The sequence below is a fragment of the Falco biarmicus genome, chromosome 1 (assembly GCF_023638135.1).
Source record: "Falco biarmicus isolate bFalBia1 chromosome 1, bFalBia1.pri, whole genome shotgun sequence".
Lineage (NCBI taxonomy): Eukaryota > Metazoa > Chordata > Aves > Falconiformes > Falconidae > Falco > Falco biarmicus.
In genome coordinates this window covers 103,328,392-103,450,951 of record NC_079288.1, presented here as the reverse complement: position 1 = coordinate 103,450,951, position 122,560 = coordinate 103,328,392, and the positions used below count along the sequence as shown (strand labels likewise).

The following is a 122,560-nucleotide window of genomic DNA, read 5'->3' as shown; positions in this document are numbered from 1 at the left end:
TAGCAGGGCTGCATTTCTCACTGCCTTCGTGCAGCATTATACCCCCTTAATCCCAAAATGTGATTTGCAGCTCAGGGGGAAGATGTGTGCCAGCCTTTGGTCTGTCTCTGAATCAACATGAGCTGCTCTTTCAGCAGACTTGTGTATGTGCCTACAAAGGGTATCCCACAGACAGTTGTAACCAAAGAGTTACAACCAACTGCCGTATTATTCTCCATCATCTGAGCTGTCAGGTAAGCAACAGGCTCCCAGCCAGTAGTGACTGTCAAGTGAGACGTGTTAGTTTAACCCATTTCACTTGAACAAGCTTGGTAAAGCTTTTCTAACCCCAGTGATGCAAAAGCATCAGCATTCAGTGTTGGTCTCAGTCCTGCAGGTACTTCAGCAGTCCCTTAATGCCACCTGACTGTGTATTACTAACTTCAAGAAAAAAGTTTACAAAATGAGTGCTGATATTTCTCACCAGAAAAACCTCTGTCTTTTTAGTCAAAGCTAAACTTATAGTAAGCAAGGCAATACCTCCACGTTTAAATGGTGTTTTGTTTATTTATTATAATAATAATTTTTATTATAATAATAAATAATTTTTTATTTTTTTAAATATTTAAAATTATTTTTTAAAATTAATTTAAATGAATAATTTAGATTCATTTTTTTAATTAAAATGGGTGTTGAAATGAAATTGTGGTATCATGGAAAGCCTCTTGCTTATGTCTTAATCCATTAAGCCAAAACAACAGTTTCATAGTAGTGTTGTCATTTGCCACTGTTATTTACTTGGGGTTTTTTTCTTCACAATCTACCCTTCTCTCTTATTTGTGATCACAATTATATCATTATGCTCCATTAATTCCACTTCAACCACTTCTGCTGAGAGCATGCTGCTATCACAGCTGTGACTGCAATTGAGGTCTCATCAGAAGAAGGCGAAAGGTATTTATTGTGCCTTGAAGAACTGTACCAAAGGCATGTGCAAAATGATAAAATATTAATATGCTCCTTACCCTCTTCCCAGCACCTGCACCCTACTCAGATGAACACCGCTGATGGGATGTGGCCGCATTCTCCTACAATATATGCCATGGGGAAAAGCAAAAGCAAGATGCGGCAGAGCACGTAAGTGCAGTTCCTCTTGCTGTGCCACCCAAGCAACACAAATCTTGGCACACGGGAAGACTCTTTCAGATACATTGCCTAAACTGTAACCTCTAACTTAGAATCTTCAAAGTTCCTTTTAGGGCTGCTCCCACCACTCCAGAAGTTACAGTTCAGCAGTCCTGCAGCTCCACAGGGCAATTTACCCTGCAAACCAGCCTGATAGCGTCCTACGGCAGAAACCCACTGGTCAGCAATCTACAAGCACAGACCCTGGCAGCTTGCTTACTTGACAGCAACTCCGCCGCATGTGTTTGCAGGGTCTGAACCTGACAAGTTATCCTAAGGGTTTGTGTTACTGAAGCAGAAATCGCAAGCCTGTACACACCATCTATTGCAATCTCTGCCCGGAGTTTGTGAAGGTTGCATACACTTCTGGGTTTGCAGTGGGCTAAAGGATATTCCAGCTGCCTAGATGACAAGCAGCTAAAAATATTTATGGATACCTGGGTGCCTGCAGTAGGGATGATTTATAGAGCGTGACTTAGGGCCTGATCCAAACCTCTTTAAAGTCAGCAAAGCTATACTGAGCTTGGTCCCTCCATGCTTCTGTTGGCTGAGTGTAAGACAGAAAAACCAGCACACCCTCTTTCCCACACTTTCCACCCACTATTCCCACCCCAAACTCCTTGGGGCAAGAGGTGTCATTTCTTTGGTGTATACAGGGCATATTGCCCACTGGGGCACTGATCTTATCCATTCCTCTCAGCTGTAATGCACCACACTCATGATAACAGTATTAGCAATCTAGAACCACGTTAGATCCCTGCTCCAGCACAGTGGTGTGTCCAACCTGACACCTATCCTACCTGAGGTAGCCACGCAATGAGTACAAAGATGATATGAGATATAGTTTGACTTCGGGCACTCTTGGTATCTGTGTGTGGTTCTTCTACATGGGTATGATCCCACACGCTTGTAACAGCTATCCTGAACCACATCACATCCGTGTATCTTTATGGCCAGTTCTTGTAAGTCACAGAATCACAGGGCGGTTCAGGTTGGAGGGCACCTCTGGAGATGCCCTGCTCAAGCAGGGTCACACGGAGCAAGATTGTGTCCCGTGGAGCTTTGAATGTCCCTGAGGATGAAGACCACAACCTCTCCAGGCAACTTGCTCCAGCACTTGACCACCCTCACTGTAAAAGACTTTCATCTCACACACAAACAGAATTCCTTGCATTTCAGTTGGTGCCCATCTCTCCTGTCCCGTCAGCGACACGAGGACTGATGAAGCATGCTTTCTCCTCGCTGCACGCCAGCAGTTAGCCTCGCACTTCTCAGAGCGCGAGCAAGGCTCCTTCAGCCCCTCTGCCCTGTTGCCCCCCTTCGTCGCCGCTGTTCCTCACCGCTGTCACCCCAGCCGCGCACCCCCAGGGGCCGCCACCCCGGGCAAAGGCAACCGGGGGGTGGCGGCCGGGCTGGGAGGAAGGAGGAGGAGGAGGAGGAGGCGCGACAGGAGGCGGGCCTCCGCGCCGCAGCAGCCCCGCGCACCTGGCGGCAGCCCCGCGCACCGGGAGCGGCAGCCCCGCGCACCGGGAGCGGCAGCCCCGCAGCATGGCGCGGGAGCTGAGCCAGGAGGCCGTGCTGGACTTCCTCTGGGCGGCGGGGGGCCGGGCCCCCAACACCGCGCTGCTCCGCCACTTCCAGCGCTTCCTCCGCGACCCGGCGCTGACGGAGCAGCAGCGGCGGGAGCGCCGCGAGTACTTCAAGAGCCTCGTCAATTCCCTGGCCACCGTCCACCCAGCCGCCGTCCCCGGCGCCTCCAAGGACATCGTCCTCCGCCGCAGGTACCGCGACCTCCTCGATGAGGAGCTGCCGCCGCCGCCGCCGGAGGAGCAACGGGAGGAGGAGAAGGAGCCGCCGCCGCCCCGACGCGACCCCGACGGGCGGCGCGGCGCCCCAGGGGAGGCAGCGGCGGAGGGGCGGCCTGGCGGGGGGCAGCCCCCGGGGGTCGCTGGCGCGGGGGGCTGTGCCGCCCGGAGCCGCGGCCGCCCCTGCTGCGAGTGCCGCCGGGCACGCCGCGCCGCCGCCGCCCCCCCGCCGGACCCCGGGCCGCCGCCCCCCGCCCAGCCGCCCCCGTACCGCACCCGGCCGCTGTCCTCGGCCCTCTGGGCGCTTCACCCCAACGGGCCACCCTGCTCCCGGCCCTCGGCGCTGCCGCCGGACCCTGGGGCGCTGACCCCCGCTGTGCCGCCCCGGGCCCGGTCGCCTCTCGGCGAGCCGCCCCTGTGCCGGTCCCGGTCTCCGCCGCTGCCGCCGGGGCCCGGGGTGCTGCCTCCCACCGGCTCAGCCCCGCGCGGGTCCCTGCCGCCACCGCGCCCTCGAGGAGCGCCCCCAACGCAGTCCCTGCCACTGCCATCGGGCCCCGGGGCGCTGCCCCCCGGCAGGCTGCCTCAGCCCGCCCCCGGGATGCCCTTACTGAAGGCCCCACCGCCCTCAGCAGGCCCAGGGGGGCGCGCCCCCACCGGCCCATCCCGGTCCCCACCGCTGTCATCGTGCCCCAGGCTGCTGTCCCCAAGACGGTCCCCACAGCCACCGCTGGCTGAGCCTCTCCTGTCCCGGTCCCTGCCATTGCGGTCCATCCCCGGGGTGTCACCCCTGTCCCGGTCTCTGCAGGCGCTCCCCGCCAGCCCCCCCGCATCCCCCCCGCGCCTCTCGGGCCCGGGTGCGCTCCCCTCCACCAGGCTGCCCCCATCGCAGTCCAGGTCCCTGCAGCAGCTCCCCACCAGGCCACCCCTGTCCCCGCCAAGGGGACCCAAGGTGCTGACCTCCAAGGGACCAACCCAATCTCAAGCCCTGCTGCTGTACCCGTGCCGAACCCTGCCGCTGCCGCCAGCTCCTGGGGTGCTGCCCTGCGCCAGGCCACCCCCCTCCTTATCCCCACCACTGTCCCCCACCCTTCCAACCCCATCCCCACCTGTGCAGCCACCCCCTGCCAGGCCCCATCCACCCCAGTCCTTGCTGCCAGCACAGGGCCCTGCAGGGTCCCAAACCCCAGAGAGCAGCTCCCCGGAACCGCTGCCTGTCTTCAGGAGCATCAGGTGCCAACTTGCTTTGCTGGAGGTGCAGGGCATCCCCCCATCGCTGCCAGACAACTGTGGGCGGCAGCCCCGCACCGTGGTCTCCAAGAGCTCCCTGAGGAATGTCCCAACCCGGGGGCTGTTGGTGCCACTGGGGCAGCGGGAGCATGCCTGGCTGGTGGCGGTGTCAGCGGGGCGCTGGGCTCAGGTGCGGGGGCTCTTCCTGGAAGAGCCGGAGCTGGCCCTGCAGCGGGACTTCATGTCAGGTTTCACAGTCCTTCACTGGCTGGCCAAGCACGGCGATGGGCCAGGCCTGCAGGAGCTGGCAGCGGCAGCGCAGCGCGTTGGGCTGGCCCTGGACGTGGATGTCCGCTCAGGCTGCGGGTACACTCCGCTGCACCTGGCTGCCATACATGGCCACCAGCCCATCATCAAGGTGCTGGTGCTGCAGCTGGGGTGCCAGGTGCAGGTGCGGGACAGCAGCGGGCGCCAGCCCTGGGAGTACCTGGGCAGCTCTACCTCGGGGGAGATCTGGCAGCTCCTGGGGGCACCCCGCGGCACAGTTATGTTCCCCACACAGCCCCTGGCTCGCAGTGTGTCCTCTGTCAGCAAGGTCTCACTGTCTGCTGGCAAGGCAGCACTGCCTGCCTGCCTCAGGCCGCAGCATGGCCGGGGGGCAGCATCCCACCAAACCGGCAGTGAGAGTGACTGAAAGACAGCTCCCCAGCATCACCTGCCAGTGGAGATGGGACCTCTGTGGCCATCCTGCAAGAGGAAGCCACGCGGGCAGAAAAAAGCTGTGAAACAGACTGAACCTATCAAAGAATGTACTTAAATTAATCCAATGAACTGTTGTCTGAGCCTTTCTGCCCTCCCTCCCATTTCTTGCCTACCAGTGAGAGGAAGCAATGACTTTGCTGGAAACCGGCAGAACCCTTGGTGGGCAAGTCCTATGCACGCCACAGGGCTGGCACCAGCTGCTGGTGCAGCCACAATCACCAGCATTAGCAGGACCATGGGTTTGGGGTCTCAAACTCTGGTGTGAAGCTCACAGCCTGGTGCCAACCAGGGTGGAGTGCTTGCTGTTGCTTACAGTGACAGAGTGTCATTGGTCCTGGTGTTTGCAAAACACTTGTTTGCACCACCTAAATTCTGGGGAGTAGCTAAGACTGCGTCCCTTTCTAATCCCAGCAGATTAAGGATGAGTCCCACTTTTAAAAACTCAGCTGATCAAGGTGCAGCCTTCCAGCAAGAGTCCTCAAAGAGCGACTGGCTGTGGCAGAGCACAGCAGCTGGAGAGTCCTGAGTAGAGGAGGGTGTAACACACCCACCCCATTTCTCAGCAAGCCTTGCCCACCAGCCCATGCAGAAAGGAATGTGGGGCAGCCCGGCAGCACCGATACCGCCCCCTCCTTCCTGCACCTCCAGTCCCTTTCCTCACACCGCAGGACTAGGAAGTGGTACCCGCACTGCGGCTAGAGCCCTGTTCCCACACCTGCAGCTGGAGAGCATTGCTGCATGAACCTGCATTGGGCAGAAAAGGAGCTGTGCTGTGGGTACAGGTCCAAGCTTGTAAGGGGAAGGCAGTTTCATAGCCAGAGCTGCATTTGCGCGGAGGCTTTAGCTCTGAATTACTTATTAGGTGTTTACATGATGGGAGCGGGTGGGATTGGGGGTCCAGGTGCAGGGAAGAGGTGTCCAGTGCAATCATTCCTGAGAGCTTACAAATAAAAAGCTGGCTTTAGGAATCTCACTGGATTACGTGGGTCCTATAATGTACTCTGCTCTCTGACTTAGCATGGGTGAGCTTCTAAACAGTCAAAAAATGCAACAGGTTAATTTTGCACCTAATCTGGGTTTCCTATAGATCCTTTATGAAGGCAGGAAGAGAGCTAAGATACATGTGACAGGGGTACATCACTGCCTGGTTGATTCACCCGTGGCTGGGTCACCCCAGATATAGGACCAGTGGGCATCAGTGTTTGTGAAACTAGGGCTGCTGGCTCTGCTTCAGCGAGATGCTTTGGGGCAGACGAGTGCAGTGGGTGGGATGGCTCATGTATTTGAGGCATGTGGCTAAATGCCTGCAGTTTCAGGGAGGAATGGGAATCAGGGCAGCAGAACCAGACCCTTGCATAACAGGCGTGCTGGGGAATGCCTCGAGCCCTTGCTCAAGCACTAATTGAGCTCTCCACTTTGCTTGGGGTTTATTTGAGGGAGAAACTGTCCTGCAGAAGCGAAGCTACTCTGCCTGACTCTGTGGCCACAAAATATTGCAGCCTTTTCCCAACCTGGTTTTCTCCTTTCACAGGGGAAAGAACTCAGTAAACCAAGGCAGTGTCCTGTAAATGCTCATTCCACTCTGAGAGGACAACACAAGTTACTCCAATGCAGCCTCAGAGCCATTGGCATGGACACCTGGAGGGCCTTCCAGGACTCCCTCACAGCAGGAGGAATCCTAATTATCTTCCTTCCTCTTAGGTCCAGCTAGGGGTTGTAGCCTAGATCAGCACCAGCATGCAAAGTGGCTGTTGCCTGGTAAAACGCTGAAGTCTTCCACCACATTCAGAGCCATTGGCACAATCCACATCATGCACCAGGCTCCCTTGGGAAATGGCTCGCTAAAGCCTTCCACGACCCTCAGCTAGAAGCTCTTAAAAGCAACCTGTTGACAGGGTTATCAGGGATGCCACCAGAGCCTTTGCATACAGCAAGCTTCAGGGAAGAAACCCGAAATGAAAGAAGTCTGTGAGCTGACTAGAGCTGTCTGGCAGGGAGCATACTTCAGCTCCACAGCCCTCTGCAGCTTCCAAAGAAAAAGGTTTTCCCCTTACTATCTCCAGTGTTGCCAAGACAAAGACTGAGAAGGACAGTGCTACCTTGGGATTCTCATTTTACAGCCTTTCCATGACCTTTCTCCATGACGCAAATCCAAGTAGTGCTTGCTTTTTTTTTTTTTTTTTTTCTGCACGCTGTAGCAGACCTTGTCTGTCATCTTCAGAGCAGTTTTCTCTCCCTGGTAGTATGTGTTTCAGCAGTCCAACAAGTTGTGAAAGATTTTGTGACCACTGTTTGCTCGCCTGTTGAGATGACACAGACAAGCTGCATTCTCCAATTTTTAAATTATAAATCAACTCTTAGGAAGTTTGAAGTGGCAAAACCCCTTTCCCTACTGGATCCAGTGTACATTCACTCTGGTTTATCATCCTGGGATTACTGAGGAGTTCTTGGACTGCTAATATTGATAATACTGCACAGCTCCTACACCACACTTTTTAAAAGCAGTCAGTCACTGCTTGTGGGAATAACCACTCTCTTAACCTACAGAAAGCCTCATCCTCCAAGTTTTCTGCTGGTGAAATAAGTGACAGAGAGGGTAAAAGCCATCTCCAGTCCACTGTGGAAGGCAGGGCCAGATCTTTCATCAGTCATGCCTGTGGGAATCACACTGCCACCCTGGAGCATCACACAGGCAGAGTGATGCAGGCATCATAGGTCCAGCCCCCCAGGAATAATCCACCCCCAGAAACACACACCTGTAGCCTGAGCATCTCTGTTTCAAAGCATTCCTGACCTCCTTACTACTTACTTGTCAGCCTGCCTGGCCCCTTCCACACCCCTGCATGCCGCTGTTTCCTCATTACAGGTGGACGTGGCGCCTTGCCTCACACCCTATCCAGGCATCTGATTTTGCACCGCCCTGAAACACAGGACATGTCATGGATTAATGCATAGCAGGACTCTGCCCTATCTTCTCCTTGCTTTTGAAAACACACTTCCCACTTGACGGCTGCTGATGACAAAGTCCACCCCTCTGCTTTCCAATGCTTGTCTCTAACAAACTGCTTTGTACTCTGAAAGCCACATCCTTGAAGTAGGGGAGTATTTTTTCACACAGTACCCTCTGTCTGTCACATATTCTCAAGCCTGTGAACTCCGAGCCTTACAAAGCTATAGTAAAGGTAACCCTGAAAAGACAGTACCCCCTTCTTACCACCTCCCTGCTCCTGGGACACATGCTTCCGCACCCACTCACTAGATTGCTAAAAAGCAGACAGCCCAGCAGATCTGGACATTGAGCTTGAGTCATGTGGCTTCTGTAAAGGTCTCGATTATGTTCCCAGATTGTGGCTTTGGTCAGACCCATGCTGCAGCCTTTACCAACAGTAGTTGCACAGGTGAGCTGGCAGTCTACTGCAATTAACAAAGTTTCCTTGTTAGTCACCAACTGTCCTTTGCCTGTAATGTCTTTGTCACTTAAGCCCAATAAAGTGGATTTTTAAACCATACGAGTTTGCAAGACCAGTGCTTAAGCCAGCAATCATTTATGCTGACTGGAGTAAACGCAGCACAGAACGGGGAGTGTCAGTGTGAGGTGTGTTTTGTGGCAGAGCTATTTTTTGCAGATACAAAGCTCCTCCCACTCAGCAAATCAAAGTTTGCCATCCCAGAGGACCCTCCTATCTACAAACACACCAAACATACACTGTTTCCCAATCTGAGCGCAGCAAGCTAGTAACAGGTTGCCATGCCTCAGTTTTGTTTTTTACAAGCCTCTAGACAAAGACCAAATGCTAGAGCAATGGTGGGACCCCAGCTCAAACAACCCAAGAGACTTCCATGCAATTAAAAAAGTGTTCTTGGGCAAAGCAGATGAGCAATACAGCAGAACATTGCTAACTTAAGCTAATGGCCAGCACATCCTTTCGATCACAGCACTTTCTGAGGCAGTGAGAAAGAGAACTTGTAGGATTGAAAAAAAAAAAAACCCACACTGAGAAGTCCATCACACAAAATGCACTTTTTTTCTGCTGTGACAAATGCCATTTGACTTTGATTATATACAACTCCACAGTGAGAAGAATGTCTTGCACACTTAACAAGTAATGAGACAACCCTAATTACCACTAAATCATGTTAAAGCTAGAATTTCTCATGACTGCATTTACTGCAAGTAGTACCAGATGGCAGGTTAGAGGAGTGGGTTTTACAAGAATAAAAACCCAAATTAACTGTACAATTTTCTCCAGCTTAACTTTCCCCCATTAAAGTGAGATTTGTTAGCCCTTCAGAGGAAAAAAAAATATTATCTTTAGAACCTGGGTCACACTAAAAAGCACTGAAAGCTGAATTCTCAGTTTAACTAAATCAATATCCCTCATCCCCAACATGATGCTATTTAAGCAAACAAAACTCGTTTTACTATTAATAAAGAGAAACAAAAGTATTTTATGATATGAACTTACACTATTCTAGCAAAAATATTTAATGACAACTTATCAAAGCAAGCTACCAAAACATTATTTTTTTAACATACATGAAAAAATATTTATTGTCTGCTTTCAAAAAGAAAAACCATTGAAACAAACAATATTCGCACTTCAAACACTTCTAAGAGTACCTAAAAAACACTCTTGCCTCGCCTATGCATCCCCAATCAGAAGTATAACCCCCCCACCCGAAGAAAACAATAGGACCTATACCCTTATATAGCCTTAGTACTGGGCAAGACCTGCTTAAAACGAGGCTGGGAAAGGCTTTGTTCTGTAGTTGTTTTCTTCAGAGATTATTCTTGTTGGACCTTGCCTAAAGAGCAGTAAGATAGCAAAGTAAGAAGCGGGGGGAAAGAAAAGTTAAGTAACTTTCAGGGTATTGTTTTGTGACTGAGGTAATGTTTTAGTTAACAGATTTTTACCTTACTTTAAGGGAAAGCTTTTAAAGGATAAATATAGGGGCAGGAAACTTTTCGTGTAAAGCATTTAATTGTTGGCTGTTAAAAAATGGTGAAAACCAGAGGAAGGGTTCAAAAACTAGAAAGGGAGCAAGTAAAAGAAGGTATTACAAATGACAGAAAATCAGAAGCAAAAAATAACTTTTTTTTAGGAGGTGGTGAATAAGGAAAAAGCGGTGCAGTTCCTTGTACAACCTGAGGGTTGGTTTTGGCTGACTCTGGGGGAAGTGCTGCAGCCTTATGCAGGTTAGTGGTCTGGTACACCAGAGTGCTCTGGGTAGGAGGCTTGGTGCTGAGGCACCCTTGTATTAAACACCTAACTAAGCGCAGCAAATTCCAGTGCAATAGCTGGTCTGTAAAGTCACAGATGATCTTGTATAGGTTAGGCTTTTTTCATTAGTCAACTTGACCTGGCAGAGCAAACTTCTTTCTGGATGGTTTACTCTAGGCCTCATAGTCTAGGCTCAAGTCTAAGGCAAAGACATACTTAGTCTAAGGCTCATAGTACTTGAAATCTGTATTGGATTTTGGCAAAGTCAGGATACTTAAATTCCTAATGTCTGCCAGGACTTCCCTACTGTACAGCCTGTTCATAAATATAAGCAAAACAAAACCTGTATTTGTGGAACATCCCTTTACCTTGCAATTAGTTTTATTAGCTCTGATGGCACTGAAGGAAAGCACAAGACTGCTCAGGCTTGATTGGTGTGATAAAGATTTCTGACGCTTTTGTCTCTATGTGTTTCCTAGGGAAATGTACTCTATGTGTTTAAAGGCCACAAGCTATTTGCAATGATTTTTTTAGAGAAGTCATTGTTTCTGTTGTGAATGAAATGCCCATCAGAACTATTCACAAGTTCCTCCACGCAAGCGTATCAGTCTGCGGGGACTGGCCTCAGTCTGCATTTCTAATGCTACCTCGGGAAGCAACGACCAAACCCCTTCAGGATGTGTCACCAAATCTCCCCCTTGCTGCTGGGCCTTTGTCAAAAAAAGGTGTTGGCTTCAGTCTTTCAGTTTTCCTGAGACACAGCTCTAGATCTGAGGAATGTTCCGATGAATCTGACACCAGAAGAGGTGTTTTATGGACCTGAATGTAGCCCGGAACAGTCTAGTGAAAGTGGGAATTAGAAGAACTTGCATTAGTGTGTGTCTCAGGCCTGGAGTCCTGTGATAACTCAGCAGGGAACAAATAGCTTTGCCCAGCCAGGCACGGAGCAGGCGTCGTCACAGGTTGTCCAAAGTCCACATGGCTGCTGTGTGCCACCGGTAAATAGAAGATATTGCTTAGGGGAAACGGGAATCTGTTGAGTGTTGCTTACAGAGAGGACAAGAAATACTTCTCACGCCTTAACGTGAGTGTTATTGCTACAGGGACACAGAGCTCCGCTCCCTCTGATAATAAGCACTTTGCCCTCCTTATCTCCCTAGCACTTCTCCACTGCCTGGTGATGGTATCTGAAGTGCAAGGATTTGGGCTGCTCTCTTATCGGAGGTTAATGAGTGCATGGGGCTGCAGCCTTTGTTTAAGGGGCTGACAGCAGCCTTGCTGGTTTGGCACCCTGTCCTTGGGCACCAGGAGCCAGCCCTTAGAGCTGTGGCTTGTTTCTTCTCCTGGCCCTGGAACAAAATAGGGAGCTGATAAGGATGAGGGCAGGGTTTGTCCTCAGAGTCAGGTGGTTTGCAAGCCTGCTAGCAGCTAGGGGAGGCAGTGGGGCTCCAGAGCAGAAGAGGGAGAAGCAAACGCTGCTGCTCACTTGCAGCTTGAAGGGCTTTGGTGGAGGCTTTGCAAACCTTGGGGGCAGTGACAGTCCCCCTCCCCTGTGCCATCGCTTCCTCTCCTGCAGCTTCAGTCTCGCCGCAACTTTACCCAAGGGAAAGCCTGCCTGTCACTGCGGATTGCTTCATATCCCTGCCTGGCTATGCCATCGCCTCTAGTACAGCCCACACATGCATCCATGTACACAAACTGGGCAACGAAGGTGGGACCCTGTGCTGTGACCTGGACTTGACCTCTAAAATTGCACTACATTCTGTGTCTGAGTGAGGCTGTGTCCCTTACCTGGCGCTGTTGCTTGTGCCAAGCAGCATCAAATCACCCCAAAGGCAGGAAGACCTTTGCTAGGCACGTGCTGGATATTATTGAAGAGTGTAAAATGCAAATCCATGCAAACACTGGAAGGGATTAACTCTTGTATAAGAAAACATGTCTGAAACAGTCCAACTCTGTTAGGAAATAATCTTGCTCTTTTCTTTCCTGGATAGCTTCTTGTACTGAAATAGCTCATCAGCTGAGTTTCTAGCTCTGTGAGTCATAACATCAGTGACAAAGAAGGTAAAGCCTAAATCTTGTACTAGTGTTTTGGGGTTTTTTTGTTTTTGTTTTTGTTTGTTTTTTGTTTTTTTCTGGAGGTTTATAAGCCACAAGCCTATTAACTTGTATTTGTTCTCCCCATCTGAGTCCTGGTCACTGCAGTCCACAGGCAAAGGCAAGAAGGTACCACAGCAGTAGGAGACACTAGCTCACAGCAAGCACAGAAGCTGACAAAACCTATCAGAAATCCCTATATATAAAGCCTCTTTTCTGGAAAGTGGGGGGATGAGCAATGTTTTTTTATAACACATAGTATGTATATGTCAAAACACATCTGTTTCCAGAAAAAGATAGGCCACTGCATGGCACCATACAAAGTTGTACATCTCTTAACTAGATGTGGCTTAAGAGTTTTAGGGGGGTGGGGGGGTGGGGGAAGCAATAAAATGCTCTTGCCAAAGCAGGACAGCTTCCAGGCAAGTGGCTTTAATAAATACCATCTACAGGAGGTCAGTAAGCCTGGCAGTCTTGCCTCCAGGTTAAGATGCACAGATGGGCATAGTCAAGGGAAGTCGCACATTTTCCTTTGCATAAACAATAGAACTGGTTTAGTCATCTGCTGAATGGAATGCTCAAGGAAATGCACATCTTTCAGTTCAGGACTTATTTGCATCTGATTTGGAGTTTTTGTCTCTTTGCTTTATAAATACTGAATAGATGATTTAAGCAAACATCTTGCAACTCTTCCCTCTCCTTGGTTTCTCGTTGCTGTCTCACGACAGCCCAGGGTTGCTGTTCCTCGTAGTGCTTGCCTATTGATTTAGTGTTGGATGGCTTTTTAGCTGCTGGGTGGTCTGTGCTGGAGATGAGCGGCAGTCAGTCATGGATCTGTGCACCCATGCGTACAGACATAGCTTCTGGAAAGTCCTATTCCTCCTGCCTGGGATCAAAGGGGAGGGCAGATGGAGTGGTGCTTCCCTTCAGCTTGTATCTTGTGGACTTTGGCAGGTGTGCCACTTGTCTGTCCTTGGGCTGAGGCTTCCAAAGGTGCTGTGGGACTGTGTGCTGTCAAGCTCTGTCAGACAGCTGCTTCCTTTCTGGTGCTGAGCACACCTTGCTGCAGCCTCTCATTTACCATGGGAGGGCAGTGCCTTAGAGTATGCCTCGGTGGAGTCTGCCACCTTTTGCTGACTGCTGTAGTGGCAGCTGCATTAAGGTAACCAGTTGTGTTTGTGCTCTCCATGGGACTCGGGGGCATGCAACCCATGTCATGAGTCATGGCTGAGGCTTTTGGTATGATGCTTCTTGTCCGTGTGAGAAATCCTGTCTGCCTTCCTTTTCCCTTGTGTCCTGCAGTGCCCAGCGCTCCCCACCACTGCCTCATTTCACCATGCTGTGGCCAGAATCTTTTTATGGACCCACTCAAGAGCTGCAAGTTAGATCACCACAGCCTTCAGGGGATTTGGGAGCAGGGTTTCTGATCTGCCCACAGCGCTTGGTAATGATGATCGTGCTTCCGAGCAGAACTTACTGAACTGCCAGTTGTAAGTGTATTTCTCAATATGTGTGTATGCGCGTATTTCTAACTGGCTTTCTTTAGCCGTCAGCTGAGATGTCACCTTCCAGCCACCTGAGAAACGGCCTGTCATCAATAATGGGGGAGACAATCAAATGATGTGCCTGCATTTGATACTGCTATGCAGCTGCTATGTGGAAGGGATCTAGCAACATCAGTCTTAAACCTGAGTGTGTCTTCATTGCACTTCACAGCCAGAGAAGATCAGAGCTTGTTTCTGAAGCATGGGAGCCCTCATGACCTAGGACTCATTTCAGGTAAACCCTAAATCTGGCTGATAAAATACTGAGGGAGAAGGTGGCAGGAAGGGGAAGGAAATGAACCCCAAGCAGCATCATTTTGAAGGCCCTTCAGTATCCAGAGGCTCAGAATGGACAGTGTTAATGTTTCTTCAACGTTTGTTGTTACATTTTTAATCAGCTTGTTCTTTCCAAGTCATTTTCCGAATACTTACTGACAATTTTCTTTTGCTTAAAATTGAATTTGAGGAACTTAAGCCAGATTTAATACAATCCCTTCTCACTGTGGGTGGCTCAAAGGAGATGAATTCTGGCACACACATGTTTTTGTGGGAAAGCACTCCAGATGGCTTGAGTTTCTAAACCATCCTGGCACGTTGTATGTGCTATATGTCAGGCTAGAAGAGAGCTCTTCTAAATCAATCCAGCTTAAGGTTGCTGGAATGCTTTTGTGGACACTGGGTTGAGGCAAAAGGCTTGGTCCCACCCTGTTCAAAGTCATTATGAGGTATTTTCCCCCACTGATTCTGCCAAAGGTCCAAAACAAGAAGCTACAGTCCTTCGGTACAAGGGAGACCTCTGCCTTGCAGGTTCTGCATAATTAGTGACATAAGAAAAATCAAGCTTTGAAGTCATAAGAAGAAAATATAAAAGGACCAACAGATACTATTTCTGTCAGCTGCTGGGAATGGGGATAGGAACCCATAGCCAGTGCCCTCTGCACGTCTGATATATGAAGAAGGTGGAAAGGATGACTTGACTACTGCTGATTTCTTATCAGCAACCCAGGTTATGCTTGCCAAACTATGCCTTGCAGATCTCATGACATGAGGATGTGCAGTCCTGGCAGCGTCACTGTACCACGAATGGGCCTGTGGCTAGCCACACTGGCAGAGCAGACAGCTCTTCAGCTTTGAGCACAGCACATCTTGCTGTTGCAGAGCAGGTGAGTGATGCTGGCCTCTGCAGATGATGATGCACCAGGGAAGAAGTTGGGGAATGCACTTCTTCTAAAGATGGCTTTGGCATTTGCAGATGCCTTGGAAGGTGCCAGATCTGCTCCAGGGACCTCCAGCTCCTACATTCCCTTCTCCTGACTTCAGCAGGGATAAGTAAGGCATTTCAACCTGAGCATTGCACTGCTGCCTCTGCCTCCCAGCCCTGCTGAAGCCACTCCTGTGTCAGACAATAATGGAGGAAGTAATGCTTCCTGATGTGTCTACTGTGACAATGCAGATCCAGTCCTTTGGCCTGGAACGGGACAATCTTTCAGAAGAGCATCCCAGGTTTCTTGGCAAAACCCAGGAGCTTTAACTTTATGGATGGCACTAGATGAGTAAAACTGATTTGTGAGCAGGAAATAAAACAAAGGCTAGACCCCCAACCCATGTGCCACCACCATAGCTCAAGATGAAAGCAATATAGAAGGCATGCTCTGGTGATTATCCTTCTCCATAGGCACCCCTCCTTTTATTTTTAACCACAACAGGCTATGCTGCTTGTGGTCTTTCTCCTCTTGCTCCGGTCATGTAGGGTCCATACCCAGCTAACCAGCTTCCCTGCCTGCGTACCTTGGGGAGGGCAATGCAGTTGAACTCCCTTTGATCTTTTCTCATCTCTTGCACACCACGTAAACAAATTCAAGGCCTGTACAGATTTTGTTCAGCTGGTTAAGGATAGCAAAAGGCACAGTTCCTCATCTTCTCTTGACCCCGCCAAGTCCCCATGCAGCTGATCATGACTAACAAATCAAACCCAGCTTGTCTGGAGCTAGACCACACAAATATATAAGGCTTGGGAAGTGCTGCTATCCTACTGTGATATCCCAGTGAAAAGCATTCTGGGGTCTGTTCCCTGTTGCAGAAGTCTGCAATGTGGTCATAGATATAAAGTAAACAACAATGTTGTTAAGACAAATAAGTACTTAAAACTGACAGAGTTGACAAACCTCCAGAAAACATGCACTTGAAGGGTCAGCAGCCTGTGGGCTCCGCTACACATTCACACTGCAATAGCTGCTATAGCCTCCGGCTGCAGGGCAAGGTCTCTTTCTTTGGGGCATGGTGTCACAGGGGAACAAGGGCAGGTCTGTCCCAAGTGACATGGGTCCTGAGCTCTAGTTTGATAAGAAATGGGTGAAGAGTGCCTGGCAGGTGGAAGTGCAGCCTGGCAGTGTGCAGCGGTGGGGCAGCACGCTGCTTTTTACTGCTTTCTTGCAAGCATGGCAAGTCTGGAGGAGAGATGAATCTTCCTGCTGCCTGGTGAGCTGCAAAGAGGAAGGAAAGATGTACCTGAATTCCTAAGTTTAGAGCAGTGGGGACCTCCAATGAGGAACAAATGCAAACAGCTCCTTTTGAGATGAGGCAATAAACTCCGAGGAGATGTGTTTGCCACCTGCCAACTTAAAAGGTATGAGGGGAGGTTATGAAGTGGAATGAGTCCAAAATAACAAAGCCCCAGTTCTCCTGGCTAGTTAACAATTTGCTCTAGTTAAATCTAATCCGCTGAGAGATGAGAGAAGCACAGGGCTTGTCAGCTTGGGTCGGTGTTAATGAGGGAAATAGAATGATGAGACATACTTTAAACCCAACTGATGGGATCAGCAAACTCCTTTCATCACTTTGAGATAGTTTAAGAAGTTCTTCATAATTAACTTAATTTATAATTAACTTGGAATAGAGGTGCTTCCCTTTTAATGTAGGGAAAGCTGAAATCAGGAAACCCTCTGGGATAAAAATGCTTTAGTGACATGTGGCCATGCAACCCCAGCTGGCATCCAGGCTGGGCTGGACCTCCAGCCCTTCCTCCTGGCACAAACTTCCCTCCAAAGCAGTGCTTTGGGAGGCTCAGCGCCTGCAGGCTTTGGGAGGGCCTCTCAACCTCCTGCCAAATTGGACTGTGGCTTCAGAGTCATCCTTTGTCTTTCAAGAGCAGGCTAAAGATTTTTCCTGTGAGTCCAGCTCTATTCTCCTGCAGTCTCCAGACTAACCCTGAAGTTTCCCCCATGGAAAGCATAGGACTGGAAGATACCATAGTGGTGAGAGCACTGTTTTGGTTATCCATGTGAGGGACCTTTGGTGCAGAAGGGTCCAGAGAAACTGTGCAACAAAACTAACCCTTCAGGGGGTTATAACTACTCAAGCAAAAAGGCAGAAACCTTTCAGATGAGACAAACTATGCTATGGGAGAAACAGGAAGAACAAGATAATTCAACAGCAGTAGCAAAGGATTGTTTAAGTTAAAGTGCCCAGATACTTTAAGAGGTAGAAAACAGCTCTGTGTGTGTGTGTATATATATATATAAAATTTGTATATCTATTATGCCATAACAGCATAATTTTTAGGTTGCAAGACTAACCAGAGGCTATTGCTGAGACCAGGATCCCACTCAGACAGTATTGACACAAATATTCCCTAAAGACAGTGCAAGAGAAAGATGCTGTCTTTGCTGAATGAACTTAGAGACAAGAACAAATCTTCTGTAAAGAAAGTGCAATAAACACCCTGAACTCCAAGCAAACTGTAAGCTTTAGCTCACACGAGAAAAGGGTGAGTTTTTTCTTGTCGTTATTTTACCAGCATGATCCTTGCACTGGTGAAAATGAATTGGAGCAGTTTCTCTCCCTCCCCTGGCCAGCCTAAGTGATTCAGGGGTGTGTTCCCACTGGTGCAATGGTTGAAGCTGTGGCGCCCTTTGTCCTGATTTTGGCTGCGATAGAGTTAAATTTCTTCCTAGTAGCTGGTATAGTGCTGTGTTTGGATAGCACAGATGTTTTAGTTTCTGCTGAGCAGTGCTTACACAGAGCCAAGGCCTTTCCTGCTCCCCACCCCACCAGTGAGTAGGCTGGGGGTGCACAAGGAGCTGGGAGGGGTCACAGCTGGGACAGCTGATCCCCGCTGATCGAAGGGATAGTCCATACCATATGAAGTCATGCTCCTCATATAAAGCTGGGGGAAGAAGGAAGGGGAGCACATTTAGAGTGGTGGCATTGTCTTCCCAAGTCCCCATCATGTGTGATGGAGCCCTGCTTTCCTGGGGATGGCTGAGCACCTGCCAGCTGATGGGAAGCGGTGAATGAATCCCTTGTTTTGCTTTGCTTGCATGTGTGGCTTTATCTATTAAACTGTCTTTATGTCACCTCCTGAGTTTTCTCACATTTACCCTTCCGATCCCTTCCCCCATCCCCCTGGGAGGGTGTGAGCGAGCGGCTGTGCAGGGCTGAGCTGCCTGCTGGGGTTAAACCATGACACCTCCCAGGGAGGCATGTGTACAGTACTGCTGTGCTGGAGCTGGGGCCAGATGCCATCTCCAAAGGAGAAAGTTACTGTTCGCTCTTTCAGCAAGAAATGGCGCCTCTTTCTCAGCTACAGCAATGAGTAACTTAGGATATGTAGCATCAACAACTACAGTGTGAGTGGGTTCAGCGCAAGACAAACCAGGCACAGACACTGAAGAGCCAGCAACACTGGCTGCTGCACCCCGTGTCATGTAGCTAGAGAAGATACCATAGTCCCGGAGTCAGCCAGCAGCACTGATGTGGTCTTAGACCTTTTAAAAACAGGGGTAAGCCATTTCTGAGGATAGGAGCGATTAGTCAGGGATATGACTTGCCAAGGGCAAGGGTGTATTTTCTCTTGCAGAAGATTAAAAAGAGTAACAAGCGGTGTGCTACATCCTTTTGGTATTTACATTTTTCTCAAGCAAAACTGGGGTATTTCTAGAGAGAGACAAGCAAATAAGACTGGCCAGTTGTCTGGCTTCAGCCTGGGTAAATCAAGATATTAATTAACAGTTTGGGCTGGGAACCTGGTGCCAGGCAGGGCCCTGTGCCCTCAAGCGAGCTTGCAAGGCCAGGTGCTGGGAGGGCACCCTTAATTTTCCCTACAGGGCAAAATTCCTCTGGGCATCACCTTCTAGATGAGCAGGAGATGACTCTTCTCTTCCTGCTTCAGCCAGAGCTGCCTGGTGGGTGCAACACTCTTACATGTGAAAGTAAGTCCTGGAAACGGGAACGCATACACTGTATGTACCCCAACTACTGTCTCCCTCAGGGCCTGTAGATATTGCAATCCCTTGCTACGATCCAGATAAAGCTAACTTGGGCTCTTGTCTGCGTTCTGCCTGCTGGAAGCACACCTTACCCTTCTGCCAGCCTGCTGTGAGCTTTAAATTTTTTTTCTCTAGCCACAAACCTCCCATCCTGGGAAGGAGAATGCGTTGGGGCTGAGCCCTTTCTCTGTGGGCAGCGCAAGGTGTCCTCTCCCTCATGTTGTGCAGAGAGGCTCGTGCCCTTGCTTTGCAGCCTGTCTCCCTTTATAAACCCTCTGAAAGGGAAGGAGACCCACTGGGGAATTTTCTCCCACTGTTTCCCACAGCAGGCTGCAAAAGGGAAGATGTTCTTTCTTCTGCCTCCCCACCATTGGCTTTAATCCCTGGCAAAAACGGAGGGCAGTTGGGCATGTCAGCACTGTAGTCTGAGAATAGGTACCTCACTGATTTCACAGGGCTTAAGACCAGGAGACTTTAAATCAGGGGCAAGACCAAAGGGTTTGTTGCTAAACCAACTAGGCTGCAAGTGTAGAGCACTTGAGGAAAACAAACAGTGCAGTCTCCACAGAAGGGTCAGAGGCGGAGGCTTCAGGCCAGAAAAGCAGCTCACAAGAAACACACATTTCAGAAGGGGAGTCGGAGTAGCCAACAGTATGGCACTGCACCGCCCCAGCACCATGATTCCCCTCGCCAGCAGCTCTTTCTCCAGGAACCCTGCAGCACTGAAAGGAGGAGAGAAATCTCCAGGGATTTCACAGAGCTGAATGGAAAACAAATACAAAAACCCAACCGACCAAACAGAATTTGATCAACCTCTCACACGAGGCAGCGACCAGGGGAACAACTGAACAGTAACTCAGGCCACAGAAAGCAGGCACGTAAAGCCTATCTATAACACGTGATCTCAGCTAACATCATGCTAGACACTGGGGCAGGCTTAAGGTGGAATTACTTGGGGTTTCTCCAAACTGTCCCTGGAGGGGGCCTACCCTCAGTGGCATTTGCTACCTGCAGCTCCGCTCCTGCAGTTAACTCCCGACCTCAGCATGGCTCTTCCATATGTGTAGGACAGCCGGGGACTTAGTCGGAGGCGAAAGCGTGTGCAGGATTTTCCCTACAGTACTTTCAGTCAGCATTTTGCCCTCTTTTATACAGTCACAGGGCTCCAATTCAGGCTTGTGACTTTCTAGTTCAAACGCAGCTTAGCTTTGATTGACCCAGTGTCATACAGACTGCTGAAATGCTATGTGAAGGTTCAGAAGCGGGTGTGGGGGATATCTGGGATGAGTCGGGATGCTGTTCATGTAACAGCCAGCACACTCTCATGAACTTCCAGCAGCCACCTGTGTGGCAGCGTGTCTCCTCCTGCTACCTAGCCATAAATACCTGCACTGTTTCGTAAGCTGTCCTGTGCAGCCCTTCCTAAAGTTATCTCCGGAGAGGTATCTCACAGACTAGTCACGGCTTAACCAACAAGTAGCATGCTGCATTTACATAGCAGCTCTGACTGAAGCTTTACAAGTGGGATTGTGAAGCTGCATGTCCTTAACATCACTTCATGTATGAGGGAAACTGAGGCACGGAGGTCTGAGGCCCCTGCTAAAGCCAATCCAAAGCGGCACCCAGCTGATCCAGTCACACAGACCCACGAAGCAGCTCCCACCTTGGCCTCGCTGCCTTGCGGAGACCCTTGGGGAAGTCATGCTGTGTGTTTTTAAAGGATGTAGTAAAGGGGAAAAGCAGGCGTTAGGGACTAGCTGGGAAAGCAACCTCTTTCTTGCCGGCTGGGCGCAGCCCTGCCCAGCCCCTTCCTCCGCTAACAAAGCATTTCTCTTTTCCCTCTGGAGTCTTTTGCAACGGGAATAGAACCAGCCAGATCACGCTACTTTTCAAAAGCTGCAGCCTGAATTCACACGTCTAGTAGTGCCCCACACAACCAACCTTAACTTTCAGGCACTTTCTAAATGCTGGTGTAGAATATAACAAATCCGTGGGTTTCATTTAACGGCAAGTAGCGACGATTTGTACCCAGGGGCTCCCATCAGTCCAGGCTCCTTGCAGACGTGAGGCTGGGCTGGGAGGATGTGTACACACATTTTTTCAGAGGCAGCAGTAACATGAGGACTCCAACCCTGATTTTAGGCAGGGATCACTTAACAAAAAGCAGCCACCTCGCTGCAGGCACAGAGCCACACTTGAGCTCCCGGGATAAGAGCCAACATACACTGCGTAGTGGCTAGAAGAGCTTACAGTAAGGATTTCTAGGATTACGCAGAAGCAAACAATCACTAGCTTTTAAAATCATACACATACTGCCTGCAAAGAACAATATCAGTAGAGATCTCCCGCTTCCCACTTTAAATGGCTGGGAAAGCTCCAGCCCCGAACAGCTGCAATTGATCCCCTTCTTCACCCCCCTCCGTCATGTGATGGTCCTGCCCAAGTGATTTAAGCTGCGGGAGCTCAGCGCTGAGTCACTCCGGTTTGTGGAACAGGGGCTCAGGGGTGTCCTGCCCGGTGGGGCTGGTGGCAGCAGCAGCATGGAGCAAGTGAGTGCCTTCTTCAAACTGGACTGGTGTGCCAAGCAGGACTAGGGTTTGGCTGGGTGTGGGGTTTGGGCTTGGTGCCAGAGGTAGGAGGAGAAAAGGATTAGCTGGGAGGAAGCGCTAGATTTATATGTGGTTGGGGGAGGAATAGTGAGGGCTGACCACCCGTTTTTGGTCTCCTCCTCTTCTCTAGCCTGTTACCCGAGTGGGGAAGTTGTTCTAATGCATGTGTATATCCTCGAGTATTCCAAACGTCTGGGACTATTTGCAACAGTTTGAACAACCTTTATACCTTTTTTTCCTGAAACTTTGTATTTCCCTTCTGGAAAAGTGCCTTTTGGGTACAGGGCTGGGCTAACTCTTAATGGGACAGCAGAGGAAAGCAGGCTGGTGTTCTATTGTAACCTGTCCCAGACCCCTGACTTCTTCTTGAAAGACCACCTGGGCACTGAGATTGTTCCAGGCTGTGCCCCAGCAGAAGCAGAGCCAGAAGGCAAGGCTGGTGTCGCAACAATAAGCGGTTTAGTGACCGGGGGAAATCTGACCTCAGCAGTCTGTGCCTTGGCAGAGCAGGGAGCAGGCATGAGGACAGGTACCACTGGGGCAGGCCGGCAGACCTAGGGGGTACTGGGCTCTGCAGCAGCCTGCAGGTGCTGGGCACGGGCCTGCACAACCCAGGTAAGAACCACCCCAATTAAACAACATAAGTAATTTGAAATTAGTCTCCCTGCTTCATCTGGCACATGGTTCCGAGTGGAGCTCAGCGTTGCTGCGCTTGGGCCTGGAGGACAGGCAGCAAAGCATGATTTGAGGTATGCCTGACCTCACTAAACAACATCTTCCTCTTAGCTGTGGGAGGCTAGTGACGTTAGTGCTGCTTTGGGGCTGTGTGGCAGTGGGAGTAAGTTGGTTCTGAGGAAAGGGTCAAGCCCCCCTCTCTCAGTGGAGTTTCCCTGGGAGGCGCTGTGTGTTCTGCTTTAACGGGCTGCAGCCAGAAGCAGGCTTCTCTGAGCCTTGTCTGTCTGCGTAGCCTGCTTTGAGACAAGAAACCTTTTTGGTGGCTCCTGTTACTTGGAGACCTACCTAGGGAAGGGGGGAGACCTAGTGTTAAAAAAGAAAAAAGCTTTGTGACTAACAAGCCTATGGTAATGGCTGATTGGCAGATGCAAGCTGGCCTGCAAGGGTGCCTTCTGTGGCAGCTGATTAATCAGTACCTGTACCTTGCTCTTGTTACGCTGGCTCAAATCGCCTCATTGTCAGCTTACGTTCCATAGTGGGTGGGAGATGCCAGTGAGGTGGCAGCTGTGGCCTAGGATTCTCTGGCAGAGGGTTGGGACAGGCAGCTGGCCTGACTCAGCCCTTCCTCTAGCATGAAGCCGCCAACATGTTTGAGTCTTCCAGAGCTGGTCTGTGCCGTAGCCCGAGCAGAGTGCTAGGCTTGCCTTGGGAGGGACTAACTCCTGCGGTTTGGCCCTGCAGGGACTGGTCGTTACTCAGCTGGACATCCAGCCCGGGGAGTGCATCAAGGTCAAAGGGAAGATCCTGTCTGATGCTAAAGGGTGAGTAAGGGGATGGTGGATGGATTGATACTTGAAGCCAAATACGTGGCTTTTTGGCCTTTGCGAACTTGATGCTATGCAAAAGAAAATGAGAAAAAAAAGAAACCTTGACACTGGTTGCAGTGGGAACGGCTGTTTCCTGCCCTGGGTGAGCCTATGTGTGGTTTCTTGCTTGTGAGATGAACTAATTCTCCTTTACCCAGTGGAAGACTCGCTATGTATGGCAACCTGAACCTTTGGTAGCGCTTGGCTGTTACTAAGCAGTTGGAACTGGCTTGGCACTGGATAGCCTGAGCTCCTGCTGTATTCAGCTTGTCAGCACTGGGTAGCTGAGGCTCCTGCACCAGCACTGCCTCTCTGTTTCCCCAGGTTTGCTGTGAACGTGGGAAAGGACAGCAGCACCCTCATGCTGCATTTCAACCCTCGCTTCAACTGCCACGGGGATGTCAACACCGTTGTATGCAATTCTAAGGAGGATGGCACCTGGGGTGAAGAGGACAGGAAGGCTGACTTTCCCTTCCAGCAAGGTGACAAAATCGAGGTGAGGTCCTGGTACAGAGCACCAAGGGGCCCAGGGTACGGCTTTATAATGCTGCCTTGTACATCTGTGGTGAAGGAGCAGGTGTGGAAACAGGAATAATCAATAGGGGAAGAGTCTCACAACTAAAACCAGCTGTCTAGACCTGCTCTGCTCAAGTCAATGACCAACAGCTCAGATGTGTTAAGTGCTCTGCTCTGGCCTTCCTTTGCAAGCCAACAAGTATGAGCAATTAAAATGCTGACCCGAGATTCAGACCAGGTCTGCCTCATCCCTTTGTTGCAGAAGCTTGGAGCTGGCCTTGGGACATCACAAAGGAGCTTCCTCCCCTCTGTGGCTTTGCTGGGCAGGGAGGAGACTGAGCTAGTGAGCATGGCCTTGACACCAGCAGCCATTTCGCCTGTACCACACCCAGACTGGAGGTAGTGGGGAGGGAGGCTTGTGAGCTGTGATGTGTTAGCCTTCCTTCTTCTGGCTCTCCACAGATTTGCATTTCCTACAATGAAACGGAAGCAACGGTGAAGGTGCCTGAGGCAGAGTTCCAGTTTCCTAATCGGCTGGGCATGGAGAAAATTGAATACCTGGCTGTGGAGGGTGACTTTAAAGTTAAAGCCATTAAGTTCAGCAATGAGCTATAGCTTGGTTTGTTTTGTGTTCTCCCCTGTGCTTAGTGAAATAAACCCAAACTTGCAATGGCTGCTTCCTCTGCTGTTTTCTGCTCTAATCTGCTTGCTCCTGTGTGCGCTACAGGGGTGGGCATGGGAAGGGTTGTGTGTCAATCTGTGTGCCTACTTACACTGCAGCCTTGCAGCTGGTACAGAGTTAGACCATGTGCCAGGCAAAGCATGATTTACTGTGAGTAAAGCTACTGTAGCAGTAGTTGCTCCCTTGACCCTGTTTGCTGCAGTGAGTGGTCACTGGCTATTTGGTTTCTAAACTCCGGGACTAGTCCCAGCTGGGGAATAAAACTCAAATAAGTGTATGCTGGGCACCTGTTGTGCCATCTCTGACCAAAAAGTGCTGATCGCATTCCCTTGCTGAGGGTGAGGGACTGACAGGGAACAGGGCATAGCTTGTGCTCTTGCAAACAGCTTTGCTTTCCAAGAACATGCTCGGCAGTTGAGTGTGGTGTAGGCTGGCACAAAAAGGAGTAGAGCAGGCAAGTCAGACTAACTGTACTTGCCAGGGGAAAAGACTGGAAGGTGAAGCCTGTCAGTGCTTAGGTGTGAGGTCTTTGATGATCCAGTCAGTCTGTGCTGCTTCATGAACTGATGTTTTGATGCTGTCAGAGACCCGGTATCATTTTGTACCATGGAGCTGGTGGCTTAGCAACATCTCAGGTATAGGTGATGAGCCAGGTAGTAGCCCAACACCTGGCTGCTAAGCTCCAGCTGAGGGCTGTATTCAACAAGGCTACTAGAGGTATTAACTCCTGAGTGCACCAAGCACAACTAGTTGCACTTAGGCAGACAAAAAAGAAAAAAGCTTAGCAGTCTCCTCTGCTTACAACCTCTTTGCTCTGCTTGTGCAATGCCTTGGAGTGTGTCTGCTACTGCTATTCCCCAGCTGCCTGCTAGCCATGCCTACCCATGACAGGGCTGGAGGTGGGGCTGCTGCAGCATTTCAGGATCTGATAAAAGGTAAAGAAGTCCTGCCTGCTGTGGAGAGTTGGGAGCCTGGGCAGGCTGCCCAGGTTAGGGTGCTGGCTCTGTGACTGCTGAAGCTACAGCAGTGCTGCCCCAGAGCAGTTCAGCTGGTAACTGACTGCTAGTGAGGTCTTCCCTTAGCCGGTGCTGCTGAAGTGGTGGAATTTGACTCCTGTTGGCTAATCTCTCTCAGAAGGGCTGTTCTAGACTAGGGCTGCATTTGCTGCACCTTTGAACAGCTGAGCAGTTGGGCCAGCTGCTTGGGTAGTGGCAATACCACTCTGCACAGTACCTCGGCCATTTGAAGATTTTTATGGAGAAGCTGACAGGCTGCAAGCCTGTTGCCTTCTGGCCAGCACGATTGGTGCACAGCTGTAATACTGTTCAGATCTGTACTGCAGCAGGTGCCGGAGGGCTGGGTATGCCCGTGAGTGATGGGGGGTGGATTTTCTTTGGAGGGCAGACCCTCTTGTTCTACTGATGTCCTTTTCTCTCTGCTGTTTGATAACCCTCATTATGGAGGCCTTGCAGCTCTGCCAGAAGGGCATGAGTTGCAGCTGTGTCTTGCCAGGCAGCCTTTGGGCACAGACATGGTGACTGTGGATAGTCAGGGCTCTTCCTCTTTGCTCTCCCAAGCTGATGCAGCTAATGACAGTAAGGGACCTGGTGTGCAAATAAGCAGGAGGCTTTCTGGGCACCTGCCCTGCTGGGGAGGGGTGTGTGTGTGTCTGGGGAACACACCAAAGGGCTCTGCTGCAGTACCAGTGTTCAGCAAAAGTTTCTGCTCTGCACCTACTAGAAGGGTGGGCAAGGGGTTGCTGCAACCTACCTCCTGTGTGGGAGAAGGACAGATGCGCCCTGCATGGCAGGGGGCTGGCTGCAGGACTATCTCATTTGACACCAACAAGGGCACAGATAATAGTGCTTATAATTCCTGTTCTGCATATACTGTGTTATTTACAGTATAGGATGTTTTTACTAGGCAAAGGATAAGACCAGTCTTGCTGATGCTTTGCCTCATCAAGTAAGTCTTGATTTTTTTTTTTTTTTGAAGGCTGTTGGTACTTGGGGTGGGGGGTTGGGGAAAAGGGGATGGCCTTTGTCTTGTTTTCCCCTCTATCCCTGTGTTACATTAGCTGCCTGAAGGTAAGCTAAGTGATGAAGCATACAAGTGCTTTAAAGTTAAACGAGACTTTATGTTGCAGAGGCACAGGAGAGCTTACAGCTGGTCCCTTTGCTGTCCCTGTTCCTGGCTGCCCTGATTAAATGAGCTTTATGTCTCTCGGCACTGACAAAAACAATGCTGATGTCGTTTTTGCCTGTTAAGCTGGCAGTCCTGATTTCTAGGTAGGTTAGCTACAAGTGTCCCTGACTGCTATGCTCAGGCTACAAACAGTGCCTTCCTGGGGGCTACCCCTTTCTCGTACTTTCCACAAGAGTTAATTTTGGCTTATTCTGCTTTCTAATGCTGGCAGCTCCCACTAAGGAGACCACAAAACAGGAGAAAGGGTAGGAAGGAAGCATGCCTTTGCCAGCTCTTCCTGCCTCTTCAGTTTTGTTCTCCCGTGTCCCAGAGCCATAAATAATCCTGTTCCTATAAGTAAGACCGGTAAACAGGCAGAGTAAATGCGAAGTACCCTGGCTGGCTCCTAGACTGATGACAAGACTTTGGCTAGAGCAATCGGGAAAGCAAGAATGCTATGCCCTGCTGCAGGCAGAGGGTCACAGTGAATGTAAAAGCAGGGCTTGTCCCTGCCGTGTATGCTTTCCTGGAAGTGCAAAGTGAACTCAGCTTGTCAGTACCTCTGTGAAGACCCTGAGTCCTGCTTGCTTTGGGGAGGAGCAGAAAGCACCACAGCATGACCTAACAGTGTGGGGTTTATTTTTTATTTATTTAAATCCTGCGTCATGTGTAGTCAGTCTTGCAGTGCAGCAACACATCCTGACAGGAGCCGACAGCCTACAGGAAGAATCTGCCCCTTGGTTGCCCGAACACTGAGACTGAAGTGGTGGTGGAGGAAACAATACTGATCCCTGTTGAGAGGGATGCATTTGCTAAATCCTGCAAGTCTGCTGATCTGTACTCTGCCTCCATCCCTGGCTATTCACGAGGAATCAAAGCTCTACCACTTGATTTCCTTACAGGGTCATGGCAGGGAAAATTGGACCTTGAAAACCCTGCAAAATAGCTGCAAGCCTTTGTGTTACAACATGGAGATTTAGATTGGGTACTAAGAAAAATTTCTTCAGGGTGGTCAAGCACTAGAACAGGCTGCCCAGGGATGTGGTTGAGTCACCATCCCTGGAGGTATTTAGAAGATGTGTACATGTGGAACTTGGGGACATGGGGTCGAGTTAGTAATATTAGGATAATGGTTGGACTCAATGATCTTAAGGGTCTTTTCCAACCTAAATGATTCTATGAACACAAATTAAGTGATGTATGTTAACACCTCATGTCTAGGAAGAGTAGAACAAATACCCAGTTGAAGAAGAGATTAATTTGGAAACAGTAGATGTGACAGGAATTAAAATCTCATGCAAGACCTAGAAGAACAGTGATGGCTAAGACAGACCAGCAGCTTTGTCTCCTCAAAAAATAACTTCTCCCTAAGCAATTCACATTAACTTCACTTGACAGAAATAGGCCATCCAAATGACTCTGTAGCAACACAAGCATGCCACACTGTTCAGCACAGTCTCAAAAGACAGTTGCAGGACACTGTGCACCTAGAAACTGTGCATGGTGTATGTGCAGCATGTAGGAGAGTGCTAGGGAAGCTGACGGGCAATCCAGATAGTGGTGGAGCATGGGAAGCCGGCTGGGTCACTTACCACTGGAATTTACAAGCAAAATGGTGCAAGACAACTTATTCTGAACAATGGATATAAGAGACTAACTGACATCTGTTGTACAAAATGAAAAGGTGATCACCAGCCAGCTTTGCAAGAGCTCTCTGTGCTGGTAGTTGTCTTCGTTTGTCTCCTCACCTCCCACTCCTTGGTCTCAGCTTCAACATTTACAAACCAAAGGGAACTTCTGTTGCTTACTTTCAGAAAGCCAGCTTCAAACCATAAGCTGCATTATCTGATAACTGCTGCCCCCCCCACCCCACCTCACCTTCTGGTGCAGAGCATGGAAAACCTTAACCACGCAATTCCCCTTTGCTGTAGCATGAGGGAGGCTGGGTGCTGCTGGCTCAGGCTCCTAGTACAGACTGTGATGAGCTGTCTGTGAGCAGAAGCCAGGGGATGAGGGCAAGTCCTGTCACGCAGCTGGGGACACCACTGGGCCTGCAAGCCATACTGAGATCCCCCGGATGTGTGCACCACCATGCTCACACACGCTGGGGCCCTCCCTCTGAGGACATCCCTGTGGAAACCAACCCCCCAATGCACCTGCTTTCCAAGAAAAACTGGGATGTTCTTCCCCCTCAACCCCAACCCGGCTGCTCCACAGGAGACCCAGGCTGAAAAGCCTTCCTACGTGAGGGAAAAAAAAAAAGTATAAAAATATCTGATCTACTCACATTTTCTCAGCAGGCTTCAGGCTGAGGTGTGGGTCCTCCTGGCCGGCTGTCCCTCCTTAGCCCTGATGACTACACAGGTGCTAGCTGTATAAAACACACCTGGAGGGGGGGCAGCAAGCCCTGCTATAATTTTTAGCGGTTTTGGTGAGGGTTGGGTGCTGGGATGTGTGTCCCCTGGTGTTCCCTCTGCTGCGCAGAGCTCCCTCCAGCAGTGTGATGTAAAATGGCTCCTTCGTGAGGTAAAATGGCGCCCGCCACAAAACCAGCTGGGGGAGCCAGAAGAAACCTCTGCATAAAGCTACTTTCTCCTCCAAAACCTCCTGCAGTAGCTTCTAATTTTCAAAAGCCATCCTTTCTAGTCTTGCCTGGATCCTTTTTTTAGACACAGCCTTATTTTAGCTCAGCAAAACACCTGTGGCACGACAAGCTCTGCAAAAGCGGGTCCCTGGTGAGCGGTTTCCTCAGAATTTGGTCATGCCTTGACCAGCTTTTATTCTCCCCAGCTGAACTATGTGGGGGTTTTTATTATTATTTATTTTTTCATTTTCGTCCTAAAAATTCACTCAGTGCTAAAACAAACATGAACAGAAGTACTGCTGGCTTTCCTTGTTTAATTTGAAGGCTATCTGCTCACAGAGCAGAAAGACATGGTCTCAAGCTGCAAATCACAGAGGAAAAAGCTGCCCGGCTCACAGGTACCATATTTTCTTTACAGTGTAGCAGAAAATGAGCCCTTTTTCCTAATCCCAAATCCCAATCCATGCAAGGCTCCACTGATACCCCTACAAACCCAGCTGAGGGTGATGAGCCTGGCTGGCTCCAGCTCCCCACCATCTCGCAATGGGCAACAAGAAAGCAGATTTTTGCAAGGATTTTTAGCACTAACGTGCAGCAAGCAGCACAAAGGCCACAGCTGCAGTTGGAGAGGCTGTGTTACTGTATGCACATAAGCAACAGCATAACATGCATGTGCATAAGCATCTGGCAAGCACCCTTCCGACTACCTGACACCCCGAATGCAACCTATTTCTGCAGCTTGTATTGCAGAGGGACAGCAGAGTCTGGCCAAGCCAGGCAGGAAAGGACTGTCTCCTAGACTGAGACCACTCTGGCCACATAAATAAATTCAGTTGCACAACACAAACGATGTTTGTTCAGTAATGTATTGCTAGAAAACCCCTGTAATACATGAGAGGTGTACGATGCTTAGCTTACATGCAAAGGCACAAGCAATAGTCCTGTAGGAACACAGCCAAACCATAACGCTACACCACAGTCAGCATGCATCCCCTCTGGAAGGGATATAAAGGAAGAAACAGCTCTTAGGTGAATCAAGGCCAGATGTAAACACTGGCCTGGTGGATGGCTGAATAAGGCATGGAGAAACCTGGGGATCAGGTCTCTAGATAACACCCCTAGTTTGCTCATACTGCTGTAAAGCATAGGCTCTCCAATGAAAAGCTTGCTCTGTTTCACATTTTGCAAATGACAAGTCACTGTTCATGTTAATATTCAGGATTTGCGTGGAGTGAGTATGAAATGCTGTCCAGTTTGGTTTACTTGCTTCTCTTGTTTACTGGTCTAAACAACCACGACAGCAGCAGAGTTGTAGAGATGATGAATCAGGCCTGACAAACAAACTGTTTTGGGGCTGTGTGTTTTGACCTTTTTGTTAGGTAACCTTCACAAAAGATTTTGATGTATAAACTTACAAGCAACAGACCTTAGCATGTAAACACTCTTCACTAGATTGAGTCTTAAGGAAAGCATCTGACATGAATACTTTGTGACCCTCAATTGCTCAAGGGCTCAGATAGAAAAAAAGCAAATTGTAAGCCAGATGACTAGATTTTCACGGTGCTTATATCACGTGGCACAGCATGTGGCAGAGCAGACTGTAGGCACAGTGTATTGCTGTGATCATGTGAGGACTTACAGAGAGCAAGGCTTAAAAGACCTGCTTCAATATCCAGCGCAACAGACAGCATCACCATGCAAGTGCATACCTCATCTTTTCCTGTTCCCCTGTGCTGGGTCTGGGTGCTATGACAGCAACGCAGTCTGATTGTGCCCAAAGCCCAGGAAAAGTGCACTCCAGCTCTCTAGTGCCAAGGCGACAGCCTGAGCGGGAGGCTGTGGAATGATGATTTGTATCTGCCTTTTTCCTGAAAGGTCCCTCAGAAACCGGCTGGAAGTTGAAGGTAATAATTTAAGGAATTCTGACTCAGGAAAAATGCTATGTTCCTAACCATGATGTGCAAATGCAACGTAACATAACGGGCAATGGGGTACCGCCTTGCTTTTGCATAACTAGCTTTTACTTTGAACTGGCAACGTATGTCAAAAGTGTAACTGCTTTGTCCTTACTAGGATTTTTCCTCAAACTAGTGCAGTGAGACTGTGTGCTTCACCCTGTGCTGAAGGCATCGACTGTAGCCAGCTGAAGGAGCCGGGTAGCTGTTGCAGGATCCTTCAACAGTCGTCGGAATGCTCCAGAGACAGCTTTGGAGAAGGCGCTTGACTCAGGTAATCTGAACTGACTTGGGAGTCTCATCCACTGGTCACCTATGGAGGGAAGCCACACAGGCTGGCCAGCAAACTCAGCCAGTGCAGCTGTCCCTGTGGCAGGGTGGGAGCTAGGGTATTCCATTGCGATATCCCAAACAGATGTTTCCATTCTAAAAATAAGACTAATTTTTAGCAAAAATTCTCACCTGTTGAGAACCACCGTTTGTTGCGAGATGTGTTTTGAATAATTTGTTTTTAACATGCTTTAATGCCTAGCCTCTGCTGCAGTTGCAAGGGGAAATACCCCAGCTCTGGGATGCACAAGACTGCATTTTGGGGAATGGGTAGCAATGCAAATCATGCTCGCTGTACTTAGCTTACTGGCTTTCTCCACAGCGGCCACATCACTACAGGTACAGATGTAAAAATCTCATGTAGCCGGACCCAAAATTCAGATTTGTTTCAGTAAGTTTACAAGGACTAGACAGTAAGTGTAAAATGCTGCCCATGGTATTCCTGGCCCATGAAATCATGTCACCACTTCGGGAAATGAGTTTCCATTATACTCTGGTTTTTAAAACACAAGGGAAAAGCAAGGTGGGATAAGGAGCAATGAATAGGATGCCCTTTTTGCCAAAGGTGCTGAGAAGTAAATCTGTTGGTTTGGCTAATATTTAATTACCTTTAAATACATGTTAAGATGTGCTTCTACCAAACTCAGCAAACCCTGCAGTCAGGAGAGCAATTTTTGAACAAAGTTAGTTGTGTGAAGACAGTTTCCCTAATGATAAACTTCCCAGCACTTTGAACAGAAATACGGGCTTTAAAACTCATTTTTCACCTGGACACCTAAGCTGTTATAAAAATGTAAGTAACTATCACTTGCCCCATTAGTTGATGCTTGTGTGTACAGTGGGATCATGTGTAGGACGTTCATCATCAGCCCCCAAATGTGCTGGACCACAGAGTCATGCCAAACGTCTGAATTTCCTGTAAACCACCGTGAACTCTTAACCTCCAAATTTTTGGCCGGAAACCCAACAAAAGAAACCATTTTACACACTATTTAGTAAAGCCTTATATACCACCACCACAAAGCTGGCCAACTGCCTGCCACTTGGAAACACTTGCCTCGTAGCGTAATGCCAGCATGCAGAGTGACGATTGCCATCAATCATGCATCCCGTGTGGGAAAAGGTGGCTGGACCTCGCAGCGTGCGCAGCCCAAGGTGCTCCCCCTGAAGTCTGTGCTGGTTCCCGGAGCACACAGGCAGGCCCTGTTTGGACGGGAGGCTCTTCCTGACCTGAGGGTAGGCTGCATGACTTTCTTTTTCAGGAAAGAACTTACTAAATGGAAAATGCCCTCCTGGCTGGTCTCAGGCTGTTCACAAAGGCCTGCCAGATTTGCCACGTCTTTTTGATTTGTTTTAAGCATGGGATGGAGAGGTGGCTGCAAAAAAAAAAAAATCAGTATTAAAACAACTTATAAATATAATAAACTGAAGTACTGTGTAGGATGGATGTTTTTTAGGAAAAACTGAATGTTTTGATTGGCTTGAAACAGCTCCCCTCACTGTCTTTCTGAAACTCCAGTCAAATAAATAATTATTCTTGAGTCACCCCAAAAATACTTTTCCCTCCGATTTTGTTTTTGATTCAGCTATTAAGCATAAAAATCAGGTCCCCTGCTTAGGATTCTCATGAAACGCTGTAGGACCCTGAACAGCATTCAAGTTCAGAAGTAATGAAAAGGATGTTTGTTGTCAACACAGGTAATTGCCTCGCTGCTTCTTGAGCCATTCCATAACCAGGTAGATTTTCTTTTGGCTGTTGGAGAACCGATGCTTGGTATGACAGAAGGGCATTGGCACTTTCTTTAGTCTGCCAAGCTGCTCGTGGAAGAGCTGTGATGTGAGCTATTAAAAAACCAAGGGGATTTAAAACCAGTGCTGAAAGCAATGAATGTTGCAATTTTCAGTCACATACTAGAGCTGAAATTCGAAAAGCCACTTAAGTGAAATCCCTGCTCTGGTCCTGGTGGCAAGATAGGATGGGATGCACAATGCAACACCCTGGAGAAAGGATAAACCTGAACTGTGGCTGCAGCAGGAAATCCCTGCAAGGTTAGAAGAGAGGCAACCTGAATGTGGCTCATCAGCCACAGTGGTCATCTGTTCGTGCAGCTTCTAGCCATTTCATTCAGACAGTGATGCAGCTTGTTAGAGAGGAAAGCACGTTCCATACAGAAAAGGGGGTTTGCCCCAATGTGCTTTGCTGACTGCAAATGGGCAGCAATTCTCCAGCACTTGGTTAAGTCGATACAGTAAAGTTCAGTCAGGCAAATTTAGTTACCCCAGGCTGCCCTGACTAGGAAATAATCCAATAGTCTTTATGGTAGGGTCTTGTCTAACCAGGGTGCACATTATCATCACATGTGCATGATTTCTGTGGGTAGGAAGAGAATATTGGATTTCGAGTTAATGCCTCTTCTAGCTTGTAAAATAATTTCTGATGAAGTGGGGTCAGACAAATGAGGTATTGCTGTATGAAAAAAGTCCTATTCCACATCATCCCTTCACAAAAACAGGCCTAGAAATAATGTCATCAGCTATCCCTCTCACAGTTCACGGAAATGCATTCAGGCTGCAACAATAACACAGACCACGAGTTAGATTATTCAAAACAATGACAGACTCTGTGCCACGCTCCCACAGTCAGTCCAGACCCGAGTTTGTTGCTTCACGCTAACGTGGACTCCTGAGATGCAGGTTCTCATAAACGCATATTTAAACTCCAGAATCAGAGAATCACAAGATCCAGAAGAGGACAGATTGTATTTTCCTGGTCAAAATCTCCTTCACAAGGCCACTGAAGGTATATTTAACATGTGTTGAAACAGGTTGAAGCTTCTTCTGGTAGCCCTTTATTATATTAAAAAACAACAACAACAGCAACAAAACCACGAAGAGATGTTCCAAGCTAATGCATGACTATCTTTGGGGTTCCCTCTTTTTGTTAAGGTTTTCATAAAATACAAAATTAAATGTCTTTTCTACATACAGAACAAAGTAGAATCAAGTAACTGATTAGAGTATGTACAAAACCTTACACATTCTGTCTTGTTTTTAAAAAATATAAATATCAATAGTGTTCAGTAGAATGGGTTGGTTTTATTTTTAAGGCTTCATTCTTTTAGATCCTTCATTATTTAATGAGGCGCCAGGTAGGCAGGAAAGGGAGGGAAGAGAGGAGGTCATGTTTTTTATTAAAGGTAATGCATTTAATTCTCGTGAGCCTCTTCCTCATCTCTGGCAGGAGGAGATTTTCCCCCACATTGATTTAAGTTTCCAGGAAGCAGAGGTGGAAGGAAAGGAAAATAAAACCTTTAGTATTGCTATTTTTTTCCTTCATTAAAATCTTGTTTTAAACCTGTCTCTGTTCATTGTCTTTGTAGAGAACCATCTGCCCAGTACTTGGATTAAATAGACTTGAGCATGAGGACTGTATCCCAGGTCCACCTGGGAAAGGTTAGAGTGAGGAAGAGACTGCTGGAGGTGTTTTACCACCGACCCCGGCGGAGGTAGCAAATGCTGCAGCTAGGGCAGCTGCTGCTGTTGCATCCCTGGGCGTGAAGTCTGTGGGGAGGCTTTCCATCAGGCACTTGAGCTGTTCCTGACCCAGTTTGATTTTATCGTCTAGCTCTCGCTGCTCTATGAGGAGCGCGGACTTCATCTTTACAAAGTGCTGGTAATCCTGGAGCTGTTCCTCAGAGAGGTAGTTGCCCAGGATCTCCAAGACCACCCGTTCTCGGCGGTCAAGGTTTTCCTTCAGTTCCCGGGCATCTTCATGCTGGCCAGCCAGCAGTTTCCTCTTCTCGTTCAGCGAACTCTGCACACACCAGAGAGAGCGCTTCAGTATCAGCAGCACCAAACTCACTGATTCCCCCCTCTCCTTCCTCCCGACACCGTTTGCTGCCTCTGGGGGAGGTGGGATGGCTGCTAAGCTCCCAGAAACGCAGTCAAAAGCGTGGGGGAGGAGGATGACTGAGCCCCACTGTATCAGACTCTGAATGTTCTAGTCAATGGGGGGCAGAAAGCCCTTCAAGAGAATCTGTAAAACTTGCTTGAAAGCAACAACTACCAGGAAAATCTGGCTTTGCTTCTCACAACCACCCAAATAATGTTAAATTGCAGCTTCAACTGAGGCAAAAGGCAAAAGAGTTGTTCCACAATGCACAACAACATACAGCCTTGCCTCCAGCTGCGGGTCATAGACCTGCTGTCCCAAACACAGCCATTCTGTTTTGAGACAAAAGCCACAGGATCCAAGACATTTATACAAACCAGGACCAAGATTCCCTGGGATGGAACTGCATTTGCCACTGCTTATAAATAAGCACTAAGACACCTGCCTTCCTGTGAACCTTTGGAGATCCTAGCTTATAAAAGCACCTTCTTGTGACTGCTGTTGTCCCGCACCCTGAAAAAGGCCCAGAGGCTGTGGCTGTGCAGATACGTACCCGCTCTTCACTGTTGGCGTTTTCCCCCAGACTACTCAGAACGTTCTCTACGCGAGCCAGGCGTCCCGAGAGGGAGAGCAAGAGGTTCACCACCTTATCCAAATCGCCAATGAACATCTTGTACTTGTCAAACTCATTAGGTTTGCATAGCTTGCTGATCAACAGCTCCACCTCCTCTCCAAGAGCATTATTCATCTTAATGTCTGCAAGCAGACCCTCCTTGGCTTCCTTCAGGATTTCCAGCTTGTGGGTCAAGCTCCCGATGAGCTCAGCCTGTCAGAAGGGAAACATATTGCCACATCAGTCATTACCATGATCACCTTGGTCACATGCATGATGACAACAAGAGGATATGGCTACAGTTCCTGAGGAACAGGGTCAAGCCAGCAACAGTGCACAAAGACGACATTAAGGAGGAAACAGAGAAAACTCTGGACTTCCAGATCTAGGTGATAATCTGAATACGCGGTCAGATTGTAAGAAGCTGTATTTGTTCTGCTATCAATGAACGTTTAGAAAAGAGACATCTGATTTGATGTACCATATTCTAATACCCAGCTACCTACACCTGAAAGATGTATGTTCTTTAAAGTCTCTAAGGGAAAAGAGCTACAGCCACATCTCCTACATATTCCCCACTCCCTGCTCCAGCCTTGTTTGGATGTTGTATTTCTTATGACCCAGAACTGTACAAAACCACCGGCAGAAAAATGAATTTAAGCTGTATGAATGGTATGGCAGGAGGCTGAGCTGACACTCACTAGTTACACATGGCTTAGCAAGAAAAAAGGAATTACTACATATTTTCCCCTCCTATAGTACCCTGAAACTACCGACTGCTTCAAACTTGTCTGCCTCAGTGTTGAGGTGCAAGCCTCAAATTCAGCTGTGACCAAAACTCCCTGCCTGTGCAGGCACTGCCTCACACACAGAGGCATCAAGAAGCATTTACACCAAAGATGCTCTAAATTTACTCAGTGACTGAACAAAGACGCGGAGAGCGCACACCCATTTTGTGAAAATGCTGGCAACTGTTTCACTGCTGAAGAAAAGGAGGCCCCCAGGGTTCAGTTACTCGAGAAACAGCAGTGCTGCACATGTGCTGGAGATCCTGATTTCTGTTAGGATTTAGGGAAAAGACATGCAAAAGTCTATGGCCTGGGGCCTGGAATTCTTGCTTCCGTTTACTCAGAAGTGAGAGCACAGAGAGCAGGAAAAGCTTTTCATACAAGGGTTAGGTATTTTCCAGTTTATGCACCGCTGAGGCGCCATTACGTGTACGTAAATGTACTCTGCATACAAACACCGCAGGATGAAATAGAAGTAAATCACAAGGCTGCCTGAAAATACTATCTCAAAGTCTTCTTTCCGTCAAAGCCGACGGTCATTTCAAGTAGGAAGGCAGTCTACTTCAAAGAAGAAAGGATCTGCAAACCCAGGTCAGGCTGGGGGTTGCTCTGAACCAGCCCTTATCCCCAGCAGTAGCCTGGCAGAGTGGGGTTTAAAAGGCTGGGTTTGCAGCCGGGAAGTTAACAGCACTGTTTAGCCAGACACCACTAGATGGTATGCTCTGCATGCGTCCTCTGGAGTGCATGGTTTCCTGGCTGCACTACAGTCTACTGTCAGCTTCCACATGTACGCAAGGACTGAATAAAATGCAATTTTCTGTTAAAACAAACGTCAGCTATCAGGCTTATGCTGGAATGACTGCTAAATCATGGTGTTTGTTACCTGGGAGGAGAGGAGAGCAAAGGTGGTACTAAATCCCACCTGCTAGGATAAGGGACAGCCGAAACTCCTTTAGTTGGACTCTTCCCTCAGTAGAACAGGTAGCACCCAGAGACAAGAACCAAAACTCGCCCTTCCCTGTGCCTATGATGCTAATGCCCCCTTCAAAAGAAAGATCCAGAGTCCTCACCAGTTGATTGCTGGACCAAACCCTGAGGGCAAAAGAAGGGATCTCTTTTCAAGGATTACGATGCTAGGGGAAAACTCTATAGCAGGACCCTATAGGCTGGACACAAAGTCTGGCATTAACTTCAACAGGTTTTCAGAAGGACCGAGCTGCTCGGAACTGGCACTTGTTCCTCCCTGCTCCAGGAGTTTTGCTCAAGGTGCACACCGGCCCTCCAACCATAGCCGGATGCTGCGGGACTGTAGGGAGTGACATACCTTTGTTCTGAAGGCATGGGAGCTGGAGGGAGACTGCAAAATACTTGCTTTGTGTTCATTAATCAGGGACTCTCCTGCAATCCCAAGTGCCAACCAATATAGCTCCTTTGCATACTTACAATGGAAATGAGCTTGGTTTATCCAAATGACCTCTCAGAGTAGCTGCCTTTTCAGATAATGACTATGCAAACGTTGTTTCACACAGACCGTGAACAAACATGCCAGGCAGATCTTGCTGTCTGGGCCTAGTCACTCCCATCTATTTCTGTTTTTCCATGCAAATGTAACCTTTCAGGCCTGGGACTTGTCCTCCATGGCAGGCTCACATCTACTTGCAAGCCCGTCAGATGCTTGAAGCGTGTCCACTGACTCCTTGGACCAGCACCTTCATCTTAATCGCTCCCTACCTTTCACATTGGTATAAGCAGGCGGCTCGCTTTCAAGTGAACAGCACCCCAAGAATCGATCAAATGCTACAGGCAGCAGCTGCGACTACCTTTGAAGCTGGGTGCTCTACAACCGAAGTCTTGGGCTAGATAATTAAAGCAGCAGACAAAGGCCTTAGGCAAGTGCTTTTGATTAGCAACACATGTATGATCTATCTGTGTAGACTTGCCACCCTGAATCTGTGTAGGACCACAGAAATAAGAGATGGCAGGCACAGCAAGGATCTCTAACCCATTCCAATAGCATGGCACGACAGCTCCTAAAGACTTGACAGGGTCCTACCTGCACCTCAAATGCTCCACAAAATAGGGCTAATTACTCACTTGGTACTCATAATTTGTGTTACTGAGCATCTTGATGAAGGTCGCATTCTAGCTGTCCTTGTATTACAGCCTGGTAGGGAGCAGATTTTGCTTTTCAGATAAAAGCTGAGAACAGAAACAGTAAGGCAATACGAGAGAGAGCTGAGCTCTCCAAATCAGGGCTGCAGGACAAACTGCATACTCGCAAACATCACCCAGCCTCAGATCTCTCTGCTTTTTTATACTTTGCATGGGGATGAAGACCCAGAGGGAAAAGGTGTAGTTGTGCCAGAGACACATACATTCTCTGCACTTTGACTTAGAGCAGGGGTCCTCAAACTACGGCCCGCGGGCCGGATACGGCCCCCCAGGGTCCTCAATCCGGCCCCCGGTATTTACAGACCCCCCCTGACCCCCCCTCCCCGCCAGGGGTTGGGGGGGGAAACCAAGCAGCCGCAAATGGCTGCCTGCCACTTCATCTGCGTGCCGGCCCCCTGGTTAAAAAGTTTGAGGACCCCTGCCTTAGAGGCTGAGTTTGAGAGCCTTTCTTTAAATCCATGTCTGATTTCAGTGCAGGAAGAATTAAGTACTATTTTACAGCATATGGGACTTGCACGAATATTTGTGTCTTTCAGTATGTTTAAACTCTGCTGTTGTACAAACAGCATGAAATATGGGCTGTGCTGGCTGTGCTGCTCTGTCCAGCGCAGCGTAGGATGTTTTTAATTTACAGGCAGGCAGGCAGGCAGGCAGAGCTGCTTTTGACACAAAGGTAGGAGGCGTGTGAAGGGAGGCACAGACAGGCAACTACCTGCCTGTGGCTCCTTGGGATCTGTGAGCTTCGCAACATTGTCTGTAATTACCAGGTAACCAATGTGAGGCAACCACAGGGACAAATTAGAAGGCCCTGCAAAGGCCCTGGGAGACAGGGCACCTAAGCCTACAGCAAGAACTGCAGGGGCCATTGCTCGGTGAAATGTAGCCGCAATAAAAGAGGAAAATGTTTCCTCCTCTCCTGCTCTGCTCTCCTCCCAGCCAAGTCATTGCATGGAAGTTGTGCTGACTGAGCTGCTGAGGTGCACATGGCTTTCAGCAGGTCAGTGAAACGGTAAGGCGTAGGGGGAAAAAAGTAACCAATGTTTCTTTGGAGGCAGTGAGTGCTGACAGCAGGTAAACTGGGTGAATTTGCTTCACTGAAGAGGAAAATCCTAGGGTAAAACCTCGTCACTAGCTAGACTCTGTTCCTAACCTGCGCTGTCCTTGCTTATCACTTCACCTCTCCCTTTTCCTTCCTCGCTATGGGACAGGGACTGCCTATTGCAACCTGTACGCTCAGCATTTGGCATAATATAGACCCGCCTCGGGGCTGTGGAAGATTTGTACTCGGATTTGCAGTGAGTACTCAGGTTAGCTCTCTGGTCAGTCTGGGTCATCCTAACAAAGCTTCACAGGTGGCCTAAATGCACCAAGCCCCCACGCAACTTGGGACCTCCAAAAGCTGATATCAAATTAAAGTCCACTTTACTTTAGGGCTTATTCTTATGTCAGAAATGTAACCAGCAAATAAATGGTGGTGTGTGCTGAATTTACCTTCTTCTCATTGATGTCCAGCAGCTCCTCCTCCTCATCTATTTCTTCTGGCAAGTCCTTGATTTTATTCAGCAATTCTGCTTTGGGTGCTGAAACGTTGTAATAAGCAGGACAGGTGACCAGGGTTACAGGAGCTTCCTTTTCTTCTCTCCTACATCACAGCGAAGAAAAAGGAGGAGTTGAGTCCGAGCCTGACTTTTACCCATGCCTAGATTCATGGTTTTCCAGCACTCCCTCTTTGGTACCTTCCCAGCGCTATTAACCACCAAGGAAAGGGCCGATTTCTGCCATCAGAGGGTGCATGTCAGCTGCTTTCCTCTCCCCTGCGCCAACGCTGTGGACATGTCCGCTAGTTAACAACTCCATAGAGGACTGGATCCTAGCTGAAGGTAAATCAGCACAGCTCTGCTGGTGATGGCTAGCCTGACCATCTTATCTGGCTTGGTGCATTACAACTTATTTCTGTATGGTTGCCCAGCTGTCATGTGGGAGTCTCTACCTCAAAAAAAGAATCACACTAGAGAACTTGGGCTGATATTTGCACCCCCCTGTAATAAGTAGGTGCCCTCATCCCTCCTTCCAAAATTTGGCCTCTCATTATCTTTCTGCCTGTCACTGTTTTGGTCCTGATTTTACTCTCATCTCTCTGTCACTGTCTGACTTGCTTCAGATTACAAAGGTTAAGAAAGCAAAATCAAATAACATCTCCACAGATGATTCATTTCTGCCTGTTACCAAGCTCTGCATCACTATCTACGCAGCCCAGCAAGGTGAGCTCAAAGGCCTCATATACAGCTGAGCTCATGAGAAAGGGCATTCAGAAGTGCCCTGCCAGTCCTCGCGCCTGGGAATTGAGAAACTCACTCTCCGCCAACATCCACCTATACAGATGCAAAAAATCCAGCACAGGCTTGTCCTTATAAGCAAGCAAGCAGCGAATCCTGCTGCAACGTTAGCCCACAACTCAAACAAGCAGCGCTTACGTGTCATCTTCAATGGCTGTCCTGCTAGCTTTCTTCAGCGTCATCTTCCTTTTCATGTTGTTCTCCTTCAGCAAGCTGGTTCCACTGGGGAAAAGCCCTTCCATTAAGTCCATGGTTGTCTTCATTTTGGAATCCGGATCCAGGATATCAGCCAGAGACTTGTCTTTATGGACAATTTCTTTTGCTAGAGCCTCTGACTTAATATCCTCTGGGGTCTTTTTCTTTGTCTTCACTGGAGGTGCTGCGCTGAGTATCTCGGAGTCCAGGCTGCCATTTTCTGACTCTCTGGTGATGACTGCTGTCTCTCTGTGGTTGCCTTCAGGTTGAGTTACAGCCTGTCTATCAGCACTTTGAGGCCCTTCAGAAGAAGCAGGTAACGGGTGCTGCTTATCCACAGCAGATGGAGAGCTAGTCCTCTTTGATGCAGGTGGCAAGAGGGGCCAATTATTCTCACCAGTATTGGTGCCCAACCCTGGTATCTCCCTCTCAGCCAGGACTTTGGGAAAGCTTTTGAAGCTGCTATGGACAGAAAAATTCTGTGAGATGAAGATAAATTTACCACACAGGACCATTGTGAACACATGGTGAAGGCCTACAACAAGTAGGTTTTCCTTCTCTCTCACTTATTTTTGCATCTTACTGTTGATTTCAACACAGAAAGGCCCACAGTATGTAGCTACTGGCACCAGAAGCATATTGTCCCTTCAACCTGGACACTGCCATTTTGTTATTCCAACACAGAAAGAACCAGTGAGTGACAAGTCACTTTGTTTTCTGCTCAAAGGCTGGGGACGTTGCATCTCACCATCCTGAGCAGCCTATACTTATTTGTCCCCTGAATGTTGGAAAAGCCAACCACTACCACAGCCCTGTCCAGATTCTTCCCAGATGGAAATAAGAGCAGCTCCTCGGAGTGAGGGAAGCTGTGCTGTGTTAGACCAGCTGGGCACCTAGCCCAAAGTCCTATCCTTCAGGAAAAATTCAATATACAGTATGACTGTGACATATTTGTGTTGTTGCTTCTTGGCAGATGGTCACTGTTTCATAACAGCGTTATTTTGTGCCAGGTCTAAAATATATTCTAACTGTTTAGAAAAACCATAATGGATTTTCATAGCTCTCTCTCAAAAGCCAGTAACTGGAAGGAGTCAGCAGCCATTTTAATCCTTCATGCTGGCACGAGTAAGAAGCAACTCCACTGAAATCTGTACGGTAACTGCAGGGAGGAGACCAGCATAGTTTCTCACCCATAGCCCCCTTTGCCTTGCTGGCTAAGCACCTGCCACAGTGCATCTGTTGATGGGCTGTAAAGCTTTTTGCCTTCTTGCTTAGTGCCCTGACCTGGCCACATCGTTTGACAATGCTCGTGGCAGCCAGCGAAGTCTAGTGGCAGTGAGTCTGTCTGTCCCTCTCCCCTTACAACGCATGCACTCCTCTGCAAGCTTCCTGCACAGCTAGCAGCTGTGGGTAGGTCGTCATGGCACGCAGAGCTGCCATCAGTCACATTTGTCTGGAGCCCCGCATATCTTACTGTATATGGCCCTACAGCGCCCGAGATGCTGTGTTACAGCCCTCCCTTACCTCACTCTGGCCTCCTCTGTGAGCCTGGTGGATTTGTCTCCAGCTGTCCCATTCCCCTCAAGCGCCGCCGGTGGAGGGGGAGGTGGGAATTCCTCCGTGCTGTTTGCAGAAGTGCAAGAGCTCAGCTCAGGAAAAGGACGGGATGGCAGTGGGGGAGAGAAAGGTGGAGCAACTACACCCGGCTGGGAAGGCATGACAAACACCTCGTCATCTTCATCGTCCTGCAGCAATGGCGGGGGTGTGAGCTGCAGGGCCGACTCCGAGATGCGGAGATGGGTTGTTCCCTGGGGAGAAGGAGTCTCTGGGTCAGAAGAAGTGCTGCTCTGTGTTGGCAGGGACTGCCACCTGTGGGAGAACTTTGGCCCAGCTGCTGGAGGAGACACCATAGCCCTTGGGTAGCTGTCCTTGACTGAATGAGCCCACACCACTTTAGGTGGGAGGGATCTGTGAAGTAGCCCAGCTTTCCTTCTCCACATCATTTCTTCTGTGGGAATCTCAGGGGATCTATCCTGGACAGCATCCAAAGACTGTGCCTGAATATTACCATTGCCCTCAGGGGGAGCGGCATCTCGTTTGGCCTGGTGCTGTCTCAGAGCCTGGCCATCACCCACACTCTGGAAGTCTGAGGGAGTCTGGGTGGGCGTATTAGGGGAGGACTGGCCAGATCCAGCAGTAAGGTTAAGGAATAAGGGTTTAAAGCCTTGCTTTTGCTCAGGATAGTGACTCCTTGCCTCTGTTGGGGATGGGACAAACGCAGAAGTCCTGCTATCTGGCCTGGAAAGTTCTGAGAGCTTGTGGTTCTCTGTCAGTGTGGCGGACCCGGTGACAACCTCGCTGCTGTGGTGAGGGTGGGGATAATAACTTGTGAACGCCCATTTTTCTGAGTGGCTTCTTTCTTTCTTGCCGAAAGACCTAAATACCAAGAGACAGACCACGATAAGATTAATAGTTAATCAATGAGCAAGAAAAGCTATTGTGCACCTCCTTAATTAGCAAATTATGCAACCGTATCAGAGGCCTGGGTCAGTGCCTGCTGATCCAGGTGAGGTGCAATTGTGCTTTGAAACTGGTAGTAAAATCCCGTCTACTAATGCTAGGGACACAGAGCCAGATCCATTCCCCCTCACCATCTCTCATAATTTTCAGTGCGTGCTAGACTACACACACATGTGCACACACATAGCAAGCATCCCAGTAATAACTGAATAGAAAAAAAATTAGGAAAACCTAAGTGCCTGGCTTCCTTTCCAGCCTTGCTTTGATTTTTCTTTTTTTGTACAGATGGGGCTAGTAGCAACTGCTGTTAAGATAGACGACTTAACATTATCCACCATCAGTCCATTCTCAACTGCAGGAAATTTTAAGAATTTTAGCTTCACTTTGCTTAATGAATGTATCTGTACACCACTAAATCCCAATACACCTCCATCCACTGATCACACAACGATGCCAAATAAAGGAGAATTGATTTCAGTAAAGGAATTTTAACAAACTTATTCAGACCTCTGAAAGCTTAGAGCCAAATTTAGAATTAATAAAAAAGTTTAATGGGCTGGAATTTCCCATAATATTACCTTCTCCTTTCAGAAAGGTACCATTAAAATGATTCAACTGTCCCTGAGAACAAAGCAAGGCCAAAAAAATGCACTATTTTGACCGTGAAGAAAAATAATTTAAAAAAGCTCTTAGAGCCTTGGTATCCTGTTAGAAAAAAAGAGCTCTTCTCGGATTGGCAGATGTTACAAAACCCAAAGCCCATACTCTTCAACTGCAAATGGATGTTAAGGCTGCAAAGCCAGCAGATTAAATTATTCCTTCCAGGTCTTCTAAGATCATCTCAATTGAGTCTGAGAAACAGTGTCTGGCCTTTGAAGTGAGGATCCTGCTCAGAATACAGTCAAACCCACTTGCCTGTATGGCTATTCAGCTGGAAAACAAAATGAGCAGTAATAATACCACTAGCAGATGTGAGAGAAGATGGCCAAAAACATGAACCCATACCACAAAACAATAAAATACAATAAAGCTCTCCTGCCAATATATTTTCTGTTCTTGAGATGCACTGTTCAAATAATCCAACACTGCCAATCTGTGATGTTTGCGACTTGGGCTGCAAATTTGCTCTCAGATGTACTGGTACAAAGTAAGTATAACTCTGTCAAAGACATGGGTCGTTCCAGCTTTATTCTGGTGTAACCGAGAATAGAATTTGGCAGCCTTTGCCTGGGGGTGGGGAAACTTCCCAGACAGACTGCTCTTGGTATGGTCTGTGGTTCCTGGACAGTAGCAATGTGTGTTCTTTTCAGATGCTCAGTGTTTGTCAGAAACGCCAGATGGTAATTCTCTAATTGAAAGATCTCTCCTACTGTGGAAGGAATTGTGGATTCTAAAACTGGTGGAGCAAGAACCGTTCCCAACAGTGCTTACGAGACAGCTGTTGTATGACACCTGGGGAGCAGCGCACGAGCACAGAGCGTAAGTCATGGAGCACATGCAACCAGACCAAGTGATTGCTGACCAGGGTTTCTGTAACTTCACCGTTTGACGTTTTTCCTCCTTGAGCAAGAGAAGTGGCAGGGGTGGTCCCATCTCCTCTCCAGCACATTAAGCAGCTGGGTCCCAAGGAAGCCTAGAAGCACAATTCCTACTGCCTGCTACTGCCTTCCCTGAAGGGCCTGTGCATGGAGCACGCTGCAGACAGCGAGAGGATGGTGATGGTCAGATGCGAGAGGACTGGCTAGAAATCAGCTGTGTTGGGCTGACAATCACAGGAGGCAGCAAAGACTGCATTTCTTAAGGGATGGATTAAAGACCTGACAATAATCCCTTATGAACCAGACTGTGAAATACTCGCACTGAGGCCCAGGAACATTCAACAGTGCCTGAATAGGGGAACTCCTTCTGTGACTCATTGACACATGGGTAAGCTCCAGGTCTACCTGTCCCTTTCGGTCTGTGAAAGATTCAGATCCCGTTCTCAGTGAGAGTTAAATGTAAAACTTCTACCAGCTTCAGCAGCGCACGACCATAGCCCTCTAGCTTCCAAAACCCATACTTGTTCTCTTTCAGGTCATTTCAGGTGCACTAACATAAGAAAAATGACTTGGCAGCTAAGGCTCGTAGGGAAGGATTTGCAGTCTGTATAGTGGGACCCTGTGTCCTCAGAGCCCAGGGCTTTTTCCTGTCTTCTCCCATCCTTTTGTTTTATCTTCTGGGGCAATCCAATTCTGATCAAGAAAGCAACCTCACGTTCCCAGAAGAAATGTGTTTACAGAGCATGCAGGATGTGTATGCAGCAGAAACATCATAAAACTGTTAACACCAATAATCTTTGAAGCATGAAAATGAGAAACCTACATTTCGTGCCCCAGTAAACTTCAGTTTGGGTGTTCAATCCTGTTACTTGGAAAATAGGTTGGGGCCAGGGTGTGTGTGGGGTGTGTGTGGCGGGAAGAAAGCCTCAAGTAGTTATTGAGAAGAATGGTGAAATGCCATCTCTAGAAGAAATGGGGAGGCAGAATGAACTAAACCAGCTGTATTGTTCTCTTAGGGAAAAAAATGGAAAAAGTTATTCCAAATCAAAGTAAACGGGTGTGTTTTAAATAATCATTAAGGGATGTGCGTGAAGGCAGACTGAGTCTCTCTAAAACAACATTTATGTCTTCTTAGGGGCAAAAATGGCCAGCCACCCAGAACCAAGATCCAGCTAGACTAGGAGCCTTCCTCTACTCCTAGCTGAGTACTACTGACCCAGAGCTGAGGGGTGAGACCTTTGGAGACAGCGTTGTTAACTCCCACTATGACAACAGAGTGGGCTGACATCTACTGCAAGTTTGTGAGAAACGGAGCTCCTTTGTGAATAATTCTTTTGGTCCTTCTTGATGGTTTTTACTGTAATATGAGTTAGCTGTTTGGGCACTCAGAGCTCAGGGCAAACATCTATTTATTATTTCGATGTAAATACAGCAAGATCAACTTCAGTTCTAGTTAACTTCAAAACAATCCACTGCTAAGTGGATAGTTACATAAGTTCTAATAATATAGTTTTATGATTACACTTTTCTATTTTTAAGAAACATTTCTCTCTCCCCTGCTGCTGAACAAAATATCCTGTCTACCTAAAGGAAAACAGCCTCAAAGCAAGCTCCTAGTTCAGCAAGGTAAATGAAATCTCCTGGTTTTAATCCACACAAATGTTCGCTTGCTTTTGGGGATGCAGCATCCTGGACTGGAGAATACCAGAGCGGGACATCAAGGTATTTTTCCTTTAGAATCCTTCAGTTATGACAGCATCTGGATGTAAGTTCTAACAGCAGATCAAACACATTTTGGAAGTTAAGTAACTGGAAATCTGCTGCAGAAACATGGTCCAAGTGACACGAGGAGGACTTGATAGTGAATTAACGTCTATCGTGAAAAAAAGGGTTCACAGCAACTTACTCCTCCTGACTCTGCCAGTCACAGCACACCCACAACTGTGTCCATGCAGATGTTTTCTTTAGTTTGTCATGATCCATCTGTTTATATAGACAACACAGGACAACTGCTGCTGGCAGCAGGATGGCAAGAGCCGATCCTGCAGTGACAAAGGGGACATTAACATATACCCACCTGGCTCCTGCGCTGATCACATAGAAAGGATCTCTCACCATGGGGCCAAATTCACTGCTTTCCCTTCTCAGCAGGTCCTGGAGGGCAAAGACAGTATTAGCAGTGAGCAGAAAGCGAACAAAATAACAAAGCACTGATGCTTCCTAGAAAGAAGAGAGCACAGCTTGTGCCATATACACATGGGTGGAATACTCCAGCATGGCTTACTGCTCTCCAGCACCCTTCTCTTGCTTAGAGGACCTGTCTGCCTTTTTCTGATGGACTGCGGACCAACAGGCAGACTTATTCAGAAAAATGTTTTTTTAAAACCTCTCAGCAAGTCCTTGACTCTTCTAAAAACATGCTGAACAGTATCAGTGGGATCTGGGTGTTCACCTCTGTTCTACATGCAAGAAGAAGCTGAGACATCACTGAAGCAGCCTTAACCGGGGAAGCTAAACAGTGAACAATCTGTGCCAAAACAGGACTGAAGCGCTGCAGAGATACTGAATGCCACAAAAGCTGGACACTCCAGCCACAGGCAGAGGTGCTGAAAACCATCACAAAGTCTGGCACTTGGTTCTTTTGAAAACCAAAGGGCAGGAACTACCTCTTCTTTAGGCATTTCTGTCATCTAATACCAGATAAATTTTGCAGCTGAAATGCCTCTGTGAATCTGACTCTCTTTGCCCTAGAGCTCCCACCATCAGACACCAGGCTATTATGAGACATGAAAGCAAATGCTCAGCCTGCTTTTGAAGAGGCTGGTATTTTCTCCCGTACGATCTCTCCAGCAGAAAGCATTTCACTGCCCCTTTCCCCACACCCTTAGTAATTTGCTTTTTTGGTCAGTGCTGCTGCAGAGGGAGAGAAGCACAGATCTTGATTTAGGAGCCTGGGAGCTGGGAGATATGCAGGCTAAGACAGACTAAAAAGCAGAGAGGAAGGAAGGCTGAGAATGTGTTCTGAAGACTGAGCGCTAATAATTCCATATGGCTATCAAATTCTTTATATCTTTGAACAAATCCCTACAGTGACAGTGCAACGTGATTTATATGCAGCCTGAAAGAAACATTAGACACGGTACACCAGGCCCTGAAAAACATACAGTGAGGCAGAGAAGTTTGCTGCTAAACTGGAAATAAACATTACCTACAAAAAATGGGAAAAAGGCCAAAAATAAAAACTTTTACAAAATTAAAAATCACCTTTTTGCTTTGGCTTTGTCCCACACTTTCATAGCTGTGGTTTTGTATTGGAGACAGATCAGAAACAAACGTAATTAAAAGAGCTCTTAAACATATACTTCCCTTTCAAATAGACACTTATGGATTGATGTACATGTTGGAAGTCAAACATGCTTTCTTGAATTAGGATGTAAGAACAGGATTTTCACAAGTCCCTTGATGCCTATGGGCCTAAATCCTCATTCCAGAAGTGGATACAGCCAAATTGCTCTGGGAAACAGCAGTAAGGGCTCTCTCCCCTCTTCTACACTTGAGCTAAGACCCTGTGAGCGGGTCTGCAGTGCTGTTCATCATCTTCCTCGAGTTAGCTTCCAACACACAGAAACCCTGGTTTGGCTGCTGAACATATGCAAGATTAAAAATGAGCCAGCAAGAGGGAAATTAGGATCTCAAGAGCTGTCCCCTATCTGTCCCCTGCCCGAGAGAGTAGGCTGGGTAAAAATGAATTAGGGCTGCTCATCGTCCAACCTGTCACTAAGAAGCACATTTTGGTGATTTTTCTCTTTCTGGATGCCTGGTTTTGTTGCCACTCTCACTGTTTCAGGAGGCAGAGAGAGTCGCAGCTTGGCCCTCACCCTAACTCTTTCTAAGGACTGTCCTCTTGCTGAATGCAAGGCTTCATGATCAGCAAGTGTGAAAAATTGCACAGATGAGTCTGATGCCTGCCTGGTGTGGAAAAATACTGATGATGGGATGAGATGGGAGTGGTTATGGAAATGCATTCTGGTCACTTGATATTCACAAGCTGCTTTTTTAATTCTCTCTATTTAAAAATGTAGCGTGGGATCCGAGGTCTGTTGAGGGAGGACATTTAGAATGAAGCACACAAGAAGTCTGGGAGGATGGCTCCTTCCCCCACATCTCAGTTGGGCTTGTTTCTGAGATGTTGCCCAGACCCTCCTTTATAGTACTTAGTACCACTTTGTTGCACCTAGATAATCTGTTCTGGGCTGGTAGCAAGTGCAAGAGTAGCAGATGTCCTGGATCTCAGCTGCCCTGTAAATATGTGAGACTGTCCAAACACTCAGACTATTTGCAGTGAGGAGCCTGTCCACACATTTTGGTTGTTTCCTCTCTCTCCCTGTGACGAATAGAGCCTGGCATGGAAACAGCGATGCAGCAGCAGACCCATCGCCGCTGTAAATCTGTGCAGCTCGATTAGCTGCAGTTACCTAAATAGGTCTGAACAGATTTCAGCCAGCTGAAAAGCTGATCTGGGCAGTTGTTCTTTAAGAAGTTAGCCTGTTTCTGCTATTTACCATCATCAGAGTCAGTTGAATTCCCCACTTGTGACATCAGTGCAATGTTCCCAACCACCAAGCAGGGGACATGGAAAAAGCAGCCAGGGTCTCCACAAAGTTTTCCCTGCAATGTTTCCTTCCAGGGCCGGAGGCAAAACGTAACAGTTACTTAGCCGCGCCTCTGCTGAGCATCTCCCAGCTCTGTCAGTCACAGTGGGAGCCAAGGCAATTTCAAGCACCCTTTAATCTTCTCTAATTTGCACCAGGGAAGTGGGCCAAGGCAGAACAGCAGCTACAGCTTATCACTACCTTAACGGTACACCCCACCAGAAAGGTGCTCAGCGCTTCTCAGGTGATGCTGACAGGTAAGAACAGGACACCTCAGATGGGATGTCCACAGCAGCAAGAACACACACACATCTACCAGCATATGCACTGAAATCGCTGAAATAGCCCCAGCAGTAAAAAAGCTGAACAGAAGCGGTACCCTGCCAGCAAGCATTTAAAACAGCATGTTGGTAATTTAAATGCAATAAACTGTCTCTATCTCAACATGCATTTAACCTCATTCTAACCAATGGAGTAATTGCCGTGACTGAACATCAGCCTGTCCTCCGACATCCCCCCTCATTCCCTGGTTCAGAGAGCCCTGCTGGCCTGCACACACAATCCGGCTTCCACATACCTGGTGTTTCTTATCTGCCGTGGGAGATGATCTGGAACGTACATGCACAGGGACTGTCTGATTGTCGTACCTATCAAGCAAGTCTTCTACAGACACTGATTTCCCAGATTTCCTGGCAGTGGAGGGTGTTTCGAAGACCTGCTCCTGCTTCCTGTAGCGAGGCTGGCCCTGCATGCTCAGCGGGTCTGTCTGTGTGCCTCTGGTGAGCTCCACTTTGGCTCTGTAATCCCGACACCTCTCTGGTTTTGGTCGGCTTATGACCGAGCTGTCCTGGTGCCCTGTCTTCTCATCTCCACTCATATCGAAGCAGCCCATCAGCCCAGGAGGAAGGGTAGAAGATATCCGCCCCGTCCTGGATATCCGCTCTATGGACTCCCTCCGGCGGTAAAGGTTCTGGTCCTGGAGGGAATTCATGCTGGAGGCAGATGAAAGGCTCTGGCTGTCTGGGCCACCTGCCTGTAGGTAGGAGCTGTGGGAGCGCTCCCTCAGCAGTCCAATATCTTGTGAGGATGGCCGTCTCCCTGTCTTGCGCTCGATGTAGTCGGCGAGGGCATTCTGCTGGAGTTGCTTGAGCTCCGGCTTGGAGAGGCTGGCGGTAGAAGAAGCTTTGCTGTCCCTTTCAAAGATCTTACGCCGGTCAGCCACTGTATTCTCCGGGAAGACAAAATGGATGCTTTTCTTCTGGAAGGAGAAGGGCGATGGCTCCCCATCAGAGATGCCCACTTCATTCATCTTCTCTGGCTCTGAGTAAGACCGCTTCTTCTGCTCTGCTGTCAGCCGCTTTCGGCCCCCGATGCGCAAGATGTGCTGTGTCTTGGCGTAGTCCAGAGCAGAGAGGCTGCTTTCTGTTGGTGTGATACTGTGCCTCTCCTTCGGGGTGTGGGGAGATGCTGCCATGCTCCTCGTGCCCACGTGGGCCGAGGCAGGCCTCTGGGTCATCCTCTTGTGTGCACTCCCGAACGGGGGGCTGATGCGACGGAAGGAAGTGGCCCTCAGCACCCTGGACTGAGCATCTTTAATGCTGTTCCTGTAGGCCCTGTTAAATGGTGTGTCCAGCTGCGACCCGTGGGCATCCTGGACGTTATCCTTCCAGAGGATCTCTTTCTCAGGCTCACCTCCCAGCTGGAATGTGCTTTTACTTCTCGGTAGCTGAGCCGCCTTTATTTGCACCTCATTTTCAGGACACAGGCTGTAGTATTCGCTAGGTCTTGCCTGCTTCACTGAAGCTGCCATCCGCAGCTCTACAGGGCGCCAGTCAGCCTCTTCCAGCTTCCCATTCCTGATGGAGGGGCTGGAGACCCTGCCTGGCTCACTGGGCAGCTGGCCAGGCTCGTGGAGCTTGCTCCGCATGTCCTCCAGGCTGTGCAGAGAGCACCTTGTGCTGGAGGGCTGGCTCGTCCTGCTCGGCCCGTAGTGCTGACCGAAGCTGGGAATCCCAGCACTCTGGGGCCGGTGACTGCTTTGTTCTCGCTGCTCAAACTTGCTGACCTTCTCCAGCACCGAGCAGCGGGGCTTGCTGGCATCTGGTTTGCCGTAGGGAAAGCTTTGGGCGCTGCTAGAGCTAAGCCGACTCCTCCCAAAATCAGAGGTCTTTGGCTGCTGCGGAGAAGGGGGCTCTTCACACTTTGGCTCGGCAGCATGGAATGGAGTGATGCTTGTGTCCTCCTCCTCCTGCCTCGCAAAGGCCTGTGGGTCCACATCACTCCACTGTTTGTGCTCCTGTCCCCTGTGGTCCTTCTCTTTACTGCTGCTGCTCAAGAAGGACAGTTTGGTGCTGGAATAACCCTCACCTGGTTGCATCTCTTTTAGCTCGGAGCTGCTTTGCCTCCTCGAGCTCTCTGGGATGTTCTGCAAGGAAGAGAAGCCATACTGCTTGGGCTTGCTGTGACCCCACTGGTGGTGAGCAGCAGTGTCTCTCTCATTTATCTGTGCATTGCCATTTTTGTCCTCCTGGGATTCAGCCGCCCAGTCCTCTTTGGGCTGGTAATGGGTTTTTCTCTCACTAGCATCCCTCAGCTGGGGCTGCGGAGCTTGAAAAATGTGTTTGGAGGCCTGTACAGTACTTGCGGTCTCTCGGTTGCTGTGTGCTACCTTGTAAGGGGGTAACAACTCCTCCTTTCTCGAGGTGGTCAGGCAGACTTCTGGGCCTGCCAGGCTAGGAGGTTTTTGTGGGAGAAGCTTTGCTGCAGCATCGTGCTTTCTCTCAGCTGCTGGGGGCTGGTAGAAGATGGTTGCTCTGTTTGTAGTGCTTTGGTTTCCATTCTCATCAAAGCCCAGGGGGGTGCTGCTGGTTATGGCCTTGTCGTAAGAGACTGGAAGAGGCGGAGGGTACCCACTTTCTTTGGCCAGAGCTGGATAAAGCGTCCCATTATTGCTTGCAGAAGGCTGGGGCACCTGGGCGTAGTGCGGCTCTGGGGAAGGTACTGGGTAGACACCAGTAGGCAGCAGGGGCTGCCCTGGTTGAGCTGGCTGGGAGTAGCTCTGTTTGGGCTTCATGGTGGGGCTGCTCTCCGGACTCTTCTCCACCACAGTGTGCAGATGTCCTTCTCCAAAGGGGGTTTTCAGCAGCGGCCCCTGGGGTAGGGTGCTGACAAGCTGTGGCCAGGTCCCTTTTGGCTGGGTGCGACCAGGCTTGTTCAGATCAAGGCCAGTGCATGAGCTGGGCCTCTCGTGATGTCTGATGGCTGCGTAGCTGTCGCTGCGAGTGGGAGGCAAGGGAGGTCCCTTGGGCAGCTGGCTCTTGCTGTCCAAGGAGCCCTGGCCAGGCTGTGCCCAGGATGGAGCTGCGTTGTGCCGGCTGAAGCCGTGGAGTCTGCCATGGCTGCGACCGTCCAGCGAGGCCCGGCCCTCGCAGCTTGGAAGCAAGGCGGAGGACTTCACCTCATACTCCTCGGAGATCCCTTGCTGGGCATCATAGACTGTCTTGACATACCTGATGTCAGCTTGCCTCATCCCATCTTGCAGGCCACCTCGGGACTGCATGCTGTCTGTGGAGCAGGAGTGCTCCTTGCTGAACAACGGAGCGGGATACTCAGGGATGCTGGAGTTGGTGGAGAAGGAGCTGTAGGCAGAGTCTCTCTTGCTGTGGAGGTGCGAGAGCTGGTCAATGCTGTTGCTGGATTTGGCAGGGGACAAGTGACAAGGCTGGTAGCCAGCAGAGGAGTGGTCCAAGCTCTCCATGCTGCCCCGGGAACTGTACTGATCAGGACTTCTCCTCAGGTAGCCATGCTCAAAGCCAGAGAGATCACTGGTCGAGGAGCTGGGGAAGAGCGAGAGAAGAGTAAAAACCCACTGTCAGCAGAGGAGAGGCACAACAACTTATAAAGTGAGCTCAGAAGGAAGTTGTTTAGTTTTGAGATGAAAACCCATATTTGGGCCTTGCTCCATCCCCTGTTTGCAGTCATCCCAGTTCACAAAGAGGAACTGCTTGACATTGCAACACATGGCTCTTATTTACCACAGAAGGGTGGGAGGGAAAGACAGTGCATCCCTGGAGCCAGAGAGGATCAATCCCACCCATCAAACCTATCCAAAGCACTTGGAAAGCTGAATGAGTGCTGACGCCACTGAGGAGGAGGAGAGGAGCACAAGAGGCATTCTGGGGAGGGGGGGGAATCTAATCTCTTTCTTTTTTCCCCATTTCATTTCTTTTTATGGAGATGAAGGCTATGCCCTGGCAGGCTTCCTGGACATTCAGCTGCCCCAAGGATAGTTTGTTTGCTGCGAGAAAACTAAACTGACAAGACAGAGAAGAGATGCATGTGTTTGTGTGTGGAGGCAAGTGGGGGTGCAACAACAGAAACAGATTGAGAATGCCCCAAAAAGTCTTCACAGCCACCTCCTCATGCAGCACAGCAGCTGCAGGTACACCTTGGCACCTGCTCTGAGATACATGTGTGTCAAGAGGACTCGTGGCCACCAGAGATGTGCTCAAAATGAAGGATATTCAGACATTTATCAGTGTAAAGGGAGCTCCTTGTGCTGCCCACAGTTCTTTTTACACCTCACAAGGGGATATCACAAATGTATGTGGAGTTTCCCCTGGCTAATCTCTCCTCCCAGATTCAAGCAGGTACACTGAGGATGGGGGAGCATAGCCTGAGGATTTCACTTTCCTTCCCTTTGTTCCCAGCTCCCCTCCCTTAGATACCGCTTTCTCTAGTTGCTTGTGCAACTACATGGACCGTCCTGGCAGAGCCACAGGAAAGCACCAGGAAAGGAAAGCCTGCTGTCCCACGCGAAGGGCAGCAGTGCAAGGCTCAGAGCTGGAAGCAGGACTAGAGAGGAGCCTGGGTTTGCCAGAGTGCAAGCTGCAGCCTCAGCTGGCACAAGGAGAGGCAAACTCTGTTTCTGCATGCTGTGCTCCACCCGGGTAACAAAACCAAACCTGCTCCATGCAGTGAGGGAGCTGGGGATGCACGGCAGCCCTGGGAATCAAGGAGGCAGCAGGTGTTGTGGGTAACCCCCTCCCTAACAAGTGCCTGCTGAAGAGCTTAAAGCTTGCTGGGATCGTATCCCAGCCGTGGTCACTTCCACCCTGCTGGATTCACACCCACAAGCCCAAGGGACAGACAGGGTGGAAGGAGGGTGCTACGAATGAGGAAGGGCAGAAGGAAGCCTGCCTGCAAGGGGAAAAAGCAGCAGCTCTGCAGAGAGATGCAGAGGAACACAGACACAGGCAGAAAGAGATATGGCAAATCTCAGGATAGAGCTGGTTTACTCATTTAAATGAACCACTCTATTTTAGTTTCAAATAAATATCTCCCTGGCAATGCCCAGCACAGCCCTGGCCAGCTGGCCACTAGATGTTCCCCGTGCTCCCCTTCAAGCACCCAGGAGACAGAGCCGAGCTGCCAAAGGCTCTGCCAGGAGCTGCAGCGGGGAAGCAAAGCCCCTCGGTGGAAAATGAATATGCTACAGCATCATCTGTGCTACAGGCCAGAGACAAACGTGTTTTTTTTCTGCAACCATCTCCTCACTTTTCTTAATGTTCTGTTTTCTCCCCTCTGTCGAGGCTCAGTCTCGCCTGTAGAAGAAATGTTTAAATCCCAGTGGCTATAAGGAGAGTTTACAAAACTCACATGGTGCTTATAGTTTACTATAAGGAGAGTTTACAAAACGCAGCCAAAACCAGCTGTGCCTCATATGACCTTCTTATAACAGCAGTAAGGTTACTAATTTAGCCTTTTGGGGACTGATAAACGACTGCACTAACTTCTAAGAGAAACAGCCATGCACATACAGTTATGATAAAGCTGACCCCTGCAGAAAGTGATTGCCAAACCCAGGAAATCCCTCACTGAACTTCTCACCCTGGGAGTATCACTGGTGATGCACTTCTGTCGGCTGCTCCTGAGAGCGGCTCAGTTATGCTGATGGGCACCGTTGCCCTGCTACCTACACCCTTTTCTTCCCCTCCCCCTTTTTTTTGAATAGGCTAATTTTGACTTTGGATTTCTTTTTCTTTGCTGGGGAAACAATCATACTGCATTTCTACATGGGGCCAGTGCGCAGGATGTAGAGCAGGGCTCCAGCTCCTGCATCCAGATCCGCAGAAAGCTGCATTAACATCCTGACAGTGTGAGCTCCCATCTTGGTGGGAAGGGGGATTTTTAAAGCAATTCATTTCCTAGCTGTTAGCCACTTCAGAGAGCACTTAATGGAGGAAAGCACATGTACTTTATCTGGCTAACCAAACAGGAACCGAAGCCTTCCTAACTCTAATCCTAACCCTGGCTGTCTATAAACCCGTCCAGCTGTATGGAGGCAACTGGTAACATTTTTCCACCACATGTTTTGTCCCCTTCTTTCACTCCTGTGCTCTAGATTTAGGCCCTGATCTTGTAGTCAGTACCATCAGGGTACATCCTTGGACATGCGGCAGAGCCTCCCTGAAGCCAGCATGACACTGGAAACAAGGAAGTACATAGGACTGGGGGACTAGTTTAGAGGCACGCTAGCTTGGGAGCCAGATTTCTACACCTGTGGGAGATATGTGAAAACAGGGCAAATGATGCTAAATTAAAAACGCACACTGCTTTACATCTCTGCCTTTGCGGCACAGGAACACCGCTGTATAGTGCTTACCTGGAGTGGTAGGACTGATACCAAGGGGTTCCAAGCATACCCTGAGATATTTGCATCATGCTGGGATCGGGTTGGTTCTCTGCAAGTTTGGTTGAATGCCAGGAGTGAGGACGGCCTGGAGTTTCACTCCGCCTAGGTAAAAGCAGAAGGATTTTGCACATTAGCAACAGGCCAGCTCTTCCAAGGATGATGAACGGGAAGTAACACCGACGGCCACATTTAAAATTGCTGGTGTTCACTTCTGTTTCACTGCTACATTCTTGTCTCTTCCAAGCGAATCAAGCACTAATCACACACTGTTCCTGACATATTCACACAACACACTCCCCCTCATTTTTGCAAGGCAACAGGCACAGGCAGACAAGCGGGTTATCATTGAATGCGGGGGTCTTCCCCTCTACCTCCTAGCAGAAGCCTTACCCCTCTGGGACGAGCCTGGGGGCCCATTCCCAGGGATCAATTTACAGGCTGGGCTGCATGCAGACTCCCACAGGATGCACCAAGCAGGGCGGCTGCATGTAATTCTTACGGATGGACTTTTCTCAAAAGCTTCCCTTCATTTTAAAGTGACGGCTGGCAAAGTCATTTAAAGAACCAAATACCATGAGGGGGTGGAAGCCCGCACAATGCTGTTTAGATCTCTCCTCAGCGCTGACAAAAATGCAGGAGAGATATGACAACCAAGTGCCAGCAATGTGCACCCTGCACATCTCCCAGGGCCTTGCAGGCTGCCAGCTGTCCCCCCTGTGAGCTTGGGTGCGGTAGCCCCAGCACAGCACGGCTGCCCTTCGGCTGCTTCAGTCACCTACGCTAAGACCTGCCTCCATCAGCTTTTGGGAGAAAAAAAACAAACGACAACCTTATTTAAAGCACATAACGGTGCAATGGAAAGTCAAAGCAGGAGATTAGCAATCAAGTACCCTCAACATGCCACATCCTCCCCCTGCTTTCCATGGGGGATCTCTCCCCCTGCTGTAGTACTCATCTCCACAGTTTCTAACTCTTCCTGTGAGAATGAGGAGCAGCACCGGACCTGTGTACCACTGAAGTCCCAAATAAGACAGCCTGCGGGACAACCTTGACTACCTATAAAGCATAAATGCAAGAGAAGGATATGACACGTCTTTAAAAGTGTTTGTCTCACTGAAAATCTCACAGTACAGCGTGTCCTGAATGAGTAAGTAAATAGATAAAAATGCCCTATGCAGATGTAAACCAGACACCGAAAGAGGACTCTCCTAGGACGGCCTAAGATTGTGAAAAGAAATGATACAGAGAAATGTACAACGCAAAAAAAGATTGCTAGGGTCAGATCCTCTACTAGCACAAGTTAACATTGGCAACAGCCAACGTTCCACGACATGGAAAAGCATATGCAGAAAATGAGAGGTAGAGCCATTTCACCAGTAGTTTTTCCATTTAGATTGCAGAAGCACAGGTCATTCTCTCATCATCAGCTAAAAGAAGAAAGAAAAGGGGTATTCTTTCCTTTTAGCATTTGTTGTGACAGAATTGTCTTAAGGAAAGCTGAACTGGAGGTTTACAGAGGGTGAGCTGAATTGAGCACTGCTTTACCATTACATGTGTAGGTGCGTTTAAAACAGCGCGCTTTTGTTAAGCTCCTTGCCTAGAGAAACAAGGAGGCTAAACACTGCCGGATGGGAAGTTGACAGAACTGTTTCTTAAGAATAACCCGCTTTCTTGCCTTCTCTGTTGCAGAGATTTAAAAATTCTCTTTGTACTACCAAGTAGTATGAGCCTCCAGTATTATCTTTTTTTGCTTGGGAAAGCACGCTGAATGACACAAGCAAAGCACGTTACCCCTTGATTTGACCAGTAAGAAGCTGCAAGGGAGCTGCATAGCCCATCTTCTGAGCCACAGGTATTTAAAACCCTTTTGGTGGATATCCTTGTAATAATACAACACATGGACAGCAAAGCTGTGAATTTAAGTCAGAAGACATGCCATACCAGCTCAGTGAGGGATAACCTTGCATTGTTTCCACACCTACCTGATCCTGGAAATGTGGATTAAGGGTAACTGAATCTTAGCCAAGCTTAAGCCAAGAGAGGAAGCGCTGCAGTACACATGATCTCCAGCTCATGTTGCAGACTCACACAGGTGATCTCCAAGGAGGTGGCAAGATGGAAGTACAGAGGGTCTCTGTGCACACGTGCACCAAAAGGCAGAGAACAGGGGGCCCAATCCAGTCTCCACTGAATCAGTTGAAAGATTCCTTGAAACAGCGCTCTGAGGCTGTAAAGAAAGGCACAGCCAGTGCTGCCGGTGCCTGTGTGTGGGCATTCAGGGAACACCAAGAAGTTCCTACCTTCAGCCTTCTGTAACACCTGAAAATAGCACCTTGCTTCACCCTACTTCCTTAAGCTTATTTTATAATTATTATTGCCTAATTAGGGAAAAGGACTGGAACTGCAGTGCAATATGACAGCGAGCACCAGAGCATTTAAAGGAGAACAGCTCCCGTTACAGATGGAGAGGGAGCTGAACACAGTTATTCTGCCCATCTTGCAACAGCTTTTGGTTACACTTGCTTTACAGCAGAGCATAACTTTCAGGAAGCAATAAGAACCGGCGCAAGATTAAACTGTTTTTGGGAAGTGGGGCAGAACTGCTTTTGTAAAGTCCACAATGTCAGGACCTGAATTATCTCAGACAGATTGGCTAAGTGATAAAACTTGCAAATGCAGCAGCTAATTCTGACTTGAGTGAAGACAAATAAATTATTAGATCTATAACTGGTATAAATTTGGTGTAGCTCAGTTGTGTTTAGCAAAACTAGGACCAAGAGCTGACACTTTGCTCTAGGAGGTTGTAGGATTTAAAAATGTAATAACAACAACAACAAAACAACCTCATCACCTTATCCCTATACTAGTTCCTCAAGGACTGCACCTGTACCGTACTTGTGAAAGCATCTGCACAATCTTATTATTAAAAAACTCTCCACTTCAGATAACAGAGAAAGTGATCCCTCTGTTGTAAATGCCAAGGCTGGAAAAGAGACTCCTGGTTCCTCGTGGACACCTCCAGTGATCAGATAACCTGGGCATCCAGGTCAGGTTGGCATCATGACAAGTGCCTTGGGGCGAAGATACCTGGAGAAGTCAGTGGACCTTGATGCAATACTGGCATTTAAATAGGCTCCATGGCAGCTGTAACACTGATTACGTACCAGATACTGCCAAATTCACACTGTAAACTGGAAAACCAAAAGGAAAAGAATAGTCTTTAATCTTGTCCAGCTGCTGTTATCTGGGTGCGCCTTGTTGGCATACTAGTCACAGCATTTTCAGACAAAAATGTGACTGGCCATTAGCAGCCTCCTCTAATGCAGTCTGGCAAAGGCTTGATGCAGTCTGGGCTGCAAGTACCATACTAACATTTCTGAGGCTCTCTACCATTTAGATCTGTAGTTCTCCGTTATTAGGAAGAGGTGAGTGCGTTCTCTGTAATCCTGTAGATTATTTTTGTGGATTGTATGCAAAACAGTAATGGAACTTTATAAAGATATCTTTATAACTATCTCTATAACTCTATACTCTACAAATGAATCAGCATCTATAGAAGAGCCATCTGAAGCTATATTCACAGTGTAACTGAAAGGTTGATTTATCTTTTTTCCAAGGTTACAATCTCAAACTATCCAGAACAATGTATTCATTCTTATTTCCAATCTTTACATACTGTTCCTCACCGATGCCAGAGTATATGTAGAACCTGAGCGCTCTGCAATTCAAATGTACTCCAGCCCAGTGTCCTCCAAGAGCTCACAGGACCATCTCTAACCAAAGCAAACAACCTACGTTCTTCAAATTGCCATTTTCATTTTTTCTGTTTGCCTAGAAAAGTTTTACTTTCCCTAAAGCTCCAAGTAGAGCACTTCCCCCCCCCCCACCCCTCAGGGGGAGAGAAAAGAGGGAAAGAAAAAGATGTTCAAAAAATCCCTGCAGATTACTCTGTGCCAGCTTTCTGACAGCAGCTTCCAGGTTGCCAGCAGCCAGCAGCTCACTTTGGCTGACGCCGAGGAGCACAGCAATACAGCAATACCAAGTGCTGCTGCCGTAACAAGAACTGCAAGTGGGACTGTCATTATACCCAGTTTATGGGACCGGTTTCTGTGTTGGGATGAGGAGTGGGAAGGAAGCAGTTCCCTCCCCTCACATGCCATATCCTGGTCTTTCACAGAGCAGGATCCTGGGGCACATCATGGGACATACTTGCTGTGCAGATTAGACCTAGTGGGAGAGTATCAAAGCAAGCTGATGAAGCTAGAAGAGAAGGATTTCACAAGGAAAGCACCTTCTCTTAGGAAACAGGCTGGATTTTATCCTTGCAGACAGTAACAGGATGTAACTCAGCCTTTTAGAAAGCTCATGAGTGAAAGCCAGGGAGGGGATGTTGTGGTTGATCAATTAGCAACTAGAGTCATCAGTGCCCCGCTAAACTGATCTATCCCTACTGCAACACGCCCACAGAGCTTGCAGGGAGTTAAGTTTTCATGTCTCACATCTGTCAAACACATCACCCAAGATGGCTGAATAGAGACCATTTGTGAACAATTCTTCTTCTACCACTGACCTCGCGCTCATTTTTTCTCTGTCCCAGCAAGCTTCAAAATCCTCCTTAGCTGAGATGGGGAACTCTGAAGGTAAAGGCAGCAAAACCTTTCAAGAAGAGCATCTCTCCCCAAGGTGCAGAATCCACCTGCAGATGCAGGCAGGAGCAGTGGTCACTGGGACACATTCCCTGTGACCTGCAGGGATGGTTTTGACTAGCTGCTGGTGTTAATGAGCCAAAGAAAAATGGGAAGAGATAGAGAAGAGAACTAAGGCCAAGAGGGTCGCTCTGTGCTATTGCAGGCAAACACAGTCCCTGTGGATGTGCTCTTCCCAAGCAGCCATGTGGCCCAGGTGTGGGAGGTTGCTGGAGCTGGAAGGGATAGCCATAGCTTGGCCTGTTCATCTGGGAGGTGGGAAGGGACAAGGGCTGTGCAGCAGAGATCCTCCTCCTGTAGGAGAGAAGAAAGTTTCGAACACAAAATGCAAAGCTTGTGCCTCTCAGATCCCATCCCAGGCACTGAGACACAAAAGAGAAAGCCAGGAAGGCAGCTGCCCATCCTTACCACGTCACCCTCGCAGGGGTTAAGATTCAGGCTAGTGATATTTCTAAACTAACAAAAAGTATCTGGCAGAGGTAGCATGTCCTGAGCCATACGCCACTGCAGGGTGCAGTATGCTCTTTCTATATGGAGAGATCATGATCACAGCAATTCATGTGCACCCTCCCAGGGCAACTGTGTACCGGCATCGACAGAAAGCATAACCTGCAATCTGAATTTTCACTGGTATGGTCCTGTCTGTAAGATGGTCACATCTAAAAGGAGTGCTAGCAGAACGAGGACACATTCTGCAGACATCCTAAGGCACTGCTGCAGTCCCTATGCCTAGCTATTAAGCAGGAGATGAAGGAAAAACTAAAGCACTCAGAAGCCTATTAGGATTTTGACAGAGCGAGGCCACAATCTACTCAAAGCAACGTCGCTCTTAATTAAGGTTCAGTCATGGTTCTAAAAATAAGCATAACAGATGAGGCCAAGTCGGACCATAATGGCATCAGCTTGATGTGTCTTTCACTGAATCTGTCTTTTTAGGCTCACAGAGCCCTTCTGGTAAATTCTAGGGCAGGAGAGGTCCAGAGTGAGCTCTGTCCCTTCGCAATTTTGAGTAAAAAGAAGGAGGACTCCTGAGAAAGACGTGAAGTATATGAACTGATATTTTATGTCATGGATCTTGGGCAAGAGTGTCTGCTCACCTACAAAGGAAACAGAGTCACACCCCGCACCCCTCTTGACACTCAGGTTAAAACCTTCCCTAAGTAAAAATCACACTGAAAAAACCCTCACTTCAAAACACTTAGGTGAAATGTGTGAATATTCTCACAACCCTCTTTTCTACAATATGTTCATCTTCACAACTTCTAAAGAGCAACTCCCCACCCAGAGAATCTCTTCAGAGTATCTCACAGTTTTTTAACAGTCTCAGTCTTAAATCAAAACAATAAAAGGAAACACCGTAAGACAAACACCCCAGCTGAGTTCAGGGCTCTCCCCCAGGCCAGTCTGGCCTCAGTTCTCCCTCCAGCCCCTCTCCCAGTGGCACAGGGAGATGTTGTGTCTGTATGTTGTTTCCAGTTGACATGTTGGATGCTATTTGGTTTTTCCCTTTGATGAGCATCACTTGGGATGTCTGGGTTGCATCAGACCAGGCCCCAAGTACCATGTCAGAACTGGGAGGCAGGTATTGAGCTCCCTAAAGTCTCTCTGGGCTGAGGAAGCAGAGAATAAGAGGTTTCTGTTCAGATTTCCTACCACTACCATCACCGACTCTTTGGGGAAAACTCCCTACCACACCACTGGAAAGAAAAGCCCTGTGTGAAAGCAGAGATGACAGCCACGTATGTGGATGTACATACAGATTTTTTTCTACCATTCTTCTCAACTCCACCTGCAGGAAATAGCCTGTCCCTCTTCTCCCTCTGGCAGCAAAAGTAGGCAGAGGAAAACAGCGCAGAAAGATTATTCTGTGGATAGGAATGACCAAGGGCACAACAATGGCCATCATGCTGCCTCTAGTAAGGGACAAGGTGCGGACGACTGAGGATACATGAAAGCGTCCAGTGCTGCAGAAAAATTTGCCAGTTTGTAGAGGACCAGAGATGGCTTTTCTTGAAAGAAACTTTCCACCCCAGGCTGCAGAAGGAAGCGCTGGGATTGCTTGGAGGTGATGGCAGCTGTGAGCAACGGTCACTCCTTAGTTGAACTTAGGAACAGTCAAACACTGTAATTAATGATTATTGGTCTTGCACGTCACACCTCTGTGTTATCACAATTCTTTGGTAACCCCCAGGCTGTCTTATCTAAGAAAGGGGAATTTATCCATTTTCTAGAAAAGGAAACAAAGGCCCTGAGAGGTGAAGTGACTTACAGGGAATCACCCACCGGGCCTACCGCTACTGCTACGCACCGGGCCCTGCGCTGCTGCCTCGCCTTCCCTCTGCCCCAGCATATGTCTGACAGGCAATATTTAGATTGAGGACTTCGCCCTACACAAAGAAAGGGTCCCACTGCCATTCCCTGACACCAACCAAACAACAGGCTTGAACAGGAATGGTGCAGCTTTGGTTGTTGTGTGAGAGGGGATGTATACAAGCTTCATTCTTGTTGATTACTGGATTCAAGGACTTTGTCTTACTGGGATCTTCTGACAGCTTTCTTTTTTAAAGAAAGCATTACCAATTGACATCATAAGTATGATTTAAATTACAAAATAAAGAGCATTTCAGATCTCTATTTTGAGAAGGTACTTGCCACCAGGATAGCCCATCTGCACCGTTCACACAGGACTCCAGTTTAGACACGTGGAAGCCAAGACAGCCTCCTACCTGGTACTTAGAGCAAGTGTAAGCTAGAATGAGGAGCTGGTGAGCACTGGATTAAAGATCCTCTGCCACTTTCCTCTTCCTGCTACAATTTTACTCCGTTTTCTTTGCTGGAAGAAGAGGAAGAAAGAACAGATGTGGAAAAGAGAGCTGAATGACTTAGAGTCTTTGAGAGGAACCCTATTATTTCCTGTCTTCTCCAGGCATTCCCATCATCTCTCAGAGCACAAGCAGAAAATCTCAGCCGCCAGACCCTGCAGCAACTTTCCCTGCCTGCAGCTTTGCAGAAGTCAGAAAGCTGCATTGATTTATCCATATTGATGAATTGGCCCAACAGGCTTAATTCAAATAATTTTTCCTCATTCTTCCCCAGTCAGTAAATTAGTTAAAAAGACAGAAAACCAAGCATAGCTTAGATTCTTTCGCACCCTGATATCAAACACACAGCAACTTGCAACAGGAGAGACTTAGAAACAATGGAAGGAATGTGTTTTCCTAGTCTCGTTCAGTGCTTAGGAGGAACTCTGTGGCTGGCAGCAGAAATGCTGCCCTGTGAGCCTGATTATCCAAATGTAACGTGGACAATGAGTCACGGCAGGTAACCAAGGGGATTTTCAGGGTAAGCGTCTCAGACAGTAGCTGGGTTCTCCTCTGAGTTACAGGGCTACAAATCACAGGCAATGCCAATAAATTCAACACCAAAGTGCTAACATAGAAATGATAAATGGCAAAGAAGAAGAAGGTCCTTTAGGTGTGTGCACTGAATAAATGTACGTATCTGCATACATTTGTGTGTGTGTATGTGTATGTGTCTGTTCACAACAGACTGCTTGCAAGAAAAAAAAAAGACAAAGAGTACCAAGGGGAGTTTAAACTTTTAGCTAGTCAGGTGAACTGGTGATTTAGTCCTAGCTGGGAATTCACCTTCCCACTGTTCCCGCAGGGAGTGGGTGGGATAGCTGGCCACTGGGACTTACACCAGTGGGGTGAGCGAAATAGCAGATCTGTAGTGATCTAACACAGTTCAAGCCACAGAACAGCTAACAGACTTGTCCCTGAGGGAGACCCCAGGGAAAATTTTAATCACTTTGATACTACACATTTTTTTGGTGAAAGACACCCCTGCATTTGGATTTCTAGATGTAATTCTTCCCTCCTTCTCATCTCAGATTGCACTTTACCGATCGATCGGTAGAGCTGCAGTAATGTGGCTGCGCTGGCTGCAACACCACACTGGCCTTGTTTACTTTGCACATCGGAGGAAATGAGGCAAGCCTCAGTGAGCAATTGTTGAGTGTGCAGTCTGGAGGGTGAACTGCAGACAGGTGCTGTGCTGCTCCTTTCCATAGATGCTCAACTGCAACATCCGAGAAACCAGTCCTGAGCTCTGGATTTCCCCTTTGACTAAGGACATTAATTAATCACCCAAAATTTCCAAAACCGCTCAGGACTGCTGACAGCCTGTCATCTTCATCGCCCAGGGTAGAGTCTGCAGAAAGCAAATATGCAGGGGAATTGCATCCGGTGTTAGGACCAAAGCAAAGGTCGCTGAATCTGAAATACCCTCCCACACTCAAATTCTTATACATTAAAGCAACTTCCTGTTTGTAACCAAAGCTTCAGCCTGAGTTACACCAAGGTATGCAGACACAGCCTCCAACACTGCCGGAAAAGTAAAGCAAGACATTGGCTCTGTATCCAAAGACAAATCAATCGAAGTGAAATGATAAACTTTGGCTCTTCTGCGAAGATCTGCTACCAGATCGACAGGCAAGCAAGATTTACAGAGGGCATTTGCTGAATAACTCATTGCTATAGGGAGGTGGTAGGTCTATGGGGGCTCCTTTCCCAAGTTTGTTGTGGGTCACATATCTCAGGAACTGCAGAATCCCACACCCCAGTCAGAGATAAATCTCTCCCTGGTAAAACTAGCTTGAGGAGAGCTTTTTCAGCCTCTAAAGTCTGCTCTATCTGAGAGAGATAGAACTTACGGTGCAAATCCTCATCTTGAGGAAAGCAAAACAAATGTGGTGAGGTTATACACACAAACACCGCTGGATGAGCTGAGACTTTCCTCCTTCTTTTGCAGCCACCCAAGCTGTGCAGGGCCAGCATCCATAACTGTTTGCAGTGGCTAAAAGCTGGAGCAACTTCACTAAGGTCAATGAGTTTGCTCCAAAGTGCATCCTTGCTGATAAGATCAGAACGTGACTTCACATGTGGCATTCCCTTCTCAGCTTCTCACTAACAGGCACTGGGCCACATTTCCTCCAGCTATAGGAAATCGGCGTAGCTTCTTGACTTTGAGTAAGTCAAGGTCTGGCCTGAACGCAATGTTGCCAATAAAAGTCACTGCTTTGACTTCACAGTGCAAATCTCAGGAGACTGAGACACAAAAATCTATGAGGTCATCCAGACTACCATCTGACTGACATAAGAGGCTCTTTGATGCCAGCAAAAGCTTTGCCTGAGTAAATGCTGTAGCGTTTGGTCCTAAACTGCATGGATAAAGGAAGGAAACCAGGCTCTGCCACAACACTGGCTGATCCAGAGCAACTCAGGAAACTCACTTCTGAAGACATTTAATCATTTTAAAATGCAGCTAGGCACTCAGGAGTCTTGTCATGAATGCTAAACTGCCACTGAAACTCACAGACTCGGAAGAAGCCAGGTGGTTTTGGAAAGCCAGGCCCTTAAAGCTGGGGAGCCACGGCAGGCTTACACCACTTTTGTGGAGATAAGTATCTCCAGCATAAATATGGTTCAGCATCTCTGATGACCTTTACCACCATTAACAGAACTGTTTGAGGAGAAAGGAAACATCTTCCAGCACTCCTCAGTGAATCACTCTCAGGCATACTGGCAGCCAAAGCAGTAATGATTTTACACCCAGCCCTGTGTAGATGTTACTGACATCCAGCAATGGTGATGCTTGACTCAAGGCCCAAAAGGTGAATTCATTTCCCTGCTGCTGTGCTGAGGGCAAGGAAGCCTTGGGAGAAGGTGGGCTTGAGTTTAAGAAACCGTTCTGAACCTCTTCCACTGCCTAATGCTGCAGATGTTGGGGATTTGCTCTGCTTCACTCCAGCATTACTGCTGCCCTCACTCCCGCAGAGGGAAGTGGAGTTTGCCAGCTGCTCTCCAAGAACAGCATCCACAAAACACACACACCAGATAGGGACACAGACACATGCATCCTCACCTGGTCTTCAGCCGTAACTTAACTCCTCCCGACCACGTGGTTTTGCTGGGCTGAAAGTCAGTGGTCACACAGTCCGGACTGAGTGGGTTGGGAGACAGGTCAGTGCATCCCTTTGCTGCATGTGTGTCCCTGTCAAAAGAAACCAAGGCCATGTACACATCGACACACAAAAAGCTGAGCCCTTGTATCCTACATGCTATAAGGATTTTAGGGAAGAAGGCAATACACAGACCCAGGGGGCAAGGCAGGTGTATCAGTCTAGTTTTTAAAAAATGCAAAGAAAATATCACAGAAAGCCACGTGTATCCCTTTTGTTCTCTATGTCATTGCCCAGGCAGGCTACAAGAGTGAAATTTTGCTCTCCTTTATACCTAGGCAGTACTCAGCCCCTGTGAGTGCCCCTCACAACCATTTTGGAGAAGCTGCACAATACCACGGCACTGCTTCTCGGTACGTGGTACAAAACTCATTACCCTACATCTGCATTTTGGGACTCTAAATCCCCAAGTGTGGAGTTCAGGGGTTCCACTGTGGGATATGCCCTTTCCACACTTAACCACCTTATGAAAGCTCAGGGAACACTGAACACCCAAGACAAAAGCCAAGAGAAAGGTCCACACAGTGACAGCAAGAAAAAAAAGCCTCTCCCTGCCTCTACTGATATTTCCACAAAGTTAGCAAACAAATATTTACCCTGCTTCATCACACGCGTGCAGAAGTCACACAAACATCGCATAACCACCACTTCAGCTCCTTCCTTCCCCCAGGCACGGGAGAGCCTGAAACGATCCAGTATTCCCACTCGCTCCCATTTTTAGCACTGAAACGCAGGAGAGATTGGAAATTTCTGCTTGCTCAAGGAACCCCCACGCTGAATAAAAGTGCGCCTGAAAGGACCCCCTCCATGCGTTCCTTGGCTGCCGCAGGCCCTGGTGGCCCGAGGTCCGCTGTAATTGCCTCTTGTTGTGTGCTTAGCGGGCTGCAGGCTGAGCGCACATGCCGGCATCTGGGGCTTTGGATAGCTGAGATGGCTTGGATGCCATTCCGGTGAGAGGCCAGCCGTCTTTGTGTCCGGCTTGGTCCTCCCCCACGCTCCCTCCCCAAGCCCCCACGTGCCAGGCAGGAATGTTAAGCCTCACATTGCAGATGAGATATACCAGGGAAGCGCAGCAGCACTTTCACCCAGATTAGGGGAAGTGACTGATCTGGAACGGCCTTTTTGCTCGCTCTGCTTATCATCACCCAAATTTTACCCCAACTCCTGCCTTAGCTGCCTTTTCTTTCCGCGTGCCAAATCCCATTCCGCTTTGTCTCTGCCACCCCTCTCCTCTGAGATGATGTCAAGCCTCTCATCAAACAGAAAGATTCCCCTCCCTGCCCTCGGACCAGCCTTGCTATACACCAGGAGCACAACCCCCTTTACTGCAGCCCTCTGAAGCACCAGTACCGTTAACTGCTTCAGTGCTCTTTGCTTACCAAGTTTACCATGAAAAATTACTAATTTTTAGAGATTTCACTGCAAGATAGCAAAAGGACAGAAGGCCTGCTACAGATGAGGGCTTAAAGGCCTGTACCTAAACAATATTTATATATATACAAATAGGTATACAATTTTGTAAGCAAAACATACTCAGCCGTAGTGTTTAGAGGACAAAGTCCTCTGTTTAAGGCTTTGTATGGACACACTGGAGAGATGGTCCCAGCCACAAAGAACTGCGCTTCTGCCCTGCAGCACTGCCCCTGAGACTCTGTGGCAAGGGGCCCCACGAAGCCCCTGGGAGCATTTACGCACAGCTGAAATTGGTGGCAAGGCTGCCGTGTGTCATGCTGAAGCCTGATGAGGTGTCTCACTGACAGCACTGTGGCAGGATCCCATTAGAGGAGAAAGGATCTCAGCAGAGGCACTTGTCTTAACTCTGGGGCAAGTCCTGACCTCCCTATCAGGCCTCATTTCCCACACAGGGAACTACCATCCCTCACCTCCCTGGTTTGCTAATGGGGCTGTGAAGGGATGATACAGTTTACCCGAGGATCCTTCACAGGCAGTACCATGTTGGGGTGATGCTACCTTAGTTTAAGGGGGACAGCAGGCACTTGGCTGTGACCATACCTCATGGATTCGGGGTAACCCTTGCACGCGTCAGAACTGGTCGGTCACTACCAGGGGCTGGCCATATCTGCAGAAGCGCCGAAGCCTGTGGCTCCTGCTGATCTTGAGAGGCAATGTAGGTGCTGAGCCTTTCAGAAACAGCATGTGGATGTCCCCCAAAGGGCTGCCAACTGCCACGGTGTATAACCCTCATCACAACTCCAAAACAGCAAGTCAAGGTGATTTCTTTGAGACAATTCTCAGAGTGCTGTTTCAACCTGTTTGAAAGCAAATACTGACACAGGAGAAGATCTTTGCCACGTTCACAGGAGACACCTCACACAAGCAATGAAATTTTCCTACCACAACTCTGGCAGGGCTCAGTCTTCTTTCCTGTTTCCTAAAGAGTGGACTTTGGCTCTCCCAGGCTACACAACAGCTGTACTCCTGCAGTAAGTAAAGCTGCTCCTGTCTCCTCTCTGGTCAGCTACCTCCGAAGTAGCCAGTAACAATCTTTAGGACTAGGAAACTGCCTCTGTGCCAAATACATTAAAAAGAGTTTTCAGCAGCCTGAGAAACTGATATAAATAAGTGCCTACAGCTTCTCAGTCACCACAGCCTAGTGATCTTTCAGCGCTTAGGGTCCTTTTTCTTTCTTTTTTTTTTAAAAAAAAGCTTTCAAAACATGTGAAGAAAGCAAGAGACAACACAGACCCCAAACTCTGCTGTGAGCAAAGCTTTCCAAGTAAGTCACTTCCAGGCATTCCCATATGGATCCACACAGATCTGACCCTCACAATCAGCAGCTACCAGCAGCAGGAGGGTAAGCAGCTTGGGTGTTCCCCCTCGCCCAGTGAGAAACCTGTGCTTGCCAGCATGCATTACTTTGGGGTTTACCTCACAGAGACAAAAAAACGTTAATTAGTGTCTGCATGGGCTCTGGGGTTGTTGTTTGAGGGTAAGAAGGAAATGCAATGGAGTTTTTCCCAAGCCTCTTAAAAAACTATAATTACTGAGCTCTGTGTGGAGCATCGGGCTCAATAAGACATTGAAAACTAATCAGCCAGTCTATAAATAACAGCACTAATCAAGCCCTGTGGGGAACACAAGAGATGAGGATCCTTCCACCAGTGAAGTACACACACGTCAGGGATGGAGCACAGCAGCTCTGCAGCAACGGCCACCACCGGGTGCTTTGCCAGAGAAAATGATACCCATGCGGGGCTGCTGCCAGCCAAAGCCCAGCTGGCTGAGCATGGAAAACACATGAGGCCAGCATCAGGGCTGCACCTGCAGAGGTGGGGACCTTCCCCAAACAGGACTCACAAACCCAGGACCATTCCTCCCCTTGCAGCTTTCTGCCTCACACTCAGCCAAGTGACCTGACTACGTATTCCGTAAGATTTTTCTAAGACATTTCTAAAGCATTTTCTAAGGCACCTCAGTCTAATGATCAAGAGTGTGCTGATGTCTATAAAGATACTTCTCCAACCGTAACACGGGAACAGCCACCCTAGGGCAAAGACATTGAGGGCCTACCTTGCATCTTGACTGTCACCACTCACATCTTCTCCTTAGAGCGACCGTTCTCCTAAAGCTCCAGCTGCCCCCAGCACCGCACGGCGTGATGGCTCTGCAACAGCACCCAGCCTGCTGGGATGCTCTGTAAGGTCGGGGCTGCGTTTTACTTCAGGATGTTGCAAAGTGCCTTACAATTGCACAGCTAACAAGGAGTGGCCTGCAGTTGGTCTTTTTGTTACCATGTTGTTTCTGAAGCTCCAAGTGGGAGACAGGAAACCTAGCACAGTCTATTTAAAACTCCTTTACCTCCCACCTGAGGCAGGCAGCTGCCTCTGAAATCTTTTCTGCAAAGTTCATGTTAAATTATGAATTGTTATTTATACTTGCTGCTTCCATCGCGCCTTTGGTATTTAATACCACACATGTTAATGAGTAGCCATACAAAGACACTCTGCTCAGCTTTTCCATCGTCTAAAAATATGGCCTGTTAGGATTTTTTTCCTGATGCTTGCTTGACAAACAGCGAAATAATACAGTACGACAGATTTAAGCCTTTTTTGAAGAAAAGCCTGCTCCTCGGAAGTTTCATTGCCCCACAGCTTGGTTGCCCCTGCCTCGTGCAGGGAGCACCAGCCGCCAGAAGCAAAAGGCAGTGGCCTCTTGGCCCTGCAGCACTCCCTCCTCCGCGCGTTCAGCTCTGCCTTTTCTGAAGCAGGCATCTGCAAAAGAGTTCCCTATTTTTTTACCACCCTTTTCACAGCTCTTCAAGAAAACATGGGTGGCCTTATATGAATCAACTCCCTACAAGACTGGTTTGCCTGTTGCTACTATCCAATGTCTCATGTCCATCCCAAGCCGCCACAATCCCTGAAGAACTCACTCGCTGCTTTAGGGAGATCCTCTGCTTCTGACCATAGATGACTCTGACCTCCTCTGGCTGCTTTATCTGCCTCCTCCACTGACCTCCTGTTACCTGCATACTTGAACCATTTCATATTGTTTATCTTAACCTTTTGGGCTCTTGGCTCTTCTTTTTCACTTTCTTCAGTCTTTCTTATCCTTATTTATAATCTTCACATTCCAGTACAGATTGGTTTCCTAAATCAAGCCTAGACAGTAAGTGGGGGTGCTTGCCTCTGCTCAGCAAATCCCCCAACAATTACATCCGAACCACCTGATGAATTTCAGCCAGGGTCTGCACAGATATTATTCTCAATGAATTAACCTCCATGTTTCATAAAAATAGTTCCCCGAATACTGGAAGTAGCATAAATCATTGCTCTCATTGAGGCAATGCTGCGGTGTGAACTCAGCTGCCTGGCTACAATTCCGAAAAAGGACACAGAGTATACACAGAGAAGCCACACAAAATCAGACTTCTTAAGCTTTGTCTGCTCGTAGCATTTGTTTTCCAGCACATCAGCATTACACTTCTGCCTGCACTACTATCCTGTACTCTGCTTTTCTGCTTGGCTGTCTGTAGTTCTAGGTATGAGTCCAGGACATGGCTAAGATCATCCATAAACAGCACTTGGAACTATGTTTAAAAATTATTAAAGTAATTTTTTTAATTTTTCAAAATGCATATTTTCCTAATGGTTCCACCTCTTGGAGTCACGATTACTTATTTTAAACTAACGCCAGGTGTGCTGCCACAGAAACAGAAGACCTAAGTCCCAGAGGATCAAACTGCCAAATATTAATAGGTTTAGTAATTTTTAATGTCTCATTACTTATAAGCCCACTGTTATTCCTAGAAGAGAGGATGGAGCTTAAGTTCTGATTTTTAAATCATTTAGGATCGACAGGAGTGTTTAGAACCACTATCAGAATAAAAGCATTCCTAGAAAAATAACTGCTTACAAACTGACACTTCTGAAATCGAGATTAAAGCAAGGAATCCGTCTTCAAAGTTCTGCAGAGGTCTGTAGGCATTTTCTGGGTTTTTTTCCCTTTGTCATAAATCAGAACATAAAAGGCAACCCTCCACTACAGAAACACCAAAAGCATAGCACAGACCCAAAAATAAGGAGAAACTGCAACAGAGAAGAACTTGGTTCCGCAACCTGGCAAGGTGGGAGATGATGGAGTTAAAGCTGCTGTTTTATCCTCATAGCACCCCGGTTACACAATATCACAGGGCATCCCGAGATCCACCCCCCTCAGCCAAGTGACAGAAGGAGAGTTTAGAAGCTTCACCTCTGGCTATCCTCACCCTGCAGGCTACAGGCAAGCCCTCAGCAGCTGATGAGCTGGAATTATGTCTCCTTGTGAATGAAAACTCTGCCTCCGCAACAGTCCCCCCTCCCCCGGCAAACAGCAAGCCTCCCTGCCTTCTCCACGCTGTTAGGAGAGGGCTCCCCTGGGCAGGGTTGCAGAAGGGGAGCGAGATCACGCTCATCCTGGGCACCGACCTTGCACTTGCCAGTGGGCATGCTGCTTTGGAGATCCTCCCGCTCCGCTTGAAGTGAAAAGACAGGATAGCTTACGTATTTCTTATTTTGTTACCTCCTGTGACTGGTCCAGAAATAGCCTGTAATCCACATATCTGTCATGCTCACAGAATCTCCTTTAGCTGAAGTGGAAGTGCCCTGTGTGTCAGAGCACAAAGACCCAGATCCTCTCCTGACGAGAGCACTCATGGGTCATAGCTGGTAGCGGCAAGGTCTGCACAGGTTTGTTAAGTCTGTGCTCACGGGACCCCAAACGCAGACAAAGAGCCAGGACCACCTGGAAATACATGGACAAACCAATCTTTTCATCAGAAAAGTTATCATAAATTGAACTGAAACTTCTCATTGGAGATCATGCAGTTTGGACTAAAGCTTTTCCTGGGAAAAAGTCTCTCAGTTCCTGGGTAAAATCACTAGCCTGCCACTTAGGACACTCACTCACCTGAGATGGGGAAGAGCCAGGTTCAAGTCCACAGTCTAATAAGGCGGAAAAGGAATTCAAGACTGTTTTGTGGACACCTCAAAATGCAACAGGCTCCAACTGTAAAACCCCCTGGAAGGACTTTTTCATCCAACGCAGAGCAAGACAGGTTTTGAAATCTCAGTAAGGTTCCCTGAGCACACAAATTTTGGGACTGAATTAGGCATTCCTCCCAGAGTTCTGCAGCAACATCCCAGTCTCAAGTATAAACAATAGTATCTACATCTTGGATTCAGATAGGTCAGTAAAGCTTAGGGGAAAAATCCCACAATCACAACCCAAACCCACTCAGAGTGCTGCTGACTGCCACTTCTAAGAAACAGGACTATTTAATACTCATTGTTTGGCAGGGCTCAGGCACATCCAGGCTGATATCTGTTAAGGCAGGATTACTGGAGCTGATCTTTGTGTCATAAGCCAATCACCAAATGAGAAAAGAAGAAATTTTCCAGGAACAGTGCAGAGGTGGCTTGTGCTTTTCTAAACGCACAGGCCATTGTTTGCAGGCAAATTAAAAGGCTAAGAAATCATGGAGCTGTCTTGGGATGGCAAATTTTAGATACATGTCACATTCGAGCACCCACAACTTTGAATCTCATGGCTCCTATGTGAAGCACATGGTATTTCAGGGCAAAGAAACACAGAGGCTGAGAAGTCACTTGGAACTAATTCAGCTCACAGCTTTCCTTCTAGGAGGGCTCTTCACTTAGGTAACTCCAATTTAAACAACTTCAATGAGCACTGACCTCCAGGTCCACCGAGAAAAAATCTGGAGGAAGGAGACCACATTTTGACTGTGCAATACTGTCTAGTCCTACTTGTCCCGTGTTTTTTTGGCTTTCCTTTTCCTCTGAGATTGGATGGATTTTATTTGCCCTGACCTCAATCCCACAATCTGGCCATGCTGTGTTTGTACAGACCCACACAAATGCACAAACAAGCTGCTCCGGCGCTATACCTGTTTGCAAGCAAAGATCTGAAAGGAGTATTCGCATTCATTTTGGTTCTTCACTTCATTTGGTATTGGCTAAGGGATCTTTGAGAAAATGAACTCCCTCTTTGTCTGTGAGAGAGACCTAATCCTCGTTTTGCCCTGGAGGATTACTGGGTACTTAGAAAGGCACTCACATGCACATTTTTGGTTTGTGCCAGCTGCATTTGGGTCCACAATATGTAGCGTTCACTTTGGTCTTTAGGTTTGACAATAGGCATTCCACTGCACCCAGACCCCAACCCCAGAGACTGCCACCCTTTTAAAGACACCCTAAATCAATGCTTTCTGAATTGCGGACCTTCCCGTGCTTTGCATGAGTAGTTCGCCCTCAGACAGTGCACGTGAATTCAGTGTGCAGGCAGGCAGCTGGGCCCGCAGCCCTCAAGACTAGGATCTTTTCTTGTGCTGCCGAGCCGGCGGTCGGAGTGCAGTTCCCTGCATGGCCCTGCCAAAAAGACCTGGACCCTAGCTGGAAGGAGGAACCCATAGGGCTGAGAAATTAGCTTTTATCCCTAGTCAATTCCTGGCTTTTTGTAATAGAAGTTTACGGTTATACTCAATTATAGCTTACTATTTGTGCCACAGAGAGCCCGCCTGTTCAGCCACCGGAGCCCAACATTCCTGGGTTGTACACACTGATATATAATAAAAGGTCATTCCTTTCATTATAGGAATAATGATTCCTATAATAATTCCAAATGCCCAGTGCCACAGCACCAACTCTGTGTGGTGCTGGGCTTTTACCACAAGTGGTTGTCTGTGTACAAGATAGGTTTGTCGTTGGCCATGATTTTGCTCTACCCATCAAGCTCAGGAGCCTTCAGAGCCTACTGGTGTTCCCACATGGGTGAAGTGTGCTCTGTGCAGCTCTGGCCCAAATCTTCCTAGGATCATGACTTAATTCTGTAAAGCAGTAATTCAGGATGTAGTTCAATGGAAGTAAAGGACTCTCTTCTTCAGCTGGTGTAAATTAGTACCAACTTGAGCAGCTCTCTGCCTGCTCAGGGGACAGCTCACCTTCTCAGGAGATCCGAACTGAGAGGTTACAACTGTATTTCTCTGTCCAATGGTACCACCACAAAAAAGTGGAGGGCAATCTGCCCTGCACCCAGCTCTACTTCTAAGTGAAATGCTTTCCTGCACCTTGCACTCAGACACTTTTAACCCCCTTAGAAAACAGGTCTACCTATTTATTGTGTCCAAAAAAAAGTAAAAATACAGAGAAATGACATTTTCATCCTATTCTACCCCACAACTAACAGGAATATCTATAGACTTGCTCTTGACCATTATTGAAAATCTCTTGAGTATTCCCAGAGACGTCAAGCGCCACTGGCCTTCGGGCACACTGTGGGACTTGCATTGGGGAATCAGATTGTCACCCCCCCTTCATAGGCTGTATAGGACCAGGAGGCCACTAGGAACAACATTCCAGACCTGGCCATAAAAGGTTGGGATCAACTCTCTCTGAGGTGTAGAAGTGCTCAGACCAGTTTGTCAGAGGTGCCTGAAATGAAGACTTCCTGCAGAGCTCACGCAAGAAGAAGGATCATTAACACATCTGCCCCTTTAAGGACCATGACTACTGCACAGAGGCAAAACAATAACATTATCTTTACAGATTCTGTGGTACCCCAATGCTGAATCATACTGATCAGAAGTCGTTCTGTATAACTTAGAACATTTAACTTTTCTTACATAACACAAAGGAAAGCACAAGCCAGCTCTAAAGGACAAGAGTAAATGAAAACAAATAATTGCAGCTCCTACAAAGAAAGGCAGACATAAAAAGGAAGCAAAAGTCATACTTGCATAAAATAAAGACTGGTTTTCATTTTAGGATTAGAGAATTAAAACGATTCCATGGGAAAAGGCTGCAGGCTCCCCCCCAAAAAACCACTTTTTTTGCTGAAAAAAGTTATGTTCTCAGAGACAGATTAAATAAGCAGAAGTTATTTTCCCAGAATTGCTCTTTTTACACTCACCCTTCAGAACAGTCATATTTTCCAGATACAAAAGGGCTGTCCTAGGGCTGGGTCTGAATGTCAGGTGTGCCCCACCTGGGACCTGGCCACAGGGTGCAGACCCGAGACCTGAAAGCCCTCACCAGGAACCTCTTCCAGCAGCACACAGGAGACGGGGCCAGACTCAGTCTGCTGGTGCAGTGGTTTATGTGAGCACTTCCTAATATGTAAACGCAAACCAAACTAGGTCAGTTCAGAACAACAATTTAAATGGTTTAAAGCTAAAGATTAAGGGAGTGCTTACAGGAACCGTTCCAGTGGCAGATGGATGAGATCTCTGGCACTGATGAGCAAGTGAGGGCATTAATCTCTTCCACCAGCACAGCTGGATCTCTCTTCCTGGCTTCTATATGCACTGTACTTTAAGGAACACATCCTGAAATTTCACCCTAGCAGTAATCTCTTGAAAATATCGATGTTATTGAAGCGCTGGAACAGCAGCTCAGACGTTTTCTGAAAAGCTGGCCACAGCAGTTGGTACTGAGTAAGTGACCACCTGAGCATCTGTTCAGAGGGGGCAGAAGAAAGCCTCACACTCGTATTTGTCACAGGCATGATGGACATTCAACATCAAGAACCCACTGAAGTCTGCAGCTGAGTTATCCCTTTGCTCTCTAACCTGACTGCTTCTGCGGTGTTTCCTGGTATGCCAGATTTTAATTGCAGTAACTTGAAGGGTGGAGTGTACAGGCCTAAATCACCTTCATGGGTGTAGTAATGCCTAATCCCCAGAATATGAGCTACTTCTTATGAGCCGTTTCTCCCTCCCACTCACCCACTCCTTCCTGGACAAATTCCTGCATCCCTTACTCAACACAGCATGCATTTACTTCCTCAGGACTTCAGCAAGAGATTTGCTCAAGTGAAAAATGAGTATAGATTGAGTAAGGAGATAAGGATTTGGCCAGCTGCTTTACAAAACATCTCTGCAGCACCTGCAGTATCATTTTGCACTGAGTTCGGAGACCTGTAGTTCTCAGGGACTGCACTATAGAAAATATGGTTACTATAGAAGGCAGCTATGCCTGTTAGTTGTCCATCCATCCCTGAGTCAAGAAATGCTGTCCTTTGTTCGTCACACCTCCACTTGGTTCATCACACCTGTTAACTAGACAGATCCAGTGGAAAACCAATGTACCGGCCCAGGGAGGGCACAAAAATAGCCTTGGCAACAGCAGAAAGACGTGAGCTTTTCAGGTACATACTGAATCCAAAGAGCGTGGTATAAGCACAGAGCAAACAAAAGCCTGCTGAATTTGCAGATTTGCAAGCTGGCTGATCACCTGCTTGCATTTTTATTTTTAATGAGTACAGTGAGTTTGCTGGAGTTATTGCTCCCCTGCAGCAGTGATATCACAGCTTTTTGTAACTTCATCCATAAATGCAGCTACAAATCAATACAGGCAGCAAAGCCCATGGAAGTGAAGCCATTCGAATTACAAATGTTCCCAAGCCAAAGCTCTGCCCTCTGAGAATTTTGTGATTCTTTAACTTTCGATCAAGATAGAGTACCCAAAGCAAGATACAGAAAAGGTGGCTGCTAAGCTACAAAATTAAATAAACATCTGTTTGTTACTCAAATTATTTTTAGCATCTGCCAGTCCAGCAGAGATGACGCCTATCTAACAAGAGTTTAGAAGAGGATGAGGACTGCAGCCATGACAGGACACAGCAGATGAGAGAGGAACCCTCGGCCCCTCTTGCCTGGTGCTATACCTCAGTGCATCCCCACTGTGCTCAGACAAACCACCTCGAAGGAGGATCCGGCCTTCCTGACTCCGCTGCCTCCCAGCAGCAACGGAGGGCCCTGGCACCCACAGCTCCTCCAACAATGGCAAGGGCCAAGCGCCCACCCCTGCCCTGCGAAGCCAGCTGGAGCGCAAGGTGGGGGCAGCCACACCAAGCCTGGTGCCAGTGGTGCGGGAAAGGCAGCCCCACCACCACCCCACCGCACATTCCTGCCGCCAGCGGTGAGGGGTACGCTCAGGAACATGCACAGAGCAGCTAATTTTAAAAAAGGAAGCAAGAGGGAGGTGAAGAATAGGGAGGGCTGTAAGCGACAATAAAGCAATTATTCCAGTTTCAGCAGGCTGGGGAAGCATTGTAAGGGTGGAAAAGACAAGTGGGCTCAAGTCTCATGATTAACGCTGAATGGAGATGGATGAGAAACTAACACTGGAGCCACAAAAACCTTCGCAGTTGCCAGCAGCCGGGTCTTAGCCCCTGGTGGGATGCTGTCTGTCCTTGTGTGGCACGGCTAAGTAAAGATTTAACTCATAGCTCTCTACATGATGAAATCTTATACAGCCTACATTAGAAACAGGATTAAGTAACGTCATCACTGATATGTGAACAACTGCTAAGAGTAAAGAAGTCATGAACATTTTTCTTTTAATCACAGGACTGGGGAATGTAGACATTTCAGGCCATTTAGGAGCATAAATAGACCTCTGCCTTCCTCCTGCTGAAAGATATCATAAGCATCCTTCCCATACATAGCCCTGTGTGCTGCACCCAGGGTGCTCTTCTTTCTATGCACCCTGCCAACAGGAAAACTTTTCCCCCTCTTCCCCATCACCTTGTCTATTGTGTTTTGGTCTGACAATCCTGAGTCCAGACCCAAATAATTCCTTGGGGTCAAAGCAAGATCTGAAGCTGGGACTGTGGATGTTCTACTGCATGTGCTGCAGGGCTGGATTAGCGCTCGTGGAGGTGGGGAAAAGCACATACACACACACCTGGATGAGGTCAGGGTCTTCCCCGGTGATGCTGCCCTTGAGTACCAATGGAGCAAAGCACCTAAGGAACAGTTAAGAAAAGTGACACTACAGATTAGCATATGGCTTTGATCTCCAGGGAAATGTCTCAAATCCTGCTGGGTTCCCAGGAACGTGAAGGTGCTACTCTGTAGATAAGGAGTCTTTCACAGCTCTGGGGAAACCCAGAAAACCCCACTTAAGCAAAATGCCTATCAGCTTTTAATGGGACCTTCCTCATAAGTCACTTAAGACACATCTTAAAAATCCAGCCACTCTGAAACAGTTTGAAATGCTTTTCCTTAGAGCAGCTCCCAGCACAAGAAAGCGCAGAGGAGATGACGACCCGCTGCAGGGCTAACTGGCAGTCTGACTTGAGGTCTTCCACAGCTAAGCAGAAGAAAGCCATTTACAAGTTAACAGAAGACAGCTCAACACGAAAAAATATTATTCCCCAGTGTGAACATCAGCACCCTCTCAAAGGAAGCCACATCTTTGCTAGGGACATGTGATGATCTGTAGTCAAAGTCTGGAAAGCTCCGCTCTGCATGCCAATAGGAAAAAGCAATACATATCCCCAGTCTCAGCCTCTGCTCATACACAGGATACACTGTGACCATCCTCATTAAAAGAAAAACCCTCCAAAATTAGTCTTGGTGGAGCCAGCCCCAAACACAAATTGTCATTTGAGTCAGAAGTGCCAAACTCTTTCACAGAGTGAACAGCAAACCCAAATCCTATTAAACAGCCATCAGTGTCAATATTTATTCCTCACAAATCAGGGACAAGTAGCCTAACAAATGGTGTCAGACTGAGCCTGGTGAGATGGAAGAGGAAGGGGATAGCCTTGGGGAAAGGACATGACATTAATCAGCATCACCCCTGCAAAACCCTTGACAGAAACAAGGTAGTAAACTCATTAGCCACTTAGAAACTAAGCTCCTTTTTTTGCTTCACACAGTGATAGCCCACAGTTTCCAGCCCGAAGGTTTGGCATCCTTCACAATAAAGTCACTGGGGCCCATAAAATCTTTTCCTTTCAATCTACCTCTCAACACACACCTCACTCTGGTCCAGAGAGGCTTACTGGCTTAACTGCTCTCTTCCCTGACGCAGAGCAGCCCCGTCCTGATGTCTGGACTGCAATGCATTAAGCCCTCAAATTAGCATGAAGTAAGAGAGCTCCCAGGCAAAAGATGTCTGCACAGGAAGACAAACAAATACAACGATTTCACAAGGCAAACTCCTTGGCTGCAAGAGCAAATATTGCAGCTTCTCCTTCTCCCCATGGATCGTTCCTGCCCCTGGGTGGTAGTATATGCCATCTTGCACCATGCATGCAGCCACACTGCAAACCAGGGAAGGGAACCAGCCCAGCTTAATTTCTGCCAGATGACTCTGCTGAAGGTGCCTGTGCCAGAGCCTGGAAACAGACCCAGCTTTCCTGTTTGTCTCATCACCAAAAGGAGTTCACACTGGGTGAAACACAATGATGGTGCCAGGTCTTTCGACTGATGTAGCTCAATGAAGATACTCGGATTTGTATTTGCCCCTCACTTGAGACAAGCTAAATTTTGGGTTTGTTTATAGGCTGTTGCTAGGCCTTCTTTTACCCCTGCATTTTTTTGTTTCTCTTTAATGCTTGCTACCTTATTCCTCGTCCTCTGCACCTGGAACAGCCAGAACTAACACATACCCTTAACTGACAAACTGTTGGGAAATCTGCTTAAAAAGAACTTGTGAGCTGTGTAAAAATACAGTTTCCTTCTCCTTGCCTAGATGGGAAAACACAATATTAAGGCAAATATACTGCAGGTTTGATCTCTTCATCAGGGCTGGAGCTTAGTTTTTAGAGCTATGCCTTACAGCATGTAATTTGCTCCCATCTATCCCGGGAAACTTAAGCTGCCATAGCATGATTAGGATGCAGCCATCTTGCACGGGGGGCCCTGTCCCCACTATAACTGTACTGTGTGCTGAGCATCAGTTATCATCACGTACTTTACTTAAATTAGTCTGAAATGGAGTCTGTCTCCAGTCTGGAGCCTGTTTGTAACTGCAAAGGAATCTGTGCCTTCTGTAACACATGAGACAGGATCAGGTCACTGCTGGAGAGCACTTGGCCTGGCTATTTTTATTGTCTGCCTGAATACTTTTCTTCAACACTATTTTAAGTTGCTGAAAGAATAGTGAGGATGAGATTTTTTAAAAAACAGATACACTGATAATCCATAGGAACTATGTTTTTTTAACTTTTGGACATTTCTCAAATCTTTGCCCTTGTTGCCAGGATGCTGAAGGCATTCTGAAGTCACAACATGATGAAATCTAATCAGGGTGAAGTGGGCTGGTTTCATTTTCATCAGATTCCTCTTTCAAAAGTACAAATTTACCCTTCTTATCCCTCTCCCTACCACTAGAACTGAGCCAACACAGCAGTTACCGCTTTCTCAAAAAAACCCCACCCAACCCTCTCTTCCATCAAGAACAACTGATGATTGAAATTCTTCATGTTTCTTTAAATTCAAAGGACAGTGCCACTAAGCACTGGTGTAATTAGAATGTAAAGTATTAGAGAAGTGGCTCTGTCTGAATACAGGCAAGCATGCATCACATCACAGTTAGACAAGCTTTTCACTCAGACTTGGTAACAACTCCCCTAAATCATCGCTTTCAAACATCCACAGGCTTTTCTTATGCGTGGCTTCTTTCCACTTGGCTATCACAAAGTTTGAGATGTTTATATCCTGTTGCAACTTTGGGTTCTTTGGAGTGAATCATCTAGTTTCAACACAGCACTTGCCAAGAAGAGGGAAATGCTTGTGAAGATGAGCATGCACACCGACAGTTTACATCCTTCTCAGTCTCCTCTGCAGGACAGATGACCCTGGGGGAGCACCCGTGTTGCATCCACGAGTGAGAGGCAGCCGCAGTGACAGGAGATGGGTGACCCACTCTGCTTGATTGCCACTGTCAAAATGAGGGATGGTGCCATCTCAGAGGCTGTCAGACAGGGTGGGTGAGAAAGCGGGAGGCTGTGAAATCCTGCTTTTGGACTGGAGTCAGGCCTTGTCTAAAACTGGTACAAGAATTAGGGAAACACTGTCATTGTCTTTCCCCTGGTTTACAGGAGTTTAGCTGAGCTCTAGGTATTGTTCATTCAGGGCAATGCGCTTTATCCCTACTGTGCAGCTTGCTTGTATGCCCGGTGTTATAAAGGTAGTCTTTGTGTGGCAAGACTCAAGACTCCCAACTGCACTCTTACAGGAATCCAGAGCACAAATAAGCTTCCACTTGGGGACATTCATGAATAAGCATTTGTAACGGGCAATTACTACTTAATTTCAGATGTCTGACCTGTCATAGATTTGGGGCTAGGCCTGCAGCTAGCAAAAATCAGCTTCATTCCACTTCCACATCAATAATAGGTTCTCCTTCCCAGTGCTCTGATAGCTCAAGCATCTGATACAGTGTGAAGACTGTGGCTATGGTGGGCCTGATCCTGCTGATCATAATGATCACGACATGCTCACGTTAATGGCCATGCTGACAAGAGTGAAACTGGTGCTCCGTTCTGGCATGTGCTGAACACCTACATCTCACACTAGAGTCAGAACTGTACATCCTTCAGCCTCACTCACATTCTCACCAGTTAAAAGGAGGAGCGGAGGAACACAGAAAAGAAAAAGAAAGAGCCAGAGGCCCTGTTGGGTCTCACTGATTGTACCCTGTGGTCCAGAAAAGCATATTCAGATGAGTTTCCAAAACACAGATACTTTCCCAGCATGCTGCTCAGTCTGGGAAGGCTGAGTACCTCCCTGCCAGGGGCAGAGAGGAAGATGGGAGAGATGGTGCTGTGCCAGCAGGATCAAGCCACTTTTGTCAGGGCTCTGTGAGCAGAAGGAGCACAAGGGATTAAAATCCTTCCTGAAATTCTGATCATAATAATTACCATAAGCCATTCTCTACTCCCACATCCAATAAACTCAGTCAGCTCGCCACTGCGAGTACTAAGAACTCATCACATTAGCTCTGCTGAAACCCATGCTAAGGGTCAAGTCAGCCTATCACAGGTTTAAAATTGACTGCGCGTTGTTGAATCACAGCCCTCAAAACCCTGATTCCAGGTTTCACCCCTTCTCCTACACCTGTAACGCCATTCCAGAAGCAGAGGTACTGCAGTCTTCACCTGGATGTCCAAAGGCCAGACACTGAGCCACAGTTACCAAACACCCAGTGCTGGCCATAACTCTTTGTCTAAACAAACATTAACCAAGCTAGAAATTCTGATGGGAATCATGCAGGACTAGGGAATGGTGGCATTATAAAATACCCCATTTGATGTCATATCCTGCTTATTTTACATACTTACACTGCCACTGAGGTGAGGAAGCCCAGGTATGGACCAGGCCCCATCGTGCCAGATGCTCTGCGAACAGCACGGTGAAGGACGATTGCTCACCTGGAGGGTTTACCATTCAAGTAGGGTCCATCCTAACTAAACAAATGCAGGAAGGATGTTTTCCCCATCGCTGCTGTCCCCTCAGCACACTTCCCAAGTCCAGCTGCTCACCAATGCCAACCGCATCCTACTGCGAGGAGCACAGCTTTTCTCCTGTTCCTGCCAAGAGCTAGGCCACTACGCAGAGGGAGAAGGGCTCTACATCACATCACTTTTCTCCTCATAAAGAATCCGGGGTCTGCTTGTTTGCCACCTACTGAACACAGGGAGGTTTGATGAGGCTCTTGGCTGCTGTGGAATCACAGCTTGCCTGTCTCCCAGAGGCAGGACTCCCACCTGCCACAGTAGCAGCCCTCTCTGCAGAGCAATGCCAAGGAGGCTGGAGCTGACTGTATGTAGTCGCTGGCTTCTCAGCAATGTTTTGTACCTAAACTTCTGGCGTCCTGATCCCTGGAAGAAAAGCCTCTGTGATTATTAAATGACAGCCTGGACTTCCCATTACAAATTACAGTAATCCTTATTCTGGTCAAACTGAACTTCCCTCTGATTTAAGAACCACAGGTGCCAAGCATCACTCAGTATGGGCCAACAAGTCCTCAGGCCTCTAAATCCCTAGGTTACGAATCTGCAGGAGCACCCTTCTCCCTCCCAAGCACAGGCTGGCCTAGACTTCACCTCTCTTAATCAGAGTTTTAGGGCAGTGATTTTTTCCTAACACTGTTCCTACTGGAGTTGAGGAAAATCTTGACGAACACCTAGTAGGGCCTGAGTCAGACCTCCACTGCTGAGAAAACAGACCAGGCTGCTGAGATACACCCTGGTGCTTGCTGGGCAAAAGAGGGCAAAACACAACCAAGGTTTGGGATGAAAAATGCACGTGCTTGAACGGGTGCTGCTGGTGTCACCTAATGGACAGGCAGCACTGAACAGATAGGAAATTTAAGGCTGAGTATAGGCAGAAGAACATGCAGAGGTCAGCTTTAAAAGGCATTATAGCAGGGAAGAAGAGAAAATGGACCTCTGGAGCTTCAGGGCAGAGGAAGCTGAGGAGAAAATTGCAGTGAAGGCAAATGCACAAAGGAGGTTTGCGGGTCACATTCCTCCCAAAGATGCTGGCTGATAATGTTACATTTGAATATAATTCTGTTCTTAGCCATTTTAAGGACTCTGTGGGTCATTCCAACCAGGTGATAACATTTCTCAGCTTCTCTCCCAGTATCTCATTGCAAGGTGCCTGCCAGCAGAACTACCTCCAAGAACACTACACTACTTACTAAAACATGCAACAGCCACACTGTGTGCGCCAACAGAAACCTCCTGCTGTTCAGATGCCCAGCAACTCCTTCTAGAGAAAGTGCTGTAAGGGGACCCTTCAAACACCAAAGCCCTGGCCCAGCTGCAGCAGGGACAGACAGGGTAGCTGAATGCCGTGCTGCTAGAGGTGTGCGTGCAACCAGAGCAAAGAGATGGGTTTTATGTCGCACGTGGAGAATCTCTCCGAGTAATACGGACAGATGGAAGCATAGCATGGCGGGGCCTGATGCTACACCCCTTCTTTCCCCGCATCCAGAGGCTCCAAAACCACCAAACAAGAACATGGCACCTGGAACTGGACGGGGCTGCCACCTCCAACTGCCTTCCCCTGGGGGGCTCCGCCCGTGCCAGGCGGGACCGCCGCCCTTTGTTAGCCCTGCCCTGCCCGCGCCGGGGCCTCTGCCCTGGCCGGGGACACCGGACCCCCGCACCGCGGCTCCCCCGCACGCCGGCTGCCGTGCAGCCCGCTCCCCGTCCGCCACGCTCCGTGCACCCCGCGCACCCCGGGAGCCGTGCCCCCCGGCGCCCCGCGCATCCCCGACCGCCATGCCCCCCGGCATCCCGCGCACCCCGGCCGCCGCGCATCGCCCCGCCCTCGCCCCGCTGCATCTCTGCCCTGGCCGCGGGACACCGGCCCCCCCCCGCACCGCGGCTCCCCCGCACGCCGGCTGCGGCGCAGCCCGCTCCCCGTCCACCCCGCTCCGTGCACCCCGCTCCCCGCGCCCCGGTCCCGCTCCCGCCGTACCTCCCCGTGCCCCGGGGCGCCGGCACCTCCCGGCGGCTCCGCGCTCACAGCCGCACCGGACGAGGGCGCCGGAGCCCGGCGGCAGCGGCGGCGCCTCCGGCCGCCCCCGGCAGGTGCCGCGGCGGGCAGCCCGCCCCCAGCACCGCCCCGCCGGCCCGGCCCGGCCAGGGGGAGCCCGCCCTGCCAGGGGCTGCCGCGGGAGAAGCGGCGCAGGCGGGGGGGGGGGGGGCGAGGGGGGCCGCGGGAAGGCTGCAGCCTGAACCCCCCGGCCAGACAGATGGTGCGCCCCCCCCCCCGCTTCCCGCTCCCCTCAGCACCCAGCGGTGCCGTCCTCATCTGGCCGCTGCACCCCGCCCGGCTGCACAGCCCGCCCACCGCCGCCCGGGCCCCCAGCGAAGCGGCCCCCACCCGCAGCCCCGCTCGTAGCTCCTCCGGGGCTCTGCCGCCAGCATCAGCTCAGCCTGAGCTCCCGTCTGGCCGTGGTGCACAGACCTCCTCAAAGCACCGCCATCCGTTCCCTGATGTGTCCCGGGAAAGGTCCAGCCCCGCCATCCCATAAATCCGAGGCCACGGGGCTGCGTCGCGGGTGCCGGGCTGGCACAGTGAGCCTGCACCATCGCAGCCTCCTGCCCTCGGGGGTGACTCTCACCCGCCACAGCAAGTCAGGTCAGTGCGGGGCTGGCTTTAACAGCATCTGCTGTCACAGGTTTGCTTCGTACAGGACATTTAATCAGCAAATGAGACATACTAAATTCATTTAAAAGCTACACGAAGCTGAACAATTGTATCTCATGGAGGAAGATGACAGGCAGAGGCGAGATAAATAAACCCTTCTCATTTCTCATAGTTACTGTGAATAGCTAAAAACACCCCAAACCCATTCAAGCTGTGGAATTAGTTGTGTTACACACAGGGGAAGGAGTTGAAGTAGGAATTTGTGCTTCTAATGCCCTGTTCCTGGCTGGTATAAAATGCACACAGTGCTGTTACTGAGCCGAGCTGGTTTATGTCTAGGCATTAAAGCTGCCAGACTTCATGTCGTGGAAGTCTTCCTGGCTTAAGACAGCAGGATTTCACTTTCCTCTTCCCAGTGATGACAGATTTTGCAGGTGAAATGAAATAGGTTTCTGCTTTCCCTCCCTGCCACTTGCCATCCACCTTTTCCTGCCCTTTTGATGCCTAACACCTTCCTCTCCCTTTCTGCCCTGTATCCTCCCTTAGGACACCTGGGGTTTTGTCTGGTAGCTGTCTCCTCTCAAGAGGTGGCTCCACGTTCACCCTCATCCTTTGGATTTGCAAATGGACATGAACACAGCACCTGCTCCCCACAGGGCAGCCTTTACCACCACCCCACTGTGGGCTGCTGGGAGCACCAGAGCCATGCAGAAGGAAGATGACAAGTCTGGGGGGGAACACGATGCGTATTCACTGAAGGAAAGAAAATCCCTTTTGACCCCAAGGAGGTGACTGAGGGAGATGCTGGAAAAGATCCTCTTCACAACATGAGTTACCATAACAGATCTTTCATCCAGGAATGTCCAAAGGCTATCCAAAAATACCCCTATTTTACAGAGGGAGAAATTAATATTTTATACAGGGAGGAAAAGGGATATGCCCTTAATTCGAGTGGGAAAGGATCCCACTTTCCAAGGCGCTTTTCACAAACGGCTTCCCTGTAGCCGTTTATTCACTCACTATTAAGCTATCATAAAACGTTACACGGATAGCTTTATTTCAGTTCATAAGTAACTTATTCTGTCTTGGCTTAAAACGGTTCCTGTCGGTTTTATTTGAACTAGCATATTCTACTCCCCAAAAATAATACAGGTGGCTTAACGGCCTTTTACATGGATGCATCTATATCAGGCTAAATTATGCTCAGTCAGTGCTACTTTTCATGCTGACATTTCTTTACCTGCTAACTCATAATCACCAGCCTAAAATGCTTAATGCTTAGCAGGATGTGTAAATCATAAAGCCTGTGATAAACTAGAACGCGAGATGCAGAAGAAACACTTGAGGTGATGTTACGAAGGCAGTAAGCATTAGTCATGAGTCTTAATTATGAAACCCACCATGAAGCCACACTTCTCATAGCAGAGTTAAGTACCATTTCCCATATTTTTTTCACTTGTGCTTCCTAGTGAAAAATATTTGCCTCTATAAAATCTGGCCTGCTATCACACACCTGGATACAGCCCTGGTTTATGATGACTCTGAGCACACTACACAGTTAGCATGGCTATCACAGTCAGATTTCCTTCAGGGGACAATAACATACTCCTCCCATGCATGTGCCTAAAGGGATGCGCCATCAAAATGGGTTAATAATTTCAACACCTCTAAATTGCTATCTTATGGCATGAAGGTCAGTTTTTGGAAGCAAGATTAAACAGCCTGGTAATAGCAGTGAGGCAAGATTACTCAGGTGATGGCTGCCCTCTGGTTCCCTTTCTGGACGAGGGTTCCCTTCTGATCTGAACCAAACACTCACATTGCCCAGCTATAAAGCCGACCACTTTACCCACAGGCCAGCATAACCACCTGATGCCAGCAGAACTACTGCTTGCAAACGTTATTCAGTTAAAAGCATGACTTTTGCTTTAATTTCTTCTGAGTGTGACTTCTCTCTCTGACCTGAAAGCTATGTGGAACGCTGCATTTTCCCACACCAGTATATGCAGGGTATGTCAGGATTGTCCCATTAGGCGCCAGATGGACCCACAGTAATTTGCTTCATGAAATGATTCAGATAGTTGGGTTTTTTTTAATGGAGATTTTAAAGGCTTTAAGCGTACTTTGCATCTTGGCCAGCAACTCTGAGAGATACCAAATGGTAGTTTCCTAGAAGGTACCAGGCAATGAAACAATGTCCTTTCTTGGCATGTAAGCATAAAAGCTTATGAACATTGGTCCTTCTGTGATAAAAACAACAGCAAAAAATTACGATCTGTAGCATACATCTGAGGCTCCCCATAACCCTGGAGTATTTATTTAAGTATTGTGTACTTATGATAGCACAGGTACTCACCCTGAGGCAGATGACAGGCAGTTAGTCCCAGCAGGAATTAACTGAGAGATCATAACAAGCACATACTGCTGACAAAAGGAAACCTTCAACCTAACTTCCAGCCATGCTGCCCCGGAGCGATGACCACAGCTTCCCTTCTAGACTAAACAGGCATGGGTCAGGCAAGCATCCAGGCTGGGGAGCTGAGGTGCTGCAGGTAGCTCTGGCTGATGGACAGCCACATTAAGAGGTGCTCAGTGTCCACAGCTCACCTTGTTTCTCTCCTGCATCTGCAACACCACTTACATTTCAGGTTAGATGGCGGTATCTTTCTAAAATGCACAGACCATTCTCCTGCAGGATACAGCCAGGCTGTAGGGGAATGTGCTGACCCCCTGCACCAACACTGGACCAGTGCCCTGCTGAGTGGTGATGGCAGTGTCCTAGCCAAGATGCCTCACTGGCCTTACACAGCTAAACCCATTCTGCTCAATCTAAAGCCACACTCACATCTTGCTGGTGATACTGGGTCCTCGCACCAAGTGCCAGCTTGGAAAATTGTACTTTGGCCTTTGTGCCATTCTCTCCTGATCCTGCTTCAAAAAAGAAGCAATTTTTCACTATTTGGTTGGAGGAGCCCTGGATGGCATGCTGTTCTATATGTGTTTAAGCAGCTGCTGCACCACAGCTGCTGTCTGTGCTGGCCAGCAAGCAGAGCAGGGCCACCTATCTCACACAGCTCAGCTCTCGCTGAACTACCTCCACAACTTTTCCCAGCAGGGATCAGGCTAAGTGCTGAGCCCTTCAGTGCTTATTCTGAAAAGAAAAGCCCTTCCATTCTACCAGATGAAAGAATACATATAACAAAGAATGATTTCTCCACCAGGTGACTCTTGTGACACCACTAGCAAATGAAATATTCTGCAAGGAGTAAGAATCAGGGGGAGGACTCAAAAGGTTGTTTTTAACATTTCTTGCAGGATTTTGGTTTCTTACTTGGTGTTTGCTTCCAATGGCAGTTTAATCCTACTTAAGCACAAGAGTAGAGGTCACACAGTCTCCCTCAACAAACTACAATCATGGGCACAGTGGGTTTTCCTTGGTTCTGCTGGTGTTCTCACTGCCTTTAAAAATGTATGTCCTTTGACTTAAAAGAAAAACTGAAGAAACCAGAGCAGGACTCTCCTGTGCCCAGCTGGCTTTCTGACATGTTTCTCCCAATTGTAGCAAGTTGCATTAGAAATGGAGTGAAACATGGCAGAGCCGGATATAAGCACGTGTTCAACAGGTGCGGTGAAGACCTTGCCCATCTTACTGCCCCTTCCTGCCTGGCAATGGCAAGAGTCAGCTCGAAAGCAGGCAGGCAAGTTCATTTTAGCTCCCATGTCACAGTGAACACCTAGTGTATACACTGCTGTCATCAGCCCTGGAGCCTGCCAGCTGGATCTGCAGCAGGGGGAGACAGCCTAAGAAAAACTTGTGTACACACCACCCTAGCAAAAACCATTTGCTATGTTTGCCTTTGGGAGTAAATGAAGACGCCCTAGGGCTATGTTTGCACCATTCTTGCAAATAATTGTTGGGAACCGGTTGCAGGAGCCATCACAACTAGAGGTCTGGATGGTCAGGAGAGAGCTGACCCATGGTTGTGATGATTTGGGGGTCAGGTTACAGCAGCCCACTTTATGTGCCATAAGTTTGTTCACTGTCTGTGGCCACTTTGAAATAAACCCTAGCATTCTGGTCAGTGAACCACACAACACCAACTGCACACCTTGTGAAATGCAGACTGGGGGCATTTTGAGGGGCAACGAGGCTTTCCGGCTATTACCTGCTTCAGTTCATGACACTGATGGACTTGGTAATGGGGTTGGAAGAATAAACACGGCATGTTTCCCTGAGCTGAGGCTGCTCTGTATTAGCAAGATCAGTGCAAGTACACGGTAAGTGGGTACAACTGCCCTAGACCTGCAAAGCACTCCCCCTTTCCCATGCATTTTGCCAGAGATGACAGGAATAACTGTGCTGTGGGGAAACAAAGGACTCGGACATTCATCTGGGATATTTTTCTCTTTTGCTTTTTTCTAGTCACCTCAAAAAAGCCCTCCAAACCCCCAAATGAACAGCAAAAAAATCCAAAGGGAAATAAATATGAAGAGACTCATCAGAGGACCAGCAGCAAATTAAAGAAAGATAAAGGCTAACTGGTAGAATGAGAAAGCCCGGGTATCACACAGAACATAAATGTCGAGTACATCTTTAGGAGGTTGCATTCAGCCTGATGCACCTGAGCCCTGCATCGCAGCAATGCTCAGTGGTGCCAAACCCAGCAGGAGCCAGCACTCCTGCTCTCCACCTCCCTGGCCCCAGGCGCGCTGGCGCCTGGATGCCAGGTACGGCCATGCTCAATGAACAGTGTGCTCCCAGGGCACTGGATAACCGGGAAAACTTCCTTCTTCCTGTTTAAATAAAGCTGCTATGTCTCCTGCGAGGCTGGGGAGTGCCGCATGCCCGTGTGCCCTGGCCACGGCACTGGAAGAATGGCATGGCATTGGAACAGCGCAGAGCCCCGTATCCCTGTGCTCCCCTTCATCCCATGCTCCCCTGCCTGCCCGCTGCCCGTCCTCTTTGTTTCTTGCAACACGAGCTGCTGGACACAGAACTGAGCTGCAGCTGGTTCACAGAAACAAACAAACAAAAAAAGATCTTATTTGAAGGATGAAAGGACAATATCAAATGCCCCAAAAGGAAACTGTCTTGTGCCTCTAATTTATGTCATGGGCTTGCTAGCCAATGCAGATGCCAGGCTACAGTAAATTTGGACAGGTTTGTGCATTTGCTCAGGCAGCTGGTGTGAAATGCGAGACCTGTGTCACGTTTGCTGGTGGAGGAAGGGAAGGCGTGGGACGGGCAGAGGAAATTAGTTTTTGAAATAAGACATGGGCTGCACTGAAGAAGGATGATTTACTTTGAGGAGCTGTTTGTGACCTACTCACAGACCATGAAGAGGGAGAGCAAGGAGGGGCTGAAGCCAGGGCTATCAATCAGAGGAGAGCAACACTCCAGGGGAGGTTCAGGTTTTGCAAAATGTGCCCAGTCACCTTTCAATTTTGCAAACCTGAACCACAAGTTGTTCAGAGCCAGGACTGTTTGAATCCAAGCCCATGAAGCTGGGGGAAGTTTAGAGAAGCTCCCCATCTTGGCTCATCTCCAATTCAAATCAGCTCCTGGAAGGTGAGGAGGTGTTCGGATAAATATCAGAAACTGCTCTCTAATGGTGAAGGCCATTTTTTACAGTGAATAAAAGTGATTTTTCTTGGATCTTTCTTACACTGCTTATCTCAGAGTGAACTTAAGACAGATGTGCAAAAAATTAAGAAGTGAGGAAGTCCAAACCCTGCAGCAATCCATTATTGAATCCATTATTACATTTTCTCATGGAAGCTTCTCCCAAATAAAACTAGTGAAAAATTGGTTTAAGATTGAAGTGAATCTGAATGCAAGAGGTTTGTAAGGAAGTTCACAGTTATGGGAAATTCAGAAAGCAATTACATATTCACATGTGCTTGCTCAGGAAAGTTAATTCTTCATTTCAACTGTGATGTCCTCTGCAGTGAAACTTTCTAGGTTATGTCTGTCCCTAAACTTTTCCTCAGTTCTTGGTACCGCAGACACTGTGAGCACCACTTTGTGAGCGGAGATAGCCCTAAGATATAAATGATGATAACAATGAAATCATAAAGAGGAATCAGAGGAAGGCTTCTTAAACACATAATGGAGACAAAAAGGGCAGAAAATAGATGTGTATGTACTTTTCCTCTAGCATCCCGGAGAGGTGAAAGGAAGACGGAACAGCAGTTTTCTCTTGCTGTGAAAAACTTTCTCTTTCCTCCTGAGCTACTGACAAGCAGATTTAGGGAAAAGAAGAGTTAAAAAGGACATTTGTACAGTGAAGAAAAAAAGGAGGAGGCTTTGAAGACCTAATTAACAGACTCTGTCCCAAGTCACTTCAGTTCAGCTGCATCACAAAGGTCTGACAGAGATCCATGGGACCACAACAACCTGCCTAAGAGAGTGAAACACTGTAAACAAAACCAGTAACTCCAAAAACCCACCCCCCTCCAAATTCAGGGGGCTGGGAAGGGGAGGAGGCTGCAGCTGAAGGCCTGTTTTCCTGCTCACTAATAAATTTAGTTTACAGAACCTTTTGTGGGTCCCTTTTAACGTTGTTTGTTGATTAAAGCGGCAAACAACAAACTTAGCCTTAATTTATGCTTCTTTTAACATTTCAGGCTTGGGGGGGATGCTTTTTATAGGAGTTAATGAGGCAGAATAGGTTCTTTATGGGGAAGATATTTTCTCACCAAATTAAAACCTGTATTGAAAATAAAATAATGAGATGAAGGTGGCTTTTCTTTCAGAAGTAAATAAATCCTGGAGTAGGAAACTTCTCACGCACTTGGAACTGTCCTTATCGGAGAGATCTGAGAACAGCAGGTTCACGGGATGTTCTCCCTCTCTCTTTTTTTTTAATTTTGCCTTCCTCCTTTCACCAAGACAGTAATAAAGCATTATTTGCTGAAAATGTGCAAACAGTTCCTGTTCATGACAGCGTGGAAACACTGGGAGTTCAGTAAAAGAGAAAACGTCTCTTTCCCCTTTGCTACAGCAGAACCATGAAAGCCCATGGCAGGGACTTGTCTCTGCCATAAGCACAGGGGTATCCCAGGCAGGCAGAGAAATGGGACACATTGTGCCATCGTAGACACCCATGCAAGTCTTAAAGTAGCTTCTAGCAGAATCCCATGTAAGAGATCACTTTCTAAATTAAAGCTTTCTTGCTACCTCAAATCTACTGCATTTTGCCAGTCTGGTGTAGCAGCACAAGCAAAATCAAGTACCTGAGTGGGCAGTACTGGAAGCTACTGTGTGACACCAGCAATCAGCACAGGATGTTACCAATTAGAGACAAACAGACAGAACAAGGTCCCTATGTGATAGAAAAGCATCAACCCTGGTTCCCCTTAGCATTGGGAAAGAAAGCCTTCCTTTCATTGCAGGCCACAAGCACACTTCAGAATGATAACCCTGTTTGTCTTCACCGGAAAGGCTGTATAAATGCAGGGCTCACAGGTGTAAAAACTGGTTGGTGCAGTCTTTGCCCTGTATGGTGCTCCAGATGCAATTGCACTTTTGGAGTAATCTATTTTTTCAATGAGATGTCAATATTTTATCTAGAAAGATGACCACCTTTTGGCCAATTCATTACCAAAAGGCATTTGAACATTTTTTTTTTCTAAATCATCCCCACTTTATGGGTAAGAAGCCTGCTCTGGAGCACAAATATGGTATTTTCCCTTCCATCTTTTGAAATCTGTAGACAAGACACTGTAAGCAGTCTTACAGTTTCCCTCCAGATGCCACGAGCTTTGTAGCACTGGCAGGAATGCTGTCCTTATCCCTCTGCTGCTGGCAGGCTGATCCAGGACAGGTAAGGCCAGTGCACCTGCAGCCTGTGGAAAGGTGTGGCCATGCCCGTTGCCTTATGCAATCAAGCAACAAACCACCTCAAATTTCAAAGCAGTTGTAAGACCCAGCACAGTCACAGAAGAGTATGAATGGGGCTGTTTTCATATCTCTTATGCAAATGTCTGTTAGCACAACAATGTTATCCGTTGTTATCTGCAAACAGCAGGATTTTGTCTGGCTCTTGGTCTTCCTCCCTGATTATGGAAAATGTATACAAAGTACAGTCAAAGAAACTTGAGCCAACAGACAGCCACTCCCTGTGAAACCACATACTGCAGGAATGAGAAAAGCAACTCAACAGGCATCAAAAAGTCAACACCCAGGGAAATACCAGCATTTGGTAATGGCTTGGGAAGACTGGCCCCTGCAAACCCAAATGCTGGATGTGGCTGACCTGCAAAGCAGCTGTGTGTGAGAGAAAGAGAAATCAGTTAGAGAATGGAAAGACAGCTGAAAAAAGAAATTACGTTCTCTTCTTTTGGTTCGTGAAAGCATAGCAACAGTGCACTGGCATTAGCTATGGCCAAGCATCCATGGAGAGGCATGAAAGCACTTCAGAGGGAGGTGCAAAAGCAAGGAAAGCATCAGCAAATCTCTGAAGAGAAGGCCCCAAAGGCAGGCAGGAAGAAGATGTATCAAAAGGGAGCAGACTGCCTGCATTGAGCTGGATAAGGCTGCAATGTCTAAAATATGCAGCAGAAAGATCGGTAAACTGTGAGACTACAAAGTGGCAATGCAAGAGACACGCAGGTAAGGGAAAGACACTCAAAAGGGCTAAAATCATATAAGCTGGACAAAAGCATTTCCAGCTGTTGCATTCTGAAGGGTTAGGGGTAAAGCTTCCTCATGAGCTTCCCTCCTGCTCACTGCACACCCACCCACAAAGTGCAGTCTGAAATTCTCCAATACACTGAGCATCACCTGGAAATGTTTCCCAGGCTCTCCTGTTGGAAATGATCATCTAAATAAAGGTAAGATCACTCTTCTCAGGTGCTGTGGACATGATTACTGATCCAAAGCTGCTGAAGTGAATGGAAGACCTTATGCTGAGCACCTCAGTTACGACTGCTTCAAAGAAAGGTGCAGAGCACTTACAATTTTCTTTCTAATTAAGAGCTATGAACTGGACTCCAAATCAGACAGCGTGAATCAGCATAATTTCTTTTTTTCCTCTGTCTCTGGTGATGCTGGAAGGGAAAACCCCTGTGCTGACCTTGCTGGGTAAAGTTCCAGTTGTCCCAGTCACGAGGGAGAGGCTGCACCTCACTGCAGATACAAACCGCAATAGCTGCACTGTGCTGTGGGGCAACAAAAATGGGTCCCCAGGCTTATAAACACAATCCTCCTTCTCAAATAGTCTCGCTTTCAGAGACAGGTTGTTTGACCTTGAAATGGGATTGTAACTATAGCTGCTCAAAAATTTACTACAGACACTGGTTCTGTTCAATGAAATGTCAGCAGGAAATATGTACTGATTCACCTATAAGGTTAAAAATAAATTGAACTGTTTTCAGGTTTTTTTGAATGAAATCAGAATCCTCCAGATCTCCCTCTCAGATGAATAATTTTGTTTTGGTTTGGTTTTTTGTCACTGAATCCTCCCCCTGTTTCAGACTTTGAGTCTTTCTTTCACTGGGTTTTTTTTACAACCCTCCAGCTGTTGGTTCCTCCACGACATGTCCCAGTCTCACCCAATTCTCTATTCTGTGGTCCTTCTAAACCCTCTTGTCTTCAAGAAAGGATGCAGCTTTTAAAATGAAACAGACTTTTTATTTGTTTGAATTGAAATGTAACATATCATCACCAGCAAATAAGCTGAAGCAAAATTGTTTTAACTTTCTCCTACATGGATTGGTTCTGCAGTGCTACAAATCATTCAAAGAATTCAGCATTCCATAACCTCGCACACACAAGGCACACAGGAAGGTCACCGCACCAACTCTGAGCTGCCACAATTCTGCTTCCAGGATAACTGCAGCTTTGCCTCTATGTGCCTTGGTATCTTTCATGAAAAGAGAATCCTAGCTTTAAGCTACATCTTAAAAACCATGTTTTAAGCATCCTAGTAGGAATGAAGAGTCTGAAGTATCTGAAACGAGAATGCAAATAGGTTTCTACAGGAAGAGAGAGGCTGTTATTTTGGAGAGCAAGCAACTGCTATCTAAATGAGAAACTAATGCTGGAGGCCTCTAGTACAGCCCTCCACCTTGAGTAAATACATGTTGTGTGTACAGTACTTTTGATTAGCTTAATGAGCCAATGGATGTCACTGTTGCTCTACATAAACCAAAATGGGAAATCAAAAACGATAATTAAAACAAAATAAGCTTATAGGAGAGTTCCCAAGGGCTTACATTTAATACTCCCTAACCTGCTGTGTCCTGGGTAGGTTGGACTGCTTCTTCAGGGGCTTCGTAAGTGCATGTCTAACGTATCATATTGTTAACTACAGAGATAAGGTCAGGCTAATAGCTGTGTGTAAAAAGGAAGGCTATTACCAAAGCTAACAAAGATGCAGAATGGAAATCAGAGACATCCGTGTACAGACAGACAGGGCTTGCAAAGCAGGCAGGCTATCAACTTCTGCTCTACTCCACACTCCACCACTCCTGCAAACTGCAGCCTAAGCCAGAGGGAACACTCCCCAAAATTGCCCCAAAGTCTGAAAATCAGGGTAGTTTTTTTACTTAGATTTTGCATCTTGAAAGCCTACAGTACACACTCTCTTGTAATATTTGTGCAGTTGGAAAAGCAAACTGCACAGCGTCTCTGGGTTTAAACAACAGATACAAGGGCACATTTCCCAAAACATCAAGCAACTCATGTGTCCATAATTTTAACAGGTCCTGTGTGATTTGGGCTGTGTCTGAAAACTGCAACTTGGTCATTTGAATGTGAAGCAGCTGTTCAGACACTGAAAAATTTCACTCATGACTAATTATTCTTGCCTTTAAGGCTTATCTAAAGCCCGGTTTTTCCAAGCAGTTGCAAGCTTCACAGTTCCTCTCATTTTACCACTTCATTTGCAATGTCTCCAAAACCTCAGCAGCAAGAAGTATTTGTTGATTAGTTTACTAGGAAGGATTCAGGCTTGTGCAGCATGATGCTCACTGCTAGGAGAAACTAGGTCACCAAGAGGCTATTTTAGGGATTGCCAGGGATGCAGCTGCTGTATTTCTAGGTCAGTGGTCACTTCTACTTTAATGGCTTTATAAAGGTTTAAAAAACAAATGGAGTTGTTCTTGCATGCCTATGTCCAAGTCAGTAGCCTAACATTTAATGAGAGGCAGTTTTCAGCTGATTGTTGTTGTTTCAATGAGGGGTAACTTACACCAAGTTACTGACAAAGCTCAGGGAAACCAGTAGAGAAAGGCAGAGCCACCAGAGCACAGAAAATATGTCCCATCCTTATGCATTTTCCCTTATAACATCTTCAAGGTGAGGAAAGATACAAGTCTGCAAACAGCCCCATCAAACACAGTACTTGGCCTCCAACTGTTCTGTTGCAGCTGCTTGTCTGGGGAAGTCACAGAGTGCGCTGCCCACAAGCAAAGCTGACTCTTATAAATTCTCTGTGAGTCCACGGCCTCCGTACTGCCGATGAAAACTTCTAAAATTTTAATCTAGCTAATATAACCATCTTCTCAACTGCATCACAACCTCTGTGGGCTCAGTTTCATATTTATTATACACACCGTGTCATGTTCCATGTGTAACATGCCCTCTTGGTTTGCTCTGCCTAAGCTTTGTTCTTCTTTACAAGCATGTTTTTGCTGCTGCCATCTCTTCTGCCCTCTCCATCAAACTCACTAAGAGAAGTGTAATCGAACTTAAGCAAGGAACACTGACTTATCACCTAGTAATCTGCAATTAAATACAGCCTGCACAATTCTGATGTAAGCTCATGATGATGAGGTCTCCACCCCTTCTGTAGCTTTTGGCAGGATCCCAGCACGCTGACGATCAGGCCTGCAGGGTCACCATGAAGTCACCAAAAACAGAGATAAAAGTGTTCAGCAGTGTACACGAGAGAAAACAAAGAAAAATGCTTCGAAAGGTGTCAGAAGTGTGAAGCTCCTGGTCCAGATCTAATTCTGTCAAAATATGGGAGCTGTGATCTCAGTTTCCCCATATGTACATAGACTCTACCTCTGTGACACAAGCTCAGGTCAACTGGAATTCGTTTCCTGAAAGGAAGAATATTATTTAATCAATAGGGAAAGACAAGTGCCTGAGGTTTGCCCGAATTTAATAGGCTGGGATGCCAAAATACGGTTGGGATCCCTCAAAGTCTGGTAAGAAGAATAATTCAATTTCTTTTACAAGCCATTTCACAAGTAACCATTGTGCAAATCAATAAACCCAAAAAGAGAACCTCAACTGCAAATAATTTAGCAATGGGAGCACAGCACAGCTACAAGCCAGAGAAGCGAAAACCTCTAAGCTAGCAAAAGGTAGATCAAGATTTGCAAATTATCATCACCAGGTTTGTAGGTTAAGTATGTTCTTATAAGAGATTTCATGTGCCACTCAACTGCACAGAACCACTGAAACACATTACTCGGGTCTGCTCTCCAGCAATGAATTTGGTCTGAGACATTTTCAAGATGCTGATTAAATTATTACATTTATGATCCTATGAGATCCCAGAATAGGCTGAGCTTGTTTAAGTCTCTTCCAAGAACAAGAATTCTGTGGGCTGCTTATCTGTAAAAAACAGGAACAAGCCTGTGGTAAAGCCTGTGTCATGCACTGCTGGTAGTTACTGTTTATGCTCACTCTGAGGACACAGAGCTATGTCACAGTACGATGACTTAATCTGCTCTACCCTGTTATTAGTCCTCTATGAGACATCTTACCAATTACTTCCCGAAATGAGAACTACACTTACCATATGCATAAAGATACACTTTAATTTACCTTTCATATTATTTTAACTTTCAAAACCTCCAGACTAAAATTTTAAGTGCCTACATTCCCTTTTACAGTTGGATAAAGTTTTGCTTCCCCTGTCTGAATCAAGTCACTTTCTGCAAGTCAACAGGTTTAAAAGAACCTTCTCCTGTGCTTATGAACACAATGTCATGTATAAATCTTGTGGTTACACATTATTGCTGAAATTATGGAGAACAGAATTTGTTCAGCTACTTCTTCAGACTGAGGGATGGAGAATTTGGCAAGCACTACTTGCAACATGTATATGCAAGGATCTATTTCTGCTCCTAATTAGGTCAGCATTACTTGATGAAGTCTGGCTTGGAGGCTTTCTTCCCCCCAGCACTGTCCCAGGTGGTACAGCAAGGCATGGCTGGCAACAATTTCCTTCTGTTCTTCCCAGGCATCCCATGGGAGAGCTGGGCCCATGCTCTGAGCACCGTGGAGGTGTTCAGCATTACATGGTTTCCACTGAGCCACTATCCTTCCTAGGCTGTCTCATCCACAGGCTGGAGGTGTGAGCTCAAGAATGCCAAAGGAAAATAATAAGGATGTGGCCAACACCCTGCAAAAAAAAGGCGAAGGCTCAGTTAGAAAGAAACTGCTTCCTTTAGCATCAGTCTAAGGAGCAGTTACAGGTCTTGCCACTTTGTGCTGATGGATTTTTTCAGATGTTTTGCAATGGCACTTTCAGAACCTCCCCTGCCATTTCCCACCTGTTATTTATCCCTGTGCTCTGACAGCTCTGACAGAGGGAAAAGCCCTTTGCTGCAGCCGCCCAGGCAGCCGCTCAGCATCACAACACCTATGCCATGACACCACGACATCAGTCGCCTTGTGCTATCACACAATTAAACTCTTGTTAGCTTCCATCACTGAAAGAAATTGTGGTTGATTTACATGGGAAGAGGCCAAGTACAGGAATTCACACTTAACACTTAAAAGTAAATAACAAAAAAGAAACACTTGAATCTCTAAGCGGTAGAGAATGACTTCATCTAGAATCGGGTAAAACATCTAAACACTTAGATATTTAAATAAAAACATCTAGATTTAAGTATGTCTAAGCTGCAGCTCATGGTGATTTCCTTGGGAGTGTCACAGATATCAAGTATTTCTGAAAAGCCAAGCCAGTTATATTTTAACTCCCAAACACCTGGACCCCAAGAAAAATAATCACGTGAACAGTGACAACTTCAAGAATCACATAGTAATTCAAAACTATATGGCAACAGAGCTCTAAAGAGTGACCATTTAACAGTAGCTGATCAGTAGCTACTGACAAGTCTGTGCCCTCAATCTGCTCTCAAGAAGAGAGTCCACCCTACAAAATACCTCAGAGCAATTTGCACCAAATACGGTGACACTAGCAGGCAAGTGCCCTGGTACAAAAGGAAGGTGCCCTGTAATTTTATAAGGTCAAGACTAAATTATAAGCTATGTTGTTGCTATAAAGCAAGGCTGCTCCACACCTGCTATCGTTAAATCCTAATTCCTGTTGGGCAAAAATACTCGGTGCCACCACGGTCATTTCTGCATCTGTGCAAAGGCAAAGCAGATTGTTTTCTAGAATCAAATACAGAAGATTGCAAATTCAGTCTTGGGTCTGGAAAACAGATCTCTCTGCAGTCTCTAGCACTTCAACTAACTACTGAATCTCATACCCAGCCCCTGAATAAACAAACCAACAGAAAAGGAGCAAATATTACGCACTCCATATGACTGATGATCAAACATGCAAACCAAGTGAGCACAGGACTTGTCTGAATGACCCAGTGCCTACCTGTGATTAAGCTCCCAGTGTGATACGATGCTGTTCTGATCAACGTATCATCTATAACAATACATTCAACAACAGAAACATACATTGTCACAATACAGAAACTGTATAGAGTCTTTGCAGGGACTGAGCATGAGACAGATGAAGAAAGCAAACCAGCCCACTGACGGCACCATTCACAGCTTGCTGCTTAGTGGGCCTGGGGTAGGCTAGAACTGCTTCATAGAAAAATGTCATCTCCTACGCACAGCTGGTTGTATCAGCATAACAGTTCCAACTGTGTTGACCTATACAGGTTCATGCTTAAAAGAAGAATATGACACAAAACAGAATGAGAGGTGATAGCAAAATGCAGAGTCCCTGCTCACCATGTCTCTGATTGTCCAGTCCCTCACAAAACAAAAAAGACAAAATAAGTAGCAGTGAATTGCCTTCAACTGTCACCAAAGGGAGCAAAAATTGTGATGATAGATGAGCAAGCCACAGCAAAAGGCCTACCAGGGAACGCTTTGCAAAAGATCTGCTGTGCCCAAGTAGAGCATAAAACACCAAACTGACTATAAAAATTGCATAAGGTCAATCAAACCCGTGGAGCTGAGGTACGCACCGTCGCAAAGTGGTCCAGAAGGCCAGGATCTTCTTAAGTGCATGCAGATTTGACTGCATCGTGAGCTCTGCCAGGAGGCTGTTCTCAACGAGAAGGGTGAAGTACCTTTACCATCAGTGCTGCAGATTGTGACGGGGAAGGTGAGGCAGCACATGGGAAGGCAGGCCAAGGGCAGGAAGAGAGAAGGGGCCAGCCTTGCTCACCCTTTTAACAGGCAGGCAGTAATAATGACAGAGCTCTACTCGCCAGCAGTCAGACAGCCATAGCTTGTTGTATGTTCACATTGCAATAATTGCCATTGCTGCAGGCGCTGAGCTGATGAGACAAGTGTAAAGGAGAGCAAGGTGGCTAAAACAGGGAAGGAAAAGCAGAAGAGATGCAAGAGGGAGAGTCTGACTTGTTTGTTACCCCTTAGAAAAGCGTTGCCATCCACTATGAAGCTAATGGCAAGCCCCCCGTTTTAGTGATCCTGAGCTACCAAAGCTCAAACAGATCAGTGATGCCCCACGGACTTGCACAAAGGAGCGATGATTTATCCCAGCCCTATATGGACACTTCCTTCAGAGCCTGAAATGTGCTTACAAATAACTATAAAAGCTCCTATTTCAGTTTCACAGTGGAGTCATGCTCCTTGGGAAATGATAATAAACAGCAGTTCTCACATCTTTTCTGGTTTTGATCAATTACCCTGTGTGATCTTTAATACTCCTGAAGAGAGATTGGAAACAAATTTTACTGCCAGTTTCACAACCACACCTACAGGTGCTCTCAGCCCAGCCCTTACGTTGGCAACTAAAGGCCGCAGTTGGGCAATAGCCTGGTCTTTCCTGGCTCAGATACAGCTTCCTCAGATACTGCCTCTTTTCCTCTAGCAATGAGAACCAGTCCTGGGAAAGTCCTTTGCTTCCTGCTGTATGGAGTGATACTTCAGGGCTGACAGCTGGGGAAAAGCTGTTGTCACATGGGTGCCTCTCCTCCTCCTCTGCTGCTGCTTCTTCACCTGCCCCGGAGGGGAAAAGAAAGAGATGAAAAAGGCGGGGAGCACTATGATGAAATTAATATGGGAATCCCAAAAGAAATGACAGAGAAACCACAGAGAAACCTAGGGAATCCTTAGGAGAAAAGGTCACCTTGTTGAATCATACATGATAACTTTTCTGTGCGTATTTTGTGCCATCCTCTCAAATTAAATAGTTTTCTCATAGAGGGTACTATAAAACTTTTATGAAAAGGGTTTCATTCCTTATTATATTGTGAAAGATAGTGTCTCAGTTAGGTCCATCATGCAGGATCCATCCACATTAAGTTAAATAAGATTTTCCTATAAGATAAAGGCATTTTTGCCCCACTTCTCCTGTTTCAGATCCTGAAGAAAGCAGGAATCGTTTGACCTGTCATATAGATAGGGAAGCTGAAACACTGTTAAATTTATAGATAAAGAGCTTTAAAAAGCAGGTGCCCAAATTCATGGCCTGAGTTTCAAAAGCACAGAGCAGTTTGCAGACCCCACTGACTTCAAAGAGTCCTGCCCAGCCATTCACACAGTTTTGGAAAAGAAGGAAAAAAGATAAGGATCCCTTCTGATTGAAAGCTTGGCCTGTAGGTCAGGGTTGGGATGGGAAACACGGCTGAGCAAAATGAAGGTGCAAGCATGTTACAGGTTTGGTGCAGGAGCTCACTGTAATCCACCAGTTTACCGTAATCCACTGTGCTTCCTCTGGGGGGAACGTCCTCATTTTCCCAAGTGAGCTCTGCCCTCCCTCTTGCTGGCCTAGTAGTGTGTGTTTGCTAAATTTATGGTTATTTTCCCCTCCCCATGCAAGGGGTCTATGTCTTCTCACTCTGTCAGTAACAGGAGATCAGTCTACCTTGAGCTTCATTAATGACGTGCTGAAATTTAAAATGTTTTCATTAAAGACTACACAAGCAGCAGGACAGTGCTCTCCTTTGATCTTCAGCCTGCTCACACTGCTTCCTGTCCTGCTCCTTCCCTGATCACTTCTGATACTGAACTCCTCTGGACGTCCCAAAGAACATGCCACCAGGAGGACCAGAAGCAAGGAATGTACCAATAATCCCACTCCGAAAACAATATATCCACTCAACATCTCTAATTACAGACAGCCAGGCCAGACTCACAAGTCTTGTGCTGGAGACAGGAATGTTTTTATTAACATTTGGTCACTGGACTGCCAGGTAGCCAACTGCTCTGTAAAATCATCCAAGTATGGTTCCTCCCTTCCCACCGTGTACATCTGTGAAGCTGCTAACACTGAAAGCAGCTACACCCTGGATTAAAGATGACTGTGGATGCCAACCACAGCCTTGCTAATACTTCACAGCAAGATGGTTTTCTGCATGGACTCTCCTCAAACACCGTGGGTATTAAAAGATTTTCCTTTAGAATTTGTCTTGATTGGACTAACATCATTTGTCCACACATTGTGAGACCCCACAGGGGCTCTGTGTAACACTGTAATTAAACAGTAAGACACGATAGGGCAGAAATGATGGGGTATCCATTCACATCTCATATCTCAAATATAAACCCTTGTCAAAGGTACTCCCAGAAGGGAAATGAAATGTCCTGTAATTCTTGCTCCATGGTCAAAATTTGTGAGCTCCCATAAAATGTGGGAGGAAAAGCAGGATCTGACCCTGGCCACTGGCTTCAGTTCAGGTAAGTGGGCAGGCTGATGCTAATACTGGGCATTTCTGAGCACATGCCATTCTTCAAAGTTCATCAAGCCATCATTTCTATTATTGTAGAGAAACTCTTATGATGTCAAGTAAGAAGCAGTTGCAAAGGCAACTGTGATGCTGAAAATGAAGTGTGGATCTTCACACATGTGACAGGACAAAGAAATACATTGTGTGACTCCAAGGAATTAAATAAAGCCAGTTAACAATGATCGAAGCAAAAGCACTCTGATCACAGGGAAGATGGCTAAACATTTTGAGGCAATGTAAACTTCCTTTTATTGCAACATAAAAGCTGTCCTTAGCTTCTTAATCTGAATTATTCTGCCTGCATAAAATACAGTCAGAGTCTGATTCAGACACTTCTCATGGTAAGAAAAATTGACTACGATCTCTTATAAATGTTGTGACATCTCTTTTTCAGAAGCATATCCTAGTTAGGCAAACATATCAGGGAGCACTTTCATCAGTATTTTACATGCAGCTAAAATCTTTCTATTGCTTAACGGATAAAGCATGGGTTATTATAAATACTGATAGCAGTTGAGTTACCTGACCAAACAGAAGACACAAATTGTCCAGAAACTCTGGCTAGCTACGAAGGAAAGCTGCATTAGTTAAAAAACTTTCAGCCACCCTCTTCCTTTTAATCCTAAAGCAAAAAGATTCTGAATAAAGGGCAGATGACTGCCTGCAGGTCTTGGGTGACCAGCTTCCAGCTGGATCGAAGCCCCTCGAAAACTCCTTTCACCTTGGTCACTGGGTTTTCATGTAAAGAACTCACTGCAGAAAGAGCTCCTCTTGGCAGATTTCACCTGAAAAAAGCTACTGACTCAATGGCCTGATAAACAGAAAAGATTGAGGGAAACTCAAATGATGTAATTTGTGATAGTTGAGATCCTCCGTATTTCTAAAGAAAAAGGGACATACTTATAGCACAACTTTTCACTCAGTTATCCCACATGCAAAGTAGTTCACTCTTGTCCAGCACTCAGGATCCTTGTGTAGCTACGCCCCACTTCTAATTCTGATGCAGCACAGAACAGAAGCATGATCTTTCTTATCAACCTCCTCCAACACCCTGTCACCCTGAACATGGAAAGAATGATCAGCTTCTACTTTTCAACCCTAATTTGGGATAGTGCTTGAAGCTGGCACTGGCTGTTGAGCACGTTCCTACCTTCTGTGCACATGCTTAATTTGCAGTATGAGCTGAAGTCCACTGTAATAAGACTCACACACAGGCTTGGCGTGATGGGGAGGCTTACGTGCTTTCCTGAATGTAGGTGGCTGAGGTGTCTGTCTGACTGGAAAGGACTGTGACCCCACTTTCTTTGTACAGAGATCCACTCAGCAAACTGGGTTTGGCAGCTTCACAAATCATAACCAGGTGGAAAATTGTATTTTTCCTTCTAAAAGAAAATCAAATGTTTGCTGAGAGGGCACAAAGGTTCCCCTCTAATATTCTACCTCCTTCCACCGCTGGTACAGTAAAATTCTGATTCTTTGGAGGCAAAATGACTTCTGAAATGATGGTATCTCGGTGGCAAGCAACTTGTTTCTTCCAAAGATCAAAATCAGTTTTCTTTAGTCACTAGATCTCACATAAATCTTTCTCCCATAGAACTGTCTACTTGGATGTTGTATTTTGTTTAGAACAGTGATACTGATAGATCTCTGCAAGCTCCTTCACCTCTTGCAGAGGTTTAATAATGAAATGTGAAGCTTCACAATGTCACATCAAGTAAGTTCTTCACAAGTTCATTTGATATCATACTCTAAAACTCCTACTAAGATCTCTTTGGTAGCTTTCTTCAGTCTGCCTTATTGTCATTATGACAAAATTTATGCAGGAAAAGGTTCCATGTTACCTGTCACTGCCAAGTTTTTTATGTTTAAAGCAAATCTGGGGGAAAATGAAGGCAAGTTTGTATTCATCGTTTCCAAGACGCAACAGGAAAGCACTTACATTAACCTGAAGTGCATGCCTAAGAGCTTTGCTTAAAGCAGGACTGTGATTCCTTCTGCAAGTATTCATACATAACTGATGTTGCATTAAACTCCTGTCTGTTAATTTGGCATAATATTAGCCATGAACCCTCCTGTTTCCTGACAGCAGAGATGCTGCAGAATGACCTTCGGCCATGCTGGCAGGAGCTGCCAATGTGCTGGTAAGGTTCATGAAAGGCAAAGTCAATGTGTATGATGGGGATCTGGCTGCTAAATGATCCTGTTCCAAAGTTTTCATGTGTTCTAAGAGGACGTTTCAAGCTAAAAAGTAGATGCTTTGTTTTGAACAGAAGATGATGATTGTTTTCATGAAGAAAGCCAGTGCCATCCAAGCACTGCCATGGGACTGGGAAATGACACCATGCTGAAGATTGCTATTCAGCTACCAGGTTTGGTCAGGTAACATCTCTCATGATGGCCTACCCCTTCTCCCCAGGCAGCTAAACTGTGGCGAAATGTGTGACATAACATCCCATCATGAAACCCAGGCTTCTAAAGAGAGTGGAAGAGTGACTCACCTAGAAAGGAAATATTTTGGCTTTTAGTCTCCAAATTTCCATGTCTTCCCCTGCCCCCCCCTTCCACAGGGATTGAGGGGACAGTTTTTACTGCACCTTTCACAGATATCCAGCCGTGGTGTCTTGTTTTGCTGGCTGGGTGCTGGCCTGCCAGACCAACCAGTGTTACTACTTATTTACTGTTGATAATAGATAAATAATGTTTACAAATATAACAATGTGAAAATGCAAGTTCTCAGAGCCTCACCAAGGAAAACAGCCCACTTCCAAGTCTGAAGTTTTTCAGAACTAGGGTTTTGGTTCAGTTCTGGTATTTTATTTAAGCCATTAAGGAAATTTATTTATTTACTTATTTATTTTACATTTGGACCTGTGACTGAATATTTCCAAAGTTCAAAACTGAAGCTTTTGAATTTCTACCAGAAGTGATGCTGGTCTTGTGAGCTGGTGCTGGGAGCAGAAATGCAGCATGTCATCACTGACACATCAATACTAGCAGAAGATCCTTCTGCACAAGAAATGTAGTAAAAACTAGATAAAATGTGAGTATTTGCAGTGGCCTGGATCTCTCTTTGCAAAGGCCAGATATTCAAGGTCTTATTATCCCCTAGCATATACTATATCAAAGGAAACAGACATGTGATGCACACAATTATTTCCCATTTACTCTGGAATAAATGAGAACAGAATTGGACTTCAAAGTAATTGCTTGAGAACTGTTAGTGAACTTTCTCCGTAAGTCTCTGTAAAACCCTGAGCCACCCATCATGCATACGGTATTAATTTGGGATAAATAATGCAGAGCAAAGAAAAAAAAATCCCAAGCAGTCAATCCACAACATTCCACAGCTATTTACTGGGTGGGTTTTTTTGTCATTTTATAGGGTTTTTAACAGTTTTAAACACTGTCCTGCTTGATTCATTAGTTTGGTCTCCAGTCAATGACTGGAGGTTTTTACAAGCCTAGCAAACACTTCACTATTATATTATTCTAACTCCAGCTATAATAGTATAATAGTAGTGATTTCTGACAGTTGGATAGCTGCTATATATACAGAGCTGGGGCTTGGATTTTTTTCCTCTCCTCCCCCCCCCCCCGCCTTTTTAGTGAGAGCCGGGGGAAGGCAGTGACAGTCAATCTCATCATGTGCTGATTTGTTCTGCTCGTGTCTCTTACCCTCCAGCTTGTCAGATGTATTTTTCAGCATACACTAAAAAACTACTCAAAACAATTCTGCAGCGTAAAAGGTGCAGGCAGCAACTTTCTGCCACTTTTCAGGAACTGCCATTACTGGGAATTCTCATGCCCCACCACCCACCCTGAGTAACCTTCATAACAAAACAGGGCTGAATGCCTTCAGAAATGATTCAGGTCAGAGCAAATGTTGCTCATGTTTTATCACCCGGGAAACTCAGAAACTTTCCAAGAATGAAGTTATGGGAGCTGGGCAAGCCAGGGAGCTCTAATGTACTGTCTCTCACAGACAACAAGGCCTCAGTGTCAAAGCAACAAGACCAAGGGCAGAGAGAGCGCAGAAGAAAGCCACCCTGAGAACCTGCAGGACACTGGTTACAAACAGGTGGCTGAATACTAAAGAAAGAGACACAGAGAGAACAAGCAGCAAGACACAGGCATGAATGGAATATATTTTACAGCCTGGCATGAGGAATTTAAGGAATTAAGACGGTTCTTTTTTTGTTTCCCAGCCTAGCAGAAATATTCAGGCTTTAATTATCACTCGTCTTGTTGATGGAACATAAATCCCCAAGAATCCCCTTATGGGGCACTCGGCAGTCTTTGACTTACCTGACACCCAGAAAGAATTTGATTTTGTGCCTGACATTGCTGTCAGCAAATAAGAGAAACTGGTGTTAGAGGTTTTAGCCTCCTTTGTTGATCTTGGCTTGCACAGTTTGAGGGCTTCAGGCAGATTGGCATTAAACAAAAAAGTGCAATGCGCTTTTGCCCTAAATTCCAGGGTGCTACTCTGTGACAGGAGTGCCGGCAGTCACCTTGCTCCCTTCCTCCGGCACATGGCCTCTCTGTCCAAGGGCTTGATCCTGCAAGGCTGCGTGTGCTGTCCCCACACCAGCATGGGGCTAATCCAGATCATTTCAGTGGAACTACTCACATTCTTAAAGCTGATCATGATCTTAAAAGCTTTGCTGGATCAAACCAGAATATTTGGCAGTGCACAGGACTGAGCCACTCAGGAACCACTTATTTTGGTGAGCCTTCCTATCAAGTCTGCTGATCACCTTCATGGCAGCAGCATGTGCAAAAGGCATTTCTGAAGTGATTTGCTTGCACTTTGCATTGCACTATAAACTCCTGATCTCAGGCAACATGCCCTTTTGCTTGAGCAGTCCAACAAACATCCCCAGTAAGTGACAAAGGCAATGAAATTATGAGTGGAGCAATTTCCAAACTCTGGGACAGGTCAGAGCCAGACTGAAGTGTAAATCATGCATTTTCAGCTTGCCTATAACTATGTCTGTATTTGTGAGTGAAGTGAATAAAGAAAACCTCATGACCTCCAGGCCTGGAGCAGCTCACTGAACTTAGGGACTCACCATGAAAGGCATGTTGCAGGTCTGAGCCCAAGGTGAGTATTAACATCTTCAAGACTCTTTAGCTCAGGTTTCAAGGAAAATCTCTCTCTAATTCACCTTCTTTGAGCCCAAATGGGTTTAAAGACAATGTCAGGTGAAAGATCTGCAGGGAGTTAAAGCCCCTATTGTCTGTCGGTCTGGCTTTAATCCCCCAGCTGTGCAGAATGTGTTTTGGTCTTTGCTCTGGAGCTCTCGCTGTTCTAACCACATTGCATGAGCTATATTCTGCCCCATTTGCTCAGCCTGTTTCCTCTGCTGGGGTCACAGGAATGTGACCAAGAATAAATCTATCAGCTAGAGAGAAACCTTCTCTTTACATCTCTAAGGCCTGATGTAGTTTATGCACAGGATTTAAAGCAACTCACTCTGTTGTTCCTGTGCCCTCTGGCAGTCCGCATTCAATACAGGAGCCAGGTTTTATAGCATAAACAAAGCAGGCTGCTAAATAATTGAGCTGACAAACTGGTTGGAAAGGTTGTGCTTCTAATCTGGCAAAGAGGCAAGCTGGTCCCTTGACCTCAAGAATAAATCCTGCCCTTACTTTTAGGGAACAGACATCACAACTGTCCTCTGGTCCTACCAATGTGTCAGGTAATAAATGTAGGTGACCAATATGTATGGCTCTTAGAGATTAAGGCCTGAGACATCAGGAATCCTGCCTGGCTTAACCTTAAAACGCACAAGCTAGCAGTCAAGTAACTGCACTTTTTTTTTCTTCTATTTTTTTTTTTCTTCCCCCTCCCCCAGACATGGGCATAAGATGCGGGGATAGTTCCTGAGGTTCCTCTTCCCAGCATCTACCCCATTCCTCTGTTTCTTCAGATGGAGGAATGGACAAGACGTTGTGTATCTTCTTAAAGGAGGAGGAGTCACTAAAGCCAGTGGCAGAGCTCAGGAACCAGGAAGGGCACCATGGCTGCGCGCCATCCCGGTGAAAACTTCCTAAAAGTAATCACTGAATGTTTTTCCTGGAATACTCTTATAAACTTTACTCATTCCTGCCTTACAGAAACATAGCAATGTACCATCTCCCTCCAGCATGAACGGTGATTGCTTTGTTCAGCCAGCAAGCAATCGCAGCAGCTATTATATTGTACTCTTCACTTCCCTGGAGGGAAGCTGAAATGGCAGCAACACTGAAACATAAAAATATTCTCATCAAGCAAATTTTATCCTTGTTAAATCCACCTTTGAATGGTAGCCCCTAAGAGCAAACATGGGTAAGGAACCTGAAATGTGACAGCATGAGCTCAGAGCTGGCATAAGATTTACACTGGAGTAATTTTCATTAAAAAGATAAGATCCTTCAGAATTCTTAGGCAGCTTATGGTAACTATGAAACCTTATTCAGTCTTTAAAAAAGCCATTTGATACAAACTCTCATAAGTCACCCCACCCCACCCCAGGGGTAAGTCAGATGAAAGATGTCTGCCCATCAAGTTCCATTACAGAAAATATTTTAATGACTTTGAAATTAAAGTGAGATCCTCTTACGTACATCTCAACTATGAAAAAAAAATGCTTAGCTCTTAGGTCTTTTCTTTAGGAAAAGGTAAAGCACAAATCCATTGCCACCCTGGAGATGAGTGGCAGAGCTGGGAGTGGAATGGGGTCTCACATGTCTGAATCTAATGGAAAGATGAATGATCACTTCAGAGCAGAGGAAGGCTGCAAGGATCAGTTATACCACCTCTGCTGAGTACAGAACTGTAGCTACTGATGTCTTGTCACCAAACAAAACACTTTGCAAAATTTCAATTTTCAGAACTGTTCTCAGTAATAGCTAGTGCTGTTTCATGTCCTGCTGCCAGGAAAGGTTTCTCAAAAGAAATTACCGTTTTTCCATAACACCAATCTGTTGCAGATAGGATTAAGAGAATGCAACTCAGTGAAGAGTCTGATCCGAGCCTTGTTCCAGACCACAGAAAGGAGAGCAGCAGCACTGGCCAAAATTAAGTAACTCTGTGTTTACTCCTACACGTTGCATCTTCTGATAAAGCAAGAGCAAACTGCATCTTGCAAACACTTTTTGAATTTGACCCTTATTATTTGTACTGTTATTAAAAAGGTTTAGCATAAGAAAGAAACCACATGACTTTCTGCTACTGAGTGTTGCTTTGAGAACAAAACTTACATACCTAATAGGCACAAGCTATACCATGCATTCAAAAAGAGCTGCATTCCTACTTAACGAGGTTATTAAAATGGCATCTCTTCATTTGTTTGTGAATTAGCTCTGGAAATGACATGAAAAGTACAATCATCAAAAAAACCATTCAAACATCACATTTGCTTCTTGTCATGAAAAAGAAACAAGAAGGTCTTACCGAGGATGGAAAGCATCTGGTGAAGCTCATCTATTTCACAGGACAAATCTCTTGAACAGTTCAAGACTGCAATGGCCTCTTTCAAAGCAGCTCTCAGACCAGCCGTGCTGCTACGCCACTCAGTGCTTTTCAAGCACAAAACATTCACACCACGTCACTAATAAAATAAATGTATTTGGGCCAAATAACTCCATGCTGTAACTCCACGGGCAATACACCTCTGTCACAAACACACGTGACCTGCTGAATCAGGTTGCAGTGCCACAATGATGGCCGTAACACCCTTTGGGCTGATGAGGACTACCCGATACCACAGGGCATACTTGGAGATTTTTGCTGCCTGAGGGCCTGCCTCTGCCTTTTGCTCTGATTTTATGTCAGCAAGCACTGTTGGCTCCTAACCCATGAGCAGGGCTCATATGAGATACAACCACGTAGGTAACGACTAGGAATAATTAGAAGCCAGTGTCCTGATTTCAAAGCCAGTGCTGTATCCAGCACACCTTACTGCCTCCAGCTCACTTGCAGAGGATTATTTGGTTATTTGAAAAATGTTTTGTCTTAATCCCCTCATTTCAGCTATTTCTTTTCAACAAAGCACTTTAGGACTAGACTTGATCCAAAGCATCCACTGGATAGGAACCAGGTCATGAAGTTGACCAAGCTATTTATAAAAAAAAGATATAGGACATTGCAAAGGAGTTGCTCCACCCTACCATCTGCTAAAACAGAAATTCAGGATCAGTCATTAATGCCAAGTAAAGCTGACATTGCTGGACCTTTCTCCATTATCTGGACAGCACATTAGCTTCTCAGAGTGTCCGTTCCTCAAGGCTCAGACAAAACTGGGACAAGGAACAAAGCACCTTTCACCCCAGAGCATGTTGTGGGTCAGAAGGTCGTAAGACAGCTCAAATTAACCTTGTGACTGTGGCTAAAAAGTTCAGGGCCCTGGAAAATACTCCTCCGCACATCTCCCAGGGTGGGTCAGTGCTGGGAAGAACAAACATGAGTGTGGGCAACACTTGGCAGCTCAGCTTTTACTCACATGAGTAATCCTTATTGTCTGATTAGTCCCACTGCAGTCATGAGGGGAGGGGGTGCCCATGTAAACCTGCAGAAGGAGGAGAAGAGGCCTTAGCAATGGCAACTGTGCTGAGACATACATGGCGGTATTTTTGCAGCAAGAGACGAAGGGTCTGTTGTGGCTTTTCCACAATTCCCAGTCCATCCCTTTGTTTTTCCTTTCTTTTCTTCTAGTATTTATCCTTGTCAGCAAGGCAAAAGCCCTTGGAAAGAACTGCAGTGGTTTCCTTGTGGCCCACACACATCGCACGCTGGATGTGCTGTGCACCAACGTCATTGTGTGGCATTGCATCACATCATAGGTGCATACAGGGGATGTAAAGGCACAGAAACACCCCCAGGAGAGGCTTGGAGTAATAAATATATTACAGGAAAACCTGTTTACAAGAACTGTTGCAACTCCTTGTTACAGATCCATTAGCTTCTCAGGCTGTTCAGTTCTGTTCAGTCTGCACAACTCACGGGGTCAGTCCAGCACTTACTGCTGCCTCCTTAAACAGCATGTGTAGGAGAAGAGGCTCTTGCTTCACCACTTCCATCGAAGGACAGGTCTTACCTGCGATCTGCTTTTAGTGACCAGCTGCACTTGTGTATGTAAACCACATAATGAACAAAATACCCTCAAAAGACATATGGACAATTTGCAGAGTAAACCCAAACTCTGTGCGGTTCCTCACCATTTTTTGCCCAGTTCTCTTAAACAAGAGCACAAAACAAATATGGCTTACTTTCAGTTTACTCTGAAGCAATGCACGCACCCACACCCACACACACCCATTCCCACACCATGAGCTGTAAAATGGCTTCCAGGCCTGTGGCTTATGATTTATCTTCAACTTCAAACAAACAAAGATACACGTAAGGGAAGGTACAGAAGTTACAAAGCTGCGTTTCTCTGGGTTCTCCTCTGCAGCAGAACTGCTTTATGGTAGCTCCTGTGCCTTGTCTTGTGTTCTTTATTTCTGGCAAACCTTACAGGAGCCAAAGCAGTGCAGAATCCTCAGGTGCAGGGACATGCCAGAACTCTAAGCATAAAAGTAATTTTCAGCCATTATCATGGCCTACTGGGATGGCAGTGAGCAGACTACAAACAGTGTCAGCTTCACTTTTGAAATCCTAAAGATTCTAACACTTATGGAGAGCTACAGGTACCTGGGGTGCTCCGTTTATTACACATGCTTGCAGAGGTACTGGAAGTACAAGCCAAATTTGTAGTGCTCACGGTGCCAGCCCCACCACAAAGACAGAATGACCAGTTAGGCAGTGGAGAAGAGGTGAAGCAGAAAGGCGAAGGTCATACACTGGCCCTGTGACCAGAGTCCCCATCTTCCAAGCCGTGGAGAGACACCATAACTAACTACCTAGCAGTGCAATCGTGGCAACCTTCCAGCTACATGAAGTTTGAACACTACCTCTCTCCACCAGCAGCAACGTCCTGTGTGTCCTTCCCTAGAACTGGCAGCTTCCCACTCCTGGGCATGCTGGGCTGAATAGGCCTGGGGGCTCCCATAAGCTGGATGGGAGGGAGAACGATGAAGAGTCTGCTTCTCTTTTTAGTTTCAAAAGACTCATTCTTGGGTGACTGCAGCTGAGGAAGGCGATATTTTTCTTTCACTACAAAGCACCCCTCACTATCTACTTAGCAGGAAAATCTCCTGGGCTGCGGTTACAGCAACCAAGTCAAAGTACAAAGGCATTCCTCTGAAAATTAGAGAGACAGAGCCTATTTTTTTTCTTTTAATTGCCATTTCATACCTTCAGCAGTGAAATGTATTTTGCAAAGTGCTTTGCACATGGTAATTAAGCCTCATAATATTCTTCACCTTAGGATGGACTGTCACACACACTGCCTGGACAGAGAAATGCAAATACACAAAAGCAAACATCTTGCCTATCATCTCACAGTGAATATGTGGCACAGGCTGAAATGAAACCCTGGCATCCTGGCCCTCTAATATTTGAACTTATATCTCCTTGACACCTCCAAATGAAGGAGAAAACTCTTTTCTGCTCAGCAGTGACAATCTGGTTCCTATTCTACTGCTCTCCTGCCAGCTAGCCCTGCAAGCATAGAGGCTGCGAGCGGAATGCACAGGGACCAGACTGTCCCTTCAGCTCTGCAGGTGCTCCAGCCTAAACAGCGAGGAGCCAGTAACACATTGCCAAAAAAGTCAGGGTAATGTTTCGTGGGGAGAAAGCGACTGTCAGTTTGCAGGCTGGCCAGCTTGCTGAGCAAGATACAGGTTTCTCTGCGACTCTAGGGCCCATTTATCATCGAAGGCCCGTTTATGTACTAAGCAATTACTTTTCTGCGCAGTGGATTCCTTTTCAGAGTAATGGAAGTTGGCTAGGGAGTGATGGGATTTTTTACAGATCTCCCTCTTTCTTGCGGAGCCACCATTTGTATTTTTCCCTAGGCAGTTCCACACAACCTGACAAAGACCGACAGGCTAGTGCTGTCCCTGACTGCTAGGGTCCTATGTTATTTTGATGAAAAATGTGGGACAAAAGGAAGAATGCTGACTAGCATTTTACTCTACAGTAAATGGACATTGCTTCAGCAAAGTTACAGGATTTCCATCCCACTTGTTATAGGACCAGCCCAGTGGCATACCTTTGCATTGCCAAGCTGCCTGTGCACCTTCTCTTTGCTTCTATCCAATGACTGCACAAAGCAAAACACCAAGTTGCACAAAACTGCTCCAAGAGGAAGCAGTTACCCATCATTACAGCAATGCAACAAGAGTCTGAAATTGTACACCTAGTAATCAGACTTTACACAATGTAACTACAAGCCTTTATTTTAATGTTTCCTATGAGGAAAGAGGTATACTGCTGATTTTTTACAAGTAGGTATTGGTTAATTATTCTTTCCTTAAGCTTCCAAGGGGATTAGGGCTGGGTAAACAGTGAAGAATAATACTAGCCGCCTTACTTCCAAATTTAAATGATGTTAAGTGCTGACGATTTGTATTTTTCTTTGCCCCTACCCATTCACATGAAGGCTTGCCACCTCCTTGCAGAGCACAAGATACGTACATGTATTAAGACTGCACACAGGTCTTATTGAAGGGCTTGATTTCAGACACACCAGAACGCTTCCTGTCCTCCATGGTGCAGAATCAAACTGCGAAAAGATGATAGATGCTTCCCCCTCAGCCACTCACTCTGGCTAAGCTTAAACTTCAGACTCTGCAATAAAAGGCAGTGTGGAGCTCCCATCCACATGAGCAGCAGCAGGGACAGCTAGGTCACAGAGACACCTAGCCCTTGGAAACCTCTTCAAAGAGACTGGGAGAGGGGGGACATTGCCTGACATCTCTGTATGCACCTTGCTAGTAATCCAGGAAGCAAAATGGGATAAAGTCACAGTCCCCATATCTCTCCGAGAAGCTGAAGCAGCAGCATGCAGGGATCTAAGAGGCTGTGTCCTACACTACCACTAAAGCTAAGCTCCTGAGACACACATCGCAGCCAGCACCTCTGGCTACTTATGCTGCACACTGCCACCTCTGCTCCTAGAAAACAGTCATGGTCTGAAAAAGGCTACTCCAGGGTATCAGTCAAAATACAGATAATAAAAAGAGATAACTTTATGAAGTATCATCATCTGCTTCCATGTTGTTAAAGACAGGGGGCAAAGGCTACATTATTTGAATATATTTATTTGCTCTGAAATCACTTTTTTGGCTCGGACAGGGTCTGATTCCTTCAACATGCCTTCTTAAAATAATTCAGGGAATTCTACCTCTTCCACACAGACATGATCACCTCTCCTTCCTGATAAACTGGTACCTCACGTCAGTTTGTGCTAATGTGTAATAAATATCCAGAGCTGAAGTTGATGGTGTTTGTTTCTAGAGGTGTAAGGTCACTCAGTGCCTTGATTCCAGGCCTGGAGCAGTATCACTTGCTCTTGTCCTTAATGATATCATGAAGCTTGCACCCTTAAAAGACTTCTTATCAGCAGCAGAAAAAAGAAACAGCTAGGAGGTTCCAAAAACTCCTGTCTGAAGGCTTAATAGGTTGATTTATGAGTCTGGGTCTCTCCCACTGTGGCTCAAAGTAAATGCTTGGTTATGATTTTGTTAAGGGCTGGCTGATCATTTCCTGCTTTGTCAGCTTTGCTGAAAGGTGCAGCCTCTGTTCCTCTTCCAGAAGCATGGCCTCTCTGATAAGAATAACTTGAAAAAACAAAAGCAGTTCAAATTCCAATAGCACTAATTCATCATTAAGCCCAAACTCCTTTTCATTAGATCATTTTAAAAAGCCCATCCCAGGCAAGGAAGACAGAACCAAACAACATGGAATAAAAGCACTTGGATCCCCAATGAAACACAAAAAGAGCTGTGTTTGCATTTGGTTGAGGAAAAGGTCAGTTCTTACCTGACATTAGCAGCCAACCTGACTATCTCCAGGAACAACAAGGCAGGGTGACTTCTCAGGTATGCTAGCAGCTGAGGCTAAACATGAGGCACTTCTGAGGTTTTAGCACACGCAAGTGGCAAAATACCTTGTGCTGTCTATAAATTACACAGCTCTGTTTCCAAAGTGTGGGCATGCGTAACCCGTGAATAAAATTTTTCCTGCTCTCAGTTGGACACAATATATAGGAGGCACATCCAGGGATGGAACATTTATAGTAAACCAAAGGACAAATGGGCCACAAGCTCTAAATGGTTAAAGGGAGGCATGGGAAGTGTCACAACAGCTAAGCCAATATGTATTTTGTGCAACATCTTCTAGCGTGAAAGCTGGTTTTTATAATGTCACAGGGAACCTCAAGTGTCCATGAAATTACCAGCATCATCCAAGAGGCACTTAGATGTGCAAATAAAGTAGCTGTGTGCTTAGTCCTGGCTCCCAGTGTGTAACCCCTGTGCAGGAACAAACTTTGTCAGCTCCGATAAGGATACAGGCTGGTTACACAAAGGTGAGTGGCCCCACAGATGGCATGTTATGAACCAAAGAAACACTCTGAATGGTTTAAGGGGACTAACCTGTTGTACTAGAGGGCAGATCTAAGGTGGGTAATCCAAGCCTAAAGTAATGCACATCTACCATACTCCAAGGAGTTTTGGTTTAGATATGGTGGACGCACACATGGGTCTTTGGGGGATACTTCATGTTGACTTTTAAGAATTCCTGCTAGTCAGTACAGAAATGTCCTTGGAAATTGTTATATTTAGTGCTCATCATGTAGAGGTGACCAGGCCAACATGTAGCATCTAAAAAATGGAAATTAAATTAAGCACGTATTTCTTTATGAATCACTGAAAATGCTGCATATCCCAACCAATTTAGGAACAAAACTCACAGCAGAAGTGATGCCAATAGAGCATACGGAATACCAAAAGATGAATAAACTGAAGGAAAAATGACCACAGACAGATGTGAAAAAGGCATGGAAAAATGTAAAGAGCAAGCTGGTAGCTGTTGCTAACCTTTCCAAAGAGAAATCACTATAGCTGAAATAAATCACAAAACCCCCACCTCTTTTTCTCTGATGCTCAAGTATTTGAGAAACAGAACTTGCTCCTGCAGGATGATATTGGGAAAAAAGATCCTAAAAAATGCAAAACTGAAATAAGACTCAAAGAGTCAGTCTCCAGGGGGTACTCTTTGCCAGGTACATTACTGAAAGGAGCCAATTCTATGTACTCTGAAGCTCCCTTTGTTAAATGACACTAGAGACAACACACCAGTTAAAAGGAGCACTGATCTTTTTAGAAGGGGTCATTTATATGTTGCTAAAATACCATTCACCTTCAAAATTATTTATGTTTTAAATGGTCTCTGTTACGCAGATTCCGGGAAGACATTTTTCAGGGCCAGGGCCAGGCCCAACCCCAGGTTGTTTAAGATTACTAGTTGTTATGTTGGGAAGAAACAAAGCCAGTAAGGGACTTGGGAAAGGAGGGACTAAGTGTTATCTGAAGGTGCCCCATGATAACATCCAAGGTATCACAAAACCTGTTACTCACCACCTCGGCTCTCCTATGGAGATAGGCGAAGTTCGGTGCAAATGGAGAACATGCCTTAGGGTGCCAATACCTGCGGTGAGCACACTGGGGGAATGACTGTGACAAGCATTAGTGTGGTTGGTGCTCTGGAGAGCTGGGGTCATACACTGCATGGCTTCAGTGGCAAAGTTGATGTTGTTCCATGTGGTTAAAGTTACTAAGGTGAAAAAATCTCTAATCAATGTCATTGTATTCCCATCAACAGCTACTGCAGTATCTGACACAGACTGACAGCTTAAGGAGCAAGGACACATTCCTTCAGCTCCCTTCCAGACAAAGAAGAGATGGTACCTAGGATCACACTTTATATTTTTGCTAAATAATGTGCCACAAACTTTGTAATTTCCTGAGGCTCTTTAATGAAGTAATTCCACAAACAAATTTTTCCCTCTTTCCACACAGAAATGTGGCACAATGAAAAGAGACCTTTTACTCTTAGCCTACACCAACCTCAAATGATTCCTTGGAGTTCTGAGAGTAACTTCCTCTGCTGATGTCTGCCTCAGTGCATAGGAAAGATGAGGCTTCCAGAGCAGCAGTTTTTGTGAGCTACCTTGAGCTTGCTCTCACTCATGTTTGCATGTATGCACCATGATATTTTCTCTCTGGCCCAAACACACTTCCTTTGCAGAAGACACACTGCTAGGGCAGAACTTGTTGTGGTTCTTACTCCACATGGTCCTATTGACCCTTACAGAAAAATACCATACCGAGTGTAATCACACTAAGGAGGCTTAAAGACACCACTGTGCAACTTCTGTGTCTCTGAAATTTGAGCAGATATTTCTGCAAGCAGGTTTTGCCAGCCAGAACTGCTCACACAGCCTACCAAAATCTCCACAGTCATATGATTGAAGGCACTTTCCCCCCTGCAGAAGAATTTGGACTACCAGAGCTGTCCTATTAAAGAAATACCATAAAAAGCAGAAAGCTGGGTGTGTCTGGGCAGCTATTTGCCTCTTTTCATGCTATCATGCCTGCATGTAAGTGAGACACAAAGGGGAAATCTGCAAGTCCACAGTGCAAGGATTAGACGCTTTCTTTGCTAAATCCAGAACAGAAAAAATAGGTGCTGAGCATTCAGAGCATGGTACTGCCCCAGGCTGCACATGATCCATCTGTGTGGAGCGAAATAAGTAGAAAAGACCGGCAGAGAGGGAAGGAAGTCATGTCATTTGCCTGCCTACAGTCTCTCCCCCTTCACAATGATAACCATGAACAAATATACCTCTCTTTCCAAAATACATTAAAAATGAGACTTCTGCTGAAACATCAGCATTTTTCCACATGGATAGTAGCTGTTTTTACAGCAAATGTTTCCTGCTCCAATGACATGTGGGTAACTCCAAGTGTGACAGAGTTTGGATCACTGACACACCTTCAGATAATGACATTTATTTACCAGTGCTTGTCTGATCCTGCCTAGGAGATGCCTAGATGCACAGATCAAGACATTAGAGGCTACTCCACACCACTACGCTTAGAGCAGGGAAACTGTACAGCTGTAGGGATAGCTGTACTAGCATTATTTTTTTCAGAAAGGCTCAAGAAGAGTCCAGGTTAGCATACGTTACAGTGACAGCTGTGAGCCCACAGCAACTTCACCTTGTTTTTTATGCTCCCAGGGGACAGCTACAAAGATAAGAAAAGTGCTTATGAGCTCCAGAGCCCACACCAATACACCGCGCGCTCCAGGCTATAAAGAAATCAGAGTATGGTGCTCTTTCTCACTTCATCCTGAGACATGGAATCACAGTCAATCTGCAAGAGCAGGCATTTCAGAAGACATTTTCAAAGAGCACAAATGAATGGGGTCCCACAAAGATCAAGTCCCAGCATTACTCGTCTGCTGTGTGTCAAGGCTTGTGCTGTACTCTGGAACTCTTTGTAATGCATGGAGCATAATAAAACTGCAGGCAAGCTGGTAATGCCAGTTACCAACTTTTATTAAAGCAGGAATTGGCTACATTGATACTATGGGATGTAAGTTAGACGGAAGAACAAGACCAATAGTGAGACCCAGTGAGCTAATGGGTTTGGAGACTACAGTTCACTCGGGGCTCACAGCAGCTCTCTAATATTCTTAGAGTACACCCACCCCACCTGCCACCCCCCAAATCTCAAAGCGTCCATCATGCTTTGGAAAAGCCCAGATCTCACTCAGGTTTTCCTGGCTGCAACTGAAAGGGCCACAACACACAGCTCCCCTCAAGGTGCTCCAGGGGAACAGGAAAAGCAGCAAAGAAATGGCAACATGAAATCAAAAGATGAGAATTATTCACACTAAATCGTCTCCCTTCAGTTGTCACCCCCAACCTCCTGCTCCAGCAAAGCAGAGTCAAAAACCGCACTGGAAACAAAGCCCTCCTTTTGTTCTCTAAAGACTAGAAGTCTTTTTATATTTAAATGAAAATCTGTCAAACTAATTAAGTGAATATGTAATGGTCTCATTTTGTACTCATTAGAAAACATCGTAATGGCCATAAATTCCTCTGACGGAGCGTGTATGTGTGAACATGAATGTCTGGTAACGTCTCACAAACTTCAGGCTGGACTATGTCTTTTGTCTTTAGGTTAGACCTTGTAAGACAAACAAAAGCCCCAGTATTGCTTAAATTAGATGCAAAGTGCTATGTTACAGCAATATTATAAGCATGATTCTTGTGCACACAAACAAACCAGGGGACGCGAGTGATGGTTCCCACCGTGACTGCAATGTGGCCCTTGTGTAGGTCTGTAATGCGATGCATTGTCTGAGATGATGTACAATTTTCTGCTTGAAGATATATGGGCAATACAGCTGTTGCTGTGGATTGCTCTGAATATACTGTCAGTATAACTTCAATGCAATGTGACATTCTTGGCATTCTTTTTGCTTTTTGATATCCACAGATAGAAGGAAGGAAAAGAAATAAAGAAATATGGACAAGCAGCACTGAAATAAGCATGTATATATTTTGTTCCATTTATAATTCACATTCTTTTTAGCTCATTTGTCTTTAGCAAAGAAACTTTCCTCGCGTATTGATGATTGGTAACTTTTAAAATAAAACTGGGTTGGGA

General features: G+C 47.1%; 3 protein-coding genes across 6 annotated transcripts; 2 read left to right on the top strand and 1 right to left on the bottom strand.

Annotated features, from left to right (window-relative positions):
• The first annotated feature begins 2,712 nt into the window (after positions 1 to 2,712).
• Positions 2,713 to 4,931, top strand: SOWAHB (sosondowah ankyrin repeat domain family member B). The gene has a single exon (XM_056354696.1). It carries the CDS (start codon positions 2,713 to 2,715, stop codon positions 4,888 to 4,890), a length of 2,178 nt encoding a protein of 725 aa, XP_056210671.1. The 3' UTR covers positions 4,891 to 4,931.
• A 16,572-nt stretch (positions 4,932 to 21,503) lies between these two features.
• LOC130156448 (16 kDa beta-galactoside-binding lectin) lies at positions 21,504 to 24,428 on the top strand. The gene is made up of 4 exons (XM_056354963.1): positions 21,504 to 21,637; positions 23,114 to 23,193; positions 23,563 to 23,734; positions 24,217 to 24,428. The coding sequence occupies exons 1-4, from the start codon at positions 21,629 to 21,631 to the stop codon at positions 24,367 to 24,369; spliced, it is 414 nt and encodes a 137-aa protein (XP_056210938.1). The 5' UTR covers positions 21,504 to 21,628; the 3' UTR covers positions 24,370 to 24,428.
• A 9,887-nt stretch (positions 24,429 to 34,315) lies between these two features.
• Positions 34,316 to 86,468, bottom strand: SHROOM3 (shroom family member 3). 4 transcript variants are annotated; one of them, XM_056354934.1, is made up of 10 exons: positions 86,360 to 86,468; positions 67,521 to 67,649; positions 56,860 to 56,991; positions 50,773 to 54,031; positions 47,621 to 47,697; positions 43,010 to 43,921; positions 41,429 to 41,947; positions 40,446 to 40,596; positions 35,935 to 36,207; positions 34,316 to 35,303 (listed from the first exon to the last, which is right to left on the bottom strand). In XM_056354934.1, exons 3-10 carry the CDS (start codon positions 56,916 to 56,918, stop codon positions 34,944 to 34,946), a joined length of 5,610 nt encoding a protein of 1,869 aa, XP_056210909.1. In that variant the 5' UTR covers positions 56,919 to 56,991; positions 67,521 to 67,649; positions 86,360 to 86,468; the 3' UTR covers positions 34,316 to 34,943. The 4 variants fall into 4 exon arrangements, with proteins under 4 accessions (XP_056210909.1, XP_056210900.1, XP_056210914.1 ...); XM_056354925.1 differs by lacking the exon at positions 86,360 to 86,468 and adding an exon at positions 77,044 to 77,193; XM_056354939.1 differs by lacking the exon at positions 86,360 to 86,468 and adding an exon at positions 77,044 to 77,193 and having other exon boundaries at positions 41,429 to 41,944.
• Between the last annotated feature and the right edge of the window lie 36,092 nt (positions 86,469 to 122,560).

Coding starts and splice junctions, on each gene's coding strand:
- LOC130156448 (XM_056354963.1), top strand. Junction 23,194..23,562: donor ATCCTGTCTGATGCTAAAGG/GTGAGTAAGGGG, acceptor CTGTTTCCCCAG/GTTTGCTGTGAACGTGGGAA. Junction 23,735..24,216: donor AGCAAGGTGACAAAATCGAG/GTGAGGTCCTGG, acceptor GGCTCTCCACAG/ATTTGCATTTCCTACAATGA.
- SOWAHB (XM_056354696.1), top strand. CDS start 2,713: ATGGCGCGGGAGCTGAGCCAGGAGGCCGTGCTGGACTTCCTCTGGGCG.
- SHROOM3 (XM_056354934.1), bottom strand. CDS start 56,918: ATGATGCAAATATCTCAGGGTATGCTTGGAACCCCTTGGTATCAGTCC. Junction 54,032..56,859: donor TATCAGTCCTACCACTCCAG/GTAAGCACTATA, acceptor GCTCTTCCCCAG/CTCCTCGACCAGTGATCTCT. Junction 41,948..43,009: donor ACAGAGGAGGCCAGAGTGAG/GTAAGGGAGGGC, acceptor TTCTGTCCATAG/CAGCTTCAAAAGCTTTCCCA.